Genomic DNA, 144,179 nt, shown 5'->3' on the forward strand with positions numbered 1-144,179 from the left:
TCACTTACATTTGGAGCACATTTGATGATAAGATGAGCACATTTGAGAGGGGATTACGATAAAAAGGCCACAAACTGATAAAACAAACAATAAAAGTGAATTACAGTGATTCAGTCTTTGTGACGCAATCACACGAATCAGCTTTTCAGAGTCTGATTCACGGGAAACCCCTCCATATATATTTCTGAGATGATTTTAGTGAACTGCTTGTGTGACTGACGCAACATAAGAGTGTACCAAAAGCTGTTGCCTCATTGTTCTAGCGGGAACGGGAGCAATCTTTATCACTCTATTGTATTCTTTAATCGAGCAGTTATGATTAAATTCAGCACAAAAATCTCCATAGTTTAAAAAGTTACTAAACTAATCGGCTCGAAGGTGAGATTTATGCTTTATTATTAAGTGTTTTCTAACTGTAGTTTTTGGGTTATCAAGAAAAAAAAACACTTTAAGGATGAGAACTAACTTGTTTTGGCAAAGGTACATGTGGTTAACCATATAACTATATATATATATATATATATAGTGTGCATATATATATGTATATACATGTATCTACGTCAATGCACACTGACACTTCCCCAAGTTATTCTACTGGAAAGTCCCTCACTCACAATGACCCCAATGCGTAGTGTGTTTCCTGTGTGAAAAGTTTGCAAAACAAAGAGGGATTTTGATGCTAAAAAGACTGTAAATGTGGCAGATATCTACTTGATATGACAAACTCAGACTGATGAAGCCTCATATAAGCTTCACATCTACTTCTAAATGACTGTGTAGACACACTGTGGATTTTGGCCTCCATCACTTACATTGAAAGCACATTTGAAGGGGATCTTTTAATAGCCAGTATGAACAGGAGGAATGATTACAGCGAGGAAAACCTCTTTCACTGTTCATATGGACACCTATGAGACTTGAAAAATGGTGAATCTGCCCTTTAACACGGAGCACAGAGAGAGAAACAATAAGTCCAAACTGGTTTTACTGTAATGGGAGTTTTGCTCCAAGCGAAAGTGTCAACAAGGAAGTTTAATAAATAATTTTGCGCTTATTTTATATGTTGTTTGCTAACTTTCTGGTGCTAACGAGTTACTAATTACTGTAATGCTAATGGAGTTTTAAATTATTATTTTGCCTTCTGTCTGTTTAGTGCAAGAAAACAAATTAAACATCCTCCATTTTTCTTCTGGACGCTACAACGCAGCTAGACTTTAGTATTTTAGACTTTAGTTTATTTAGACTTTAGTACCTTTAGTATTTTCCCCCAATTAGTTAGTTATATAATATACGATAATAATTATAACAATTGTCATAACTCACACGGTTCCATTCATATTTTTCTGCGCACACAGACGCTTTTCCACATGTGCTCACTAGTAAACAAACATGGCCACTCACAGACTCATAACAGACTGATAAGAGTGTGTGAGTGTGCTGTGCTGTGATCTTATGATCAGTACTTAGGCCCTGTTTACACCTGTTATTAACATCCGCACAAGTGGACAGCTCTGAACAGAGGTGTAAACGCACCCAAGACACATTGAGATGGATTGAGATCCGATCAATCAGACCGCATTCGGAAGCGGTCTGGGACGCATGTGACCACATTTATTTTAGTAATGTAAACGCAACGCGTCCTGGACCACACTGAAGGACGCCTACTCAACTGACGTCCTCTATCTTAAAGCAAACTTGGCAGGGATTTGTTTTCCTGTCTCCGGATCCAAAGCTGTTTAATAACAGGATAAACAAATTAATTTGTTCTTCATGTGAATTAAAAAACGTAATCCACCTCCTGTTTGTTTTTCCTGTTTTTCCCCGTTCGTCTAACCGCTTTCCCTTTTCAAATCGACAAATAGAATAATAATTGAACCAAAACCAGAAGCTAACTTGTTTTTCGCTTGTCTGTCAGAAGCTAAACGTTGCCGGATAGTTTCTTCTTTCCTATCAAGTTGATAATTTTTAGTTTTGCTGCGCTGCTCGACATGATGAGCTCAAGATTTATCAGGAGGATGACTGCTTCAGTCCAAACAGTATGAACCCGGACTGTGTGTGTGTGTGTGTGTGTGTGTGTGTGTGTGTAACAGCTGATCTATTGGATGTGTAGAAGAAAACAAGAACATTATTAACATTAGATCTCGACCGCTGCTGTCAATGAAGTTATGCTGCTGTGTGTCTCGCGCGTAAATGCGCACAGCTCCTCTCAATGGAGAGACGCATCTCTCTCTCGCTCTCTCTCTCTCTCTCTCTCATATAGACCGGCAAAGTGAGATGTCCTGACCACTTGTGATCGGATCAACCAGAGACGGATGTCAAAACCAAGTGTAAACAGGGCCCACGCCCGACTTTCTGAATCATTTCCTTGTCTTATCAGTACTTTAAACGACATGTGCACACCATCACAGCCCCCTTGTATGACTGTAAATTTCCCGCGGAAGCCACATATTTAGGAATTATTTCTCTTCTTAAGCATTTAATCGCTGTCGTTGCGTCATCTTGCCTTGCGGGAACTCCTCAACCCATTTTGAGAACTGAACTATAAAAACCAGAGGATACTTATATCCCTGGCATATGTACAAAAGGTCCTGACAGCGGTGATAGATGTTTTTGTTTATGCCATCACTCCACGCGGTATGTGGGCCGGATCTGGGAACCGAGTGGGAATGAGGTTTTAGGCTTTAGGGTTGCTTTCTTACAAACAATCCCGCCGTATAAACCTGAAATCTGTGTGTAGCGGCTGACATCTTTATATCCAGTCAATGCTGCATTAATTACCGTCAGATCCTGACTGATCAGCTGTTAATGAATTTACCTCTGTTGTGCCACGTGCGTAAAAGCGCACATCACTTTCTCTCAATTTAAAGACAGTTTCAGCTGCTGTGTGATGCTGCAGGTGTTTAATAAAGTCAAGGAAAAAAGAATCTGACACAAGCAGCTGTGGGCAAAAAGCAGAACATCAGTGCTGATGTTTCTGCAACATCCTGGACGTTAATGTAAAATTCAGACGTTAATTTAACACGTTTCACACCCGTCTGTGTCACATTAATAACTGTAACCTATTCTGACGGACGTTTCAGCTGATTATGTTATAGATGCGAAATACTAGAGAAGTAAAAAAAAAAAAAAAAAAAAAAAAAGCAAAATGCATGCAAGTTGGAGCTCTGCTAATTAAAAGACGCAATTTGAGGCTTTTGTGCTCTCTGCAGTTTTCATTATGGATCAATCTGTGTGTTGAAACGCGGACAAAAGCCTGAAAAACTGTGAAATAAACTTTACTACATGTAATGCATTCATAGTCTGTATGTGTCTTGTTATGAGCAGCACTATATTCTCACTCTTAACTGTTATTTGTAATTATTTGTGCTATTGTTGATGTTGTTTTCTGGGTTGAGGTGTTATAATCAATATATTTTTTGTTATATTTTATATGTATGGTGTTTCAGTGTGGAAATAATAACATCCAGTAACAGCACAGCTCTTTTATTTTGAAGGCGGAAGTTAAGAGTGTGTAACCCTGCAGCTGTAACCGGCTGCTTGACGCAGCTGGATTTCTGATTTTTCGAGAATCACGTGATCTGTGGGAGGGTCAGTTAACTATAAAGCCCAACCTTTTCTTCTTCTTCCCTGTCAGACACACTGAGAGTCACTGCAGACTATTTTACTTTCTGTCCGGAGTTACCAGCCTGCTGCCATAATCGGACCGGGAAACAACAACCACACAGTAAGTCTGAAGGAAATAAACATTTTATTCATGTTTTGTTGTTGTTTAAAAGTGAATATTTAGGCAGCAACTTCAGCATAAATCATCCTACAACTGGGAATAGTCTACATTTCATATCCATTGATGGTAATTATATTCTTACTAACGCTTGTCTTCACAAACATCATATTGTATTTATTAAGGGAAGGCAAATAATAAGTCTGTGCACATTGCGTTTCATGTATTTATTTATTTATTTATAACTTTTCGAAATGTGAGGCAGCAAACAGCCCTATTCCACTGCTGTAGTAATCCATATTATTACATACTTATTAGTATTAAATAACTATATAAGTTGCATTGTTATAATCTAATTCAAATATATTTTCAAATTTGATGCTATTTGATGCTAAGACCTACCATTGAAATTATGGATCAAAACTGGTAAACTGTCAAACTGCCAACTAAGTAACCCGGTAGTAATAGTATTACTCAGCATAACCGCCTTATTTACAGTGATGGTTTTCAGACTTGTCACTGTTTTTTGGGGCTTTAATCGCGCAGATGGCCCAGTGGCAGGAACTGTTGAGGCTTGACTCAGCACTGCAGGGCCAGGTGAGCCGACTGTATGAGAGGAAATTCCCCCGAGAGATCCGTCACTGTCTGAGCGTCTGGATCGAGAGCCAGGACTGGTGAGTCTGGGAATAATACACGGTTGATTTTAAGATTATTGCACTTGATTTATTACCTGGAATAGCATACGATACGCTTATAAATGACGCTGTATTGTTAAAGATTAAACCAGTGCTTCCAGTTTTGGCTTGTGACACTTTATAGTATCTAGTTGTGGCTCCTTGTCATGTTCTTCTTCTTCTGTTTTGAACATATAGTGTATGTCAAATATATAAAACATGATCAGAAAAGATGACAAACAAAACTAAAACCCCCACAAAAGCAGAATGTATTCACACACACACACACACACACACACACACACACACACACACACACACACACACACACACACACACACATATATATATATATATGTATATATATATATATATATATATATATATATATATATATATATATATATATACACACACACATATATATATGTACAGTTGCATTTACGGTAAACGGTAAAAAAAAATGTCGATCAATGTTTCAAAAAGCCTAAAGATATTCAGTTTACTAATATAGAGAACTGAAGAAACCAGGAAATATTCACATTTGAAGCTGGAATCAGAGAATTTAGACATTTTTTTCCTTAAAAGAACGACTCAAACGGGTTAGAGAGGAATAAGATATATCAGGCTTTGGATAAACACACAGTACTTGTAAGTAAGATGAGTTATTTGTTAGTTTGGTTCTGCACATGACGTTAATTGATGATGAGAAAAATAAAGAAAATCATCAGCCAAATCTTCTAATTGGGCAAACAAGAAAAGAAAAAACAACAATTATCTGCACAGAAACACATAAATCTATATATAACTACAGTATATAATGTTTATTATTACTATATAATAAAAGGAAGGAGAGGAATATCCCCAAAAACATGAAGAATAAGGTAAATATGTGTGTTGTGTTCGGTAGGCTAGGCAACCAGATTAAATCCGGTGAGTCAGAGGAGGAACTTCTCCCAGAAATGTGTTAAATTGCTGATTGATCGTCTATCATGTTTTTGTTTTTTTGCTTTTCAAACTCACCCCCTCCTGAGATCAATCACTCTGTTACTCTGATCAGTTATGACAGTCAACAGTCACAATCCTTAAATTAATTATATATATATATATTTATCTGTTGATTTGCTTTTTTTTTTTTTTTTAGGGATTCGGCAGCTGGGAATGAAAATAAAGCGAGAACTTGTTTTGATGCACTACTGAAACATTTGGAAGAACAGTGGAACATTTCTATCCAGAAGCACAAGATTTTGCAGGGACCTGATTTTCCAGGATTAAAGAACTACTTACTGGTAGGCTGTTATAGTATACCAGTATACCAGTATACCAGTCAAAGGTTCGGATACACTTCTGTATGTGAACTGAATATTGTTTTGTTGCTGCTTTTGAGACGATGTTCCTCACTTTTACTTTGGAGAATAAACACGACTTCAGTTTAAGTTCATCTTATCTTTTCTCAAAGTAAAATAATTACGACCTCTCCTCTCTTTATGTGTCTTTATGTCCCGTGTAGGAGAACTTTGGACATGATCCGCTGAACTTTGCCGTTATCGTCTCTGAATGTCTGAAGGAGGAAAAGAGAATCCTTGTTTCCGCCTCCGCGTCACAGGTGAGATCACAACGATATCAGTAAAGATGATCAGCAGTCGATTTTTAAACCGGTTTTGTCGGTAGAAGAGATGAAAAGTCTGTGACGGCGTTATGTCAAGACTGCAGATCAAACGCCTGAATAAAGATTTTTCAAATTTGGCTTTTATTCAGTTTTACTATTTTATTTCTACATCTAAACCTTCAGATGTGTTTCTGGTTGTTGTAGTGTTTCAGATCTGTTTCATTCTGTTAAAAAAAGGAATAAATACACACTATGTGGAGCTTTTTCTTCTTCTGTTGTGTTTAATGCCGTGTTTCTGTGGTGAAACTTGCACTGTTAGCGTGAGAGTCTCTTTTGTTAGAATCTGGTTTGAATGACACAAAATAAAGTAAAAGCATGAAATTAATCTCTTTGTCAGGGTTGCGGTCGTCCGACCATGGAACAAACATGGAGAGAGTTGTACAAAAACGTTGAAGAACTGAGACGGCAGACTTCGGTAAACTCACTCGGACTGTCTCTCTCTCTTTTCTTTTCTTCTTTTTTTTGACATCACACGGTTTATTGGTTTGTATTTCACTGACTTTACCATTTATTTAACTCTGATGCAGGATATAAAGAAGGAAATTAAGTCACTGGAGGCCCTGAATGAAAACCTCGACCATATACAGAAGACCTGGCAAAGCGAAGGTTAGTAGGAGAGAGAGAGAGAGAGAGAGAGACAGAAACAGACGACTGGTTTGGTTTGACTTCCTGCTTCATCTGTGTGTCATTTGTCGTCTCCAGTGGAGCAGCGTGTTGGATTGGCTGTGTCTCGTGCTTTTGTGGAAGATGAATGTTTGAAACGGGCCAAATTTATCGTACGAACAAAGCAGGTACTGTAGACCAGATGGTGTCGACAGCGGCACAAACTCTTAAAGCATCTTCATCTTCAAAGTATGTCTGTATTTTGTGATACATTTTGAACACTTCAGCAGATTTATTACATATTTATATATTAGAGAGAGACGCAACAAAGGTTCCCAGACTTGAACCAGGCATTTTAGAGCTCCAACTATTAGTCGATTAATCAATTAGTTGTCAGCTATTAATTAATCACCAATCGATCAATCGTTTTCTAAGAAAAACTGTTCGTCCTGTCGGTTGGGACAAAACAAGACATTTGAGGATGTTGTCTTGGTCTTTGAGAAACAGTAATGAACATGTTTCACCAAACAACTAATCAATTAATCAAAAAAAATAATGAATATATTAATTGATGATGAAAATCATTTTTAGATTTTTTCTTTTATCATTCATTAACTTCAGCTTCCTTGACCTGCAGTATGTCAAAGACACATAACAACAGTCTGTTCAAAGCTCTAACAGTATTGTTTTTACATATTGATTTTTATTCCAGGCAGTTTTTTCCTCCCGTTAAATTCAATCAATGCAAAAACTCATTGTGTTTTACAAAAAAATGCTCAAATGCTTGATATAATGTAATGATTCGAAGCCACAACAATTTCTACATTGATTAATTAAGTATCTTAATTAGATTTCCTCTGTAGATACCTGAAACAGTTCAACATCAACATTGATGCAACAGAACCAGAGATATCATCTTTTTTTTATTCCATGAGTTCTTCTTCCTTGTTAAAACCCGGTGCCTACATTACCCACAACGCAACTCAAGAGATGAGGAGCAGCTGCAGAGACTTCATACACCTGGAAACACACTTTAATGTGGGAAATTTAAAGCTTGTTGTATTTGTTGTTTTGTCTTGCAGATGGTGCTGCAGCAGATATTGAACATTTTAAACTTGGCAAAGCAGGTTGTGGAGACTCTCACAGCTGTGGAGCTGCCTGAGTGGAAGCACAGACAGCAGATGTCCTGCATAGGAAGTCCAGCTGACACCAGTCTGGACCATCTCCAGAAATGGTAAGAAAGCACTTTAGCTTTTCATCTTCCATGTAGAAGATGTTTTGTGTTTCTGTCCCACCTGTCGCGTTTAATGACAGATGTGGTGTTGTGCGTGCCTGTGTGTGATTATTCTGTATGTGCAGGTTCACAACTGTGGCAGAAGTGCTCCAACAAATACATCAAGAGCTGCAGAAACTGCAAGAACAGAGCAAGAAATACAACATCACTGATGACTCCAACCTCCCTGGACTCCCAGATATTGAGAAATTCACACTGTCCTTGTACAAAGAACTTCTCACCAAGTGAGTCATGGCATCGGGACTCTTCTGTGTTTTATACATACACACATACACACACACACACACACACACACACACACATCTCTTTATTGTTGACGTGTTTTGTTTGTGTTCTTGCATTGCAGGGCTCTAGTGGTTGAGAAACAACCTATCATGTCGAGCTTGCCAAATCGCCCCCTGATACTGAAGACCAGGGTGCGATTTGCAGTGACAGTGAGGTAAGACGCCATAAAATACATTAAATAGAAGTTAAATAATTAAATAAAAACACAGATTCGGTTGGTCTAACCTAGTGTGTTAGTTAGTGAATTATTCAAGCTTTCCAACCAAGTAGGGTCAATTTGATTTGGTAGTTAATAGCAAAACGTTTAAGCTATGCTAACTGTTTCATGTATGTGAATGGAGAATGCTAATACCATTAGCGCCATACACCGGGAGGTATAGTTAAATAAAAACACAGATTCGGGTGGTCTAACCTATCTTGCTAGTCAAGCTTTCTAACCAAGTAGGGTCCGTTTGATAGATTTAGTTTATTCCATGTCAGCAAAACGTTTTAGTGATTGAAAATAAAATGGTATTTGAGCTGAAAGTGAGCTGTCAATCAAACGTGATCCAAACACGCCCTCACAGTCCTCAGAAACTGTTTGAGCAGCAAAATGAGCTTTTTTTTGAGCTACGTTTTCTAATAGTTATGAATGTTTATTTTCATTCAGAATTTTGTGGATGTTTAATGAGACACTCAACTTTGATATCACATATGCATTTTTATGATTTCAAGCCACATTTCCGGAGGCTTTAACACCGTCGCTCAGTTTTTTCTCCAAATCACCTGTAGAGTGATTTCAGGTCATTCACCTCACAAGAAATGAGCTTTTGTTTCATGTACAGTACTTCAAATACAGCACTGTACTGTAAGAAGTTACTGTTGCTGTAACTTTATAACTGCTCTTTGTGTTGAATTATTACTGTAATGTTATCGTTTTCTAACTGTAAGAAATACAAAATGTTCCACATGTTAAAAATAAAGCAGACATGAAGCTGTAATGTTTTGCAATTGTGATGCTGAATGCAATTTCACAAAATCCACTCCCATATTATTTCACTTTTACTGTATTTATGTATTTTAAATCATGTTTTTTGTTGATAGTGTGTCCCTTTCCTCATCGTTGTCCCATTTGTTTTGTATTGTTATGTGGTGAAGCCAAAGATAATTTTCCACAATATGGACATTAAAGTTCCTAACTAACTCATTTCTCACCACCAACAGACTTTAAAAGTGTTAAAAGAGGACAAAAGCTGTATTCAGTTTGGATTCACGGCAGTAATAATGGAACCTGTTGGTATAAACAAACCAACACAGCAAAAAAACTGTCTGCAGAAACCTTTTAAAACCACTTCCTGCAGCTGACATCACTTTTCACCATCTTATCAGCTCATTATGTTTCAATAAACTGCTAAATATGAGCTAATAGGAGTCGACAGCAAGACGCGAGAGTAGCATATTTAAAATGAAATGAATGTTTATTTGTGGATTATTCCATCAGTATCTGTTTTTTTTTTCTCTTCTCAGGTTCTTAGCAAACCTCCCAGAATTCAAGTGCCGACTCCAAGTCAAACCTGTGTTTGACAAGTAAGTCAAATAAACTATAATTATTTTACATAAACAGAAACTTTTGTTTTCCTCTAAAATTTTTCTGTATCCTTTTTCCCCTTCTGATAAATAAGGGATGTTGAAGAAGTCAAGACAGTTAAAGGGTAGGTAAACCGGTCGATTGTTTATATTATATTGCATAAATCGTTATAGACTGCTGATTAACTTTGACACATTTGTCTGATGTTGTCGTAGGTTCCGCTGCTTCGATTTCACCGTGGATAACAGTAAAGTGTTGGATGTGGACGCGCCGGAAGGAGGCTTGGTGGCAGAGTTTGGGCACATGGTATGTAACGCCACAAACTCTTGAAGCTTAAGAAATATTAAACCTTTGAAATCTGATTTTTTTTCGGGGGGTATCTGTGTGTTATTAATTAAACATATTGCTTTGTATTATATGAACAGTACATGTAATATAATTCATGCATCTCTTGAGCTAAACAAACGTAGAACGGTATATAACGGACACATTTTCTCTCTCTTTTTTTTTTAGTCACTCAAGGAAAGCAAAGTGAAAACTAAAGGAGCAGCTGAGGTACGAAGAGACGTTCTCATTCAATTAAACAGGCCTTATTATGCATTTTGTTATTTTCTGTTATTTATATACTGTTATAATGTTGTATATCGATGCTAAACATGGTCCAAGTTCCAAAACAAACAAAAGGGGAGCCACTGGTGGGTTTTTTTGCCTCACTACTTCTAAGTGCTGGTATATAGTCATTATTAGGGCTGCAACAAATGATTACTTACTAGGGGTGTGCCCGAATACAAATACATTATTCGGCAAAGCACAAATAATGTTTTTTTTTTTTACAAATATTTGTTTCATACAAATATTTTAAATAATATTTGTTAGTTGGAAGTCTGTCTGCATGAGGCGATGAGTAAACTTTTCTCCTTCGTAAGGTAGTTTATTTATGAACACTTATTGTAACACTTGAATTTTCTAAAATTAAAAGCGTAATAAAAACAAAAACACTTTTATTCGAATACAAATACAAATAATTTTGCTGCCTCGACAAATACAGATACAAATACAATAACCGGGCTCTCTGCACATCCCTATTACTTACAATATTGATTTATCTGCTGATTATTTTCTCGTTCAACCAATTAATCTTTTGGTCTATAAAATGTCAGAAAAAAATGAAACAATGTCATCACAATTTCCCTAAACTGAAGTTAACATATTCAAGAGTGTTGTTTTATTCAACCAGAAGTCCAAAAATATTGAGCTTTATACATATATATATATATATATATATGTTTAACAAAAGTATCAAATAGTCACATTTGACAATGAAATTTTGGCATTTTTGCTGAAAAAATGACAGAAGATTATCCAGTCATCAAAATTGTTGCAGATTAATTTTCTGATGATTAATTGTTTCAGCTCCAGTCATTATACAATTAATGTCTCTCTCCTCTTCATCAGAGTCGTCTGGGAGTCACTGAAGAACTCCACATAATTAAATTTGTGACGGAGTTTCAGTACGCCGGACTGGAGTTTAACATTGAGGTGAGTTTCAACTGTTTCTGAACTTGTAAATATTGGATTAGGAGAAGAGAGTGTTGGAAGTTTATTAAATGGTCTCCTCCTGTGTGGGTCCAGGCCAGCTCGCTGCCTGTGGTTGTCATCTCCAGTACCAGTCAGATCCCCAGTGCCTGGGCCACAGTGATGTGGTACAGCATGCTGTCCACCAGTGAACCGAAGGTAAATCCACCATCACACTGCAGCGCTCTCTTTAGCTGCATGCTGAGACACATCCAGTGTTGGAGAGTAACTAAGTACATTTACTTGAGTACTGTACTTCAGTATAATTTTAAGGTACTTGAGTATTTCCTTTTGATGCTACTTTATACTTCTACTCCACTACATTTCAGAGGGAAATATTGTTCTTTCTACTCCACTACATTTATTTGACAGCTTTAGTTACTTTTCAGATGAAGATTTGACACAATGGATAATATAACAACAATATAACAAATACAACACATTGTTAAAGATGAAACCAGTGGTTTCCAACCTTTTTGGCTTTTGACGTCTTACAAAAAGCAGTGTGTAGTCGGGGTCACATTTCACATGTCTATGAGTTGTTAACAGCTCCACCAAATAGTGATTTTTCCCTCTAAACTTCTCACATGCTTTCATTTCAATAAATGTTCAAATGATCCAATATTTCACCAAAAATCAAAGATTAGAGAAAAAGTCCAAAAACTGAAAACAGATTTGTGTATCAGAACTTTGTTTTTTCTTCTTTCCTCTCCCATTAATCATCTCACCACCCCTCAGATTTATCTGGTGACCCTTTGGAGGGGCCGGACCCCTAGGTTGGGAACCACTGGACTAAACTAGTTAACTGTATATAAAGTAGTTGAAACTAGCTCCACCTCCAGCAGCTACAACAGTAACATGCTGCTTTAACACTGATGCTTCACTACTAATAATCTAATGATGTCATGGACTTTTACTTGTAATGGAGTATTCTTACATCGCTGTATTGGTACTTTTACTTAAGTAAAGGAGCTGAAAACTATCTGAAAACAGTCAATTGAGTTGAGTTTTTTCTGTTTGTACTGTACATGTTTTACGCTACAATAAAGACCTTCGTTTATCTTTCATTCTCATGTTCAGACGGTACCATTTTCTTTCTTTTTATTGTAGTAGATGAGTGAATATTTGCAAATTTAAACTTGTAGTTAAATCACATTTTCACGACCAGCCAGAGAGGGGCACATCCCTGTGACAGACAGTGAATTAGGATCATTTTTTCACTGCAGCACAAACAAACTGTAGTAAAACTCTTAACTTTGTTCTGCAGAACCTTTCATTGTTTGTCGACCCTCCTCCACTCGCCTGGCAGCAGCTGTCGCAGGCTCTGAGCTGGCAGTTTCTGTCTGTTGGCAAACGAGAGCTCAATGAAGACCAGCTCTCCACGCTGAGACACAAAATTGTGGGTAAGTGTTTGACCGTCTCGTCCAAGGAATTGCAGCATGGCACTCTCTAGTGGTTGCTTGCTAAAACTCTTGTTACAGAGGTCTTGTTACTTCAATGTGACACTAATATATACAGTATTTCTGTAGAGACTCAGTATTGTTATATTGTAATTGCTTGCAAGTATTTGTGAGCAGCTCAGAATAATTTCTTTATTATTCAACAACAAAAGTCACTGTTGAGGACAGTTCAAGTTGTAAAGCTGTCATCTGTGAACTTCTTTGTCAAAAAAACAGTTTGACATTTTGGGAAATACGCTTATTCTTTTTCCTGCCGAGAGTTAGATCAGAAGATTGATACCATGCTAATGTTTGTGTGATAAACATGAAGCTACAGCCAGCAGCCTGTAGAAGAAGCTACAGCCAGCAGCCTGTTGTAGAACAAAGAATGGAAACGAGGGGTAACAGCTAGCCTGTCCGTACAAAAACCAATGAGTAAGAACAACATGTTGTTGTTTTACCAGGAGTTAAGTGAGTATTTCTTGGCTGGGTGCAGTGACTTCCTTGAAATCTCTATGAAGCTACTTTGTTTTTTTTCATTGTTTGAACAAAAGAGATATAATGTGATTGTTAGTGAGCTTTTGAGGTGCTTGTATACAGAGTTTGTTCCTCCTTAGACAGAGCCAGGCTAGCCGTTTCCCCCCCCTGTTTCTAGTATTTATGCTAAGCTAAGCTAACCGGCTGCTAGCTGTAGCTTCATATTTCTCGCACAGACATGAGAGTAATATTAAAGGTGCAATATGTAAGATTTATGTAAGAATTTTAGTTTGAAACATTCAAAAATTAACTATTAATTAAATTATCAACAGAATGTCAAGAAATAACAGTTTTGACAGTATGTCAAAGACATCTATGTCTTAACATGCTAACCAACTAGCCCCAGCCCGTCCTATCTCGTAATACAACTTTGTACCTCAAGAGGCGATAATGAGTCACTGTCCAGTCTGCCCTCAGTCCAACATGAGAGGGTGAAGAAGTAGCACTTTGTCTTCTAGGTTAAATTTATTCAAGCAAATGTTAGCTCAACGTTAGCACTGAATTGATATTGCTATCATACTTAATCAAAGTCCTAGTTACCTAGTTTGCTAGCTTACAGAGCACTGATAATGCACTATTGATTCAGCACTAATGTAGCATAATGTAACGGTGATATGCTGCCCCCTGTTGGTTTGGAGTGTGGAGTATGAAATAACCAATTCTTACATATTGCACCTTTAAGCTTCTCATCTAAATCTCTGCAAAAAAACGTATTTCCCAAAATATCCAGCGACTCTTTTAAAAAAGTTATAGAAATTAAAACAAATACATGAGTGTTCATCAATAGGATTTCAGATTAAGGATTAGACAGTCAGTTGTGTTTTTAATGTACTAAAATAATATATTTTACTTTACATTTATGTTAATTTTTTTCATATTTTTCTGTAACTGTTGCGTCTTCACAGATGATCCTGATGATCTTGTTCCCTGGCAGAAGTTCTCCAAGGTGTGTGTGTTAGTTAGTGTAGTTACTAATAATATAATACCAATAAATAAATAAAATGTGACAAAACAAATCAAATGTGATGTTTTCCAGAAGAGCAGCAGTTTTTTTGTGCTTTTTTGTGTGATATTGACAATATATTGACAAAGATACATCTAACCAATCTGTAATATTGATTCTGTTTCAGATTTACAAAATGAGCATCTTTCATATTTACTGATGAGTTTGTTAGATGGATAAAAGTTATGCAATATTTTTAAATGAACCTCCTTTACTTTACTGGTTAGAGAAGAATCTGAGGAGCTTAATCTCTCTCTCTTTGCTTTCTTGTGTGGACAGAACGAAGGCGTTTGGATCTGGATTGATGGAATCCTGGATTTGATCAAAAGACACTTGGTGGACTTTTGGAAGGATGGGTAAGACTAAATAATCTTGTCTCCTGAGAATGTGGATGACGATTAAGTCACTGTTTTAACTTAAGTCTTGTCATATCCTTCATGTGGGCTTCAGGTCCATCATGGGGTTCGTGAGCAGGGAGAAAACAAAATCCCTGTTGAAGGAAAAACCGGCCGGGACCTTTCTGCTCCGCTTCAGTGAAAGCATCATAGACGGTGCTATCACCTTCAGCTGGGTCGATCACTCCAACGGCGGTACGTTTCTGTCCGAGTCAAGTCAGATTTAGCACATTTCAAATTCAAATTCAAATTAGAGTTTTAAAGCAAGTTTGCCTAATACAATACTGATGTGCCATTATGTATGAGGAAATGAGTCTTAGTGCCTGCAATAATTCCTACTCTCCTTACTGACCCTGAAGATATTCTCTTGGAACGAGACTACACTGTAAGAAAATCCACAGCCCTCGTTCCAAAGTTGCCTCAGTTAGTTAAATTGAGTCGATATATATCACATTTACAGTCACTTATGAACGATATTCCCTCTTTTTCTTCGCCCGGGACCGTTACTCGCCAAGCTGCGGCAGAGGGATACATTCACAGACAAGAAGAAAAATACGTTTTTGAGTTGTCTATACTGTCTTAACCAGATATTTTGTCTTCTTGTGTTTGCTTGTAGAGGCTTATGTGCATTCAGTAGAGCCCTACACCAAGAAGGAAATGTTGGTGGACACTCTGCCGTACATCATTTACAACTACAGCCTGAAAGTCAAAGGGAACAAGACCAGGAACCCTCTGCTTTATCTTTACCCAGACATCGACAAAGACACAGCCTTCGGACGCTACTACAGCAGTTCTAGTATTGTCTCTTGCTTAACCTTCAAATCCTTGTAATGATTCATGGATTTATAATGTGAGATTTACATAGTAGTTGAATATGAGCCCTCTAATGACCTTTATCTCTGCAGGTATGCCGACATTCGAAGAGATAAACGGCTATGTGAGGAAAATACGCGGCCATCAGTCAGAGTAAGTAAGATAATGATAAATAAACAAAAAATACCTCAGAAATAAACACTTTGCATCTACAGCTACAGCCCCATCACTGAGAAATGGTGGATGCTTTCTTTCAAAATGCGCCAAACACTAACATGAGTTCCCCCTTTAAATCATGTAGCTAGTAAGTGCCGTGCTAATTGATATTTTTGATAATAATTATGTATCAAATGACAGTGTGTAATGTGTTTACGGAGCTTTATAGCAAGTTTCAGCTCATTGTTTAGCTGTCCGGCTGCAACCTTAGCATTCATCACCCATTTGCTCAGGTCAAATTAACATTTGATTGTTGCTCAACCCATCCACAACTCACAAACTTATTGACTTTTGGGTGCAAACCACACTTTAAACCCCTTATAATCATCAGCCATAACCTCATATCCATCACTGCCTCATTCAAATAAACTGTAGTAAACTGGAATGTCACCTCAACACAGATTGCAGCATCAAAAAAGACTTTTCTTTCTACGTCAGCGCAAGACATAATTGAAAGTATCCTCACATCATCTCCAGCATCTCCAGCGGATGGTCAACAAGTCATCTAAAAATCACTGGCACTTAAAAACCAAAAACAAACTGTAATAAGAGCACATAAAATCATCTTAGACCCCACTTATCTGGCTCACCTTCTTTTCCAGTCGCCACTCTTTGGGAGGCGCTATAATTAGTCCAGCTTTTTCCTCACATCACTACGAACTCCATGCCACCATAGCCGTCTTTTGCCCCCCCTGTCAATCTGTATTGTTGTGTGCTATAACTGACAGGAAGCAGAGGAAGGATTTGCCTTTATTATTTATAGTGTATTGTTTTTTTTTCTACAGCGATCCTACGCCACCTCCCTCTCCACCTCAAGAGCTGCTCTACACGGACGTGGACATGGAAACGGAAACAGACGCCTGTGTCAAAACCGCCATCGCACATGTGGGTTTGAAACATTTCTCATAGGTGCATTGTGTCGAATTTAGAGTCGTCTAGCTGAACAGACATGGCAGAAATGGAATATAATATTAGTAAGTATTTCGTGATTCAGAATTGTACAAGACAAGAATCACGAATTTTTTTCGCCCTTTCACCCACCCCCTAACCAAAAAATGTAAAAGTTGCAAAACCAAAACAACGAGCTAAAAGAGGTTAAAATTGAAGTAGAGCTGAGGGAGGACGGCCGATTATTATTATTATCCATTTTTAATATAAAAACATTGATTAGCACAGCTTTGACAATCTCTCCAGTTGAGTAATTCCACTTTTTTTCAAATATACAGCTGGTTTGATGTTTCTCGTCTCTTCAGTTCATTTAAACGTGACCTTTTTGTTTCCTTGTAGATGGAGGATCACCAACTGATGCAGGAACTCTTCCCTGATTTACTTGACACATCTCGATCCCCTTTCTACCGCACATCTGAAGAGGAGACGCTCATCAAGTCAGGACAATTTTGTTTCCCCCCGGGAAATGTGCCAGCACCTTTTTGTCAGGATGAAACATTTTATTAATCAAGAACAAGCAATGTGTTTTGATGCATATATCAGTGAAATACAATGATACATCTACTGGGGATTTAATGTTCTGCTAGATGTTTTAAATATGTTGTACAAAGATATCGTGAATGTTAAGATGTTTGGGCGATGCAATAGATGTTTAAACTGACTGCCTCTCTATGTTCTTATGATGATTATTTGTTAATAATTGATTTGTTTTTCTTTTTGGAGATTCACTTGAATGTTTATACAAACTGACTTTGTGTCTCTCTACTGCTGTGTGTGTGTAAAAGACATCGCTGTACTGTATTTCATTTTGTTCATTAAAATAAACATATTTTTAACCCATTCCAGTGCCGAGGGAAATCACATCTTCATTATACAGCACCGAATCTACAATAATAACTTTATTTATGGAGAGAAAACAAAGAAAACATTAAGTGGTCAAATTTCTTGACTGCTTGTCTTCAGTTTTCCAGGAGTATCAGTCCTGACTAGGGCTGTAGTCAACCAAAGAAAATCTTGGTTGACTGAAATCGTACATAATCTTCAACTAATCGATTAGTCGCAGGTGTAACGGGACAGAGTGCACAGTGAACTCACATTTCTCCGTTTTGCCTCTTCAGGTTATGCTAACCTATTGTTGCTGACTCTGGAGCTAACCCCCTTCACTTTTCCAGTACTTGGGGAAACAACAGACCTGACTTTTTTTTTTTTTTTTTTTAGCATTACACTTAAGTCTGTATTGTATATTTAATGCCAGACTGAGAACTTACCGATAACCTTTTCCTCTGCTCCGCTGCATCCACCGTCACTTTCCCGCCGCTCTTTCCCCACTCGCTACGCAAACATACTAAGCATTTCCCTATTCCTAAACGTAGTTACGCTACCGATATTTAGCGTTATTTTTGGCATTAAAAAATATCTTTTGGCCTGGCGGTGATTCGTTGATATTAATACAAGAGAAACGCTGACTCAGTAGACATTCAGTACCTTCAGTAAACATTCAGTAACCGTTGAGTGCAGTTAGACCCAGCAGTGTCCGTTAGGTTGGGCGAGTTCAAAGTTGTGAAAACAACGGGGGTGTTTTGAATACACCCCCGTTGTTTTCACAGGTAATTTGTTAGTTTGTCCCTCCCGCCGCAGGAAATAATGGATTAATCCCGGAAGGCTACTGATATAGCACTTTTCTTCTTATGAAAGTAACACGGAGATTATTCGACCAATGAGAATTTAGTCGGACGAGAGCATATCGACCAACTAATCGACCAGTCGACCAGCAGACTGGTCTGACTCGAATAAACCGTAAATGTATCAAAACAATGGTAAACACAAACAAAACTCAGGATAGTAAGTGGCAGCAATGTGACTGGCTAAAATAAAAATAAATGACGAGTCTGGTAAGAAATACAAGTCATTCTCACTCACTTTTTCACAGCCTCTAAAAACTATTCAAATAAAACAATCCTAGAACTTCTTTCCTCCTCTGATCTTAAGATTTGATATATTTGATACTGAAATAGTCAAAACTTTAACCATGAAGATTAAAGCTAAAGCTAAAGCTTGACCGAACCGGTAAATACTGACCTGTGTGACACTTTCCTCATGGGAGATGACGAGGAAGCAAACCTTTCAACAGAATATGACGTGGAATGAGAACAATGTGTAGGTTATTCATAGTAAACTTTGTCTCGAAAAACATGAGTCTCGTGTGTATTATCTGTACGTTCAGTTGTTGTTTTAAGGCGACTGTCTTCAAATGTGTGTTCCCGCGACGAGGGATGTTTAATACAGCACAACACCGTCCATGTACCGGTTTGTAGTTTGTCTTATTTACTGTTCATGTGGAAAAACTTAAAGTCCCCCTTCATACAAAAATGTCAAGAAGAGCCAGTTAAAAGTCTGATTTCAAGCCTACGAGCAGGATTTTTGACATCACAACCAGTTTGGAGCCAATCGTGGTCTAATATTCAACTCACACACAAGTGTGATGTGGAAACTTGAAGCCTCCAGAAGCACAAACACTGAAAATGGACTTTACAGTGAAGCAGGAGACGTCTGGAATATTTGCATATTCACAGATTCTGGATTTTTAATGAGGGAGAGGGAGTAGATGCCATTTTCAGGGATTTTAAAGTGGTGTTTATACTTTATTTTGTGGAAAAAAACCATATCAGACACACATTATTATTCCGAGCAGAGTATTTCCGTATGTCTCAATACATGTTTGGATCTTTAAAATAAAGAAGAAATGTACTTGCTGGCATTCATGGCGGGAAGAGAAAGAGGATGTGGAGGGAAGAAAGCAGGAAACACATCTGCTTTATGAACATTAGGTGACGAACACACCCACAGAAAAATGTAACTATGCCGACAAAGAAAAAAAATACAACAAATGAAACAATCTGACGTCTTTTAGATGAATTTTTTTACACTTTTAAAAGTCTCTGTGAAATAAATACAAACTGCTTCTATTGCGAGTGTTACCACTGGAAAAATACATTCAGAATACAATCTGTCAGTGACTTCAGATGGAGATCTGAAGCTTCAAATATCCTGCCTCCAGCAGTCAGGAGGACGTTCTGACAATAGACGCGAGTATTTATACATATTTATACATTCAGAGACACATATAAGAATATACGTAATAATCTCTACACACCTTACAAAGCTCACAGAACTACTACGGTGAGATTATAACACAAATACTAGCAGGTAGTGAACAGTACAAACAAAACTAAACTAATACAAGTTGATACAATCTGATTGAACAGTACAGACGGATTACATGAGTCACATACTGTGTTACGGATATTTAGATATTGTATCATTAATTTAACAGTATTGATAAGGCGCTCACACACACACACACACACACACACTCACATACACACACACATTACATTATGATAGAGGCCTGAAAGCATAGCACGCTAATAAGATTACTGCTGCGACAGAGAAACACAAGTTCAGCTCACAATTCAGAAGTTTGGCAGCTAATGTACAAAAAGCGCGACGGTTCACCGCTGCAGAGAAGCTTAAAGCTCCGACGCGTCTACAGCAGGCTGTCCAGGCTCTTCTCCACTCTCTCCTTGTCGTCAGAACCGGCAGGCGGGCTGTATTTGTCCTGGTACTGCTGCAGGATGGTGACGACATCGTGGTGGCCGAAGTGCACCGCCTCCTCCATCGGCGTGTTCCCCCATCTGTACAGAGCGCACATTGTTGTATTATTTGTCACGTGAAGAAAGGAACCATAGAGAAGGATTATTATACATACAAACAGCATTTAGCACAAACTACATACATATCACCGCTGCATTGCAAAGAAAAAAAGGGTAAAAAGAAAGATAGCTGCTTTATGGATCACAGCTGATGATCTTTCTATGAGAGAAACATCCTCTAAAATGATCGGACGCTCAGAGGAGAAACATGAGTGTATTATGTGTCTTCTTGGCAACAGTTAAACCTGCAAATATGGTTTTTGGAGTCATAAAAATAAGAATAAATTATATAAGGTGAGCTGTTTTTATCAAGACACGTAGCCACCTCGGACCAGAGGTTAGATATAGAAGGGTTAAACCAGTAAACATGAAGATATGTACCAGTTAGCGTATTGAATTAACGCAAAAACTGGAGGCGTTAATCTCATGATTATAACTTCCTAATTATGAATTACTATCTCATAGTTATGAGAAAAGCATCTTGCAATTGTGAAATTGTTTTCATGTAATTATGAGATCTTTTCTTATAATTACGAGACAGTGAGTCATAATTATAAGATTTGAGTGCTGGAGTGCTTATAAAACCTCGACAGGTCATGTGATCAAACTTAAACAGACTTAAAAGCTTCTTTCTGCTCAATGTACCAACAACATACATATATACTGTACATTCATATCCCTTATTTACTTTTTGGTATATGTTTATTTCTTTAGTTTATGTCTTCAGTTATTTTTAAAGGGACAATGTACATTAATTATCACTGTAAACCTGCCAGTTTAATCCCAGTTTGTGTCTCTCATGTATCAGTGTACATTCAGGTCAAAAGGTAATTAAGCTAACCGACGATGTTTGAAAAACCCAGAAAGACTCTTCTAACCATCTGCATGGAAAACATTCTGTCTACTGAATGATAAAAAAGATTTTTTTTAGCCCTTTTCACAAGTTGCACCTCAGTTTGATGATGTGTGGTGAATTGGAAACAGAGTCAAACGGGTTCAAATGTTCTTCTTCTCTTCTATCTTCATCCAGATGGTTAGAAGAGTCTTTCAGTATCAATAACATGTTAAACAACGATTGCACCAACAATCAAAGCTGCTGTTTTTTCATATTTCTGTCCATTAACTAAAACATTACAGCTGACTGTTTTCCAAGTTCTGCTTTTCCACAACAGGAACCTGATGACCTGAACCTGAACCTGCGCTGCTTTTTCGTTGTATTTTACAAACCAGGAAGGATCAGATGTGTGAGTCAGACATTTTAAACTGAAATGACAATCAGTTCTTGTGAAAAACAAACAGAAAAGATGATGACAGTAAAAGGAAGACAAAAAAAACCCCACAGGACATGAAGGAAAATATTCATCTTTTAGCAGGAGCACTAATCCATCAACACAGCTGCTGCGTTAAAGGGAAAACATGCAGGCTGCGGTTTAGAGCCTCGAGATGGAGAATCTGACATCATGTAAAAAAATCTGCTACATGGAATAAAAAGAAATTATCGAGGAGATGAGGATGTGACGAAAGACCACAGAGATGAAGGAGGGTCTGGTCTCACCTGTCTCTGGGTACTGGGTTCACCTTGCAAGCCTCCAGCAGGAAGCGGACCACCTCCGTGTGTCCTGAAAACAGAGCAGGAGTTGGAAATACATGGTGGTGGTGGTGGTAATAAAGATTAACTGGTTGACTGTAAGCAACACGTTACCTTCAGCTGCTGCCACATGGAGGGCTGTTCTGGAGTCGTAATCCCTCTGCTCCATGTCCATGGACGACAGCGCAAACCTACACACACACACACACACACACACACACACACACACACACACACACACACACACACACACACACACACACAGTTTGTGTAACTGCCTTTGTAAGATTTCCCCCAAAATAAAATAATGTTTTATAAATTAGATTAAAAGCTGAATTCCTCCAATCAATGTTAGTTTATATGATTTCTTTCTACTTAAACCTGTGATAATTAATTTTGTGACCACTTGGTGGCAGCAGAAACAAGTAGTGAACACACACTGACACACAGTATCATCACTGTTTAAGATGATCTGTTGAACTTGTTAGTAAACAGTTGTTTATTTCTACATCCAGCAGTTACGGAGCAACATTATCATTCATCTGGAGTCATGCATAAACATGTGTATGTAGAGGAAGTGTGAATGTAGGAGAGTGAAGGAGTATATATAAATCGTGTATATTCAAGAGTGTTTTTAAAACGTATTTACTTGTACATTTTATTTATATCCTGTTCTTATCCAGCACCTTTCAGGAAGTTGCACCTTTACTCTTGTTGTACTGCTTTGCAATAGCAATAAAGGCATTTTATTCTATTCTATTCTGCTGCAGCTGAAAATTACACTATTAGAGCGCTGAGAGTGAACCAACACATTGAAGCTGAAACGTTCCTCTTGCTGCCACTTGAGGTCACCAAAGTGCAAAACTGCCCCAGGAAGCAAAGAGCAAAGAGGTCAAATGTCCTTATTTGAGAGGATTTTCATCATCTTTCTGTTTGTGTTGGTATAATAAAAAAACACACACAGTTTACATGTTTAAGATTAAGTTAAAAAAGGTTAAATAAGACAACTGTGGCCAATATTAAAAGTTATTAAATGTTATAAAAAAAAAGGACTAAATGAGTTTGAGCTGTTTACCTCCTCAGGGCGGAGACGTCTCCTGTGAAGGCAGCAAACAGCAGGTTGATGACAGTCTTGACCTGTTGACAACAGAAGACACACAAAGAGAAAAGATGCAGAACAACTGAATCACTCTGATTCACTTCTTCTTCTCTGACAACAACAGCAGCAGCTGTAGAAACATTATAGATACACAACGCAGTGAGAGCTGCAACGATGAGTCAATCAATCCACAACTATTTTAATAATCAAATAATTGTCATTTTTTTCAGCAAAAAAAGCCAAATATCTCTTTGTTCCAGCTTCTCAAATGTGAAGATTTGATGTTTTTCTTTATCATACACGATAGTAAACTTAATATCTTTTGGTTTTGGAGTGTTAGTTGGATAAAACCAGATAGAACTCTGGAGCATTTCTCACTATTTTCTGACATTTTATAGATAAAATGATAATAAGTTAGATATGTTAGTTGCAGCCCTAAATTTAATCACTATTTTCATGAGGGACTAATTGGTATAAAACATGAATTACTTAATATTTAACTAACATTATGTATTTTATTTCTAAGCAGCACTGAGGAGAATTCAGTTTCATTCTTGTATTAATCTTAAAAGGACAGAATACAGAACATCTTCAGCTTTTATGAGAAAGTGTATTTATTTAGATATGAAAGAGAATTCACCTCAGCTAACTGTCATCACCAACACAGCTACGTCTACTTCATTATGAACATAAATGAAGTGATATGATGGACGGAGACGTCGCTGCATCGATCAACACTTACCGTGAAACAGGAACATTTCCTACAAGCAACACTCGAGGAGTCGAATTCTCACAAAGAAACATTGAAAATATAAAATAAAAATGACGAATAAATAAAAGATTTGTTGAAATACAAACTGCAAGCAAAGAAATCTGAATGAATGAATCAGTTAACTTGAGATTTTTTATTATTAACTGTTAGTCTTATTTACTTAAATGACCAGATGAAGCCTGCAAAGGATGAGAGGGAATTACCAAACCTCTGAAAAAGGTTTGTGTGATGAAGGCGACAAAACTCTGGATTTTAACTTGCAAAACACACGAGAGCATCACCTGCAGCAGCAGGGACAGACTGTACATGTATATCTGTACTGTATGCAAATGTGCGCTAACAGGTAGGAGCGTTTTATCACACAGGCTCATGCAGCAATAAAAAAAAAAAATTCACCACCGACAACTTTCACGAGCCAACATGAAACAAAGCGCTAAATTAGTTGAGAAAAATAAATTTTGCAAAAGTTTACGAGCAGAAACTGAGACAGAAGTTAAAAGACCGAAGACAAACAGAACATTCACAAAGCTTCATTTCTCTCAGATTAAAACCTCACGACTGTAAAAAGACGTGACTGCTGCAGTAGGATCAGATTCAGGCTGTGAGACATGTTAAACAAACTAAAAGTCTCCTCAAGTCACTGAGCAGAGTCTGTTTTCACTGTCATCTGCTGACAGTGGGAAGTGAAATGGACTCGACAGTGAAGTAGGAGACATCAACTTCAAATTATTTGCATTTTCATAGATTCTGGTTTTTAAATGAGAGAGAAGGAGTAGATGCCATTTTTAATGAGGTAATTGAACTTTTTTATGTGGAAAAATGCAAATGAGACACAAAATATTCTTCAGAGCAGATTATTTTTATACATCTGAAAACATGTCTGGAGAGGATCTTTAACGTCACACTGTGATGCAGTTTGGGGGAAGCAAGAGGAAGTTTTAGTTCAATTTACTGTCAAAAGATGGTACATCAGTGTTAAACTATAAAGATTACAGTTTAGATTTTTTATCTGATTATGTAAAAAGAATTTAAATGTCACTCAGTGTCGAGTCTTAACATATCAGGCTCATTAAGCTCCTGCTTCTTATACTTCAGATGCTGTTTTATTAAACTCTCAAACTGTACTGACGGTTTACAGCCAAGAATAAATATAAGAGCTATTATTTATATTAAAGTTCTGTGTGTAAATGCTTTGTTAGTGCACAGTATCGTCCTCTGCTGAGACAACAACGATGGGTTTGTTGCCCAGTTTCTGTTCAGGGAATCAATAAATGTAATTCGAAATAAAATATATATATAATGTGCAACTACTATTCACCAAAGTCAGATATTTTCCTTTTCATTATGTTTTTTTTTAGATGAAAATCCATTGAGGGATGAGTATTGTATAAATTCAGTATGTTATAAATTCCAAATTACAATTATGTGTATGATATGAATCTGTCCATATAAACTAAAATCCTGCAGATACAGCAAAATACACAAATAATCAATTTAAACACCTTCCAAATGTTGACTTGCCTGCAAGAAAACATGTTTGTTGAAACTAAAATGCTGTAAAACTGGAATCTAATGTTTGGTCATATGACACAACATGACCTGAAAGCTGCGTTTTTGTCAGCAGGATATTTGGTGCATAAACAACCGAACACATCCTGCAGACTTTCACTTTTTCCTATTGTGTATTCAGAGATTAAACCTAATTTTTCTATTATTTCATATGCATGTTGATTTAAAAAGTTTCTCTAACAGCAGAAACAAAACTCACAAAAATCAAACCAGCGCTAAAGTTAAATAACGTAGCATCATGAGACAAACATGTAACGGTTCTTTAAAGGCTGTGAAATTATATTTTAAAGGTTTTATGAGGATCCTACATGAACACACGATGTTCTGACAACATGAGACAGATTTCTGTTTCATTTCCTCTGAGGTGAGCCGCACTAAATTTGGAAAAAAGATGATGTCATGTACTTCAATCAGGATTTGACAACATTTGAACCAGAATCTGATGACAGTTGGTGGTTTGTTTGGTAGTTGTCAATCAAATCTGATCAAAACACACCCACACAGTCCTGATAAAGCAGATTATCTGAGTTAATAAATTAAAATCTAAAATTAAATAATATCTTAAGATCTTTTTAGAGAAATACTTACAGTAAAGGGGACATATCATGCTTTTTGTGATTATTTTTTGTTATTTTTATACTGTTATGATGTCAGATGTCTATGTTAAATGTGGTCAAAGATCCAAAAGTTGAGGTAAACATACATAAAAATGCCGCCTTTCAGTCAAAATCCAGGGCTTCAACTTGCTCTGTTTGCAAAGTCATTTGCTTTTTGAGTAAAGAACAAGTAAAACAAGTGAAATCCTATTACTGCTGTTTGTTTACGTGGCCTCCAGAGCCGAGGGGCAGCTTCCAGGAGCTGACCAATCAGAACAGGAGGAGGGTCTTAAAGAGACAGGAGCTAAAAAAGCCTGTTAGAGGCTGAACTGAGGGGCTGCATAAAAGGGCCAGTATAAGATAAATAAGGAGTTTTTTAAAACTATAAATCTTGCAAATATATTCCAGTAGAGCCCCAGAATATAAATACAGACCTGGAAATGTTCATGATACGTCCCCTTTAAGATTTAAATCCAAGTTTTCAGGGGCTTTAAATATGCAGAATGAACTTTTAAAATGCTGCTTAATGCTGGAAACTATTTCAATCTAACTGTTAAAGTGATGAAGGGACTTTAATGCAGGTAACCAGTGAGTCTGTGTAAAAAAACAACAGGGTGGGTGTTAAAGAACATCTACGGTCGCAGAGAAACAGATGATGGATAACAGTGCTTTATTAGATTTTTTATACAACGGACACCAAAGCAAAAAAATAAAATAAAATAAAATAAAAATCTTAACACCACTTTTCGCTGTCATGTCTGCATTTCCATCACAGCCAAAAAGAAACTGAAGTATTTTTTTTCTCAGAATTGTGAAGCTGTTTTCTCCTCTAAGCAGACAGGACAGTTCATGGAGTTTATGGAGACATTACATACAGAATTACAACCATGTGGACCGAGAAAAGAAACCAAAACATATAAAAAAAAGTTTGACAGTCATGAGCTTGGAACTGTGTGGTTTCATCTGCTGTATGTTTTATTTTTTATATTAAGCTTTAAGATTTGATTTTCCTAACTTTGCATTTTTTTTCCTTTTGCCAGATCTGCTTGTAAAACTGCATATAAATAAATAAATATATAATATCTTAACCAAAACATCAGAGATCCTTACAATTCCAAGGTCACTACATTGTAATGGTGGTGATAGTTTTTTTTAAAATTTATATGCAATTTCCATGTCACAAGTTGGGATAAAATTTATGTCCAAGACACGAATCAACATAAATAAAGACATGTGAAAGGTAATAAAAATTACCTTAAAAACATACTGATTACATGGGATTGAAACACATTCATTAAAATCATACAAAAATATGCATGCAAGAGGGAGAATGAGAGTTTCACAGAGAAAATAATGAAAACACCAGGAAACATTACATACATGGTATGAGCCATAAAAATCAAATGATTTCTGTGGAAATGCTGGTAACTGCATTCAAAAGCCCCTCTGTCTTCAGTTTGATTGTACAGAATATTAAAAGTAATACAGTTATTTACCCTCATGCAAAGTAACATCAGGCTTGTTCGTCATTCTGATTTACAAAGTGGAAACAGATCAGATAATCAATCCTGATTGGTTGCAATAAGGTTAAATCAGTCTCCTGTCAGTGCTGGTCTGGTCCAGTCTAGGTTTGTTTTTTTTTTTAGATTTTGTGCCCATAAAGGAGGAAACTGTAGCAGCAAAGAAATAAAAAGACTCGCAGCACTGTTATAAAATGAGAGACTGATTCCCTCCTGACGTCCACATGTGACTGTCGACAATCACGGACGGTTCAGGAAAGAGACGAGAAGCCTGAGATGAGACACTGAGATGAGAGCTACTCTAGGAAACGGATCACATCTGAGGGAAAGCTCGTAGTTTTTTTCTATTAAATGAGTCATGGCAGCAAATACCGGCTACACTATATCTGTAAAAAAAAAAAAAAAACAAACCTCAAACTATGATGAAGCAGGCTTTATCATCACAAGGAAGATGATAAAGATTATATATCAACGATTCCGGCGATAAAGTTATAATCCTTAAAATTCCAGCTGTGGTTACTGGTGATATTATTATACCAGTTATATACCAGTTATAATAAATGTTCCAGATGTTTGTTTGCTAATGATGAATGCTTTTAGTGTAACTTTATATTTACAAATCATTGTAGCTACACTTGTAGTGACGCGAATGTTTCCTCTGACGCCAGCTGTTCATTTCTTCTGAATGACGTCATTACAGATGTTCACTTATTACACACAACCGGTGCACGCGGCATCTCTCGTCTTACCACTTTTGTCCAGTACGTGCACATAATTTCAGCACAGGACTTATAATGCAAGTGACTGTACAGTAGAGCTGCAACAATTAATCGATTCATTGCCAACTATTAAATTAATAGATAATACATTAACTGTTTGGAGTCATTTTTTAAGAAAAGACATAGCCAAATTCTCTTAATCAAGCTTCTCGAATGTGAATATTTTCTGTTTTCTTTAGTCCTCTATGATAGTAGTACATAGTGGACGTTACTGTTGGCTTTGATCGACATTTTTCACCGTTTTCTGACATTTTATGGACCAAACAACTCGGGCTGTAGTCAACCAAAGAAAACCTTGGGGGGGGGAGTGCACAGGAAACTCACATTTCTCCGTTTTGCCTCCTCAGGCTAAGCTAACCTATTGTTGCTAACTCTGGAGCTAACCCCCTTCACTTTTCCAGCACTTGGGGAAACAACAGACGTGACTTTTTTTTAGCATTTATTAACTGTTACACTGTAGTCTGTATTGTACATTTAATGCCAGACTGAGAACTTACCGATAACCTTTTCCTCTGCTCCGCTCGCATCCACCGTCACTTTCCCGCCGCTCTTTCCCCACTCGCTACGCAAACATACTAACCACTGCCCTATTCTTAAACGTAGTTACGCTACCGATATTTAGCGTTATTTTTGGTATTAAAAAATATCTTTTGGCCTGGCGGTAATTCGTTGATATTATTACAGGAGAAACGCTGATTCAGTAAACATTCAGTACGTTCAGTAGACGTTGAGTATAGTTACACCCAGCAGTCCCCGTTAAGGTTGGGCCGTTGAGTACAGTTAGACCCACTAGTGTCCGTTAGGTTGGGCGAGTTCAAAGTTGTGAAAACAACGGGGGTGTTTTGAATACACCCCTGTTGTTTTCACAGGTAATTTGTTAGTCTGCCCCCCCCATCCCCGCCGCAGTAAATAATGGATTAATCCTGGAAAACTATTGATGTAGCACTTCTCTTCCTATGAAAGTAACACGGAGATTATTCCTGTAATCAGCAGATTTATCGATAATGAGAATAATGGTTAGTTGCAGCCCTGCTACACAGAGAGTTAACTAATGCTTGTAAATACATGTAATGACTATAGTAGAATAAATGAACAGCCATAAACTGTATTAAAGATTGAGATTGATACGATGAAGATTTTAAGGATTATAACCTTAACAAACAAAAGTAGAGTCCAACTAATACTAATATCAGTACTTAATAAGATAGTCCACTGCTAAACCTTTAGCAGAAAGCAACATGATCCACGGATTAAATCATTTAAAAAGTAGCAAACAGATCCAACTCAAGTTATTGCAAACTGTAGAAAACACTATAGGAAGGAAATGAGTTTCATACAGTCCAACATTTCCAAGGACCATTAATGATAACAGAGGCTTTTGAATACTTTTTACCTCCACAAAATAATGACCAGAAACAGACACAAAAAACTCCATGACTTCAAGAAAAAAAAAAAAAAAAAAAAAAAAACTTCTCACAGCATGACAAAGTAATAACAGGGTATTATCAGCTCCGGCAAGCAGTCGCTTTGAGCTCAAGTCAAACCCTCAGACAGACACCGAAAACACCAGCGTGGTACAAGTTTCAACAATGGATTGAACAACACAGAGATGAAACTTCACTCCAGTCACAGTAGAGCGACATCTAAGGCATCTGCTGACTTGACATTCATGTGCAAGTATTTTCTATTTCCAGGAGGAGGAGGAGGAGAAAAAAAAAAAATCGGAACGTCTGAAGTGTATATCCAACACACACACACACACACACACACACACACACACACACACACACACACACACACACACACACACACACACATTCTGGTCTGCTGTTCAAAGGATCAGCGCTCACGTACAGACACACACACACACACACACACCTAAAAGCTATATACACCTGTCGCTATGTACATTCAGAAGTACAGTAAATCATGTGTATGGAAAGAAGTCTTTGATAATATACAACTTACTAGAGGAGTAACACTGAGAGCAATTAGAGACAATACTGAACACGTGTTGTGTATGTTTGCATACCGACACTGAAATCACACTTTTTTGAGTATACGGATAAATATTTCTGGATCGGTGGACTTGAGGCGTCTAACTCACTTTGATAACATCTATTTGATATAGTTTTTTTTCACTCTATGAATGCGTACTATCCAGAAACACTGCTGCAAGATCAACCGATCAATAATCAATCATTTCTCTGCTGCTAGAGCTGAGTATCGTTTCAATTTTTTGATATATACATGACAACAAAAGAAGTTTTCAAATGTTAAATGTTGTCTAAACACAAGAAGCCGTACGAGAACTTTGCCTCAATAAAATAATCTGAAACCGACATCTTAATCTCATCCTAAGGTTCACTTACTCGCTTGTTCCAGAGCTTTCGACCACATGAAACTGTCAATCTCAAAGCCAACAAAGATGAGAGAAGACCTGGAGGTGCTCAGGAAAAAAAAAGAAAAAGAGTTTGAACATCTACATTTCCTCCACGGCAACAAAGTGAACTCGATCTGCCGATGAAGACCGTGTGATGCGGTCAAAAGCTCCAGAGCAAGCGGACCTTGAGTTCAGTCAACGAGGTCAAGAGTGAAGGGTCAAACTCTTCAAACTGGCAAAAATTTGATTGAAATCACAAATAATCAGATCAAAGAATACAAATGTGAAATTTGATGCTTCATTTCTATACTTTTATATTTTTCGATAATCTGAGCTGCGGATTAATTTCGGAAGTTTGATACTCAGCGTATTTCAGATCAGATGCTTTAACTTTTTTTTTTCCCTTGAAACTTTAAACCCTTCTTCATATCCTTTACTTTACTTTAAATTTACAAAGTTCCTGTAGAAAGCAGCTTTAATCCTGTTGCAACACACTGGTGGTGGTTTTGGATCTCAGCCTAGATAAACCCTGCAGTCACCCTACGAGCTACGAGGGGCTTGAACCGGAGGTCACGGCGGTGAACGCACACGGCCCGTCGCCTCAGCCGACGTCACGCGGCGTACAACTTATTAACCTGGACAAACACGGCACAACCAGCAACACGCGCATTCAGACTCTACAGCAGCTCGATACGCTGCAGCCGCTCCAACCAGCTCCTGACACCAGACCGTCGAGTCCAGAGAGCTCGTCGTCGTTGTTTACGTCTCTCCTGAACCTTCAGGTTGAGCCAAACTTTTATCAGCAGCCACATTATACATATAGATCATATTTAGATACGCTTATAAAATCTCATCATGATATTTTGGCTGATATTCATTTTGGTTTCTATAAACATACTGAGTGGAACATTTTACAGTTTAAAAACAGACTTGTCAGTGCTCTCTGGTGCTGTTCTCTAAACTGCCTCAAACGTTTTTTGGCTTTTTTTTTTTTTTTTACTTATTGGCCATCATGTACGCCATCATGTACGCCATCATGTACGCCATCATGCCTTGGTTTTTTTGGTGATTATTGCAGCTGAGCTTCCTCAAAAATTGCAATTTGTACTGTTTTTTGTGCCCGTTTTGTGATAAAATTGCAAGAATGGGGAAATGAAAATAATGTGATTCTTTAAAAACTAGTCATATGTTATCACTTTCTGTGCGCTGCCATGATGTAAGTCACAACACAAAATGTGACAGTTGGTCCAAATCACAAGCGCTGTGTTGCTTTGGTCATTTCATGCGGAAAAGTTGCAGTACTTTATTACTGCGATCGCACTATTTGCAGTTTCCTGGAGGGACTGTTTAATGCGGATCCCCCTGCAAACACTGATCCTGATTTCTTGGAGGGACTGATTATAATATATCTGCAATGAGTTTAATATCGTCTGATATCAAATTATCAGAAAATTCAGCCTAAACTGTGGTCCAGATGCAAATACCGACAGACTGAAGTCCAGTTTATCTTCTCTACGTCACAACAGTCGTTCTCTCGACCGCAGCACGAGTCAATATGGGTATTTTATATTTTTATATATCTGATAAGGCATTGAGGGAAGTACAAATGATGCTTCAACGTAATGTTTACAATTTAAAGTAATCAGGGTGCATACCAGTGTGCAGTACGAGGGCGTTTTCAAACCTGTGTCGTTTAGTCTGGTTGAATCAAAACTCTGGTTCGATTAACTGATTAATCGATTAGTCAGAAAATTAACTGGCAACTATTTTGATATTCAAATAATCTTTTTTTTTTTTTTTTAGTCAGATGTGACTATTTGATTGTCATTTATGAAAATAAACTCAATATTTTGGGGGTTTTGGTCAAAATAAAACAACACTTTTGAATGTTTTTCACTTTTTTCCTGATATTTTATAGACTAAAAGGTGAATCAATAATGAAAATAAAACAATGAAAATAACTGTTAGTTTTGTTTCTTAAGTTTCTGGTTCGTTGGATCTCCTTGCTGCGTTTCTGTTTGTTTCGTTTCTGCGTGTAAAGAAACCGAACCAAAGTGAAAACACATCAAGTTCACCAGCTCAGCCACTAACTGGGACCAGAACAAACGAACTGCAGGTTTGAAAACAAGCTCATTCTTTATAAAAACAATCATCTGCGACCCTGTTTGTGTATAAAGTGACTCCGACATGGGCTCCCGACTAATCTCAATTCACACACGTCTGCATTTACAGACATCTTTAGGCAAGTGTCTTTCAGAAAGACAGTCCAGTGCTGGTATACTGTGCAGAGAAATATTCAGAACTGGATCAGAACTGTTTGCAACAAGCTCCTGTTCGGTTCTGAATCTGCATCCCAACTTCGTACTACAGTATCGTCATAGTGACTCATATAAGTGTTTGGGTTTTGGGGTAAATTTTTCCTTTCGACATCCAGCGTGTAGATTGTAAAAAGCACAATACCTGAAGAATGATTAAATCCCTTCAGAATCCAGCGCTCATTTTTATAAAATGAGAAACCGAGAGCGAACACAACATTCTCCTTGGACCCAAAATATTCCATCCATAATCCAAAAAAAACACATCCCGTCATACCGCCATCATGACACCCAACATGTGTGTTTATGTGCTAATATAACTAGAGTCTCAGGCCTCAGTGTGAGCTACAGTTAAGCAATCATTCCTATAAAAGTAGTCTGAGTGTTTAAAGTCTGGCTGTACCGAAGCGCCACACATGCAAACACACTCATACACGGGGTTGTTTTTTTTTTTTTGTTTGTTTTGGTTAAAATAAAACTGAATTTCAAATCAACCCTTAGCCTACGTTGTTTTTTTTTTGTTTGTCTTTAAAAGAGGAATATGTGTTAGAGTTAAAATAAAAAACATATTGCATTAAAGAGAGTAAATTGAATACAAGAGCACAACCTGTACACTGTACATCAGATCCTAAACACACACTAAGGCAACAAGCGGGCCGAGGCTACGAGTTCATTTGGAATTCAGAGGGAAAATTAATAATAATAATAATAATAATAAAAAAAAAAGAAGAAGCAGTAACTCATTTCCATCACAAATAAAAACAAAAGCTTCCCAGTCCGTCCACACAGTAACCGCTTCACAAGCAATAAATAATTCCTCTACATAATTTATATAAATATTCGAGGTTGCGGCACAGAGGGAGGGGGGGGGGCGGGGCCTGGCGAGAGGAGGAGACGTGGTGGTGGTGTTGTTGTTGTTGTTGTTGCGAGAGACCAGGTGAGGTGAGGGTGTGTGAGGAGGAGGAGGGGGGGACAGGCGGGTCTTTTTTTTTGTTTTTTTTGTTTTGTTTTTTAAAGTTTCACTCGGCGACATTGTCCATCCTATAGACTACAGTGGTGGAGCAGTCCTGGTGCGACTCAGTGGGAGACACCTTTTTCCAAAGAGGGGCTTTCAGAGCTAGCTCTTGTTGGAGGCTCTCGTAATCCATCGGTCCGAAGGAGTTTTGCTGTTTCAATTGACACGAATAACAAATTAGTCTCGCTCACTTCCTTGTGTTAGTGTGTGTGTGTGTGTGAATGTGTGTGTTATGCTTTTTGTCTAACATTTTAAAAAAATAAAATAAAAACAGAGCCAAAATCTGCTCGTTTTACAGCTGCGATGATTAGCTGATCATCAGGAAATTAATCAGCAGCAACTGTTTAGATGATCGAATGATCGTTTTAGTTGTTTTTTGAAGAAAAATGTTAAAAACTTGCAGCTTCTTGAATGTGTTGTGCACTTTGTTTCATTGTATTTGTATGAAAAGTGCTTTATAAATAAAGTCTGATGGATTGATTGATTGAATGTGGGGAGTTTATAGATTTCTCTTTGGGTTTTGGACTGTTGATCACATAAAATAAGACATTTAACACATTTAATTAGTAATGAAAATAACTGTTAGCTGCAGCTCTTCTTCATTTAATTATTAACTTTATGAGGAAAACTTTCAACACTTTGCTGTGAGAGCAGCAGCTGCTGAAACGTGAATTAAACGAGGAGATTCTGGCTCTAGTTTTTCACCTCTATGGGCCTCGATGTATTTTGGTTTGATAAAAGATTAACAGAAGAAAACACCTGCGACGACCTCCACAAGAAGAGGCAGCGCATCGACAGATGAAGGCGACATGATGATGATGATTATCTGACATGTTGAAGAATAAATCATGTTGTTTTTTTTTTTTCACATTAGATGGACTGTATGTACAGTTATGGAGCTCAACAGCTACAAATCAGCCAATGCTGTTTAATGTAACTGTAACAGTGACTTCAGAGTCGGCTGAAGTCACTAGCAGCAGTTTTCTGAGAGGAGATGTGTTCGTTAGTGTGTTTGAGGTGCAGTTTTTTGTTTTTTTCTCCTCACAACAAGATGTTGTGCGTCCTTACCCGCTGGTCCCCTCCCTCTCTGCGAGGATCGTGCTTCTTGGCGAAGTGCCTCAAGTTGTCGTAGTTGTGGAAGTTGAAAAGTTCCACAAGGTCCTGTGAATGAAAAAAAGAGACACGTAGAGCAGATTCATCAGAATATATAATGTGTTATTTCTGGAGGGAAGGTACAAAGTGTTAAAATTGACCTTTCATTCTGATGATTAAAGGCTGAAAGAAATAATTATTTCAGTGGTAAATAAGAAAATAAATGAGCTAATTCCATTAATTAAAAACACTCGCAGTCTTAATGTGGATTCTTGCAGCTTGTGTTTACTGGTCTGTATCCAGGTCTCGTCTCCAGGCCATCATTAATCAAGCATTAATTAATTATCAAAGACATTCAGTCACTCTAAAAAGTAAATCAAGTCGAGCTGAATTAATAACTTCAGGACACTGTTGCACATTAATTTCATGAGGCGTTATTCCTGTTTGTATAAAAGAACTTATTTCCTTGAGGCCACAGAAATGTAAAAATGAAAAATAAACAATTGTATAGATGAAGAAAATAAAAGTAGATAATCGAGCTGAGACATCAGAAAATTAATCTGCAAGTTTTTTGATAACTAGATGATGGTTTCTGTCATTTTTTCAGCAAAAATGTTCAAATTTCACTGTCAAATGTGACTATTTGATGCGTTTGTTTGTCAGGTGTGTCTTCTACAGCTGGTTGATATCTGAGCTTCTGTATCAAGACATTTGAATGCATTTAACATTATTTGAAATGCAAAATGCCCAAACAGCTTTATTACAGCATGGCAAAAAAACATCATATCACATTATTGGATGTAAATTTGACAAAACACCATCCTGCTGCTGAAATGTTAAAGACTAAATATACTTTGCTGCAGGGCATCTACAGTCTTATACGTGCACATATCTGAGTATTTCTTATGTGCAAGTACACACTGCATGCTCTTCTATTTCTGGACGTTACATACCAAGCAGAACTGTATTCCTCTGACCGAGTTGCCCAGCTTGTCCAGTGGAGGTGACCAGCACATAATACCCATCACGTTGGGAACAACCAGCAGGATCCCTCCTGCCACTCCAGACTTGGCCGGCAGGCCGACCTGCAACAGAGAAAACAGACGAGTGACAGAAGATCAGCTGTGTGTATCTGCAGAGTCGACACGTCTGCAGTAACACAACGCTGAAAAACAGAAAGTCGGCAAAGAACACAACAATAATCATTTATCATTTATCAGCGATCTGGTTATTATCAGTTTCCTCAAACATTATGCTGAAGAGTGTGAAATATTTAGATTATTTTAAAATAATCACTTCTCAAAACTCTTTTAAAAAGGTCTTTATTTATTTAATTGACACCACTCTTTTATTGCCAATATGTCTTATCTGTTTTATTACAACTGTTGATTTATTGTTACTATTATTATTAATAATAAACTTATACCAGGGGTATTTTATTGTTTTATTATTTTTAATTGTCTGATTTTACTGCCTTATTGTATTATTTAAATGTTTCAACCATGTTTTAACCTTGAAAAGTGATGTATAGATGTTTATTATTATTTCCAGAATCAGATTTTTATTCTATTATTTTACATCACAATAATGCACATTATCTTATTATCTTAGTATTAATCGCATTCCTTCGTATGATATCCAGTTCAAAATACGGCAAAATGAGAGTTTTCTGCACTAAAGTATTTCAGACGAGCAGGATGAAAGCAGAGGAATGTTTTAACTGTCAATATTTCCATCACACTGTTGTTTTATGTCAATAAAAAGAGTGGAAATAATTCAAATCATCAACTCAAACAAAAGTAACAGACAAAACAAGAGTAAACTCTCACTGTGCTGCCTCTGAACTGACAGCTCCGAATGTGGTTTATCATTAGAAATTAAACGCTCAAATGTGCATTTTCACACTTTTCTCGCTGCCATCAGGAAGCGTCTCATTAAAACACCTCTGACGATGTGTCATACCAAGGTTTAATCGTTTTAATCAAAGTCACAAGTACATGTACAGAAGTGTCACAGAGCTAAAATGTAAAGATGGAAATGCAAAAAGCCTTTAAAGCCTGATTCATGATTCTCCTGCAGTTATATTCTCCCCGTTGTGAGAGAAGAGAGTTCATTTGACTTACATGGAAGGCGAACTGTCCCGAGAAGTCGTACATGCCGCAGGAGTGCATGAGACTCAAGGTGTTCCTCACCGCCTCGGGGCTCAGCACACGCTCGCCCGTGATTGGGCAGATACCGCCGTTAGCCAGGGTGGCTGCCATGACGCTGGCGCTCTCGCAGGTCACCTCGATGGAGCAGAGCTGCAGGTTCGTTCACACAGAGAGAAAAAAACAGTTTGTATCAATCCTCTGTTACAACTTAGTTACACACAGCGACGCAAGTGTGTCTCATGAGGAGGGCGAAGATGATCACAGTCACAGTGGTGGTAGAAGAGAAGAAGTAGATCCGTACAGATGACAAATTAAAATAAATCCTCCAATAAATGAGGAGAAACATGAGGCTCAGTGGACGTTTACACAGTCACCAGATCTCAACCAGGCAGAAAATCTAGATCTTTTTAATACCACGGCGCCTCTTCATAAGATTTTTTTTTGTCATGGAAACCCTCCTGAACACAAGCCAGAAAGCGTTACTATGACAACTGGCAACCGTGAGTTGTCATTAGCTGCATATTAAACATTTTTAACATGGTGATTTTGATATTTTTTGCTTATTTCTTCTGTGTTTTACTATATTTGGAAAACATACTAAATGTAAATGTCACCTCAGTTTAATGATGATGATATGAAACAACAAAGAACGACATGAAAATAAACTCTGCCGCACCCTTGGCTCGTCATCAAGACATTCCAGATAGACACATAGATAGACTTTATCGTCTCTAAAGGGGAAATTTGTTTCCATGGAGATACGTTTGAACAATAAATAAACTCACACATGTGGGAAAAGAAAAAGAAAGAAACAAACTGTTTTCTTGTGATATCAGATCAGCGACGGCAGAGCAGACACATATTCTACGGTAACGAGCCTTATTTCCATTTTAGTGTCCTGTATCTGCGACTAGATGAGAGCAGAGTGATAAACAGGTTGAGTGAGTATCCAGGGCAGCGACGGGGTTCGACAGCATTTTATCGAATTCAAATGCAGTATCATTTGCAACTAACTAAAGTCTCAAATAACTGCAGCCCAAACATGTCTGATCGCCTTTTATAGACTAAGAAGGCAGAAACAGATTTTAGTTGCAGCCTAATTAATGCTCACAACCTTAAAATTAGATGAGCTACTTATTCCAAAATACTGAAGATTCAACTATTAACTGGATTAAAATGTTGATCTGATACGAATCAAAGAAACAAACAGTCCACTGACGGTCCTACAGTGGTGTTACAGAGTGATACGTCTTCTCAACCACAAATAGTCTTTGTCTGAATACAGACAGCAGCTGCAGAGAGCACGATAACCAGAGAGAGAACAGAGAAACTTTTCAGTTTAGCCGTTAGGGAATTAACATTAATTAGCTACAGACGTCTGACTTTAACCAGCAACAGAGAAGCTGCTGCATACAGATTTGTTAGCATCGGACCGAAACACATCAGCATGTTTCGGGAACGGCGATGGAAGTGATGGCGAGTGTGTGATATGAGACGACAACAGACAGCATGGTGAGAAAGCAGAGGGAGCAGTAGAGTAGTGCTGGTTGAATTCTTCTTTTGTAGAGCAGTAACAGAACGTGGGGGGCAACAGAGAGGGCTTTGAGTTTGTGAATGACGATGAATGAGTCTTTGCTGCCAGTGTTTGTGGATGTCGGGTCAAAACTGAGTTTAGTGTCTGCTGTGTGTCTCTTCACCGCCATCATCAAAATACCAGATGAGGGAAAAGGTTTTGGAAGAATGGTGTTACACACCTGACAAAGACAGACGCTGTTTACAGAAAAACTGGGAAGAAAACAGGATGGAAATCAGAGAGTGTGACAGAATAAAAGGGATATGTTGATAGTTTGGGTAGAGCAGCAGAAACAGGACTGAACCAGCATCTCTGACACTCAGGGGTGTGACCAATAGGAGGAAGAGAACAGCAAAAATAAAAAATAAAAAGCAGCAGGAATATCATATATTGTCATTTAACATGAGTAAGAGTTGAAAACTCAACTACACTCACTTGAAAGTAGAAGTCCAGTACAGACGTCATATCTGTCCCTTCTGGGAAACACTGCGGAGGAAAATGAGAGTTTCAGCCAAACGAGTGAATACAGTAGAGAAACATTTATCAACTATGATGCTGCAGCATTTCCAGATAAAAAGCAGGTGACTGTGTTTTACTGTTAAAGAGGACGAGTCATGCTCATCCTGGAAACAGACTCCCAGCAGCTCCGGAGGCCACATAAACAAACCATTCCCGTTATTTACTCAAAATATAAACTTCTCAAATACATCTGTACATGTTCGACCCCGAAATATACGAGTGGACAAAGCGAACAACCCACGTAACAACATTAGCAAAACATGAGGTGAAGTTATGTAAAAACGCTCCCTGAAAGTAAAAAGTCACCTCTACTTCCTCCTCGTGATGACGTCCGATTGTTTGCACACGCCCACAAACGGTCGTCTGTCGGTAGCTTTTGTTGCTAAGGTTGTTCACGTCGTCCAATCGCATATTTCAGATCGGATTCGGGTTCCAACGTGTACTGATATATTTGAGAAATTTCCATTTTGAGTAAGTGAAATCTACTATTGTTTGTTTACGTCTCACCAATCAGAACAGAATGAGCTCATCAGGAGGCGGGGCCTTAAAGAGACAGGAGCTATAACGGCCTGTTGCAGACAGAGGCTGAACTGAGGGGCTGCATAAAGGGCCAGTAGAAGATAAATAAGGAGTTTTTTAGACTGTAAATCAGGCAAAGATATTCCAGTAGAGCTCCAGAATATAAATATAGACCTGGAAATGTTTATAATACGTCCCCTTTAAGATCCGTCTGCATCGGTGAAATATAAGCAGGTCTAATAAATGTTTATTCAGCTTATTCCATTAAATCAGAGCATTATAATCAGTTCTGTTTCTTCTAAATTATAGATGTGAATATGCCTGATTCATATATGATTAATAAAGCAACTGATCAGCCTCTAGCAAGAACTTATTCTTCTTTGTATGTGCTTTTAAAGTTAGTGGTGAAAAAAGCAGCAAAAAGTTTGTGTTTTCAAAATGTCAAACATGAGGAGTTAAAATGTATTTATTTATTAATTGACAAATATAGATTATGGACTTTACCTCGCAGGCTTAATGACTAAATACAACAAAGCTGCTTTTCCTAGTTATGTTTTTAAGGTTCTTAGTTACTTTTGTGAAGCTTTTTAGGGTTGAATACAGACAGGAAAACAAAGAAAACAAAGTCAGCGGTGCCTCATGACACATTCAAGGTCAAACCTTTTTTTCTTTCAGGTAGTAGCCGATGGCAAAGTTCCTGTCTCCTGACTCACGCTCCGACTGGAATCTGTCACACAAAGAACAGAGCACACCCCATTACACAGAGGAAGGAAATGTTTGCACTGTGTGTGTGTGTGTGTGTGTGTGTGTGTTGTGTGCGTGTGTTGGAATGTCACTACCCCACCCCTCATGTGTACAGTACAACCAGAGCTCTCATACCGTCATGTGATGATACTGCAACACGAGCCGCGGCGCTCGCTCTTTTTCTCCGTAAACATAGTTTACATACGGCGTCATCTTAGATTATATACATGACATACACGTATACAAGTGACCTTTACAACACAGACGCCGGTCCCGGTCCCAGTCCTGAATACAGTCCATCCAAATCAATCAAACTAATAACTAACTGGGGAATAAATACAAACTTTACTCAAAATTTACCAACCAAAATGATCTTTTAAGCAGAAAATGTTGCTGCTCTTTATGACTTATTATTATTATATATTTTCCCTTTTGGTGATCAGCAATGTGTCACCATATATATCTACACACATTATTCTAATGGAAATAATCATCTGAGTGAAAGATTTTCTAACTGCTTCACTGTTAATTTCTCTTTTATTTCATTCATTCACATCGCAAACTGTGTGTAACAGCAGGAAACACTTTGCCTACATACAGACACCTGAACGTAGCTCAGATACAGTTTTAAAGCCTGGATTTATTTAATGCAGCGCTGCAGCTAATTATTATTTTTTTATTAATCGATTAATCTATCCATTATTTTCTCAATTAATCAATTAGTTGTTGGGTCTATGAAATGTGGATCACATTTTCCTAAAGTCCACAACGTGACCTGAGATGTTTTGTCTCGACCAACAGTCCACAACCCAAAAATATTCAGTTTACGATCACAGACGACTAAAGAAAACCAGTAAATGTTCACGTTTAACAGGCTGAAACCAGAGAATTATAAAAATAAATAAATTAATTAATTAATCAATGAACAAAATAGTTGGCATTTAATTCTTGGTGATGAATTTTCTGGCGTTTGACTAATCGACTGACTGTTACAGCTCTAACTGAATGACTAGTAAACATATTTTTTAAAAAGGGAGTACAGATGGTACATTTGATCTTTAGCATCATGTGCGTCATTTATATATTTGTAAATGCAAATGTGCAAACCCAGCAGGAAGAACACCTCCTGTAAACTAGAAACAGGTAAACATCACGTAACGACAACGTCACATGTTTAAGCTGCTGTCTGTTAGGCAACTGTCATCTATGTAAATAATGCCAAATATAGAGCTAACACCAACCCACACAGGTGTTTTCATCTAGCTGATTAAAGCTCTTTTTATGGCGCGGTCAGACTGGATTTCACCTCCTATTTAATGTCTTTGTGGAACAATCGAGACACGTTATCTTCAGTTCTGACAGTTCAATCTGATTTAACTTTAACTTTGAAGAGGGGATTGATCTCTTAATCAGGAAATACTGTTTGTTTTATATTGTTTTATAATTGCACGGCACAGTAATTCAAGCAGCAGAGAGGGAGAGATGTTGTTTGACTGCAAGGATAGACACACCTGAGATCTGCCAGATATTCATAAATAATTGTAATTTAGAGATAATTATTATTTTACAACACTCATGAGGAGCAGCTTCTGCACCGATCTGTATTATTATGAGTCAAAATAGCAGCAACAATGAAGTCAGCAGCGTTTGGATCGTCAGCTCGGTGGATCTGCTGACGGCCAGACACCCTTTTCATTCTAATTGGTGCGTGTAGTTTTGGTGTCATCGTGTAATTTCCACAAGCGCACCATCAACCTGAGCAAAGATCACTGAAGAGTCACCTGCAGGTTACGTTTGGACATCTCACAAGTGTTGGCAGTGAAAATACAACACCATGGACTGGATTCAACCGTGACGAACCGTGTGACAGACATGTTTACCAGTCTGCTGTCGTCTACAGGATAAGTGTTGGTACATCCAGTTTGTTTTTTTCTGTTTGTTTTGATCCACAAACAACAGACTTGTGTTTCAATCTGACACAAATCAGCGCATTAAGAGCTGATTAAAGCCTCCTGCTGTGAGATGACTGATTGGATTTTGGCCAAAGACGCAACATGCTTCAAAGTTTCAACCCACATAGAGCTGTGCAGCATGTTTTTCTGCTCTGTGTAGTCCTCTTAAGCATTTAATTAATTAATCAGCAACTATTTTGATAAGCAATAAATCGTTTAGCCATTTTTTTAAGCAAAAATACCCAAAGTTTGCTGTTTTCAGCTTCTCAAATGTGACGATTGAATGATTTTCTTTGTCAAACATTAAATTAAATTGAACATCTTTTGGGTTTTGGACTTTTGGTCGGACGAAACAAGACATCTGAAGACGTCACCTTTGACTGTGGGATATTGTAACTTTCATTTTTTCACTATTTTCTGACTTTTTACAGACCAAACAATTAATTAAGAAATTCATTTGCAGAGTAATCGATAATGAAAATTTATTCTTAGTGCTGAATAAAAGAAGAGATATAGAAACTTTAACAGCCTGAAAACTGAACTCATTATTTGAGAGGGACTTACGTGGCATTGCTGAAACCAACGTACTCGTTTCCCGCCATCTTTTTCAGGAAGTTCATGACCTGTAGGGAAAGCAGCGGGGAGTTAAATGATGAACAAGGGTTCATACATACAAGATTAAATTCTGTGGTTGGCTGATTGCTGAAAATGAGGAAATAATAACATCTCAGTATTTTACGATAGTCCTGAGTCCAGTTTCTCTGGTTAGTTTGGCTTTAATGTGATTAAGAATATGGACATTTCATCTATTTTATCATTTACACCTGTGCTTTTCCTAATGTATCTACATTCTGTGAGCTTGTACTAAGGAACTAGGACACAACTAATGAACTTAATTATGCTCTCAAAGTGAAAAAAATAGTTCAAAGAAGAATCTAATGTATGAAAACTAACTCTGAATACTTGTCTGACCCAGATCTGACTTCAAATACTCACATAGTCAAATTTTTCTGCGTTGCCTGCACCTTGCTGAGGAAGGAGAAGAAGAACACGCAATTAGTACAGTTCATTAACCAAAGTCTGATGCAGGTAGAGGTAAAGAACAGCATCATATAAAGATAATACTAACATATGATAATGCTATTGCTGTCATATTAAAAACTACACAATTAGCAGATAGATGTGAATACATTTTGTAATAATAAATCACATGAGCTTTGCCAAGAATTATATAAAGAGTAGATACAAAATATTAATAAAGATTGGCTTTGCAAATAGGTTACAAAGAGGGAAATGTTTTGGAGTTAAAGGGGAGATTTAGTAGACATGTACATTACCAGAGTTTAGCCACTTAAATAAAAACATGTCTCACTATTATGTCTCGCTTATTCAAAGGGATTCGTTTTTATTTAAAGTGCAAAAAAAGGTAAAAACACCAGTTTTGAAAATTTGCGGCAGCCCCGACTGTGTGTATGTGTTTGTATGTAAAGTATGACTGCACAGAGATGTGGGGGGGTGTATACAGGGGGAGTTTGTATTATGGGTTACCATAATGCAGGTGTGTGTATATGGTTTTTTTTTTAAGATGTAGGTCAACATGTGTCATCTGTGCAGAGAGCCACCGGGCAGCCAAAACAGAGGGAGGGACGTAAATGAGGGAGTAATGAATCTTCCTCTGAGAGCTTCTAGTTTATTGTACTTTTGTTTATTTATTAAGTCACAAAAAAGCTCATTGATGCTGCCTATTCCCACAAAGAAAACACAGACACACATGCACATTTATAGTGCTATAGCATTTGTTATAATCTCATAAATATTGAACTATATGTATGTTTTGTATGGTGTGATTTTACATGTATAAAAAAAAAAATAAAAAAGAAAGAGGCTTCATATGTGACTGACAGTACATTTTAAATTCTACACTTAACTGTGCAGAAAAAAAAAACTGATGGAGGTGTTAAAGAGTCACTAAATGGGGGTTTTTCTACAGGGCTGATTGGAGGAGAAAAAGAGAAGAGAGGGGGGAGAAGGGGGGAGGAGGAGGAGGGGGGGATCATGGGATTGGGAGAGTGGAGGAGATAGATATGGAAAAGGAAGAAAAAATTACCAACGTCATTTGACCTGCAGCAGCAGTCATTATTTCCCACAGTTCCTAAGTCTGGAAAATATGCAACAACATACAAAAACAGCAACAACATGTAGCCTTCAAGCACCATGTAACAACAGTTTGGGGCATACTGCCACGGCAACCATCCCATAGTTTTTACCCCCCCCCCACGGAGGTTAAAAAGCTGACTGGGCGACCTGACCGACGGCTTGACATTTGTGCTTTTCAATTATGGAAAATAAAAACACACACATTGAGACACTGATGATAATGGTGAGCAGAGGTGGAAACAGACACACGTTACTGTCTCTGCAAACGATGGAGAGTTGATGTCTTTCATATTATTTCTGGAGTTTATTGAGCAGTTTTTACAGGTTTGCTGTTTGATGTAGGAGAAGTAACCAACATATATAACTCTCCATATGCTATAATTTCTGTATTTAAGAAAACAGAACCAGTAGATTTTGCTGGGATACACAGTGTTTGTACTTCTGCTTCGTCTTAGAAGGATCTGCTCACAATGTTAAAGAAATACCTCAACATTTTGGGATTTAATTAGGTTTTTTTTTTCCCCGAAAGTTTGAAGAGAAGATTGATATCAATCACGTCACGTGCGTCAAGTACAGAGCTGGAGTCAGGAAGTCATTAAGCCGCCAGTATAAATCATCGGAAATGAAGCTTTTGGTGAAAGTTCAAAAAGTTTTACGTTTATTCCCTGCGGGTGAAAGTTTGTTTCCTCTTGTTTTGTTTCTCTTTCCTTTCACTTCTGTTTTCCCTTCATTTACCAGACCAATGATCTTTCTGCCCGTCTTCATCCAGCCAATCAATCCCCAGATTGCCTCCTCCCATCACCACCATTACTTCCATTATATCCAAAGAGACTCTTCCAAAAGGTTTCCACCTGCTGGCTCCGCTCCACCACCACCAGCGTCTAGACTCTACATCTCTTTACATCAATGGAGTCTAACCGCCAAGACTTCCTGTCGCTAACATCAATAGATATTGTTCTACACTTCCAGTTGATGTCTCCTTATTGAACTGCTTGTTGGATGGTAGAATAGTTTTCCAATATCAGAATTGAAGGAGCTGTGTTTTAGCTTCTCTCTTGAGGTCTCATGTGTTCAACTGAATACATCATAAAAGCTTTCCAGTCTGAAAATGTGCTGTTATCCCTTTATTTCAATGACCAGCTTTAGCGCCTTTATAAACACTTATAAACAAGCCTTCTGACTACTTTGGACAACACACAGAGATAATTAGTTATTTTCTGGCATAAAACCAGCCCTCAGCCAAGATTAGCATAAAGACAGGAAGTAGATAGTCTGGCTTTGTCTGAACTGAAAAGACACAGCTTCCAACATCTATGAATAGTTCACTAAAGTTCACTCTTGAGACTTCTGTAAAGCCAAAACCAAAGTGCTGAAAGACGCTAAAATGCAGAAGTGACTCCTTTCACATTAAATAGAGTAATTTGGTTTATTATTGATATAATATATAGATTATTGCAGCATTAACGCACTGGTAGAAGACTGATACCGATCTTCTCTTCTTGCTTTCATAGAGTTTTTCCCAAATTGTTGAATTATTCCTTTAAGAAGCAAACTTATTGTCAGTTCTGACTGTAGTAAAGCATTTAACACAATTTACTCTACAGCTTTCTATTTCCTTGATCAAAGGTCACAGATTACTGACTGTGACAGAAACAGAAAGTCTCAATGAACTGTTCTGTTTTAATGAAATAAAAGAATCATCACAAAGAGCAACAGTTGGCTTCTTAACATCGCTGGTGACAAAACAGATCAAAACACTGCTAAGACGAACCAGATCATTTACAAATGTGGACAGATTTTAATACTGGTAACTAAAAAAAGACCAACGTTTGCTTTCAAGCTGACTTAGTAGTAATGTTTTTCTCTATTATAGTGCAGTATTTAGACTACAGGACTTATTGTACAAAAGGCTTTTTGACATTTGGTGGTTAGTTTCCTGTCGAGGCCCTGAGTGCTTAATGACCAATACACTTTAATGAAAATTGTTAGAATAAAAAGAAAAATATGTCAGCACACTGTTTCAATGGTGCTTCAATTGATTATTAATTAATCACTTGCCCAACAAGTGTTGCTGAGCAGCACTGGGGAAAAGGTAACTTGTAGTACTTTGCTTAAAAATTAACTTTTATGGAAACCATGTTCAAAAACATGCTGTTGTTTAATGGTTTACTGTTATGTTATGACCTCTGTTATGACTTCTGCTGGGACGTCTCCAGAATAAATGTTTTCTGTCATGGTAACGACACAATCTTTCATCCAATCTTTTTTAAATGATTTCTCTTTCACTAGAAACTATTTGGTCAAGAAAATAAGTGTATATTGTTTATATATTTGCATGATGATAATGCACAATAAACACAGGTGGAAAAACTGAATTTTTCAAAACAATGAAATGGGATTTTGACAACATGCATACACATGGGTCCCAGACCCTTAAGAGTGGTGACGGAGCTACTCTGTTGGGTGGGTGTTGCCTGCAAGAGGTCCAAAAATAAAAAATCAACATCAAACAGGCCACGTGCTTCAGCATGCCTCTTCAAAAACATACAGTTTCATTACTATGTGAAGACTTTCATTCCCTCTCTGGATATTGCTTCCTCTCAAGTCAAATGAAAACTAATAATCACACCCCTCCGAGCTTTTATAGCACATTAGTTTCTTACAACATCAGGGACAATGCCACAAAGATCAGGCACATAATTAAGTCAAAAGCTTGGCATAACAAAGGTCAAATACCAGTCCTTGAAGTTGAAAAAAAAAGTGGAGCAATTAACAAAAATCCATAATTCAATAAAATAAAAAAAGCTCATTTCAAGACATCAGAAACAAAAAATCTGCGACACAGTCTGAAGGAAGCTGACACACACAGTAAAGGTATCTATGATGCAGCTCATGTGTAGATGTGTGAGTGTTAATAATTCACTTCTCCATCCTGGTAGGGTTAAATAATTACAAATTAAACCTGAGAATGATTATTAAACAGCTGTAAAGCTTACGGCAGAGTTTAAAAATGGAACACTGCCAATGTGAAAGCCTACTGGCAAAGCTGGTATTTAAGCTATGTTAACATTTCCTTTGTTACGGCTGAACCTGTGAGCAGCAGCGGGATGATGTCGGTGATTCATTTCTGTGACTGTGCGGGCGAACTTACTGTGTTAACCCAGAGAGAAATACAAATAGGGCGACACCAAACTCTGGTGACGAGATGGAGGTGTCGTTATCTGACTTCCTATCTGTCCTCGTGTGCAGACTGCTGTATAAGTGCACCTGCGTTCCACTAGCTCTTCTTCCAGGTTATTTTCAGCGGAGGACAATAACAGCGTGTGAGCCGGGCCAGCTAAATGCCCCTCAGGAAGGATTAGCACAAATCTTAATCACCACAACAAGACACATGGCGGTGGACTAAAGTAGTGACCTAGAAATTCTTCAAGAGTCAAGAGTCATAAATATCTGAGCGCACTGGGAAGTCTACAGTCTATTGAATGTGTAACAACACCACAAAAGAAAAGAGTTTTGTGTGGACGAGGGTGTAAATTCAGCTAAATATTGCATTATTGTGAGTCTTGAGTGGGTTTCATTGTGTTCAAACACATAAAGTAGGTTAATTAGTCTTTTGTTAAACAGTCAAATCTTATCTGGTACCAATATTTACCTTCACCTTTGTTTTTTATCTACTTGATAAAGCAGCTCAGTGATACCCACCATACAAGGAATTTTTCTAGTCAATGTTTTGAGTGGAAATGACACACACATGAAGAAAGAAAGAAAAAGTGTTACTGTTTTTTACCTTTATCAGTGAAGTACAAACGATAGCGCCGGCATTCACCATCGGGTTGTGGGGCTTATCTGCAGATGAACAACGAGAGCTCAGTTAACATGCGGTAGAGGATCTGAGAGTTCTGTATATAGACTGATCAAACAATGAATTAATCATATCAAAATATATGTAGAACACACACCGACTCCAGATACTGCAGATAAAAGGATAGTTACGTAAATTTACATAGAAAATAGATGCAGGATGTATATGTTTCACTTCCAAACCTGATGTTTAGGTGCACATGGTTGCAGATTTTGGTAATACAAGTCTGTGTGGAGACTCCTGCCATGTTTTATGAACTAAACTGATTTTTATACCATTCAAACAAGAGTTTCACAGCCACGTGTTAGCATGTGGGGGTGGATGGTGTCCGACAAAATAACCCAAAGCCAGTTATTTTCAGTGAAAGTTTGTCTTCATTTGTCAGCTGTTGACGTCATGTGACTCCTGACATATTGTGCTGTATCTCCTCTACAGCACAGTTCAACCAAAAACTTCTATATCCATAACTTATCCCCTGAGATGAGCTCTCTTCCTCTTCCCTTTTAGTTGTAGCAACGCTGGGCGAGGAGGAGGAGGAGGTGAGAGGAAGCCTTCCTCCCCCAGATCTCTAAAAAGAGTTAGCTCTTACATCACCTACATTACCTCACTAGTGCATGATCTCCTTACACAACAGGAATGCCACAAAGCTACGCTGGCAGGAGGAGATACAAAATTCCGACTAAACATATGACGACAGGATGGCTCCGCTCTTAGTACCAGCCTGGGATTAGTGGCATTTCCTCTGAAAAACTCAAAACAACTTTGACTTTGACAACCATGAGATTTCATTTCATATCAAAAATGTCCCTTAAATAAATATCCGCATACTTCCACAGCATAATCCATGTGTTTAGTAGACGACCGAACAAGTATTTTCACACAAAAAAACAAAAAAAACTTTCCACAAAATCCTCTAATGGGAGCATCTGACTCATTCACTTGGCAGCTCAGTCGCAGCTTTCACTGCTTAATCTGACACTTAAAGCCTCCCTACTGTGTATTTTGGCATTTCCTGACAATGTTGACACCAAATATTGTTTTGACAAATAGCTTAATTTTGCTCTCAAAGTTCAAAAACTTCATTGTGACATATGACTACAGTAGAACGCTGCAGTTATACGTCATTCTCATAAAACTCCTCCATAAGCTACTGAAGCAGTGTCAGGCAGCTAAGTTTCAAACTAAACACTCGGTGCTGCAACAATGGATTAATGCATAAAATATAAATAATTTATTTCAATTAAATTGGTACAGAAAATAACGTTTAATATGGTCAGTAAATCAGTCTGCATTGATCTATAAATGAATGTGGGAGATTCTTACAGTATTTGTTGTTCACAGCTGTTTATACTGTATGAAAAGCTTCTCCTGCAGCACCTGAAGGCAGCAGGACAGATATATTGATAAATCCGCAGCCTCTGAGAAGTGCAGCGTCAGAGCTCAGTGCCGTTACGCACGACCGCTCACTGTGTTTCCTTTCATTAAATCATCTGATGTCACCAGGCTGCTACACCGGATGGTCATAACTCAATATTCTGCTTTTTATGAAGGAGACGTCGTGTCAATGAGGCTCACCAGCCTCCTTTCCAACTTCCTGTTTGGCAAAAGTAACATGTTTTCTCATGTTTTATCCTTGAAACACATTGTGATGCAAACGCTGTTGTGTAACATTAATTACTAAATGTGACCGTGTACGAGGTGAGATACATTATAATTATTGCTGAAATAGCGTTGGTCCAATATAATCATATAAACAGCTTCAAATCAATTTCTTTATTTCTATCGTTGTTATAGTAACTAACTGATGAAAAAGAACTACTCCATCTGTCTTTGGCTGCAGATTTGTGGTGATGTGTGTTCATGTCGTGAAGAAAAGCTTTTTGTTTGTCATCACGTTTAACTGTGATTGACACTTCAGCTACGAGAGCGGTGATGTGACTGGCTGAGAGACTATTTAACAATCACCACACCCGCTGATCTATATTTACCTTCACTCAGCCTCTTTCTGCACGTCGCGCTGCTGCACATACACGAACCTAAAATAGCAGGCGCGCACGGAAACGTCCTAACAATCCTACCACGCTGCACTTGACATTTATTATTCAAATTTCAACTGAGGGTGCAACATATTAAACCGAGGATGCAATGCGTGCTTTTCCATCCTCCTAGAACCGAGGAGGAAAATTTACAGACGTGTACTAAAAGCGAGACGTCATTGCTCAGTATAGACGAGCCGCCAATAAAGAAGCCGTCATCTGACTTCACGTATCCGTTACTGACATGTAACCTGCTCTATATGGCTACAGCTGTAAACGGAAAGGTTAAAGGCTATAATATCGCTACCATCCTGATACATCACCAGTGTGCTGGAGCAGCAATCTGGTTGTCATGGTAACGACTATTAGCCACACGTTCCATTCTCTGTTTGAGAAAGAAGCGTTAACCGTTAAACAGGAAGTTGTAAACACTGGCTGAAGCTAAACAGCGGGTGAGTGTCAATGACTAACTATCAGGGTCGGTGCTGACAGACTGCCCCACTTATCGTTATGAGGGTCATGAGGGAGCAGCGTCAGTCTACAGATTGATGGGAAAAATGCCAAAAAAATGTTGCAGCAGGCAAAGTATTTCTCTTTTATAAACTCTATCCGTGTTGTCATGTGATTTAGACTCAACTTAAACATAAATGCTTCCTTGTTTACAAAGAAAAAAACAGCAGTGAAGCGTTAAATCAGTTGCAGATAATGTAGGTTGTCGCTTATAGTTTGCACACTATGATTCAGTGCCACTTTCTGCTCGATGATATAAATACAAACAATGTCGGAAACCTCCTAAACCCCTCTGTTGGCAACACATTCTCCTTATCACCGTTGCATCAGGTCTCAACTAGGTTGCAACATTTTAAGGAGGAAAAGCAGCGTGTACGGGCTGATAAGCTCTCCACAGACAGAAGAATTATCTAGAAACACAAAAAAGGGAGATAAAAGAAAACTCACCGTCTTCATTCAGGAAGAGCTTATTGAAACGTAGGCCACTGGGCTCCTTCCCGATGAAACTGTGCACATACTCTGTGCCGTGGTCATGAACGGCGACGGCGTATTTCAGCGGTTTGACACAGGACTGCAGACAGAAGGGGACCTTGGTGTCTCCTACGGTGTGTCTACACAAGACAGAAGATAACGGTTATCTGAGAGGTTAAAGCAGCCGCGGTTTCAGTGGTTAGAAACAAAATATTCAGAATGACAGAGAGACATGAAAACAGTGAATGTTATTAAGATTATTCATTGTCAGTTCATAGAATAATGTCAGTATTCCGGGAAAAACCATAAACTTCGGTGACACAGCGGGCAGGAGAGTGTTGCAGCATGATAACAGAAACACATGACCTGTTTAGTACCATGTTATCTTTACGACTTCCACTCTTACACAAACATAAATATACACACCTATGGAACTTTACAACTGCTTATCAGAGGACAAGCTGACCGACACAGCTGCCGACATCATTACACTACACTCGTTGCACTACTTTTGTCTTTTCTGGGAAATATATGAACGTTTACACAGTGAAACCAACAGCAGCTGTACATGATAACATAAAGCCCTGCAATAAATAAACATGATAAATGAACATTGTAAGCTTCACAAAAGGAGTGTTTATTACACTGCATTTCATTTTACAGGTGTTCCTATTATTCTGTCCATCCCCAGGACCTGGAGGAGTAAACTGCAGCACCGTGTCAGAATCATTAATCATCATGTGACTCATCATATTAACAGATATGGCTGATGATTTTCTATAGTTTTATTATTTTATTATTGTCAATAAATCTCATGTTTGGCTCCAAACCAACAATGAATTGACCTACTTACAAGTACTGTGTGTGTATCCAAAACACGTCAATGACTCACACTGTTGCAGTGGGTGACATGTTCCTTTATTATGAAGATGTTAGTTTGTTTAGAAACGGCTCCAAAGACTAATAACAGCGATCATGTTTTCAGTCTCTGGAGAGTAGTTCCTTGTAATGCAGATACCACTGTGAATGTGTGGGAATGTTGTTCTGTTTACAGAGTTTCACTAGCTGGTTGTGCTAAACATCACAACCTTTTGACTTTGGTACAAGAGACTGAAAAGTTGATCTCTGTTATTAGTCTTTGGAGCCGTTTCTAAACAAACTAACATGACCGTAATCTTTTTTAATGAAGGAACATGTCAGCCAGTGCAACAGTGCGGCTCATTGATGCATTTTTAATTTTGTTTTTAACAGTTTTTGGACAAAAACGGAGGTCTACAACACAGACAAATAAGATTTATCAGGCTGTAAATGACCGCTATCTCATTCAGTCATTTGTGGTCAGTCACTTGTATCGTTTTGAACCTGTTTAGCAAAACATGTAAGTTAACATCATATGATGTAGAAATGTCATGTTAGTTACTCATTAATGCTGCATGTGTGTATTTTTACATTCATAGTAACTTTTTGAAACTTACGCAGTGTTATATTTGTCACTCCTGTGTGCTATTTTTAGCTTAGACAAGGTGTATAAATCAAGCTAGCAGCACTAGATGGGACCATATTGATCATTGGCAATAAATGTGTTTTATTACATTATTGTATGGTAATAATAATTGCACTGTTAAAATGTGTGTAATTGTGTACAATCTATTGTACTTGTCTTAAATCAAATTTGAGGGTTAATATTTTACACTTCACTGTAACTTTTATTCTCCTGTTTTATCTGTCTTATTCTTTTTTAGCTTCTTTTTATTTCCAAATTTAACACTTTTTAAATTGTCTTTTTACTTGTGTTGCTTTTATATTCTGTCTTGATGCCTTTTATGCTTTATGTAAAGCACTTTGAATTGCCTTGTTGTTGAAATGTGCTATACAAATAAACTTGCCTTGAGGAGAGGTTTTAAGCAAATTGTGTTTATTTTTAGTTTTCACAGTGCAAATGTGATTCTCATCTTGATGCCAGCAAAATAAAAAGATTAGAGACTCTCTGCTGTGATGGTTAATGCTAAGGGCAGCTACACAGTCTGTGGAAACACACAATACTTGTAAATAGGATGAGTTCATTACCTGCCAACACTCCCAATTATTGCAGGAGTCTCCCTGTTTTTAAACCTTTCTCCAGCTGTGCTCCCAATTGGTAATTTTTCCCGTTAATCTCCTGATTTCATAGTGATACAAATCAAATGGGTGTTTCTCAGTTTCTGTGTGTGATATGCGTCAAGCTACCTGGCAACCGAACTAAGAGGCAGAGGTCAGCGTGAACAAACGACTGCCAACATTTTTCTCTGGTGTCTCCCGTATTTTCACCCCCTCTCCCGCTGTGCTCCTGTTTTGTTGTTTCTTCATAATTTGCATGTTGCCTCTCTCTTTATTATGAATAATCGTCGTACACACGGATCCACAGGTTTTACATGTTTTTCTGACGTTACCCGAGTTGCCAGATGGTCTTTGAAACCCAAACTATATGCAAAATCCATACATGACAAACAATTTCAACCCATCTATCACCACAACAAGACTCAAAGGGGCGTATGCACAGCTGCTCTCTGCACAGGAAGTCTTTCCTCTTGACCTCTGTCCTCCTTCCTCTGCTGCTGATGTGATTCACTGCCTGCAGGTATCGCTTGATAGAGAGACAAGGGGCTGGTTTGTCTCAGCCAGCAGCAAAGTTTACAAGAATTTGCCAAAATTTAAGATTCGTGGCAAACTCACAGCTTTTGTGTTATTAGCTGTGGTTGTGTAAAACATACTGGTGGTGGTTTGGACACTGCGGGCAAAGCAGTTGAAAACATTGCTTTTCTACATGTTCATGCTTTTTATCTTATCTTTCACTTCATCAAGTGTCTCCCCCCCCCCCCCCACACACACACCTGAAAATACCTTCCACACTTTCATCTGATTTCTGACACTGAGGTTAAATAAGTAAAAACTGGCTTGTTAGCATTCCACACTGAAACCACTGGCTGCCGTTTTGTAATGATTTAACTAAGTGAGAAACATCAAAAATAATGTGCTAAAATTTAAAAACATCCCAGTATCCCTTTAATACTTCTCACCTCTGTCCGTCAACCGTGCACAGAGAGACGGCCCACAGGTCAGGGTTGAATTTGGCAAGCTGAGGAATGTAGTCTGCAACCTGAAAGAGAAGTATACAGCTGAAAGAGGATCACAGTACACCGCTGACGTCTGCTGAGGCTCATGTTTCAATGGGAAGATAAAACCACTGACAGAACAACAAGACTGACAGAGGTTAAATCCTCGTCTGACGATCGCAAAGGAAAAATCCACCCTCAGATACTCATATCAAAAGGAGCTATTTTAAGACAAAGTGTTTTGTCTACTTTGTGTCTTTTATCTGTTTCCACTACCACTATTATCCTCTCAGTATGTCTACATCGAGCTCTTCTTCTGTTTGGTTTGGCTTTTAGTCCGCACATAGCTGACGTCTCACATAGCTCTGCAGAATGGATGAATCTAACAACGCGGGCTTCCTGTTTTAAGGGCTGATATACTCAAGGACAGCTTTTAGACTGGGTGTTCCTATATACTGTATATGTTGGTGTGCACGGTCATAAATTCTGGGTTAAACTGTGGACAGTCTGTGCAGATCCTCGCAGACATGGGAAGATGAAGAAGAAAGATACAGAAAGTAAACTGAACTTTTGGAAAACAATGACGTGACCCTGCTGAGACACAGTCAACTTTCTGCCTCTAACCCAAGCGGTAACTGTCACGGCTTGAGGCTGAATCGTAGACTGTATATAAAGATGGACGTAGCGAGGTGTGACAGTTTGCATTGGAGCCGGTTTGAAGCTCGTAGCTGCTGCTTATAGTTGGCGCCATCTTTTCCATTTGTAGCCAGGACCTTCCAAATAAAGAGTGTCGGGTGTTGTCTTTCACGCTCTGGAAACACGCTGCGCTACCTCAGACGGAAGCTAACGTGTGCTAACATTAGCTACGTAGCAATAGTCCGACTCAGTGCGAGTCTCGGAACAAACTGTCAATCACGGCTGTCAATCAACGCCCACATGGCAGACATCACAGCTACTGTAAGTCTTCAAATCTTTTTAACGCAGCAATAATTTCCAAAATAACCACCAGCACACTTATTAGAAGGCCTGACTTTAACAATCGAGACCAAAATGACTCATTGAAATAAATGATTGATTGATTGACGCTTTTTGAATGGGAGTCAATGGGAGCTGTTTGGGTTTTTGCGCTTTTTATTTAAGATTATGCTGCTTTCTCCTTGAAACTGTTTTTTGTACAAATATTTGAAAGTAGTACTTAACTCACTGCCGGGAACACCGCTACGATCCTTTTAACATGTTCAAGGGTGGAGTTTTTCCTTTGAATCGGAGCACTGCTAGCAAACCAGCTGACTGCAGACTGAAGCCAGACTGTTACAACAGACTGATGGTAATGAATCTGTATGAGCTAATAAATAATAAAAAAATGATGGTCTGGAAGAAAAAAAAAAAACAAAACAAAACAACCAAGAGTCATGCATCTAAGGTCACACCTGTCCTCCAGAGAGATTTTTGGCACTCTCATACAGTTCATCAATATGGGAGGAGAAGGACTGGAAGTCTGGGATGACGAACTTCTTGCGGAAGGCCTGAGTGAGCAGGACAATGTTGCTCTGGACACACCTGATGAATAAACAACAAATAGCATGCTCAAATACAGTGACTGCATGCAACTGAAGGAAAAAAAAGTTTGTCAACCAAGTTTTTAAAACCCTGATGTCTGACAAACTTCTGTGAATGTTAATAGAGGTGGTTGATGAAGAAGCTTCATCATAACATATTGGTTCATTGGTTCATCCGTGTAGCATGACCCAACATGAATCCATATAGTGATGAATGATCATTTTCAAACCACACGACTGTAGAAAACCATGGACATAGAGCCTGTGAGGGTTTCAGGGACGTGTCAACACTCGAGCTTTCTTGAGCCTTAAAAGAATTTAAATTTGAGCAAAATGTCTTTCATGGATCCATTTTTTTTTTTCAAAGCGGCACCAAAACACAAGATGAAATACTGAACTGAGCTTAACTTCTGCTAGACAAAAAAAACAAAAAAAAGTGATTTGATGACTCGACACTTGTGTTGTGAAGGAAGGAAGGAAGTTGTGGGTTTCAGATTGAATACAATCCAGAGTTACTATGACATTAACTGCGTATCAGGGCATCCAGTTATGGTGTTTACCCCAGTGTGACATAAATCAGTGTCTTTAATGTTTAAAGGGTTAAATGAATCTGGTGTTTTTTGTTAATGTACAATATAAATCAAGAGTAAATGCTACAAAGTGCCAAAAGCATGTTAGCGAACTACAGCAAATATCATTCTTTGCTCTTATGTCAGAAAGCTCTTAATGTTATGTTTGTGTAAACACATAATTCTTAATGTAGTGTTGGAATAATGAGAATACTGCAATGCCATTACAGTATTAGTAACGTGGCGTTTGACAGATAGTTGAATCTTGATGAAATATTTATAGCAAGCTAATTATGTCCTTACATCACATCCATTGATTACTCATTACTGCATTAGAAGGATCTAGAAGGAGAGGAGTTTCTCACATAAACAGAGCTGCTACCCAAATGCTTGTTTGTTGATATTTTTTATGTGTTTACCAAATAGTTTGAATTTTCTCATTAAAAAATATGGTTTTCAAAATGCAGAAAATGTTTTCTGACACTAAAAAGAGTTCAGGTTCTTTGGAGAATGTGATAAAAAAAAAGAAGTGCCGCTGTGGTGTCGGTGTATATGATGGAGAGAGAGAAAACAATTAAGTCAGACAAGACGAGACAAGACGAGACTCACTTCTTGAATAGGTGCCTGTCCAGCGTAACGCCATCTGATGTGTTCTTTAAAGTTTCTTTGAGGGTTTCCATGCATTCCTTCAGTCGTGGATCTCCACTGCGAAGCCCAGTGGCTTTAAGAGCCTAAAATAATATAAGAGGAAAGTACAGGACAGTAAAAAGGAATAAGGAAAAATGTCATCTCATAATGCTAGTGTGGTTCTGATCAGTGGTATGTGACTGCTGTAATGAGCTTATTAACGCGGTGAAATAAGCACAAACCATCAAGCTGAACTCAATTTAAAAGGACTTACTGTGAGAAATTTATGAGCAGGAATCTTCTCTTGACCTTCAGCGACTGTATAGAAGAGCAAATCCTCCAGACTGGGGAGAATACCTACGTTTCTTCTCCTAGGTTGGAGAGACAGACAAAACAGTTTTAATAATTTGAAGGCATTTCAATGAGGTGAGAAATACATACAATAAATAAGCTATTATTCTTTTGTTATTTATGTATGTAATTGTTTTTTTCACTGGCAGGTAAATATCTGTACCAAAATAGTCTTGTAATAAAATATCTGGCACGATGGCTCAGAGTAAATTACTCATGTTTGTCCCTATACAGTGTAGACACGGGCACCATATCTGTTTTTACGTGTCTAAACAGTGCCGTGAAACTGTGGGAGCGCTCGAGACGGTTTGAGGTGAAGGAGCGCCAGCCAGACATCGTCTCGAGCGCTCCTAGTTTCACGGCACTGTTTACCGTAATGGACATCAGCTACTCAACTTCACAGCTCTCCGCTAAACTGTCACCTGCCGCCGGTCTGCTGCTAGCTACCGTTAATTAAACGGCTATTATGTGGCGACATTTACAAGGAGTAAGTATATGTGACACAAAAAGGCAATTTATTATTTTGGCTGGTAAAAAAAATTGATTTTTTTCATCTACAGCCTCTTTCACACATAGTTCCTGGTTAATTACTGGGTTAAACTTTCAGGCACCGCTAGTGATTGTCACTATTCACACATGAATTCACTATTCACTCAGGGACATTTCCGTCTTGCGCCTTTTCACACATGCCACGGCAATGTCGGGATACGCGAGGTGAGGGACAGTCCAGCAAATGGCGGTGATGCAACACTTACGGATGCCAACTGCTCTGCGCGGACTGAGAGGAGCTTCTTTATTTCTGAATCTGTCCAGTTTCCAGACATTATTGAAATAAAGGAGCTTGTTTGCAAAAGTACTTGTATTGCTTGTTCATTATAAAATCATCCTCAAAAGCATCAGCAAGGCAACAGTCAACAAGTCGCAGATACAAACACGTCATCAGTAGAGTCCTGTGATTGGTTCGCTCGCTCCACGTAAAAGCGTCTTACGTCAGATAAACGTAACCTTTACATGCTTGACCCATGGACATATAAAGAGAACTGGATACAGCGTCGGAGGCGGGGCCCCGTTCATTTTTATGAAAGTTGCTCAGTGGCGCATGAAGCCAAAAAAAATCGACTTCCCGGTATGAAAGTACCCGGATCTTCCGCATTGTGCGGCCCATAGAGCATGCGCAATAGTGACTTTCGCTGGGCCGAGTCGGCTACTTCCGGTTTAGCCCTCCGGCTAACTTGAATGGGGATAAAACAATTCAATCATGCGGCTCTTCTAGGCTTTTGAAATGTGATCGGACCAAACGGATTTAATTCTGATAGTGAGACAAATCATTTCGCGGGGTTTGTGACGCTCAGAAAAATGTATCCGCTGATTTACAGACGTCTCTTTCACAATGTAAGTCTATGGGGAAAAGTCTTTTTGGGCCAGTGTGCGTCACGTGACGTTGTAATTACACGGTTTGGCCGCTATGTCAAATTGGCTTCAAAGCCTGGCGCTCTTCCTGTATCCAGTTCTCTTTATACATCCATGGCTTGACCCTGTAATGTTACTGCTTTCATCCACAACACAGCCGTACCAGCATTTTCTCTGAAATGTTACTGGATCTTGAGGTGGGAAATTAGTGGTTACAGCTTTCCCTGTATATCGATCCCTGCTCCCATTCGCACATGACCCCATGCTGGAAAATGTTTCTGAACATTTCAGGGATAAACTGCATGTGTGGAAGGGGCCTTCCAGTCCCCCTGGGCATGTGAGTCCAAAAGTTCATTTCGGACTGTGTCACTCAAAGTAAATATAGTGCAACAGCGTAGGCATGACTGATATGCAGCCAGATTGCCCTTTAGCCCGAGCTACAATACAGCCCACCTGTCTTCACAGAGTAAACACAGAGCTTATCTGTAGCTGCTGATAGTCTTATCATGTTAACGAGGGATTCCAGTGACACATAATATGCAATACAAGTGGAAGCATTAACCACAGAGATGTGTGTCTGTTTGTACAACCAAGTAATCACAGGGCTCGTCATAAATTAATTATAATATTCAGTGTTTCCTGTTGGCAGTTCTCCCTGATGGGGACCACTAAGTTTAATAGCTGGAAATCAGGAGATAATAATGTCTGAACTGGCACAAAAATGGGATAAATTAGCTTTAATTACTATTTACTATTACTACGACCTTGACCTTGACCTTGATCAGTAAGCTAAGTTACGCAAGGTAAAATGGAGGACACTAGTGAGAAAAGCCTTCCCTGAGTAGACAATCACGACACCAAAGCATCTGAGAAGCATGTGTGTGTGTGTTAGTATTTTGAGTTCTACACCGTAGATCGACTTTGTAAAAAGCAGGTGAAAGCCACTGATACTGATTCGGCCGTTTCCAGACTAAAGCAAACTGCAGCTCATCTTGGAAGGTCTCCATCAGACAGCAGCCTGATGGAAGAAATGCAGGAGCTTCTCAGATTTAAAAAAGACAGACTAATAAATGTCACCAGATGGAAAACCACTCATGACATGATACGTCGTGCATCTGTGCAACAAGCAGCTGCGGCAGTCGTCATTTTTAAGAGGAAGATGTCCTATTTGGAATTTAGCACTTCTCAGTAGTCTATGGTTGAAGAACTAAAGAGACACTGAAACCTTTCAAAGTGGCAACTCAGGCCGATATTTACCCCACAGCATCAGCAGCATGTCATGATATCTCAGCCGAGCGCTCCTGATGCGTCGCATAAATCAGACATAAAAGAAGTGAGAGGTATTTAGGTATAGCTTATATGTTACACCATACGTATTTTCCAAGACGACTAAAATAGCGTGTGATATAGGGCTACAGACTTCCTGGTCTGCTGGTTCTCCTGTTTAGTCCATCTTTCATCTGAACAGAGAACTTTAGTCGGCGATAGCTTATCACAAGAGATGAAGACACAAGCTGCCCTGGGTGCAATGGAAAGCCTGTTTGGGGACTTGTACAAATCAATTGACTTTGGCAAATGTAACGGGGACGCCATGCAGGAAGCTCACATGAAGGAGACTCCTCTCTCCTCTCTGCAGACAGAAACCCACTGATTTGAGAGATATAAGGTTCAACAGATCCCACAACTGTCAAAGCTGGCTCATAAATATGTGTTAATCGTCAAATAATCATAATCAAATAAGTGTTCTCATCAGCAGGTAATATTATAAATAAAAACAGAGCCACACCTGATCCTGCCTGATTAAGTTGATAGACTTGTGTTTCTGCTATGTTTGTTGATACATTTTTAGTTTAAAGCTCCTGTTGTCTGTGATTTGACATTTTATATTCAGGAAAGCTTCTTCATCTGAACTCTTATTATTATTTTCTTTATGTTGTGTCTTCTATGTTATTAATACAGTAGCACTTTGAGTTTCACTCAGAACAAAAAATGCAGTAGAAATTAAATGTATTGTTATTATTATTATTGTTATTATTGTTCTGATGCCTTAATACAGCAGTTTAAAAAAATAACATCCAATTGTTGGAAGAATGTGATGTCAGACTGGTGTAATGTAAATTTAATAAACTAATAGTATTGTTGTTGGGGGGGGCAACTAATTGCGTGTCATTTCAAATTCATTTGAATTTTTTGGAAGTCAAGATCTGAGTGAACTGTTGGCAGTCGAGTTGCATTATGGGTAATGTAGGCACCAGAATGCATGTTTTCTCACTCCTGTTGTTTAATATTAATATTTTTTATTTTATAAGTGATTTTATAAGTAATCTACAGAGCAGATATGTTTCTGTATGAAACAAAAAAAAAAGGCAATTTAATTTCAGATGGACTTTAAATGCAGTTTTCAACCAACAGCTACACTTTAGAGGTGTCGTCCACCTGAGAAATGTCACACAAATGGAGGCTTGATAACCTTTCCTTTCATCCAAATCACCTCCACTCGCTTCGTTCGCTGGACACACACCATCAGTGAGGGTATAATAATTAATAAAATCTATTGGCATCAGTTAATTTGTTCATATCACCACATGGTCCATTCATTCACTACACTGCATATCTCTTATTTTGATTGTGCAAACACAATGGCACCCTACTACGTGTCGACTCACACACAGGTTTGGCGGGAGTGCCAGTGTTAGACAAGGCCTGAATTCCAGGGATTCTCTTGTCCTTAGCCCTGCCCCAGCGCTCTGCGGCTCTCGGATTAATAAAGCCAACATCGTGGCCCGTTCACACGCTGGTCATGACACAGCAACGTGGTCCGCGACACGGCAAACCGGGCTTAGACACAGATGAGGCACCCTCGTGCAAAAAAACACTAAAAGTATGACCGGACGAAGTGTTCGGACTGACATGATCAAGACAGATTTTCACACCGCTGTGGTTGGATGTGATAAAGATCTCGTGATATAAGCGCCTGGACCTTCATGGGTGTAAATAAAAAGTCCAGCCGATAAAGCTGACGTCATTTTTTGAACAATCCAATCAAATCAAAGTGTTTTTCTCTCTAAAACTAGTAGCAGCCATTTCATTTACACCTCCCTTATGTCTAATGCTCACCTGGCTACGGGAGCCTTTACGCTCAAAATTGCAGAGTACACCTAGTAGTCGGGTCGGATCGAGGTCAGATCACATTCCCACCACAAGTTCGAATTAACTGGACTAAAAAGTGCAGGTGTGAAAACACCTTTAGAGGCGGTGGTCTCGATCTCGTCCCAGATTAACTCCGGAGTGGTTTGTTTGTGGTGGGAACGTGATTTGTCATTTGCACAGAAGGTCAAACAAGGCAATGACATCCTGAGGACATGATTTATGCTTCTGATCCAACTCTGCTGCACATTAACCACATAAGCTCATTTGAAATTTCAGTCTGCACGTCCTCCGTGTCTTCATCTCCTCTTTTTTTGGGCACATTTTCTGCTCTCCACAGAGTAAACACTCCACATATAGCCGAGGTAACCGCGCCAGAACATGTGCAAACAAACCAAGATCGACTGAAATGCTGTCCGTCAGGCATGCCTAATTCAAAGGCAGCGTTACTGGCCTGACATCTGTCACTAAAACAGCCCCTTTCATACAGCAGAGTCAACAGATGCACTGCAGAGTCACTAACTGGTTTGCGTACGTGTGTTGTGCAAGGATGATACACTTCCCATAGAGCGGAGGTTGGATTAAGTTCAGGTGAAGTGAGGATAGGAAATTTAAAAAAAAAAAGAAAGCATTTGTAAGAATTAAGGCTAAATCTTCATTAATCTACCTTTACAGACACACTTAAAAGTGTTTGCTTTCACAAGTGGACTGAAAAGTTATTCATGTTTGTGAAAAGCTCATTAACCACCAACAGGTTCTACTTATTAGACAAAGTGTGTTTGTATTTCTGCTCACATGGGCCACACGGCAGCACTTTGAGCAGCGACTGACGAAAACATGAGGGCAAAGTATTCATGCCGTTAAATCTCATGATATTCTTTCTATTTATTCTAGTAATAGAGAGCGCTACTTTACAAAACATGCATCTTCTGTTGATACAAATACCAACATACCAATGAACTGTTAACCCATAAACGGCTCTTTTTTTCTCTTCTGCAAAGCTTTTTCCATGTAACCAGCTCATTTATGTTTCATACAGTATGTGAACAACCAACCAACAAGTCTTTGTGCATCATCCACACTTAAAAAAATAAATAAATATCAATTTTTATCTTTCCAAAGAAAGTGTTGCGCAGTTCCCAGTAAAAAGGACATGGGGGGAAAACCAAAATGGAGCTCAATTTCTACATCATTCAGACAGCACATTGAACAAATCTGCTTCTCTTCTAGACTAACATACCGTCCAGTTCCAACAGTAAGTAGAGAAATGAAAGATGACAGCTTTTACTTCATTTTTTTTACAAACATTTATGTGTAGACAAGCTGCAGAGATGCAAGCCGCATTGTTCAAATACGTCCCAGAGTACCTTGCATCTACCTGGACAGTAAAAAAGTGAATCAACTTGCTTACTGAACTTCTTATTTTGCACGCTGTAAACATAATGGTGACACTGGATAACATACTGCCCTCCCAGCATTCATGTATCTTCAGGATGCATAGTGGTCATTTCTACAGACCAGCATGTATTGTTGAGCACTAGCGATGCTATATGGCTGCATACATATGTGAGGTTAAGTTCCTTTCCTGGGCAAACAAAGATATTTAGCTACTGTTAACTCTGGTAACTCATTACCTGGACAGTGACCTATAGTGCATCGTCAGTGCTATATAGACTACAGAAGGTTTGCTCAGGGTCGGCACATTACGCTGCACTCAATGTCATGAAGATTTTACTCAGAAACACTTGATTATGAGCGTTAGTGACTGCCATTCCACAAAAATGGAAAAGAGAACTTGGCATGCGGTATCGTTAGATGATACGGCAGATGGTCGAGATAATTTATGCCACATATCCACATCATAATCCTGTGGTTTGTCTCAGTTTTCACCAGTCTGTCACATGAAAAGAACTAAATGAGCGAATGCGCCAGAGTCTGTTTGAACCGTGCAAACAGATCAGGTGTGAATCCAGCCTGAGACACCTCAGTCGACTACATTTGCACGTTTGAAAATCCTCGTCTTCATCGCGGGCAGATGGCTCAGTCCATTTGCCTCTGGATGACTGCTCATTGGTGCGAGCACAACACTTACTCACCGAGAGTTTCCTGGATACCAGCTAAAGACGGGGCTGTGATTTTAAAAATTTCCTTCTGGGTGTTCTGTGACGTTTCAGTGCCATATTAATAATCAGTATTTTATTATTCATAAAGATAGGGCTGCAACTATTTTGATTATCAATTAATCTGCTGATTATTTTCTCCATTAATCGCTTGGTCTCTAAATTTCCGTTACAATTTCCCACGTGATATATATTCAGTTATATTCAGTTTATTATCATGTCTAAAAAATAAAAGTACACATTTGACAAGATGAAAACACCAAAGAAGTATGTGTGAATTGCCAGTTTTTGTTGTAACAATCTGGTAATTAAGCTTCTATAATCAGTTTTAGTGCAACTGACATCCACCAGGGCTGCAACTAACTATTATTTTCATTATCGATTATTTTCCCGGTTAATCAATTGGTTGTTTGGTCTATAAGATGTCAGAAAAGGGTGAGAAATGTTAATATGCAACCTAAAATGTCTTGTTTTGTCCCGCTCAATAACTCACAACCCTTAAACACAACCACAACCTTTTCAATTCTGCCAGGTCTGTTCCTCTAGATGACACTAAATCTTCCACGCTGGTCCTTTAAGGTTCAAGAAGCAGATTGGATGCTGCAAAGATCTGGCTGTAATATTTAATTATCTCAAAGAGAGAGAGAGAGAGAGAGAGAGAGAGAGGATATCCTTAGTAGGCCATACCAGTGACTTAGCAGCAGGTTTTATTTCACTATGCACTGTGTGTTAGAGCTTAACACCACCAGTGGCTATCACTTTCTGTTCCTGTCATGTAACACAACAGTAATTTGTCTGTTTTTGATCTCTTAATCTTTCCAACCTCTGATCCAACAAATTGCTCAGGCTAAATGGCTCTTTGCCAGGGAAGCTCTTACTGAAGAACATAACTTAATAACACATTCTGCTACCAGTTGAAACCACATAACAGCTTCGATCGTTTGTACTTTCCACCTTAACTCGTTTAGGGCTGCGACAATTAATTAATTAGTTGCCAAATATTAAATGAATCGATTCGTTTTGAGGCATTTTTCAGAAGAAAACTGCCAAATTCTCTGATTCCAGCTTCTCAGATGAGAATATTTTCTGGATTCTTTAGTCCTCTATGACAGTAAACTGAATATTTTGGGTTGTGGACTGTTGGTCAGGACAAAACAAGACATTTGAGGGCGTCACCTTCGCCTTTGGGAAACAGTGATGGACATTTTTCAACATTTTCTGAGATTTTATGGACCAAACAACTAATCGAATTCAGCACTTTCTCGCTTACAGCTCAGTCTACAGCTTGATAATTAAACCCTGATGTGTCAAAACATGTAAACACTGCTAAATTTCAGAGACCAGTTGTTGTCATGAACCACGCTTCCCTCTGTGATTTATGCTGTCAATATTCATCTCAACATTCCCATCACGTGTGTCAACACCTCTTCTTGTGCTGACTACGTAGAAATCACTGGACTGATCCCAAACTCTTGGGAACAATGCATTTCCGAGGACGGCGACATATATGTGCACAAATATTCAGATGCTCCACATCAGACTCAGGTGACGAGTCAAGTCAATATAAAGTCATCTCAGGGCACTTTTCACACAGAGCAGGTCTAGATCGTACTCCTTAATGTACAGAGACCCAACATTCCCCCATGAGCGAACAGTTGGCGACAGCGGTAAAGGAAAAACTCGGGAAGAAACCTCGAGCAGAAGCGCGCTCTAGGTGGGCGACCATCTGCCAAAAGACGCCTGCTTTGTTTATCCCTTCAGCTAAAAACTAACAGTTGCTGTTTGCAACATACCACAAGCTCAGTGCCAAGATGTTAGTAGCTAGTCGTAGCTAGTTTGTTTTTTAACATCTTGGGACCATGTTGGAAATAAATGTTTTCACTTTAAGATGTTATCCTTTGGATTTTGTTTATGTGTTTGTAATCCATAAATAAATCATATTCTATCATATCATATCATGTCTGCTAGACTGATCACGACTACTGCGGGCAAGCCCATGAAAGTACCTTACATTTGTTGGCATCTCTTCCTGAAAAGTGAGGAAATCTAAAACTACTCTTCATGTCATGTTTCATTAAGTCCGTTAAGCGGAAAAGATTTGATTAGAGAGTGAGCTACTGACCCAGAGAGGACTCGGGTTATGTGAGTGCAGACTCCGGAGAACAGCATAATCCCACCCCCAAAGTCCATATTTTAGTGATGTAGCTTCATTTCTAGGTCAGGAAATATCCCAGTGAATTAAGCTGCACAGAGCTGACTCATAAAAACTGTATCCCTTCAAAAAAGGGAAACACATGGACTGCAGTCACTGTACAGGCAGCCAGCTGGCTAAGACCATACTACTTTAAATGCAAAATGGCAGATTTAAATCCAACAAGGGTGAACGGGTTTGGTTTTTAATTACGGGCGTTACAAGGTAATATTAAACAATTGGACAATTTTGCAAACGCCAACAAAACAGAACTGGAACTGGTGAATCTGAATAAAGAGCTACGACATCCCATAATGACATAGATTTCACTAATTTATCAAAACCACAGGTGGAGTTTTGTGCACTTACAACATGCTTCACAGTAATTGACTAAAATGGAAGACCGCACCTCTCTTTTTAACCATACCTCTCCGAAAATACCCTCACCAACCAGTGGAAAATATATATAAACACATCACAACAATTTGGTTCAAACCACTGCTCAATGAGACTATTGTTTCAAATCAGTTATTTTGGTAAAAGTTTTTATATTTTGGGAAAATATGTTCTGAGACGTGCAGAAACACGTGTATCTGTAAACTTGTAGATGTGTGTTATTCTGTAATTATAAATGGTAAATGATAGAAATTATTGATTAATAGTCAGACACAAGTGCCGAGACTAAAACGAATGGTTTAATCTGGAAACTGTCACTTATATAGCAAGATGTTTCAGGTTTTAGTGGCGCAGCTTCACTATTTTTAAGACATTATTAAAAAAAGACACATTTGGCAGGGAAATTATAAAATGGGCAAATATGCACAAATGGTTTGCATGCAATTTAACAGTAAAACTGCAGGGCTGGAGTGGATTATTTTACATATTATCCTGTTATTACTATATTTATTAGTGTCTTATGAAGCGGTTAAACCACACACAGACAAAAGTGGACTTTTAGAGAGCAGATACTGTCAGTGGTCTGGAAGCAGCCCTCCAGCTGGGACCTGCAGCCACCTCAGTGAAATGAGTGGGAGGTCACAGTAGAAACCACTAGAAGCCATTCAAACCAGTTCACACACACCAGCCAGGCACTGATCATTATTGTAAGCCACAAATCAATTATCCTAAGAGGTTTTATTCCACCTCTATGACAGCAGTTGACATAGTTTGTGGTTGGATTTCTTTATATTTTAAGGTCTTTTCTGTATTTTGTCTGTATACAGTTTTCCAGCCTATTAAATGTGGATAAACTGCTCGCTATTTAAACTTGAATATGGATGTTTTTAGCCTCCACTTCATCACTGATAACAGGCCCCACTTTCACTTTTATTAACAGCCCACTACCACGTTGCGTGTTATCTCCACAGGAACAGATAGCTAACCCAGCGTTACATACAAGCTGGTGAAAGCCAACTAAAATCCTAATTAACTTCGGGTTAAGTTGCCGTGTGGGTATTCCAAGGTGCTGTATTTATTCAGCGACTTGGCACAAAGCCGGTAAATGGAGGTCACACATGGTATGATAGCTGTTGCTATAGGGGCGGTGCGGTTAGCTAGCCATATTCATATACATTACGTATGTGTTTAAAGGGGAGGTTAGTTTGTCTATAGGTAAGATACTGGCTTCTTGTGAGAAGATGGTGTTAAGTTAAGTAGTAATTGTGAGCTATTTAATGCTGTTTTAATACAGGTTTTGTGACGGTTGGCGCATACATCCGCTAGCGGCAAGTGTATGCGTCATGACTCGCCATAAACGCTAGCTGTAACATCACATCATGGAGCCGGGCAGCTTATTGCGCGATGACAGCACTTGGGGAAAAAAACCTACTTGTCACTGGCTGCTTCACCGCTGACTCCATCCTTCTTCAGCTGTTCAGCGTCCAGCTCCACGGCGCCTTCGGTTTTCGCGCAGTATGAGCGGAATGGCGCGGCGCAGAGCGCGGTGCGTTGCGCGGCGGCATGGAGAACCTTCAGTTGAGTGGACGCGGCTCTGAAATCAACGGAGGCGGTGCCGAAGCAGCAGCGGTGGGTCGGTAACCAGGTCTTCTGTATAGAGCCGGGCAAGGGACGCTTGAGGGTGGCTTCAAACAACTCCTTCAGCACTGTCGAGAACCTAAAATGTAACATCTCAATCCTGTCAGGCAGTTAGAGAGAAAGTCTTGGGTCCAGATATTTCCAGTAGCGACTACAGGCTCCCTAAGAAAATTGTCCAACCACTGCGACTGTCTGAGAGGCGATGACTCACAAACCGGCGCGCGGCCAAAAATAAATAGAGGGGCAAGTTCACGCCCCCTCCGTTCCTATTGGTGGAAACGAGGTTATATCCGCATTCAAAGATAATATATGACGCTCTCCTATTGGCTATTGGACACATGCCTGTCAATTCCTGTTTAGAGGACGAACGAACCGCGTCACACATACCTGTCTAGTCTGTTTATAAATGTGGCTTATTAATGACAGTAACATCAACCTTTGACTATAATCAGATCCTGTATTAAGTTAATTATTCTTATTTTTAGTCTATTTCCCACTCAATTTTTATTTATCATAAAAAATGATATATTATTTATATTGTTTTATTGTTTTATTTAGCCTTTATTTAAGCAGGAAAAGTCTGATTGAGGCTAAAAATCTCTTTGACAAGAATGTTCTGGTCATGAGAGGCAGCAGCACAGCATATATATATATATATATATATATATATATATATATATATATATATATATATATATATATATATATATATATATATATAATTTACAGTGAAAAGAATAAATATCAGAATCATAAAATATCAGAATTCGTCACAAGTCATCAACATCAGGTGTCAAACAGGGGTAATCTGCAGCACGATGTGTCTTTCCTCCATGTCATCATCTATTTATTTATAATTTATAATTTATCATTCTTCTTCTTCTTCTTCTTCTTCTTCTTTGTCTTCTTCTTATTATTATGATTATTATTGCTGCCACACCCTTTGCAGACTGATAAACAGGCTTTTTGTTTAAATCTTTTTTTCCCCTCAAATTGCACCTAACATTCATTATTTTATAGTTTGCTGTTTAAATCGGTAGTCTGCACACAATTTAGTGATAATTTAATCTCCTGACACCATAGTGTAATTAAAAGTTCCATCAATTATTATTATTATTATTATTATTATTATATAGCACATGAATAAAAGAGTAAGACATATACAGCTTGACATTTTATTCATTATCATATCTTTATTAAACATATATGTACTTTTATATGTTATTTTATACTGTTGTATTTGTCTTTATAATATTATAAATAACTTTCTGTGGGACTTCTGACGCACAAGTGTTGACAGTTTTCATTTTACAGCATTCACTTGTGTAGTGTACATTAATCTTCATTAGAGCTGCAACGATTGGCCGGTGAATAGACAATTAATCTCCAAGTATTTTGATCGATTAATCATTTTGAGTCTTTTTTTTTTTAAAGAAAAAAATGATAAATACTCTGCTTCCAGCTTCTTAAATTTGAATATTTTCCGGTTTCTTCAGTCCTCTATGACAGTATGACTGAATATCTTTATGTTGTGGACAAAACTATACATCTTAGGTTGCACCTCGGGAACATTGATCAATACGTTTCACCATTTTCGGACATTTTATAGACCAAAAAAATAATCAATTAATCGAGAAAATAATGAACAGATTAATCAATAATGAAAATTATCATTTGTTGCATTCCTAATCTTCATTTTTACTTCAGTCATTAATTATTATAAATATACTTAGTTTAATGCCCTGAGTTTAGTCTGTCAGGCAGAGTTTATACTCTGGGTGAGAGGTACCTCCCTCGGCAAGCTTCTCCAGTCCAATGAGCAACCGTTAAAAGAGGGCCATGTTCATTGAGCGGACCAGATATACTAGAGGAGGTGGGATTTGTAGGCACCAGGAAGCAGAAAACCCTGACAGTCCGCACTCAGGGCCACAAACTCAACTATAGCTACAGTTCTCCACGTCCTCCAGTGCTCCAGTGTGTTGAAACGTCATTTTCAGAAGTTGCCACGCATACACAGCAGCATGATGTCGAAGTTGGTGATCTACACACTGTGGCTCTTTGTATGTTCACAGCTCAGTTTGTGGTCCGTTTGGGCGACAGCAGACGAGCAGGACGGCGAGGTCAAGATCGAGGTTTTATTCAAGCCTGAGCAATGCGACAAGCAGAGCAAAAGAGGAGATCTGATGAATGTTCATTATGATGGGTTCCTCGCCAAAGATGGTTCCCAGTTCTACTGCAGGTTGGTTGTATGAGAAAGGGAAAAAAAACTCTTGCAAGTCTTTGCAAGCCACTTTGATATATTAAAAGTCTACATGCAAATATAAGACGTACTTTTTTTTGTACTTTCTTCTGTAAATGCAGTGATTGATTGATTGATTGATTGCAGCTTATATGCATGGGCATTCTGTGTGAGTCATAAAATTGTGAAGCCCTTTTGTATGTTCAAAATCTATAATCTTAAAAGCCTATTTTAACTATTTTAGCTGAATCCATGGAGCCAAATCATATCTGTCCTGCAAATCTCATTGATGTGAAGGCTGATTGATTGATTGATTGATAGCATGTTGTGTCTTTTTGTGCTTTTTTTCTGTTTCAGTCGATCTGACAAAGCCGGGCACCCTCAGTGGTTTGTTCTGGGTGTCGGACAAGTCATCAAGGGCCTTGACGTTGGGATGATGGATATGTGTCCAGGAGAGAAGAGAAAGATAACTGTTCCACCTGTACTGGCTTTTGGAGAAAAAGGCAAAGGTAATCATATGTAACAGACTGATTTTTGCCCACAGGAATCACAAAAGAGCATTTTTTTTAAAGGATAGGCCTAATGTGGTTTTAAGGTTTTCATTAAGTGCAACTCATCTGTACTTCATTTTAAGAATGATGAAACAACTTCATGGATTTCATTTTTCAATCAGTGCTTGACTCATTCATGCAACTATTCTGAGACTGTAGTCTGTAACTGTAGTTTACATATGGTGGATAAACCACTGAATTACACAAAATTACATTACATCAGAAGGTTCCTCAAACAATTTCGTACTGTACTTCTATAAAGTTGAGGGACAGATTTAAAAAAATAAGTTTAAAATTGATGCAGCAGAGGCCGAAGTACCCTGATGTTCAGTCCCTAGTTTGGGTCAAACTCCAAAAACACTGGATCCTACATTTCCCATAATGCAAATTGATATCATCTATTGCTCTGCTGCATTCATATCATATCTTAATTATGAGATTCTGACATGTAAATAGCGGCTACATCAACATTTAAGTTGTAATTATGACTAGTAAACTCAGATTTTTCTGAAAGCTCTGACATGTCCGACTCGCCACTTCATAAGCAAAGAAGGCTGCTTTAAATCGGCCAAAATGGAGATTAAACCCACATTTACCGAACATGTTATATTTTTAATGCACAGTATTTTAACCCTCACTCTGTAATCATACAACTGTCTTACATTGACCTGTGACGTGAAACACACCTTTCGCATCTCTGTCATCCAACCCAAATGACACGAATGTGACATTAGACCATAGACTGTAAAAAATAATGGAAGTAGCCACCATAATGGCATTTTGAGTTTGGCATTTTGACTGTCGCCATCTTGGATTTTTGGAGCCAGAAGTTACCATATTTGGATGAGAGGTTGGAGCTGACCCTAATGCTAGCAGCTACCTGCTAGCTTGGTTAGCAAGTGCATTTACTGTCTATGGTTAACTGTAAAAATGCTAATGCTAATTTTCGCTAGAGAAAAACAGGCTTAAAACTATAAAAACAAAATCACCAGTACATCACCAGGGTTGTTATTATATCTTAGACCTGACACAGTTTCTCCAGAACCACAGACGACATTAAACTGCAAACTGTTTTCACTGGCTGAGTAGTAAACAGACCTTCATGTGTAAAATGGACAGACTGGCCCTTTTTAAATAAGACAAATAACACAAGTTTCACCTGCATTACACTGCAATCATAACATGTAGTTGTCCAGATGTTCTCTCTGGTGGATATCCTGTTTCAAGCAAGTTGATTTTCATGTTTTAGTAAAGTAAATGTAGTCAGTGACCAGTATAGCTCAGCAGTAGTAGTATGCATGTTGTGATTAATGAATGATAAACAATAAATCCTTTTTTATATATTCTTTCAAACTGACCAACTGTATTGTGTGATATTGTTTCTGTAACGAAAGAGCTGCCTTTACGCTGTCTTGTCTTCTTTTCACAGCTCTTTAGCTGAAAGGGCATCACATCCCTGGCAGTGTTTGCTACCCATCCCCCCCATGGCATGTACTGTAAGCATGTACGGAGGTTTTAAGGTGTCTACTTCCTGTCACTCTTTTCTTGCATGCACAGGAGCACTTTTAAGGTACTAACAGCCGAGCGGTGTTTCACCTTCAACTACTATTGTCTGTAAACCTCTTCACGTTGGTGTGTGATGGTCTGACAGTGTTATAATCTAGAGATTCTTCATTTCAGTGTACTCTGATTTCTCTCTTTGTCTGTGGAGGAAATGGGGTTTGCTGAGTGTGCATGTTGCCCCCCTGCACCAGTTTATATCCAGTCAAAACCCTCCCAGGCTGAAAGCTGCTGAATGTAAACTCACTGTTGACCAGCTGCAATGAAGCCACCCTGTTCTTTCTTACTCAGTCAATAAATATTAACAGCTTTAATTGCATGTTGCTCTAGTTAGAATAGTCCCTCTTCTTGCTGGATTAACGTGTTGTATCTCTTACAGGCTTTTACATTTTGTAGATTTGTCTTCTTGAGGCCTAATTGCTACTCAGAAAAGGCTATGCGTAGTTAATAGTGAAGTCACCACTCCTTTTACTCATATGTTTCTGTAGTTAGTAGCTATTTTCACGGTGGTCCTGATGTGCAAAACAAAACTGAAAATACAACATTTTCGAAAACACAACAAACCAAGACAACAACATTTCAGGAAATACATCAACAAGCATGACAACAAAACAGAAAACACAACATATCAGAATACACATGAAAATTTTACAACTCATAACAACGTTTAAGAAAACACAACATTTTACATATGTGAAAATGTGAAATTTGTTCTGTTTTCATAAACGTTGTTTCTTGAATGTTATGTTCTTCTTTCTGTTGTTGTGTTTTCTGATTTATTTATTTATTTATTTATTTAATTTTCTAAAATGTTATGTGTTGTGTTTTGCATCTCACAGCCTCTGTATATTTCGTTCAGTTCATCACAAAGTCTGAAAATGTCATTGAACAACCAACCAATGAAAGTAAATAACGTTTCTGTTGAAATGCAACTTCACAATTCCAGCCTATAAGGTGGAGCAATTTAAACATGATCAGTAATTATAAATAATGATTATGCTATTATTAAAGTTACTACAAGGAACTTTTAACTGGTTATGAAACAGTCTTATGATATGACCTACATAAGAAAACAAGACCATCAGTGAGAAGATTTGCTATTTCTATATAGTTATTCTAAATGTCTGCTGAAACAATTTACGGCACGCAGACCAGAAGAGCCTTTGTTTACATTACATATAGCATTGTAGCATGAGGGAGTACAAAGACGTTACTAGGACCTCCACACAGCCCTGCAGGAAGGTGCCACATTGCCGGATTAGGTGTGAATGCATCCTTACATGTAACCTCGGTGTATGAACGCTACTAAAACAAAGTTTACTTTAGTTCACCATCGTCATATTAGAATTATTAATCTTATATAGCCACAAATAGATGCATTACCTCATCGCTATGCATCTTACAAACAGCTGTTTTAAAAAAAAAAGTATTTAAAAATAAGTAGCGTCTTTTTTTCACTCACATGCTAGCCAAGATCTTTACGACACGAGGCGGTGGTGCTCATGGGAAATGCAGTCTTCATTCCGGGAAAACACAATCAACACAAAATGAAAGTTCCTTACAGTAACTTTAATGCATGTGGTCTATTTAAATCTTGATATTCTGTTGTTTTCCTGGTACTGAAACAGGTCCAGTGCCACCCAATGCCACGGTGGTGTTTGAGGTGGAGCTCTACTCCGTGTCCAGGGGACCACGCACCATGGAGGCTTTTGGAGAGATAGACATTGATAAGGACAGAAGTCTCACAAAGGCTGAGGTAAGTTTCAAGTATGAAAAAAGGCTGAAAGGGTTTGTTTTATGGTAATAATTATAGTTGGATTAATATGCCAGGGGGTTACTTACAGGGCAAAAATGAGCTGTAAGCCCCCAATTAATCCTTTTACCTTTGGTTGTCTGTGCAATGTGGACAGTTTTTCTATTTGAGGATAATCTCTTGCCGCTGATGTGCTGTGTGGTAATTAAACACATTCATTTACATTAACATTCATTTTCATATAAAGGTCAAGCACAAAACTGTAATAATGAAAGTCTTAAAAGTAGAGTTTGACCTTAAAGAAACAGTTTGACATTATGGGAAACTTTTTTTTGCTTTCTTTCCACTAGATAGATGAGAAGATCAATACCACGCTTTTATGTGAGAGTGGTATCAATCGTCTCATCTAACTCTTACTATTTCTTTATGTCCCTTATCTTGTCAGTAAGTGCTTTAGTTGTGGATATTTTCAACAAATGTTCAGTTAAATTAGCACAAACCAGCTGATACACAGTAAGTCTGGATCCCAGCTGGTAATCTAAAAGCTTTTCCCTAAAAATATGTTTCTCCATCACAGTATGTCTCCATCTGAATTTTATGTCAGAGAAGAAACTAACAACCCTCTCTGATTTTTTTTTTTTTTTTTTTTTTTGTTTTGACATATTTTCTAATTGCAGGCTGACTAAGAACGAAAGAATTCAACTCAAAGTATCTTATCTGGTTGCCTCATAAACAGTGAAGGTCATCCTTGTTTCTAATCTCATTATCTCACATCATAAACACTGAATGAAGGTTACAAGAAAGGCTATAAATCACTTTACCTTTAATTTATTAACGGCATTTAGGTCTTTACAGCAGCGTAAAAACAAAACAAAGAACCGTATCGATACTACAAACCAGTATTTTTACATGACCCCAGAATTCATGATCAGAGTTGTGTTTAATAACGTTGTAATAACCTAAATATAAAGAATGTTGTTATCTGGATTGTTGACAGTGTTGCTTTATTTTCAGGTAAAAGAATACTTGAAGAAGGAGTATGAAAAAGGAGGGAAGCCCCGCGACGAGGCTTTCTATCAGAAGATTATGGATGATATATTCCGCAGGAACGACGACGACAAAGACGGACTGATCAGCGCAAACGAGTATAATATTTATAAACATGATGAGCTCTAGTCTAGTTCACGGTGGTCATTTTGTAGTTTTAAGTACTTTATTCAGTCAGTGAGAAAAAAGGGAACAGGTGAAGAATCGAAAGGAAAAATCCACCCTCAGATGTTTTTTCCACTGTTAGATGTCAACTTTACTCTTTCAGTCTACCTACTTTACATCAACATGCCTCATCACTTCCTCTTTAGTTGGGGTTTCCCTCTTTTCCCAGAATGCCTTTTGACAACCGCTGCACACACTCTGGTCTGTTGAAGCTACTGTGGGAGTAGAAATGGAAACATCTGCCTCTTCTTTAATGTTTTTCCCCCTGTATGATTTTTCAACTTCAGTTCAATGTGGCTTATCTGGAGAGAAACCTTTAGATGATTTATAGTTTAAACAACTTCTTATTTATCTTATACCGGCCCTTTATGCAGCCCCTCAGTTCAGCCTCTGTCTCTAACAGGCTGTTTTAGCTCCTGTCTCTTTAAGGCCCGCCTCCTGATGAGCTCACTCTGTTCTGATTGGTTAGCTTCACAAAGCTTCCATCCGCTCCGGACGCTATGTAAACAAACTATAATAGCAGGATTTCACTTCTTTTTCTTGTTTTTTACTCAACAAATCAACTTCTCAAATACATGCGTACATGTTCAGGCCAAGATATGAGAGTGGAACAACCTTAGCAACAACCTTAGCAACAAGCTTAGACATTTGGGTATGCGTGACCAATCTGACATCATCATGAGGAGGAAGTAGAGGTAACTTTGCTAACTGATCATTCAGAGCAGACTGAAGCCCTGGCTTTTGACTTGCAGGGAGCATTTTTACATATGTTCACCTCAAGATTTGGAACTTTGACCACGTTTAACATCCGACATCATGACAGTATAAAAATAACAAAATCACAAAAAGCACAAGTCCCCTTTTAAAGGGGTCGATGCCTAAACCTTAACATTTGTACTGCTGATGATTGTAACTGAAAAAACACTTAAATGTGACCAAAAATGCAGGGGAAGTAGCTGTTTTTTAAGAAAGTGTTGAAGAGTTTGTGGGTGGATTTTTTTCCTTTAAAGATCTGACAGGAAACAACCACATTGAGGTTCTTTGAGTCCCAAAGACAACTTTCCAAAAAAGCACAATAGACTCTCGTTTTTTAATACAAATACAATTAAACTTTGCAAGGAAGAACATCCGTAACACCCGAGCAAACATTTACTTTTATGCAAATACCACTAAATTTTAGCGTTTTTAAATGTTTTATTCCTATTTGTTATTAGTTTTGTCTTTCGGTGTGTCTCAGATACACAAGTTGCAGCCCGTAGAACAAACAACACGATTGCACAATGTTGTTGAATCAGTGGCTTTGAAAACTGTACCATGACTGTCATGTGAGACCTGAGAGAAAACAGCTGCAACTTTTTCACCGTCCTGTGAAATTTCTGCCCTCTGTTCTGCAAAATCACACCAGTGATTCAGCTCCTTCACACAGAGGTGACTGCAAAACGTTTGTAAGAATATACAGATACGATTTTTCCAATTGAAAAGTGTAAAAGAAATGAAATGTGGCTGAAATGGGTGAAGTTTGAATATAATTGATAAAAAAGAAAATGCACATGTATTTTTGTGGTTGACATGTTTACAAGTTTTGTGTACATCTTAATGTGGTCACGATCATGATTGTCATTGTATTTTTGTATTTAGTAACAGAATAAATAAGCCATAATGTCATTCAGCTTTCTCTCCTCGGTTGCAACTGTTGATTTATGGACTTTTTACCACGATGAGAAAAAAGAGAGAGAAGCTATAAGTAGGCTAAAGATAAGAGTGTGTTTTTGAAGTTAACCTCCAGTTTAGGTGGATGTAACTGACACGAGAGGACAGAGCTGATAAGACAAATGCTTTCAGTGTTTTTCAGAGTACAGTGATTGATTTCTTGACCTGAACTCATGTTCTTATGTCAATGTTTACTCTGTATGTTCCTTAATAAATGCATTTTGTTTTGTCATCATGCAGAAATAGTTGCCCGTTCATACACCAACCATTAGAGGATACTGTTCAGCAGTAACAGAGGAAAGATGCGTCTGCTGTACAGAGATTGGACACAAAGGTTATAGGATGGTTTAAGCGTATAACGTTAATTTTTCAGATAGTAGCGGAGAGGTCTAAGAAAGTCTTTGTCTGTCCCTTAAAGGGGAAACTTAAATAGGTGAAATACTTTTGTCACCATGACAAAAAATAAAGATTTGATCGGTTTCTTGTTAACCAGGAAATATAAATCCATCATTTTTACTGTTTCTAGCCGATGTAGGCTGCAGCATTGTCTGAGTCTTTCTAGTTTTAACGATATATGGAAGTCTCTTATTATAACAACTGATCATGTAAAGAGGAAATTTGGTTTTAATGAGATTCATTTTGTGAAATAATGAGAAATCTTTGGGATTTAACAAAATAAAAGTGATAAAACAAGAAACATTTCTTGATAAAACAATAATTAGTATCTAGTAGTAATGAGAGAGTATCATTATAACGTGAATATGTAACACAACATCATGGTGGCAGCAACACACAGCCGAACTTTCAACACTGGTTTTATTGTTAAGATTTTAGTCCTTTTTCCATCCGAGACTCGTTGACCAACAAGGGGTCACAAACCGTAGTGAACTGTAGTGTTAGTGGTGTCTTGTTGGGTTCTCAGGCTTTTCTTTCATTCACAGAAGGAAGAACTTTAAATGTAATTCTCTTGTAGTAGACGAGACAGTAAAACTTTGGTTTTATTTCCAGACTGGATGTGCGTTATGTTTTCATGTTGTCAAAATGAGCAGTAAATACAAATTTCCCTCTTCAGCCTACCACTTACATTTACAACAGGACGGGTTACTGTGTAAAATCAGAGGTGCGTTCAGGGTGTAAAGGAGCAACAATACAACAGAAAAATCGCCATAGGTTTTAAAACATTTATCACCCTCAGATGTTCAATTCAAATATGTATAAACCCAAATAAATGTCCTATTTAGGAAAAGAAAGGAAATTATCAAATGATGAATACAACAACATGTCTTTTTGTGACATTTTGACATTTCTAAGGAATTTGCACACCTTGTGCAACTTGTGCTAAACTAGAACTGAACCTTCAAGAATAACTATACAAATACAAACAAACATCACAAAACTTAGGCAACCACCTGAAATTCTGAGGCAATACAGGAGCTGTGTTCATGCATGTTGCAGAAATCCTTTGATTACAATCTCAAAATGTGGAGTTATTTTATGTAAAGTCATGTAACATCAGTATGAAATAGTCAGATGTCTTGTAGATAGACAATATGTGAGATGTGCAGGAGAAGAGGGGATCCTTGATTCCTTGGGAGAAGAGGACGAGGCTTTTTCCTTGTGAGAGATCTCTTTGAGACTCTCTTTATTTTTAGTTTTTTGTATTTGACTATTTTTGTAGTTTTAGATCGCTTGCTTTGTAAAACCAAATAAAACTGGTTTGTAGTTTTTATACACTTCAACCAAAGTTCCTGACTCGTGCTCATCTCTGAGGTTCTCTGGTGTTAGAAGAAAAGACGCCTCCCTCGGGATAAGCTGACAGTAGTTTTTGAAATTGATGAGATTAAAAATTTATAGACTCTTATTAAGATAAAAAATTAGTGCCGTTTACTAAATAACAGAGTAGTAATGGTTCAGGTTCAGTGACTAAAGTTAATATATAGTCACATATGTGTCAGAGGTAGAGTTTCAATACAATATTAAGTTGAGGGTTTATAATTAGGAGTCTAATTGGCTAGACTGTTAGGGCTAGGGCCTACAGAGTGGGCCTCGTCCAGTGATGTCCTGTTAGTAGGCCATCCTGGACTACTTTCAAACCTCCAACACCTATTGCACCTACACATTTCGTTGTCGGGACATACTTGACTATATAGGCCCTTTGGTAGTGGTTCAACAACAGCTGGTGATTATAGAAGCTGAATTCTGGTTCCCTAAGCAAGGCCAGGTTGGTCGTGCGTCTGTAGATTTTGGGAATTACGTTCGAGGACAGCCGTCTGTGTCGGGTATCGGTTATCTGTAGGACAGAAACCGCTTCAGTAGGAAAAAGCACAAATAATACAACTAATAAAGGTCAGAATGTCTGCTGTGAAAAAGGGTCAGTTTACAGCCTCAAACACCTTCGTACAATTGTCACTGTGGAAAAGCTTCCTATATGTGGACATTCACCTGCCTCTTACCTGTCACTCTTAATAACTTCCTATCAGTGAAAGCCAATTAGACTGGATCATTTCCAGGCCTCTTAGTTCACTGAGGTCAGCTCTGTGAGACTGTTAGTAGACAAGTCAAACACCAATAGTTTGTGATAAAAAAAAAACATTACAAGCATTACTGACATAAAACATTGTGGCTTAATTGTTCAAAAACCTAAATGTAGCAAAGAAAAATGGATTTTCAGTTGGTATAAAAACACATTTATTAATAAATATCTGTGTAATGGTCTTTTATACATAGTTTATCAAATATATACACAGTATATACTATTATTTGGGAAAAATCCTTAGTGACAAAACATTATTTTTAGTCTGTCAGTTGAGGATCTTCATCTTCACAGACGGTAACTTGATCGCTGCTGCTTTCACCTCCTCTGTCATGTCGACACCCAGCGGCGCCCTGCGACACAACGTTTATACAGTTTGGTATCTCACTCGGCTCGATCATTGAAATTTCAAATGAAATCCTTCCTTCAGGTGTTTGACTTACTTCGGCTCGTAGCTTACGTCCACATCCGGAGGCAGTATCCCCTTCCCTTCTCTCAGACGCTCCACGCCGTTCCTGATTAAACAAAAAACAAAAAACCTTGACTAGACTCAACGGTAGGACAAATCTGATTCAAAGCTTTTTACTGATTATCAACATACACACCACGCAATCATCACGCCGTTGTCTGTGCAGAATTTGGCCGGAGGACAGAGCAGACGCAGGCCTGTCGTCTCTGTGATGATGGTCAAGGCCTTGCGGATGTACTGATTGCTTGCAACTCCTCCAGACAGCACCTGGAAAAAACCTAAATTTATATCCACAGTGTTCTCAAGCTGGTCACAAATATATAGTTGCATATTTAAAAAGAGGCTGTATTTTTTTTTTTTTTGCAAACGTTACTCAAACAGAATGAAATAGTGTATTTTTGGGGACTATTTTCAGTGGCGGATGAATCCACATTTGTTGCTCTCATGAGTATTTCTGGCAGCAGGACGGTTTGTGTGGGATTGACTCAAAATAATCTACAATGTGTGTGTTCATAGTGATGAAAGAACATGTCACCCGGTGCAGCCGCGTGGCTCAATGACGTGTTTTTAATAGTTTTGGGACAAAAATGGAGCTCTACAGCACAGAGGAATAAGATATATCAGGCTGTGGATGCACAGAGAATACTTTCATTGTTGGTTTCAGTCTTTTATAGAATAGAATAAAACCAACTTCATCCTTAAATAGCTCTACATTTAAGTTATTTATGAGACGCTGCCATCTACAGCCTTTAATGCAACAGCACGATAAATTTAAATCACAAGCAGTACAAGAGTCAGTTGTCAGGCTCTTGCAGTATTTTTATATACGCAGGATGATAATGTAAGAACAGTGTGCTGAGAGCAAAAGTAAAATAACAATAGCTATCCCAATATAGCACATTTTAATTGAATGAATAAATAGTTGGTCACATGATATATATCGTCATATCGCACAGCCCTATGCCAAATATATTCTTGATTAATTGATTAGTCTATGAAATGACAAAAAGTTGTAAAAAAATGCTCATCCCAGTTTATCCATTCCCAGTTAAATATCTCGTTTTATCCGACCAACAGTCTAAAATCCAAAGACATTCACTTTACAAAGATATAAAACAGAGAAAATCTGCAAATTCTCACATTTGAAAAGGTGGAACCAACAAAATTTTGGGCATTTTTGCTTGAAAAATGGCTGAAACAATCATTCAGTCATCAAAATAGCTCTAAAGTGGTCAATGAAGAAAACATATTTTGTCATCAATTCAACAGAACAGAAAGAGAAACGCACTCACCAAGGTGGGACTGTGTGACGGCAGCAGGCCATTCGCCTTGCAGAACAAGATGGCTCGATGTGTGCGCTTTGCAAGATGAGAAGCGACCGTGTGCTGTGTGGCAGCCGCGATGTCGTTCACACACGACAACAGCGTCCCCTGTTCTATACCTGCAGAGGGAAGGAAAACATGTTTTGCATGTTTTTACAGGAAATATCACATTTATCTGGACCACTGGTTCCCAATCTGGTAACAATACTGGGGAAACAAAAACATGCAGCAATTAAAGCTCATCTCCACTCAGAAATGTGTTTTTCTTCTTGTTACTTGTCATTTTAAGGATTTTTAAGGATATAATTGATATTTATATGTCTTCAAACATGTCTGGAGGGGATCTTTAATGTTGTTACACCTGTGTAGTTAGTTAGTTTCTCTCCCCTGGTCATGTATCTCATAACAGGAAGTAAACTTGTACATGTAGCTGTTCATTTAAATACAGGTTCAGGGAGAAAATATGACCAAATGAAGATATTCACCACATTGAATTCACAATATTATGTTGTGAATCACTGGTACATGTGTTTTGGTTGTTATCATACCTTCCTCTGCCTCTTTTTTCTTTATTGTCATTGTAATTTGATTCCGTAGTCCAGCAAAAGAAAAGCAGCAGTCATAAGTTTGTCCCATAGGAGTCCTGAAAGGAAACCTCGCCCTGTCACCGTCCTTTGCCAGAAGCTCTATAGCTCGTCCTCCGCTCAGCGTGGAGCACCGCGGGTGTTTTATGAGGGACAAACGTCTCGCCACCTGTGAATCCACACAAAAACAATATTAGTTTAGTTCACGATCACAAACCGAGCATCACGAACAGCAACGACAGCCCAACTCACTTTATCCAGCGTATCCCCTGGAGCTTCGTCCAGATTGTGACCCAGAAGCAGAAAGTCGTCGACTCCTCGAGCCACGGCGAGAAGTGAGTGACCGCCAGAAACCAGCAGCACCAGGAAGGGGAAGGCGACGGGCTGAAGCATCCTGACGGTCAGGGCATGGGCTTCCATGTGGTGGATTGGGATGAAGGGCTTGTTGTGCGTCCTCACAAACCTCTGACTGAACTCGAGACCGATGCCCAGGCTCAGGCCCAAACCCGGCTTCACTGTGGTGGCCACGGCTGACAGCTGGCTCGGGACCACGCCGCTCCTCTCCAAAGCCTCCTGGACTACACGCTCGATGTTTTCCCTGTGGAGCTGCTGTGCCACTGTGGGAATGATGCCACCGGTCCTGTAGGATAAAGGACAAGTTCACAATTTTTTAAATGTGTCTTAAAACAACAATGAGGTCTTCAGTGCTATCACTTAGCTAAGGTTAGACTGTTGAGAATGTATGTTGATCCTGTCTGTTCTGTTTTGGACATGACCCTTTTTACATTTTGGTTGGAAATATTCAATCCAATATCACAAATTATCTCATCACTGCCTTATTTATAGTCATCCTGACACCTAAGATATCAAATCATATGAAAAACTTTACAGCTGTTGTATCTCTTTTGGCCTGATTCTTGTAAAGTGGAAATCCCCTGCTCCACCTACCCATCACTCTAAGATTAGAGATATTTTCTACTTTGTTAACATGGAAAAAATAAGTGTACACTAAGAGGGTCATCTACCAGTTTTAAGAAGACACAGGGACCATTTTTCACATATGCTGACAAACTAACTTTCACTGACATCCCGGACGGACAAACTCCAAGACCAGATTCAATATTCTTACCTAATTTATTGAAATTATTCATTTTGTTTTATTGTTGTGTACTCTACATATGTGTAAGTGTATGTGTACACACATATAGATGTTGGTGTTTACATTTGCCATGTAATTACACAACTGTTTATTTTTTATTTCCTTTTGTAATTGCTTAAAATCTCAATTGAAGCTCGGTATACTACTTGTCTGTTCTCTGTTTGGAAACCCAATAAATAAAGTTTTAAGGAAAATTAACAGTCTGGTGTCCATATGAACAGTGAAAGAGGTTTTCATCGCTGTAATCATGCTGAACGTTGAACCTTCATATTAGCTTCAGATAAACTTTTAAATACATTTTTGCACAGAAGGAGGACTGTGGATTTTGTCCCCTATCACTTACATTGTAAGTGCATTATGAAGGGATCTTCTAATGGTCAGTATGAATAGGAGGAATGATTACAGCAAGAAAAACATGTTTCAATATTCATTTAGGCTCCTGATTGTTGTTTTAAGACCACTTGAAAACTTGGTGAACCTGTCCTTTAATGAATTAATACAAACTACACTCACCTCAGATGTACTTGTGTCTGTGAGTGCAGAGACTCTCCCAGTATTGCACCTGTCTCATCCAACACAGCAGCTCCAGTGTCATCACAGCTTGTCTCGATGCCCAAAACCAGTCTGGAGCAGGAGGCTTTTCCAAATGAAGGATTGCACCAAAGTGTGTGTCTAAACTGTAGCAGCCTCTGTAGATGTTTTACTTTTGAAGGGAACATAGCCATGCACCTTAAGTTAACCAGCTGTGAGGTAAAATGGTCTAATAAATCAGGGTGACCTCAGCTTAGTTTCAACTGAATTTGAAACTCACAAAATATATAAAAAACGGAGACAGATATGTTAGTAGCATCACATTAAATTTCACAGCGACAAACCAATAACGGGAAGCATAGTGAGGCACTTAAGAGCTGCTTGCAGGAAGCACGATTTTACTCTGTTTTGTTTCTTGACTGACATTTCCTCCAGGGAAAGACGTCTGGCTGTGTCACATGTAAATAATTCCGTGCGCCGGCAAATTCGTGACAATAGATTAAGTGACAATAACCAGCTAAAAGACACTCAAATAAAATAAAATAACGACCCAGTAAAGTAAATTATACACTTATTCGTTTAGAAAGCTTTTTTTTTTTTAAAGAATCGTTGAAAATGAAGCTTGGGCCCTCTTTGGGGACACTTTAGTCTGCTGCACAAGGAAGTAAAAACGGAGTCCAGCCGTTTACCGGCCTTTTTAACCATGCGGCATTTCCCATCAAAGTTTTAATGTCTATAGAGGTAAAGTAGAATTTTTGTCACTTCATAGTCAGAGTGTATTAGTTTTTTGGTTTCTGTATATAACGGCGCTGTTTTTAAAAACGTTACAAACGTTGAAATTAGCTGTGCTGTCTTCATGGGTCTCAGAAATGTAGTACTTCTGATGAACACTCACTAACGAAGGGATAAATGAGAAAATAATTGGATATTTGTTGACAGTCAGTGTCGTGCGAATGCTTCGTTTTAACAATATAAAATTTGATGTAATTAAAATAACACAATACTGACATTTATATAGTATAGTAACAAACTGATTGAGTTTGGCACTAAAAAGACTAACATTGAAAGTTATCTACTTGATTTGACTCATTTGGACGGATGAAGCTGGACGGAGGAATGATTACAGCAAGAAAAACGTGTTTCAGTGTTCATTTGGGCAACTGACTTATTTTAAGTCAAACTTGGAAAAACTGTGAACCTTGTCCTTTAATGTCTCTGACGGAAACCATTTTATTTGAATGAAAGTAAAAATCATTTACACGGCTCGAGTTCTCCTACGTACATCAAATGCACCATAACGTTCATGTGTGCAAGATTTTTACCATTTCTGATTTTTCTGGCTCACTAACTGCAGAAAAGCAAACCAGTTCCCATTTAATATGTATCAGTGAACTTGTAATGGATCATACAATCGGTCTGTCGCTTTGTCTGTACTGTATTTCATGTGTTGTAGGCATAAAAGTGTGTGGAAATGGTTCGCGGGAGCTAAAGGTTGCTAATGCTATCAACATACACGGAAATACCTCGGATCACGTGACATGTTAGGAGCTGACTGCTGCTAACAGACACGTGATATTTTAGTGTTTGCTCGTTAATTAGGCAACCTGCGCGTTTACGCTAAAATATTAGACGTTTTGGTAAGATTTCCAGTCAAATATTCTAATTGTAGTTAGCTTTAGCATTTTTTTCACTTTTAACAAGCATTTCATGTTTCTGAAGGAGGCATGGATCACCCAGCTTGTATTTTGGAGGAGTTGAAGCAGTTTGTCGTAGGTGACGCCCCACCGACAGTGTATTACATCCCAGATTTCATATCAGAGGATGAGGAGTCATATCTTCTGCAGCAGGTCTACAGGTCTCCAAAAACTAAATGGACTCAGCTGTCAGGCAGGAGGCTTCAGAACTGGGGAGGGTTACCGCATCCCAAAGGCATGCTGGCAGAGAAGATCCCTGACTGGCTCCAGAAGTACTGTGAGAAAATTTCCTCTTTAGGTGCATTCAGTGGGAAATCAGCCAATCATGTGTTGGTGAATGAGTATAAAGAAGGAGAGGGGATTATGCCACATGAGGATGGCCCTCTGTACCACCCTACGGTCACCACTATCAGCCTGGGCTCTCACACCCTCTTGGACTTCTACACACCTGTCAGCAGCCTGGACGATGATGATGATGATGCTGATGATGCTCCGCTGACAGAGGAGAACCGCTACCTGCTTTCCCTGCTGGTGAGGCCGCGCAGTCTTCTGATACTGCAGGATGAAATGTACCAACGTCTCCTTCATGGCATCAAGGCCTGCACCCAGGACACTCTGACGGACAAGGTGCTGAACCTGGCTGCCGCCGGCGGCGCCCTACCGGGGGAGACACTGACCCGAGGAACCAGAGTGTCACTGACCATTCGGCATGTGCCTAAAGTGATGAAGACAAAGCTTATCCTGGGACGGAGATGAAGAGAGACTGCAGGAAACAACTGTCACCAATATCATGAAGCATAAAATGGGCTGCTTTATGAATTATATTTCATGTCTTTATTAATTGGATCCAGAGCTGCAACAGTTAGTCGATTAATCGATTAGTTGCCAACTATTAAATTAATTGCCAACTATTTTGATAATCGATTAATCATTTTGAGTCTTTTTTTTTTAAGTAAAAAAAGTTCAAATTCTCTGATTCCAGCTTCTTAAATGTGAATATTTTCTGGTTTCTGCAGTAATTGATGACAGTAAACTGAATATCTTCGGGTTATGGACAAAATAAGACATTTGAAGACTCTGGGAAACAGTGATCGACATTTTACACCCTTTTCTGACATTTTATGGACCAAATGACTTAAAAAATAATGGACAGATATTAGTTGCAGGATCAGTTTAAGCCTTGCTGATCTCTCTGCAGCTCTGGATCTGTTGTGACAACACATACTTAAAGGACTGCTACTAACGATTGTGTATATCTCATGAATATTTTAAGGGATTAATAAATAACTCACTATTATTTAATATTAACAGAAGAACGGTTCTTGATCTGCAGCCAAAAAAAGATTCAAGTATAAAATTTCCGATCAGACGATCAAGCAGCCGTTTGCTGTTTTGTGAATCTGTAACCATCAAATGTTTGACTGACTGTAATCATTAATGAATAGTCAGAACTGCAATCAGGGTTTTGTTGATTTCTCTGCTTCTTGTTTCAGCACTACAACATATAAAAAAATATGAAAGTTGTGTCTGGTGTGTGTGTTGTTTACATCATGGATGTTGTCTGGTATCTGTTATATGTTGTCTGATAAGAGCAAGAATCTGCAAAATGTGTTTGAGGTCGTTTAGAAAGTGTCACAATTACATCGATCGTCCACCAGAGAGCGCTGACGGCTTTATTTTTGAACTGTTAAATTACAGTACATATGTTGGTCACAACTCCTTTAGTAACTATATTTAAGGCGTCTTTATCTAAATGATTGTATAAAAAGTTAGTAGCAGCTGATGTATTGTTATCAGTTTTGTCAGTATGCTGTTGATTTCTAACAGAAATCACAGTAAATCTTATTCGAGTCACAAATGTAACAATCTAGTGTCTAGTAGCCTCTCAGAGAAGCTCAGCACTGAACGTTATGGCTTCATAATCTACCATCAGAAACATGAGAGCTGCAAAAATGATTCAATTAATCAGTCAATCCACAAAACATTAATTGCTATTTTGGTAATTGATTCATTGGTTTTAGTCTTTTTTTTTAAAGGAAAAAAACCCTCAAAATTCTCTGGTCTCAGCTTCTCCAATGAATATAACAAAATACAAATTAACATTTTCTTGTTTCTTTAGTTTTCACTGATAACAAACTGAATATCTTTAGATTATTAACTGTTGGTTGGAACAAAACAGGATGTTTGGACTTTAGGAAACAGTGAAAACACTTTTTATCGTTTTCTGACATTTTAAAGACAAAACAACTAATCAACTTCAGATTAATCAATAATGAAGATAACTGTTACTCACAGCCCTACTGAAAACCATCACTATGTCTAACCAGAGTGTAGAAATGATTACAAGATGTCATTGAAGTTACAACTGGCTTGTTTTTGACTGTTAAAGATCACAGTCACACCTGCAGGCTGATCTCTGTTAAGGAAATACAAAAAAATATGCAAATAGCATCACAGTAGGGCTGCAACAAATGATTATTTTCATCATTGATCAAGTGTCGATCACTGTTTCCCAAAGCCTGAGATGCAAACTAAGATGTTTTTGTCCCGACCAACAGTCCACAAGCCAAATATATTATGTTTACTGTCACATACGACTAAAGAAACCAGAAAATATTCAAATATAAGAAGCTGGAAGCAGAGTATTTATATTTTCTCTTTTAAAAATGACAAAAATAGTCCGTGACCGACTAATCAACTAATCGACTAATCGCGGGTCTTTAACTGTTGTATTAGACAGACAACACAACTGCAGGGCTTTGTCATCATGTGCTCTATCCTGCAAACGCACTAACTATGTTTCACTTTGGTGTGAAATGATATATTCACAGGAGGACACCGAAACAATGGAGCCACAGACAAAGCGCTGGAAAGGGCCGGTGTGTGACACCGACTCCTGGGTGGCTTATCCTGTACTGTCAGATGAGCAGTCACAAGACGTCGAGCTGATAGAGGCGTTCGCTGCACCCATTGTCAACAAGAAAGAGACGTCTCGACTTGTCAGGGAGCTGAACAGCCTCTACCCCTTAAACGGCCTCCAGCACGTCAAGAGGGTGCGAGCGTGCAAGGAGAAGGGCGGCCCTCACCCCCTGGAGGTCCTGCTGTGCCTCGTCAGCGAGGCGCCACACGTGAAGGAGGTCAGCGTGGAGTCTCTGCTGCCCTCGGGTGAAGTTAGACATGACGGATTAGGTGAGCCTTTTGTGGTGAAGGTCCCCGCTCGTCCCCCCTTGACGCGACCCCAGTTTGAGCTGGCGAGCAAACACTGGCCCACTTCCTTTCACGAAGACAAACAGGTGACCGTCGCCCTGAGGGGAGAGCTCTTCAGCTCGCCTCAGAAAGCCAGGATGCACATGTACATGACGTCTGCTCTGACTGCTGCCAAACAGGGCAAGGAGTTAGGGATGGAGGCGGTGGGGGCCTCAGTGGTCGACCCGGCGACGGAGAGGATCGTCGCGGTGGGCCACGACTGCCGAGGCGACCACCCTCTTCATCACGCGGTCATGGTCTGCATCGACCTTGTGGCTCGGAGTCAGGGTGGTGGGGGTTACCGCTTTGACAGATACCCTGCTTGCCACTATTCATCGCCCAGATCCATCTCTACCTCAGATACCTCTCAAAACACGCCTGACGCTCAGCCGTACATATGCACCGGATATGACCTTTACGTGACCAGAGAACCTTGCGTCATGTGCGCCATGGCGCTGGTCCACTCCCGGATCGGTCGTGTGTTCTACGGGAGCGCCTTCGCTGACGGGGCTTTAGGGACCAAATATAAAATCCACTCACAGAAAGATTTGAACCATCGTTTCGAGGTTTATAAAGGAGTCTTGGGGAAGCAGTGTGAAGATCTCAACACGCTGGATGAAAGTTTAGTGGGAAACAGGAAATAAATGTGTCTGATCAGCAGGACGAGATCTGATTATCATGATGTTTCACATAAGTGTTTATTTTAAATAAAGTTTTTAATCTTGTGTTTGTTGCTAAAAGAGCATGTGTGTAGATGAAAAGTTCCCATCATGGTTGAGGTGTTTCCATGAGATAAAAAACACTGATTTGCTTTTTTTTTTTTAATATAAAAAGGTTGTGACACAGAAACTTGTACAAAATCTCCTCAATAAAGTTAGCATGAGTTAATGAAAATAATAAAAGCTGCTGTGAGGGCTCTCTAGGCCGTCATGAATCTGATGCAAATCAGCTGATTAAACTGAAAACACTCATTCACATTGAGCTGCAGACTGATTTGTATGTCAGACTAGTTGTACATGTGCTAACCTGTGCTGCAGGTTCCTTTAACTTTAGGAACAAACATGAGTTGTTTCCGTCATGTTCACTGAGGTGTAACATTTGTAGATGCCACTTGCAGCCAGTGGCTGTTACAGCTAGGATCAACATTTACAACTGTTAGCATCTACTGTACAAGCTAAAATAATTAAAATTATTTGGTCACATTAACCTTCAGGTGATATTAAACATCAGCTGTTTGTAGGTTTTGGTAAAGTTTGACGCATCAAGATTGAAGAGGCTGTTACTTTTGTTTAAAGGGAGGCTGGAAATGCAGGTGATGCATCTCTGCAACTGACTTTTGCAATTATATTATCTGACTGCATCCATCAACTCGTACAACATGTTTAAGTTTGTACTCTGTGTTCTACTGGAGACATTTTTCAGAAATCATTTGATCAGAGATCATTCTGATGATCGTTTACGAGCTGCTTCATGTTATTCTCGTGCAGTTTATCGTATACGAGTTTAACGCCAAAGTCAGACTCTTCTGATAAGTCCATGTTATTTGTCAGATCAATCTACAATCCATCAAGTTTACGGAAACATCAAATAAGTTGTCAATGCTTCTATAAATGTAACCATCTGTAAGACTGGAAAGGGAACCATTCAATACACAACCACGAGACATTAAACACTTTGAGGGCACAAACAATTTAATAAGATTAAGAACAAGAAATATCAAGAGTACTATGAGCTATGGCCAAACAAAGCAGGACTAGCTGCCTTGATGATAGCAAAAAGTCATAATCTAAAGACAGCAACTACATGAATCTACGTTCATCACAGAGACGTGGCAGACCTCCCTCAGTAAACACTTAACCTGACGACAAGAGTTTGTCTCGTTTCTACATACATTTACATTTTCTTGAACACAGAAGACATTCACAACAAAAAAAAAAACAAACAAACTGTACAATGAAAAAAAAAAGCCTGCCCTGTTGTTGATTGAGTTGAGAAATGATTCACATACGAAGGAAATAATTCAAATAAAAAGACTATGATTCCTCACTCAAGCATGAATACGTTTTGACACCCGTTACAAAATGAGAGTGTACCAATAAACGACGAGCCACAGGCTCCTACCCTTACGAAGTAAACATCTTTTGAAAAATACATTTGGGACATCTTTGTGGCTAGAAACATATTCACAATTTGTGTCACCGTGTGAAGTGAGGGCAACTGAAGGAAAAAAAAAAACAAACTCAACTCAAAAGCCTCACTGATACCTGGGCCAGCCCGGGTCTATGCAGGCCAAAAAATACATCATTAAATATTCACATAAGTTAGTAATGCGTATGGCATCCTGTCATCTACATACCTACTCCTTTTTTTTTTGTTTGTTTTGTTTTTTTAAACTTTTCATCTTAAACCAGATATATCTAAACGACGACAGTGACATTTACACAAATTGTTCGACTTTAGTTTACACATCGGCGGAACGGACTACACAGGGATTAACTTGTGTCGCTACGAGGCACCGCGTTTACAATAACTTAATACTTGTTGATACCGAAAATCCTCACTCCGTGTAGCTGCGGTAGCTTGGGGATCAGCACGCTCAGGAGCGAGGCGGTGTTTATGAAGAAGTGCGCTGTGTCGTATTTTGTATAGAAACTCGCCAGGAAGTATCTGTGGAGCGAAAACAGACAACACACAGAAAAAAGGTTTGTATAAGTTTCAGTGTTTCATTTTCCATGACTGTTCTGCAACTGTTCAACACCACTGTTATGATCTCTTAGCATTGATGAAGTTCTGTTTTCATGTTACTTTTTGTATCAGTGCTTAAAGGATCAGTCTCCTGTGCAGAGCCAAACCAACAATGAACTGATCTACTTACAAGTATTGTGTGTGTATCCAAAGCCTGATATATCTTGTTCCTTGGAGCTGTAGACTTCTGTCATTGTCTAAAAACTATTAACAACATGTCAGTGAGTCACACAGCTGCACCGGGTGACACGTTCCTTCACCCTGAAGATTATGATCACGCTAGTTTGTTTAGAAACGGCTCTAAAGACGAACAACAGCGATCATGTTTTCAGTCTCCAGAGAGTAGTTCTGTGTAATGTTGCTGCACATGGGTGAGAACATGCTTCTGTTTACAGCTTTCTGTGCTACATATCACAACTTCCTGACTTTCTACTTAAGTTCTAAGACATATCAGGCCTTGGATACACACACAAGACTTCTAAGTAGATCAGTTCATTGTTGGTTGGACTCTGCACATGAGATTTGTTGACAATCACCATCCGTGTATCAGTATAAAAATATAGGACAGAATCGAAGGATATCTAATACGTACAGAATGATCGGTGAGATGGTGAAGAACTTTCTCGATGAAGTGAACTGGACGCCGTAGTCCAGCTGTTCCCAGTGTGTGAGGAGTCTGGCTTTTCCTTGGTCGGGGGTCTCGAAAGGCGTTCCTTTCACCGCGTGCATAAAGACATACATTCCCTGTAGAGACAAAGAGTCAGTCAGTAGTGCAGTGAATGTAGTGTGTGAAAGAGATGGAAGGACTTGTTTCCATCTTGTTCTCTCTGTTATAACTGCATGAGTTTTGGTTATAATCGTGGCTGTTTAAATATACAGCAGGTTTTGAATATTGTTCACCATGTGGGGGAAAAAAGTAGCAAAAGGTTTGTTTGTTTTTTTTAAATATGTAAAGTTTGAGGCTGTGGTGGAAAGTCCATGTTTACGTCTGATAAACTTGTGGGAATAAAAACTTTTATTTCCTGCAGGAGTTTTTGGTGTTCGGCCTGCGGAGCGTTTAAAGCAGAAAGGAAAAAAAAAAAAGAATTAAAACACATCTCCCGCCTGAGGCTTCTTCTGCGTGCCACCACGATAACATTCAAGAACCACAAAGAAAAAAAAGGACGAGATGATGCAGATTTATTGCCATCTCGGGAATGACGCTCGTTTCGAACATGCCTCTGTGTTGAAAACACAGGAATCCAGCTTTAAATGGAAAACGTGCGTTACAGAAGGAAAAGTAATCAAACTAAAACGGTGGCGAACAGCCAAGACATAATCAACACACTGCTGCTGTATTGTGTAGAAAACAATAGGCTATAGTTGACCTTAGCCATTACTGTTAATAGCCCTCCGTATTGGCTGTGAAACACAATCCTCGCAAACTGCTTCGAGCTCGCACTACTTGATGATGTCACACAAATCGACTTTGTTTCTTCATTTGAGGCTGGCCGTGTAACAATGAGAGGTCAGTTTTGGTCTACGGACCTTATGTGGAGTGGGGATATCATCATCATCATCATCATAATAGGTCACGCGCCAGGCTCTGCAACAAGGACGGCCTCCCCCAAAAATAGAGCATATCTTAACAAGCACACACACACAAACATAAGCGCAGGCCTCGGCAGCAGCTTAACAGACACTCGGGCTCTTTTAGGCTACAGCTAACTTAAATGTCTTTATTCAAAATGGCCCAGCGTGGTTTGGTTTTATCTTGGAGGAGAGAGAGCGACGAAGATGATGTGCGAGAGACTTACAAAGTTGTGTATGACATTCGTGAGAGTCCACACCACCGGCACGCTGAAGAAGGGTATGCTCAGGAGCACGATGTGAAGTATCCCGACACCGAGCGCGTAGGTCAGCCAGATCCCTCGACTGTTCATGACCCGAGTATTTGGGTTCACCTCACTGTGTGCCACACCCACATTCATTCTGGTCTGTGGATGAAAATGTTACAGGAATAATGTTATTAAAAAATAATCGACTTTCAGCAGCTTTCCGATGTCTGTTTTACTTCACTGTGGTTATGACCATTTGTGGCTTTTTGAAAGTATTGCAAGGATTTCTAATGTCAGATCAATGGTTGTAAATAAAGCTGCAATGATTGCTTTCATTATCGATCAATCTGCTGATTCTTTTCTCAATTAAATTTGTTGATAAAAATGTGAGAAAATAGTGAAAATGCCCTTTATAATTTCCCATAGCTGCTTGTATTCATTGGGACAAAGTACAGTTTTAAACATAAATGTTAACATTTGCACCAGAGTTAGCTTAAACTAATTTTCATTAAAAAGGTTATATCCTTAAATTTCCTATTTTGTATGAACAACAGTTCAAAACTCACAGATATTCAGTTTATCATCATGTATGACAAAGAAAAGCATTAAATCATCACATTTAAGAAGCTTAAAGCAGACCATTTTTGGCATATTTGCTTAAAAAAAAAAGACTAAAATTAGTATTCAGTTGTCAAAATAGTTGCTGACTAATCAAATAGCTGACTAACTGTTGCAGCTCTGGTTATAAATATGTATTTTAGTAGGTATGTGATGTTAGACTGTGAGGATTATTCATTTGTACCATGTAAGCAAATACAAGGTGTTGAAGTATAAAATATGTAGTTGAAGTATGAAATATCACCTTTAACTCACTTAAAACTAGATTTATTTACTACAATCCTGAAACAGTTAAACACTCTCTGTAAATATCTCCAATCATAGCTAAAAAAAAAAGTGCAATCATACATTTATACAATAACATAAGACACACATGATATTACCAAAAAGTACCATTGTAGCACTTTGACCTGCCTGCAAGACTGAACGTGATAACTATGAAACACCTTATGCAATCTGGTTGAACTTTGCCCTCTGGCACACTTTAAGCTGCCAGGCTGGATTAAAGAAAAGGAACAGAGCTCAGGACGCAAGTCATTAAAAGCAATGATGACTTCAATCCCACATTCCCAAACAACAGGAACCCGATGTGTGCCAACATTCAGCAAATCTGTTCCACTATTTCACCAGCTAAAATGATATTTTGACCACAGAAAAAAAAAGCTGCTTTCAGCTTCTCAAATCTGATGATGTAATGCTTTTCTCTGTCACGCATGATGGAAATTAAAAACAGGCATTCTCACTGTTAAGTTAATCTAGAAAACAGGCCTTAACTGCAGATTAATCAATAATGAAAGTAATAGTTAGTTGCAGCCCTTTTGACAACCATTAATCTGACTGTGGAAATCCTTGCAATACTTTGAGAAGGTCACATATGGTTAAATATACCACTGTGATAGAAGAAACAACACCTTTTAATTGCTAATATTACATCTGTATTAACATTTAGCCAAATAAATATCAACAATTATTCATGCAGTGCAACAAACAGATATATTCTGATCTGATAACAAGACTATTTACTTGTGGATAGTGAGTATATACAACGACAGGAATGACTGAGACAACTAAAAGACTTGTTAAACTAGATTTTACTACAGTTGCATAGAAATTAAATGTGTTTTGCTGCTCAGCCCACTTTCACTGGCTTAGACTATTTGCTGATTAATTTTTTAATGTAGCTACAGCAAACTGCACGATTTAAGATATACAATTATATGGAGTCAAACTGATTATATTTCTGAATGACTTAATAGAAACCGGATTATCTAGCTAATCTTTAATGTCTGGCTCGTCCTACTAACTATGTGTAAACATGAGACGTGTTTTCGTTTCCAGTGCATAGCCCGAACCGAGCCAACCGCTTAAACCAAAGTTGGCCAGCGTCACTGCGTAAATAAGAGACGTTAAGTAACGTTTTGTGGTTAAGAAAAGTGTAAAGATCAAAACACCCACAAACCAAGCGGTGGAAACTTACAGGTGGCGGCGAGCAGTGGAGGTATTTGTGGAACCAAACTGCTACGGAGAGAAATGGTTTATCTCCGCCGTGTTCGTGTGTTCAGTTCACGGGCACAGACCCGAGCGGAAGGAGACTGTTATGAAGGTTTTTATGCCCCATTTTTTGACTTGTCAGGCTGAGTCTCACTGACAACAACTTCTACAAAAGAGCAGAGGTGGAAAGTAAGTAAGTATATTCACTCAAGTACTGTACTTAAGTAGGATTTTGAGGTACTGGTACTTTACTTGAGTATTTCCATGTGATTCTACTTTATACTTCCACTCCATTACATTTCAGAGGGAAATATTGTACTTTCTACTCCACTACATTTATTTGACAGCTTTAGTTACTTTTCAGATGAAGATTTGACACAATGGATAATATAACAAGCTTTTATATATAATAACATTTCGTTAAAAATGAAACCAGTGGTTTCCAACCTTTTTGGCTTTTGATGTCTTATAGAAAGCAGTGTGTAGTTGGGGTCACATTTCAGATGTCTATGAGTTGTTAACAGCTCCACCACACAGTGATTTTTCCCTCTAAACTTCTCACATGGTTTCATTTAAATAAATGTTCAAATTAGCCAGTATTTCACCAAAAATCAGAGATGAGACAAAAACTCCAAAATCTGCAAATGTTGTTTTTTCTCCTTTTCTCTCCCATTCATCAACTCACGACCCCTCAGATTTATCTGGTGACCCTTTGCAGGGGCCCAACCCCTAGTTTGGGAACCACTGGACTAAACTAGCTAACTGTATATAAAGTAGTTGAAACTAGCTCCACCTCCAGCAGCTACAACAGTAACATGCTGCTCTAACACTGATGCTTCAGTATTAATAATCTAATGAGTACTTGTGTGCATTTATATAATTCATTTACTTAAGTTTCTGAAACTTTCTCAATATATATATTTAGGAATCTTATATTTTTTAATAGTTAACTTTGTTTAAATCGTTTATTCTGCAAGTGCACTGTTTTTGGTCTGAGAGAAATGGAATTTAATTTCAATGTATACAAGTACTGAGAAATTACAATAAAGTTATCTTGAATATATTCTGCAATGCCATTAAGGTTAAATTACAGCATGTACAGTATATTCATTATTATAACAGTGTACAGAATGAGCAGGTCCAATAAGAAAGTCTTACTATTTTCTATCGGACTATTAAGTCTTCCAATCTCTTCTTCCACCACTGTGTATTTCTAATTAGCCTGACAACGAGTTGCACCTGCAAGCTCAAACTCAGGGTAAACTTCAGTGTGTCTACCTCTGAACCCGCCCACGTGTCACTTCTGACCAATCAGCGTTTAGTAGAGGGGGCGGGAATCGAGTCATTTCCGCCGTGTGGCTCGTGTCTGTTGTTTATGGAAGATCCAACAGTGTATGGTCCTTGTGCAAGTCAGTATTCAACTATTTATCTTGTTGTTGACGTTAATATTCAGTTTAATATGAGTTTGTAACCATTAACGTAAATGTGCAAGAAATGATGTTTTCAACAGTAAGTTAGCGAGTCTAAACAGCTTTAAACGAGCCGCAGAGCAGCTAGCTAACGTTAGTTTGAGCTCTAACGTTTAATCGCCTTCTAACTGTAATTATTTATTAAGATGTTTAGAGCTGTAACGATTAATCGACTAGTTGCCAACTATGAAATTATTTGCCCATTATTTTGATAATCGATTAATCATTTGGAGTCATTAAAAAAACCCGGATTCCATCTTCTTAAATGTGAATATTTTCTGGTGTTTTTAGTCCTCAATGACAGTAAACTGAATATCTTTTGGTTGTGGACTGTTGTTCAGGACAAAACAAGACATTTTAGTAGAGCTGCAACAATTAATCAACTAGTTGCCAACTATTAAATTAATCGCAGACTATTTTGATAATTGAATAATCATTTCGAGTCATTTTTTAAGAAAAAAAAAGTCCAAATTCTCAGACTCCAGCTTCTTAAATGTCTGACAGATGCTGGGTTTTTGGGGCTGATATCGATATTAGGGAGTGAAAAAATTTTGATATCGATGCATTGACGATAATCTCATATAAACAGAATATATACACACACACATTATGAAACGAGTATTTTGCAGTGATCCCTCAAATGTGGTTATCAAACACTTGTGACAAAGATATGTAACGGAAGCATGATAATTTACAGTTTAACAATAAACTTTATTGTATAAAATGACATCAGTGCACTGAAACAGTAAACTTCACTGGGAATTTAATAATTATAAATAACTATGATGAAGAAAAACACACAGAACAAAAAACATATGTATATATTAAACTTGAATTAAGAAAAAGGACCAAATATATATAAAATACTGCCTATATAACTCTTAAAAATAAAAAATATCGTGCATATCAGACAACATATACACAGATACCGATATATCTGTTATAGGCCAATATCAGCTGATAATATCGGTCAGCCGATATATATTGGTTGTGTTCTAGTTTCTTGTGTCTTCTATGATAGTAAACTGAATTTCTTTGGGTTTTGGAATAAACAAGACATTTGAAGACATCATCTTGGACTTTGGGAAACAGTGATCAATATGTTTCACCATTTTCTGATATTTTATAGATTGAAGAACTAATCAATGAATCATGAAAATAACTGCCTGGAAGCTCTTTTATTTGTAAAGTTCACGTATTTATCAGAGTAATCATTTTCATCCTCGACTTTTGACTTAAGCTGTTTAGAACTGCAACTAGTAATCGATAAGTTCTGAACTATGAAATTGATCGCAGACTATTTTGATAATCGATCAATCAATTTGGAGTAATTTTTTAAGAAAAAAAATTCTCTGGTTCCAGCGTCTTAAATGTGAATATTTTCTGTTTTTTGGGGTTTTTTTAATCTTGTATGACAGGAAACTGAATATCTCTGGGTTGTGAACTGTTCGTCGGGACAAAACATGACATTTTAAGTTGCACCTTTGACTTTTGAAAACAGTGATTGAGATTTTTCACTGTTCATCAAACAACTAATTAATTAATCAAGAAACTGATCCACATTGGTAGTCGATGATGGAAAGAATCCTTAATGGCAGCTCTAATATTTCTATGATTAACAGTAATAAATCCTTACTTGTGGCAAGAAGACTGTGAATCTGTGTCTTCATCATTATATCAATAATTATTATTATTGCAGATGGACAATTAAACTGATTTGTTTGCCTCACATAATGTTTACAGGCTGTGCTGTTCTTGTTCATGTACAGTCTCAGTTATCTCACTAAGTTGTCCCTCCTGGCTCCCTCACAGTCAAGACGGCAGCAAAGCAAACAAAAAACAGGGATTTATTCATCTCATATCATGCCTAACTTTAGTGGATCATAATATATCGAGTATGGAATGAATCTGGTTCAAGATGACATCAAACTTATCTGCGGATGTCAGTTTTTGAGTGACAGACTTGTTTGTAGCCTAACTGTTTGCTGGAAATGTCTTTTGCTGCAGTTGTTGATCACTTGTGGCCCCTACCGGCCGGTTAAGAGGAGTAAGGAGTCAGCAGTCAACGGTGATATGAATCGTGTTTATAAAACTGGCTTTTCAACAACTGTGAATCACTGCAACCATGAGAGATCCTTGAGCACACAGTCATAAATGTGCACAAAGATTATTAGGCTGACGGGTCCAGTCATATGCAAGATCTCCACATGATCTCACAGATTTCACTAACATCTTCATCTTCTTCATCTCCACCCTCACATCACGATGTTGTCCCGACTCAACAACATTCAGAAGTATAAAACTAATATGAGGCCGTTTTCTTCAGCAGGTGTCTTGAATCATGAAGCAGCTGTCTGCTGACACCGTGCGGCTGCTGTCCAGCTCGCAGGTCATCACTTCTGTAGTGAACGTTGTGAAAGAACTGCTGGAAAACTCCCTGGACGCTGGAGCTTCAAGCATTGACGTTAAACTGGTACAGAGTTTAAATTACTGGACAAAAAAAATATTTATTTATAGAACTATAATGATTTATGAGTGATAAGTTTTTGTTGTATTTCATAATACAATCTGTAAATCTTAAGTACGGAGGGTGTGGCAGCTGTTGTTGTTGTATTGTTCTCACAGCTCAGACAATGTACAGGACATGGCTGACTTTTAATATCCCATTGTAGGAGAACTACGGCTTGGACCGGATAGAAGTACGTGACAACGGCCAAGGAATCAAAGCTGCTGATACGGCTGTGATGGCCGTGAGACATTTCACCTCAAAGATCTGCAGCCACGAGGATCTGGAGCAACTGGAGACGTACGGTTTCCGAGGAGAGGCGCTGGGCTCCGTCTGCGCCGTTGCCGAGGTAATTGTTGTGTTATGAAATTCATAATGTTGCTTTTTCAGTATTTAAGTTTGGTATTTATCTGTTTGGAAGTTGAAAACTGAACCTGATTGATGACATGGATCCATATTTAGAGGACTGCATATGTCTCTATCAACAAAAATACTTTATTATTACAACAAAAAACATTAGAGAGTATGCAAAATTAGAAAATGTTGTATTTTTTGTCAACATTTTGCAATCTAATTGGAGGTTATTTCATTTATTAGTCTTCAACAGAGTCAATGTCCACTTATCAATAGAAAAAAAAGCATATGAGCTCTTGCATAGATTCATAATTTAGTATTTTACAGTTAGCAACACCCTTGTCTTTAACAGTATACATGTAATACAGTACATATTCCCTAGTTTCTAACCAGTAAACTGGGAATAATAATAAACTGGGATGTCGTGTTGTGCTGTTTCTCTTCAGGTGGCCGTCACTACAAAGACCGAGGACGATGACATCAGCACCCAGTACACACTGAACTGCACAGGAGGCATCGTCTCCCAGAAGCCGTCTCACTTAGGTCAAGGCAAGGCATCGTTAACCGACTCAGAACGAGATGCTGAAGTTCAACTCATGAATGTTTTGATGGTTTTTCATTCTGCTGAATTGGAAATGTGTTGCTGTGTCGCTAACAGGTTTAATATTTTTGTATTTTGAGGGATGTTTTATTATCTTCTGTGCCATAATTATGAAGTTAATGATTTATTCCATGATTTGATTATTCTATTTATTAATATCTTTACCCCAAAAGTCAGTCATTAAACTGACAAATGTATTTGCTGATGGACAAGTCTTAAAGGGATTACGTATAATTCCCGATGATACACATATCATTGATGTTTATTGTGAAATGTTTCAGAATTACACACATCTAGACAAGTATGTTTGGGCCTCATGGTGTTCATGTACATCTAGTCTTCCTGCATCCTTCAGTCTTGTCACAGGAAGCTGTTGCACAACTCTGTTCTTTGTGTGTTTTCCAGGAACAACAGTGAGCGTACTGAAGCTTTTCAAGAATCTTCCAGTGAGGAGGCAGTACTATTCCTCCACAAAGAAGTGCAAGGAGGAAGTGAAGAAAGTGCAGGACCTGCTGATGGCCTACGCCATTATAAAACCTGACCTGAGGCTCACGCTCGCTCACAACAAGGTCAGTCGCTCCTCCGACGTTTTCACATGTAACCAAGAAAAAACTCTCACTGGTGAACGATCTGAAGTTAGTGTGACTGTCAGGTAGCGTTATTGAAACCAAGGTGTTTCTCCAGTGAATTTAATTAATGTAATTTACACTTAACAACTCATCACTCAGCGCAACAACTAGTGATAAAGTGATGATTTGCAACCCAAAATCTATCTTATAAGCATCAAACTTTTCACCGCTGTGGGTTTTAATGGTGGTTGTAAAAAGTTTAGACTTTGGTGGATCACAAAGAACGGCAGCTTAGTTTCATGCACCTTAATGTGGAGTTTTTAGTTATCAAAGTGTATAAAATATGTCTCAATATACATCTTTGTCACACTATTGTCCTAAATCGTGTCTAGACAACAAGCGTCACACCAAATACTCTCATTTTAATCTATGCAGCTGGTGTGAGAAGTTTCTGTGGACGTTTTAATATTTATAATATATCAGATTAATCTGTTGATTATTTTCTCAATGAATCAGTTCTTTAAAATCAGAAAACGGTGAAAAATGTCGATCACTGTTTCCCCAAAGCCCAAAGAGACGTCTTGTTTTGTCCCAACCAACAGTCAACAATCCAAAAATATTCAGTTTACTATCAGAGGAAACTAAAGAAACAAGAAAATATGAATTCATATTGTGTCATATTCATTTGAGAAGCTGGGAACAGAGAAGTTTGATGTTTTCTTCTTTAAAAATGAATAAAAATAATTATTCGATTCACCAAAATAGTTGGCGATTAACTTTCTATCGATCGACTAATCGATTAATTGACTAATTGTTACAGCTCTGTAATATATAATTTAAGATATTTCAACCATAAGTCAAACTGTTCTTTATATAAGGATGAAATAATCACTTTTCAAGCCATTATCATGTGTTTGATACTCAAAAGGAAGATTTTTAATCACGTCTACGATTAAATTTGTTAGATTATAAAACATGGATCAATGTAACAACACTTCCTCCAGAGTCTATGAAGTTTAATAGTAATAAACTTTATATAACGGACTTTAAACGTGTTCATACAGTATATTCAGTATATATTTCACTACAAACAGCAGCCACTAGGTGTCCTCATTAGTCTTCAGATGAGAGTCTGAACGTCATTAAGCTCTGAGGATCACACATGATATTTATACAGCACTAGTTTAAAAAGTATGTCCTCCAGATAGAATAACAAATAAAAACAACAACAACCATTATGAAGCATAAGCAGCAAATACAAACACTTAACAGTTTATTAGTTGTTAATATTAATGCAGTATGATGTCACAGCTGCAATAAATCTCCACCTTCATAAAGGTTATCATGTTTAATTTATAATCAATCTGTTTCTGAGAGGTTTTGGAACTGTATCGGGTTAGAGATGTTTCTAATATTTATATTGATATTGATTGATATTGTTCATCCCGTTTATATGAATTATAGTAAACAAAATATTAGAACACAGCAGCACCACAAACTACAACCTCCAAAAAGTCTCTTAAACAGATTAATTACAAACTAATCATGATAACTTTGATTGGATTTATTGTAGAGCTGCATTATGTTTAATGTTGATATAAAGTGAGTGTTTGTTTGTTTGTACATGATAATAAAAATGGTCTGAATGTGGGATTTGAAGTGTTTTCATCGACATTCAGGCATGACGAGAAAAAAACATGTCAGAGGAGTAAAATACCAACAAATAAGAGCACAGATCACTTTTCACACTCGTCTATATTTCTCTCACATTTTTATGATATTGTGAAATATTGCAAACGTTTCTGTGGACGTTTTTAATCTTATGAAATGTAACTTCTGCGTCTGGAAATCCAATGTCTTCATCGCTTCTCTTCTTCTTCGTCTCCGTCAGACGTGTGAAGAAGCTTTGTCAGATAAATTATGATTCAAACACCCTTTTCTGAAGACACTAATTGTCTCCAGCCTCCCTGTTGGTTCGTTGTCGGTGTGAATGCGAGTCAGTGAGCTATGAAATTGTTACGTGTAATGGAAAAATAATCATTTTGGCTTTGTGGAAACATTTCTATAAACACATCGACTATAAAGCTTTTATTGAGGCGAGCGGACGGACGGACTAACCTGACGGACGGTGAGACTGTCACTTCTTTAAAGAAACCAGATTTCTTACAAGGATGCATTAAAATGTACAATACATGTAATTATTTAAGTAATTATGAGTTGTAGGACTCTTTTAATTATTGTGCATGTGGCCCTCAGTCACATCAGTGCATTTTGGATGCAAAGAAAATATAAAACACTTCTAAATATTATTAAAATGAGTTACTACTTGAATAACTTTTGTTAAAACTAATTATAAAAGCATTTGATGCAGTTTTAATCTGTTGAATGACATGGATGCTCTCAGAACATTCAAACTTCTCTGGTTTTCTGCTTTGTGTTTCTATTCTTCATCTTCTTCATAATAAAACTCTGAATAGATAATTATCACACATACAGATGTTAACTTTGAGGATAACATCTGGTATTAAAGGGTGTTGATTGATATTTAACAGATGTTTTGACATTTAGGTGAGTTAGAGGCGTCCTGCTCTTTTTTTAAAAAGGTTGGTTGTATTTATTTATTGGGACAGTTTTTAACATAAAAGATGCACCATACTGGAGTTAGCTCAAAGTCAATTTATATCCACAAACCATAAAAAACACAAAATACAAAGCTAAGCAGTGATCAAATAGTGATTTAAATTCTTTGCTTGCATCAAAACATGAATAAATTCTGTGTTTAAGTTATAATATAATAAATTGTTGATGTCCATAAAGGATGCAAAGATCTACAAACCTTTTTCCAAAGACGTGAGCCTTCGACATTCAGTAGCCTGTCAGTTAAAACTTCAACAGAAGACATTAAGTAATGATGCTGCTCCGTCTGCAACATCACTGCAAGACAGAGGTGCTGCACAGCTTCAGATCATCATTTAGCAAATGAATAGCTGAAAATAGTAAAGGTCAGTGCTGTTAATGGAGGAGACTATTTACACTGTGCACAATGCTACTGGAATAATATGCTGTGAGCTACTGGTAAAAAGACACTGTTCTGTATTTGCATCGTGGTTTCAGCTGTCGAAGGAGCAATGAAATCCAAAATCTATCAGGAAATTTTAGAGAAGAAAATCTGCGTATAAACAGAAAGATGATTCAACACCAGAGTAAATTCACTTTATATATTATCTTAAATGAATGAAATGCTTGACTTGTGTCCAAGTCGGCTGCACAGAGTTATTTGTGTCATTTCATTACGTCATTAAGACTTTAAGGTTTAGACTCTTGCATCATTGACACTTTGTATTTATAGTGCCTGAAAAAAAGTTCATAAAATAATAGTTCAGATAAAAAAGAAATCATAAAAATGGCCATTAGAGAATGGAAAACAGTCAGATAACTAGTTGATTGTTGCATGAGGTAGTTGACAACACACATACCGAAGCTATGCTTCATATTCCACAACGTCCAATTTTATTTGTCTACATTTGGAACGATTAATCATCAGCTTAACCACCGGTCGTTAATTATCAGTCGTATCGGGGTTAAATGATCTCGGTATGACTAGTCAGATATTTTGGTTGTAAGTACGTTTTGAAACTGTTTTTATTTGGTTTCTTTTCTCCCTCTGGGTTACACAGGAGTTGCATGCTTTCGGGGGCACATAATAAAAAATCCAGTTATGTCAGTTTGTTCCATTACATAAGATTAGATTAATCAACAGCGGAATTATTTAGCAATTAGACATTTCCATCCCCCTTTTTTTTTTTGCTCTTTCCCAACCTCAGCTAAGCATAACTGTCAGGTGCCCCAAACACAAATATGGCTGACTGTGAACTCGGATTTGGCTGATTATGACGCCTGAGTAAGTTGCTGAACACAGCTGTGGGACTTAGCCCCAGATTCAGTTTCAGGCTGCAGCCAGTTTGTACACAGAGGCGTGTAGGTGGCGTGGGTCAGGGAGGGGGCACACGACCACCATATAGCTTTCATAGAAATCAGTTTCCTCCCCCCACCCCCCCGTTTTGTACAATCAGCACTCAGTTGCCCCTATCCTTTATCTCGAACTCTGCTATTCGGCCTGTGTCGTGTTTCACAGCTTCTTCGAGAACTGTTTACAGGAGTGATCCGTTTACATGTGCCAAATTGCGTATTTAATAGCTGAGACATGCCCCGCAACGGAGCGCATGCTTTGGGAAATCAACACCCAGGGGATCTAATCACAGGGAGACACAAACTACAAGCCCTACCCCTGGGTGTCAACATATTTTGTATCAAAAAATATTTCCTGATCTTTACATGATCTTTTCTGGTAATAAAGCCGTTTTTTTTTCACAGGCGTCGCTGGTAAGTTTGAAGAGGATGTTTTTGACTTTAATTGTAATAATTTCCAAAATGGTATAAAGTCATTATAAGGAAAATAATCATGACTTAAGTAGCTGAATGTCCTGTTGTAGTTTTAGGTTTTCAATTAATCTTTTCTCAATTGATCGATGAGTTTTTTTTTGTCCATAAAATGTCAGAAAATGGTGAAAAATGTCAATCACTGTTTCCCACAGTCCAAGATGACGTCATCAAATGTCTTGTTTTGTCCACAACACAAAGATATTGAGTTTACTGTCATAAAAGACTAAAGAAACAAGAAAATATTCACATTTGAGAAGCTGGAATCAGAATTTGGACTAAAAACAACGACCCAAAACAATTAATTGATTATAAAAAATAGCTGGTGATTAATCTATTAATCCACTAATCATTGCAGCTCTACATGCTGTCTTATAGTCTTGAAACTCTGTCACACATCACTGATTTAAATCATAAGATATATATAAAGAAGTTGTTGTAATTTAAATCCCCATTAGAGATCCTCGATGGCGCCCTCAGAATGAATTTCATAAACCATAAACTTTTAAACCGGACATTGCTGGTATCACTACAGTTTCATCTTCCTCTGGCTGAATATCTTTACAAAGAATATGTACGAGCTCCGGATATGTTGGCGGCTCCGGTGGCCCAGTTTCTATCTTGACAGGTGTTTATGCAGTGTGATTCGCCTGATGTGGACTCATGGAAGTCGACCGGTGTCATATTGTTCCAGGTGGTGGTTTGGCAGAAGGCCAAGGTGGTCGATCACAGAAGCGCCCTCCTCGCTACACTGGGGCCCGGTACTGTTGCCAACCTGCTCCCTTGCCACCATCGCCAGGAGCAACCAGAGGTTAGTTAAGGGGAAAAACGCAGAGACGAGAAAATTCAGCAAATCTGTGGAACGAATATCAGAGTTTTCTTTGTTTTCTTGCATGCAAACATTGCTAGAGATGCATGAGTGTGTATCATTTTTTAAAAAAATCATATCACATTTTAGATAAGTCAGTTTGAAATAGTTCCCCCCGTCTGACTAAAGGCGATGTAAAGCTGTGTTATATCACAGTATAAAGGCTCGGCGTTTACAGGTTTCTGGTTTCATGGTCAACTGTTATTTTTATTGTTTCACATGGACCGTTGCTCAGCTGGACAAAGTCACCTTTGAACGTCGTAACAAATGATGCAGTGAATGTGAAGAGACTGCATGGAGCGCGTTGCTCTCTGATGGATGAGCGTCACAGGCACATAGCAGGGCCGAGCTGGCACGCCGCCACATGCTGCCCGTTCCACCTCGTGCACACACCTTCCACTCTTTGCTCTCATACTGTGGCTCCCATGCCCCTTTGCCCTTCATTATGGGGCCAATATAGCAGTTTATCTTCAAAAGAAACACACTCGCCCCCTTTAAAGAAAGCTCACTGTCAACAAGTCCGACTTCAAATCACACGTCTTTTAGTCTCGTTTTCGGTTAAAATCGAATCTTTTGATTTGTGGTTTAAAAAAACTTTTTTGACTCGTTTCAGGAAAGTTTTAGAGGTCAGCTTCTCTGACGTTTAGTGACACTAAAAAGCACTTAAAAACATATTTGTAATAATGTAATTTGCACTGGAAATAACTGACACGGTCTCGCCGGATAGCTTATTTGTTTTACTTGTCTTCGAAAGGTCTAATTTAACTGTCAGTACCGCATTAAAAGCCTCGTTAAGATGGATACTTTTTGCCGAGCAAATGAAAGCACGCACGTTATACTTGACCGTGAGCTAATAACCTCATCATGAACGCCTGGTCTCAAGCCAGCAAATGTGGTCAGTTGGTGGCTGGCCAACTATTCCCTTGCCCTTTTCTCTTGAGTTCTTTCCTGATGAAGAGTGAGTGATTTTGGTTAGCTAAGCTTTGCTGCGCTGATTGTAATTGAATTACTGTTGAGCGGTAACTTTCTGCTTGGTCACGGTAGGTGTCATGTGGCTCGTACCTGCTGCCAGGCTCCCAACTAATCTAGTCTGACAGATATGGAGCAGCCCTTTTCACCCTGTTTCTCTCTCATTTTCCTCTTTGTTGTTGTTATTTTGCTGCTGCACTTTGGTGCCCGGTTATGAGAACAACCTTTCACCTTTCCCTCTTACTCCCTGTAGCAATGAAAGAGAACTTTTCTCCTCCTTGTCCCCAAAGACCAAAGCTTAGTGATCAAGGGAGCCAGGTTGACAATTTCACCGGGGCCTCGCTCGGGGAGAGTTGCAAGAGCTATTCCTCTGCAGAACAAAATGTGACACTCATTTTTGGCAGCATGACTACACATAGCCGCGGCCCTTCAGGGCCAGAGGTGCCATTCGTGCTCTCATAAAGTGACCCTAATGAGCAGAAATAGAGAGAAGCATATGTGCCCCGACCTGAAACAGCAGTTCATTTATTAACTTCATTGGCGTGCGTTGCTGCTAATAGTGAGCTCGAGGCCATGTGGAGAGAGAAAAAAAAAAAAAAAAAAGCATGGCTACTCACCGCCTGCAATCTGTAGAACATTAATAGCTTTCTATAATTTCTTACAAGCTCACATTCATAATGGAGTTTTGAGTACAATTGTTGGGTTTTATGTCGAGTCATCAATTTCAGCTCATGAGATCTGCCTCAGGCGGTGATTCTGGGTGAAAGGTCATAATATATGACGCAAATTTTAATAGAAAAACACCAGCCTGGGTCGGCCGTGTTCATAGTGAAGCCTGCTAGTAGATTCTCTCGTTTCAAATGACTGTCTGAAAAAAGTTGCAAAGACATCCAGGCCATCGAAAAATATGAAGGGAGTCGATGAAACGAGTGGAAATGTAGCTACTACTCGTCCTCATTACGCCGCGGCAGTGTATGCGCGGTATGCTGCGACCGCTGCCAAGTGCCTGTTTGCTTGTGCACAATCAGAATTAATGGCTTCATTCCCAGCTGTGCAGGCAGTGGACTGGATCAACCGTGTCATCCTAATTGAAAATGTAATGGTGGCAAAGTTTATGTAATGTCCAGGTTTTTAAAACGTGTAGTTACGCCTCCCCCCCACCCCCTCACACCCCCCCCCCCACCCCCTCTACCCCATCCGTGCCAGCCGGCTGCTGAGCATGTCGGTATGAAAATGTTTGCATAGGCATCTCAGAAACTTCCCAGCCAAATTCATTCCCTTATTACAGCTGTTGTTTGTTATGCAGTGTGATATTTTCCTCACTGTATTTTTTGTATGACATCTACTGTCTGCTTGTCTTGTGTTGGATTGTTAATATTGACATTTATTTTATGTTTTTATTCAGATTTTTCTAGACGGTTTTTTTCCGAAGCCTGGAGCAGATTACTCTTCTACAAGCACGTCAACACCTGACAAAACATTCATATTCGTCAACAACAGGCCTGTCCACCAAAAAGATATAATGAAGGTAAAGTAAATCTGGATAAAAATGTTTATATAATGAATATTTTATATTGTATCTTATGCTGTTCTTTTCTTTTATGTTCCCCCGTTATCTTGGTTGGACGGATCATCAGCTGTTGCGTCAACACTACAACGCTCAGTATCCCGATGACCGAAATCGATATCCCACCCTCATGCTTAAAATCGTTGTTTCGCCTTCCTCGGTGGACGTCAACCTGACACCAGACAAGACCCAGGTTCTCCTTCATAACAAGGTAGTTGTGAAACTCAAGCTTGATCAGTTGAACATGTGGTCACAATCTATTGTTCAGACGTGTTATTGAGCTCTTCGACAGCGGTGTTTTCAAGCACCGTCCAACTTTTTCTTTTCATCGGGGAACTAATTAAAAACACTAGACTACAAGATGTTAAAGGATAGATTTACAGTTTTTCAAGTACAGTAGTCAAGTTTTTCTTGCTGTAAGAGCTATTGGCTATTAAGAGATCCCTTCCTAATGTCTATTCAATATGAGTGATTCACAGTCGTCCTTCCGAGCAAAATGTATTTTTTTTGCAGAAGTTCATCAGAATTTTATCAGAAGATTTTATGAGTTTATGAGTCAAAGCAAGACTATCTGACAAAGTGTTTTTAGCACAAAATTCCTTCTTTTTGCTTCTATCCCTCCACTGCAACTCAACAAGGAACCAAAAAAGGGAATTTTTGTAATGACAAGCTTCACTTTATTTGATTAACACAGGCAGCTGAAGTCGTATAAATGATTCAGATAAACTTTTGAGAACATTTTTGCACAAAACGAGGACTGTGGATTTTGTCCCCCAAAGCTCGTTTGGAGGGAATCTCTTAATGGTCGGTATGAAGAGGAGGGATGATTACAGCGAGGATTTCAGTGTTCATATGGACACCTGATTGTTATTTTAAGATGGATTTGGAAAAATGTGAACCTATCCTTTTTTATTAATAAAAATATTTTCCATCTGTCATGTGTGTGTGACATTTAGGAGGCTGTGCTGACTGCAGTAGAGGCTTTACTGGTTTCTCTGTATGGCTTTCGGCCCAGTGGCGACCCCCCACCGGAGAAGCAGCTCAGCCATGAAACATCTTCACCATCTAGTCCTCTGCAGACCGATGCTTCACAACCGGGCGACGAGACGAGCGTGGAGAGGGATGTCACACCCGACGACCGCGGCGGTGATGTCCTCGAAGATGCACCCGAACGCTGCGACGCGGCTCTGTCGACAGCCGGGAGCACCGATGTTCCACTGAACAGTCAGACCTCCAACGGCAGCTCCTCATCCTCTATAGCGGAGGACTGGATTGTCAACCAGATCCCAGATGGGCTCGAGTCTAACTTTTCTCTTTATGATGATGAAACGGCTAATACAGGAAGCAGATCCCCCGAGAGTTGCGAGGACAATGGCGTGTTAGACGCAGACACAAGTAAAGACGGTCTATCAGCTGAGGACTGGAGCAGGGGGACGGCTCTGACGGACCCCGTGTCAGGAGAACCCCTTCAACCCGTCGAAATCCATCAACCCTCAAAGCACAATCATTCAGACACGGATGAGATCAAGAGCAGCTCAAACAAAAAGGTGTTCAACGTGATAACGGAAAAGCGGGCCGCTCTGACGGCCTACGACCTGATCAGCAACCGAGTCATGAGGGCACCGCTGTCTCCCGCCGCCCTCTACGAGAAGGAGGTCAGAGCAGAGGTCCTCAGGGAGAAACCCACAGCCAGCCTGCAGGATATCAGCGTCGCCGTTCACGAGAGATGGAAAAATCTGAGGGAGGAAGACCGTAAGAAGTGAGTTTCCAGACCTTCACCTTTCCAAGCAGTTGTTTTCATTTCTTGTTATTTGCAAGGCAGAGAGAGAAGGAGGAGGTTTGACCTGTCATTTGCATGTGAAAAGCCCCAGCCTGGAAATTTTGTTGATACGAGCTGTGTTTCTAATTTCCAGACAACTGTTCCTAATAGCGGGATAGGTAGACAACATTTTCCACAGTGAAAAAGGTATCACTAATGATGAAGTGTCGTCTATTTCCTGAGGATGCCATCTCATCCAGAGAATTCACATGTCTCACGTTTGTGGTTCACTGTCTGTTAAACTTCCCACAATTTCAATAATCCCTGAACACAGATGTGATATAATGATTTTAATTAGAGATCTCACCATTTACTTTTAATATCAACTGAAAGGTAAATGTCTTGTTTCCAGGTTCTCACAAGTCTCTTTGTTCATTTTAAAAAATCTCACCTACACTTACTTCATAACTGGTTGGAGGAGTGACACATAGTTGGCTAGTCAAGAACAGATTTGAGTTCTGTGCCAAACAGATTTGGCACAGAACAGATGGAGGTAATGAGCATTTGTGTTTGACCCCTTGCTCCCCTCAGAGTCAAAGGATTTACATTAATGAAGGTAAGACAGAGATGGAGTCATTTAAAAAAAAAAAAAAAACAACAAAACAGAAAAACGAGGTGATCAGATGAATGCAGACTGCTGCTAGAATATCTGGTTATTGCTTGTGTCTGTCACTGCTTATCAGTGGTGGAAGAAGTACTCAAATGCTTTACTAAAGTACAAGTACAACAGTATTATAATACTTTATTACAAGTCAGGTACTTGTTCTGCAGAATATCTGCCCCTGCAACTAATATATTCAATATACAGTACAATATATTATGATATTTTACATGATTAATACTGATGCATCAGTGTGTAAGCTGCATTTTACTGTTGTGGCTGCTCAAAGTGGAGCTGGTTTCATCTACTTTATATACAGTTTAATCCAGTGGTTCCCAAACTAGGGCACCGGCCCCTCCAAAGAGTCACAAGTTAAATCTGAGGGGTCGTGAGATACGATAATGTATGACATAAAAACACCACGATCGTTTTCATGTTATTACAAGATTATTTCATGTTATAATGACTTTTCTTGTTATTACTAGATATGTTTCTTGTAAAAACTGAATAATCTGGTATCTAGTAATAACAATAAAATATCTCAGAATAACATGAAATAGCTTATAACACAACATGAAAAGTTTCTTGTTAAAATTAGAAAAGTTTCTCATTATAACAAGAAACTGAGCACATTTTTTTTTGTCATAGTAGCAGCAACACACTGCTGTAGAAAAAGTATGTTCTTGTCTACACACTGAAATTAAGAGCTCACGAGACAAAAAGGTCATTAAAACACTTCTTTCATCTTAAACTATTTTGTTTTAATAATAATATTACCAAATGCTTTTTATGTCAAATGTTAATCTGAGAACTAGTAACTAAAGCTGTCAAATAAATGTAATGGAGTAAAAAAGTACTCCATTACATGCAGTTTTAAATGCAATATTTGCCTCTTGGTTGTAGTCGAGTATCAGTAAAGTACCTCAAAATTGTACTTGAGTAAATGTTCTCCACCACTGCTTTCTGTTTACTACATATTAACTATTTTATCTGAGTGTCATCTACAGTATTTAGTTCCCTCAAAAATTCCCCAATGAAATTAAAAAAGGAGCGTCCACGGCATGTATGCAATGCAGTGGGCTGCGTTTTATAGATTCAAAAATGGCCGTTGCACAACTCCACCGCTGACAGTGATGACACAAAATGATGATGAGTAGCGAGTGTCTAAAATCTCTCATTCGCTATTGATTAAACTGTTTAGTGTCTATTATAAAGGGAGTAGTGATTGTGTCGTGTCTCCAGGCTCAGCGGACAAACTGTGAGCAACTCTTTACCTTTTTATTCAGTCTGTTGGATCAAAACCAACTCTGAAAAAAGGCAAATCTTGTCTCGTAGTCATTAATAACTTATAAAAAGCTCCGGGTGCACGAAAACGCATCAATAACAGAAAGTACAAACTTTTCTGTTTGTACAGAAATCTTCTGTTCTCCAGCCGTGGAATAACACCATTATACTGCACTGAAAGCGCTTCAACCTAATTATGTTAGATTACTGCAAACCAATTTAAAGTAATTGCAAGGTTGGAAAATGTGTATCAGCAGTACTTGGGGCCTTATATAAGGTATGGAAGAGTGTATGGAAAAAGCCATCTGTTTAGAATCCCGCCTTGCCGTACTGCTGTCTTTAACATGAAATAAGACGTGGTAAGTACAGTACTTGGCTTCTTTCACCGCCACCGTTCAGCGGTGTACCACTTCTAGGAATTACACAGTTCACGAAACAGGTTATTTGAATAATGGGGTGCTATGTTAAGCCTTAATGCTTAACATATGAAGATGCATGGAAACATGACTTGGCAAATACCTGTATTGCTCAGGAAAGCACCCTATATATTTATATATATACATATATATATATATATAAAATTCAATATCATGTTCTCAGTATGTACAGTGGGAAGGTGATACTCGGTATCTAAATTCTTAGAACATACTACTCCTGTAGTATGTGTACTGTAGTAGACAACAACAGATGGCAGCTCAGCAGCTGTTACACAGAGCAGAGCAGCTGTATATAAAACAAGTTAAAGCTTGAATCACTTATCAGGCAATTAAAGCATTTGGGCTGGTTATTAATGTTAATAATGATAAACATCCCAGTAAGAATTGATTTGGTGATTTGCAGGTCAAAAGATGTTTGGACGTTCAGGCTAAAACTGGACATATTTGGTTGCATATTAGTGTTTCATTGACTATTTGAATGTGAAGCAGGTTCTAACTGTATGTTCACATGTAGTCATTTAAATGCTGTTTAAACAATGGTTATAAGTAACTTTTATAGACATTTATAAAACTTACAACGACATTTCAAATACCCTGGATGTCTAGACGTGTTTTGCCTGCTTGTTGGGATGTCAGCTCGGAATAAGTTTAATAATAAAGAAAGAAGTTTGTCACTGCTGTTAAAGACTTGGTTGAACTCTCGCAGGTATGAGGAGAAAGCAAAAAAACACCTGGAACACCACAACCACAAGACCAAGTTGGCCTCCGCCGAAGGTCCCAGAGAGACGAGCGCGAGCACCCCGAGAGGCCACGCGCAGGGCCAGAAACGCAAGGCCCCGCTCTCCAACCAGCAGCTGCTGGACGAGCTCTTCTCCGCTCAGCCCCAGAAGAAGATGAGGAACCCTGCGCCTAAACCCTCACAGCCCCTCCCCTGCAGCGTGGCTGCCCTTCGGCTGCAGCTTCAGCGCCTCTCATCCCAGAGCAGCGCAGCACCGCGGGGCCTCCGTCTTGTAAACCGGCTGGCCTCTCAGAGCGCCTGGGTCATTTTATGTGGTCAGAGGCTCATGTTGTTAAACCCATTTCGAGTGGAGGAAGCCTTGTTGTTTAAGAGACTTCTAGAGAATAATATACTTCCAGCAGTGAGTCTGCAGAACCCTATACAGTTAACAGATGGGTAAAGTATCACTCACTTCTCTCCAGCTAAATTCCAATGTTGTCAGTTGTTTTCCTTGTGGGAAACTGCACACTCATCCAATTTCTTTAGATACTTAAGAGTATCTAATAGACACCATTACCAAGAAAAACAAATCCTAACCCTTGGAAACCCTTATAACCCTTCTTTACTTAAGTAAAAGTACCAATACAACAGGGTTAAATACCTCATTACAAGTAAAAGTACTTCATTTAAAATTTTACCAGAGTAAAGAAGTGTTATCAGCTAAATTTACTTAAAGTATTAAAGGTAAAAGTTTTGCTGTGACTGATATAAAACATATAATAAATTACATAATTAATACTGATGCATTAATGCATAAGCAGCATTTTACTGTTGTAGCTGCTCGAGGTGGAGCTACTTTTATATACAGGTTAGTCCAGTGGTTGCCAATCTAGGGTTCGGGCCCCTCCAAAGGGTCACAAGATAAATCTGATGGGACAGAAAAGAAGAAAAAGCAAAGTTATTTTCTCTCATCTTTGTTTTTCTTGGTGAAATAATGGATCATTTGTACAGTTACTGAAATGAAACCATATGAGATGTTTAGAGGGTAAATGTGTCTTTGGTGGAATCGCTAACAACACAACAAGGAGACACAACTACACACTGATTTTATACAAGAACTCACAAGACAATTTGTTGTTTTATTATAATCTCATCAAATGCTTTTTATGTCAAATGTTAATCTGAAAACTGGAGTCAAAAATACAATATTTCCTTCTTAATTGTATTGAACTAGAAGTAGAAGTAGTAGAAAATGGAAATACTCAAGTTAATTACTTGAGTAAATGTACTTTGTTACAACTGCTCATATCTAAAGTCTGTTGTATGTTTTACATCTTGTCTCTGTCTTGTAGGAGTCTCGGGGGAGCTGAGTATTTCGAGGCTTTGTGCTACATGAAGAAACAAAACCCTGATCTGAACGGAACGACGTTCATCTCTGATCCCAGAATCGTGGCTAACGGGTTTAAAATCAGACTCACTCCAGGTATTTATACATAAAGTGTTATTTTTAATTTAATTCTGTACGAGACAGTCCAACATGTGTGCGATTAATCGAACATTCACCCGCTAATTATGCAGCTCGCCCTTTTAAAACCCGACAACAAAACCACTAAACATACGAACCTTTAAACTGGTACTGTGGGTACTGGAGTATAACGGACCAGTAAGAAAACAAACCTTTCTCATGTTTCTGAGTCACGCTGTTTAAAGGTCTCACGGATCGTTCAGTTTTATTTCACAAACGTTGGAGCCGTTTGCCATCATTAATGTCATAGTTCACAAGTCACTGAGAAATGTCAAACATACAGTCCCGGATAAATGGATTATAGTCAATTATTTCTGACAGTTTTCTGTGTGTCGGATTAGTTGTGGATAAGACAAAATATACTCATTCTTTCAAAAAAACAATGAATGATGACACAGAAATTACAGATTTTGTAGAATCTTGTGATATAAAACCAAACAAATGTAATTTAAAAAAAAAAAAATCATAAAAGATTAAGAAAAGTTTATCAATATTTCAATATGATAAGAAAATTTTGGCAAATACATCCAAATTGACACTTTTATTTGGACACATGTTCAAGGATTAAAGTTATCAGTGAACCAAACACACATATAAATAATTAACACATTTATTCATATTAAACAATAAACTGGTTGCTTTAAATAACCAGTTAGACTTAGTAAAGTGAATATAATTGATAAAAAAAAATTAAAAAAACATCAGTTGTTTATACAAAATGTGTTATTTATATCCAATAAGCTTCGTATTTTAGGAAGATCCTATTTGCGGTTTAAATATTTAACAGATAAATGACATTAGTGTAATTTAACCATATATTTACTGTAAGAAACTAAGTCAAAAACAAAGGTAAATGTAATTATAAGCATCATGTAAAAAAATAAAGCAGTTAAACTTGTTTTTGCCAGATTTCTTCCATCATTATTATGACATTATTCCTCCGTTCGCTAGTAAAGGGTATACAGTGTCCTGTGAATGTTGGTTGTTTTTGTTACTGGAATGGTTCACCTCAGTTGACATTGGCTCTCTGCCCGACAGCGTGGTCTCACAGTAGGTTTGTACCCCAGTGTGCAGGTGATGAGAATGGTTGCCCTTTAAGAAATTCAAGGAATTTTCATTTGGCACTGCCAGCCTCGGTGGGTGTGCATGAGACTGGAGGTAGAGGCGTATATAAGATGGTTTCATTGCACAGTCTGCTGAATATCTACAGCTTCGTGACGGTTATTGTGACTATTCATATTTAAAATTGATAGATTTCTCACAAGCGAGGCAGCAAATTTCTGTATGCAGTTAAATATGCTGTAAAATAATGACATTTCTTACTGACAGTTGTTGCTCTCTACATAAATATTTAATAGCACATGCACTAGACTTTGCAGTCTCGCACAGACAACAGAGCCAGCACAGAAATATTATAACTGTCTCTGACTCTCCAGGGCTTTTTGGTTCATTTTTCATCCAAAGTCATGTATCAGAAATATAAATTGTGCATGATTTCCAGTATTTCCTCATGAAATGAGAAGCTATCATTCTTCCACCCTACAAGACAACTTCCTTTCAGTCTGCTGGGGCTTCTATTAGTCATTTAACACTCCATTTGGCCCTTCGCTTGTTTGACTTGGTCATCAGTCCGGCCGTAAACCACAATATTTATTTATTATTCTTTCCTGGAGATAGTAGTAGCGTCTGGAGTATATGAATCCTTGTTTTCTGCTTGTTTTGGCCAGGCCTCACGTCAGCCGAGAGACATCTGGAAGTGACAGCTATGGCAGACTGCGTGCCTTTCCTCGGCGTGGAGGACCTCAGGGAGATCCTGACTGCAGTTCTTCACAGGAAGGCCAGCACCGTGCATGAGTGCCGGCCACTTAAAGTCACAAACTACCTACAAGTGAGACACGCTATGAATTGAGGGATGAGAAGAAAAAAAAAACAAACTGCATCTGATAAAGTATGTTAGGTTATTTTCTTTGTTTAATTTAATGTGTGCTATGTGACTTTTTCTTGACAGGGTGAAGCGGTTCGACTGGCCCGGCAGCTGCCCTCACATTTATCCAGAGAGGATGTGCAGGAGACGCTTCAGCGGATGGAACAGCAGCTTGATGAGAACAACCGGACCTGTTTCCATGGACGACCGTTTCTACAACACCTAACTGACATCCCTCGTACAGACGAGGAAGCCGAGGCTCTGCTCAAGCCTTTAGAGCTGTAAAAACACAGACACCTTTTTTTTATTTTTATGAAAAAATAAAGGATAAGACTGGCATTTTTCTGTATCAGAACCAAAAAAACAATGAATTGATCTACTTATAAGTATTGTGTATGTATCCAAAGCCTGATATATCTTATTCCTCTGTGCTGTAGACCTTCATTGTTGTCCAAAAACTAAAAAAAAAACACGTCAGTTAGTCACACCTTGTCCCCTGAAGGCAATTGCTACTGTAGTTTGTTTAGACATGGCTCCAAAGACTTTTAACAGCATTTTCAGTCTCAGGAGAGAAGTTCCTTGTACGGCAGATGCTTGGCTAGCTTGTTTGTGCTACATATCACAACCTCATGCTACACTGTAAATTCGACCGTAATCTTAGTGATGAAGGAAAATGTCACCCAGTGCAGCGATGTGGCTAATTGATGTGTTTTTAATATTTTTTAGACACAAACGGAGGTCTTACGGCACAGAGGAGTAAGATATATCAGGCTTTGGATACACACACACACACACAACACTTATAAGTAGATTAATTAATTGTTTGTTTTGGCTCCGCTCATGAGATTTGATGACAACAAGAGAAATACAGAAAATCACCACTATCCTTTCAACAGCAGTGCAATATCAGTGAACATCTGTGTCTTTTTTATGCAGCAGATTATTGTAAACTACCTGAATTATTTCGATTCTCCTCTAATTCTGTACAACTGTGTTTCCAACAGAGTATAATAAATTTATATTTGTACATTTGTACTTTGGTTAAGCTTGTAACTCATTTTGTAAACATTGAGTAGTTTTGTTGGTTTTTTTTTTAATACATTTGATGGCACAGTTTATCTGTAATAAGAAAGGCCTCTAACAAATATGGATTTGAGGATGCAGCTCATTTAGGGCTTATTAGGTTATCTTATCACAGAACGCCGGAGTGTTTATTGTTGAATAATTAACGAGAGTGCTGATAAATAAAGGAGAGATTCATACATAAATATAAAATAGGTGAAAGGCTATTTTATTGGTTAAAAACTGTATTAAATGTTCCCACATCACACACTAGTAAATTTAATGTTTATTATGGTTTTGTGTGATTATATTAAATTTTTTATGTTTATAGGCCACATTTTTATATGTATGACTCATTTTTTTTATATTAGCTTAAATTTGTTTATGTGTGTGTGTTTGTGTTGGGTTATTTTTCTGTAAATTTGCTGTTATAATTTGCTTTTTGTGTTCAGTAAAATCTTAGTCACCGCTCAGTTATAACCAAATTTAAGGAATCCTTATCAAACATGCTTGTTTTTAGTTATGTGTTGTTTGAAAAAAAATAATATCAGATATTTTTATCAGGTTTTTTAACTGCTGAATATCGATACCCATCTTAGAAATCCAGTATCAGTCATGCTGTAGCTCTATCCACTGTGAGATATTATGGATTGGAAAGATAATCTTCCTATTATCCGAGTCCAAATAAGGTGATTTGTTTGAGGCAAATTATGTCTGAACTTCTGGTCTATATAGCCCTATTTGAAAAAAATGAAGAAAAGGTTATAGACAAGGAAACCTTTTAGTCGTCAGCTTGCTTGAAAGTGAAGTTTAAAAGCTAAGCTAATGCTAAATGAATTTAAATCTGCCCTTTTTTCACCATATATATATATGTATATATATATATAGCAGATAACAAATATAGTAATAGCCTGGTCATACTGTAGTTTCATAGTGCAACTTAATCCAATTTGTCAGCGGAATTTTTATGGACATAAGTCAAACCGCAGTGAAGTTGAGACATAAAGTCAGATATGTTTTTATCTTACCAGGTATTGCAGGCAAAGAGTAATGATATTTAATTAAAATGAGATATATGAAATAATAGATTCACAACATCAGTGTATTTATATGCATATTTACTCTTTCCTGTTACACCTACATGTTTTTTTCTTCTCTTCCTTTTTTTAATAGATTGATTTCTGACCTAGTTTGCATTTCTCAGATTAACAACAGCAGTCTTTGAACTGCTGAGTGACACCTGAAAACCAGAGTATTTTACTACCCCTGAGCCTCATTGTGGCACCGTTGGAATGAGTATTGGCAAGCAACAAGCCAGAGATGTACACTGTGCCAGCTACTACCCATAATTCTTTTCCCTCAATTAGTGCCAGCTGCTCGGCCTTTAGTATTGACAGATAGTTGTATATAATCCCTGGCTGCATTAAATGCTTCAGAGATTTGCGCTGTAATTTCAACCACAAAGTTTAGCAAATCCTTGACACTGCGCTAACTTGTAGCGGTGCCACTTCCTAAAGACCTTAGACTATTACAGCATCATTCTGGTGTACATGTTGCCTGGGGTTTCCTGTGGGAAGCCAGTTTAATTAGGCTGTGCTGTAACCCTAAAAAAAGGAGGGACTGGTAGTCTAAAAAGTCTATAGGTATATGATTTTTTTTCTCAATCGTGCAATTTCACAATACTTTTCAATAGACGTGGTGTGATGAGAAGTGGAAATAACCTCAACAAAGGCTTCAGTTCTTTCAGTACAGAAATAGTCTTGACTATGGTTTGACCACACTTGGATAACAGGGATACATATAGCCACAAGAGGTTTTCACTCATCGCCTTGTCATATGGACACTGAATCTCACCGCAGGGAAAAGTGCAATCTGAACACTCATCTAATGATAATATTATAGTTAGGGCAGTGAAAGGTCAAACCACAGCACACGTCTTGTTTTACGTGGCCTCTGCTGAGAGAACCCTCCCACAGATGGCTTCGGCATTGCTGCAGGGCCAACGCTATGCAAAGTGCCTCAGGGAAGGGGATAAATGCCGGCGAGGACCCCTATCCCCCACCCCCCTCCAATCCCACCCCCACCCCTACCCCATACCCCCATCTCCCCTCAGCTTTTTGCCCCTCACTCCTTTGTGGACTCTTGTGTGAAACTTCTCACTGTTGGACACGTGCTCCTCAGTTTCTTGAGTCCAGAAATGTGTACAGCAGCAGAATTTACTCTGTACATGCTGCCTTCGGCACCCAGGGGGCATATCAGAGTAATTGGGGACGATTAACTGATGACCATCTTTTGACCATGCGACCACACTGTTTAAAAGGTCAGCAACGGTTCAGTTTGCCAGCTGCCTTTTAAACCACCTGTTGCACTCTTTTTGACATTTTCTGCAACCAAATTGAAGTATTTGGTAGTGAATAACGCGACCCGGAGAATGTAGAAAGAAAGTATCTTGTAATGCATGCAAAATTTTGAATATCCAAACCTCGATACAAGAATACTCGTTTCACATACAGCGTCATCAAGATAGTTTTCTATTCTCCTATTACTGCCTTAATGTGCAGAGCTACTGCTTCTCAGGTCGTATTCAGCAGCCGGGGCAACTGTACACCACTCTCACAACCCAGAAGTAACCGTGCACTTTAACAGAGTCGTCAAATCCAAAATAAAATGACTTGAACTATATTTAACCCCTTTCCCACTCTATTTTTGGAACTGTTATGAGAAGTAGTCACATAGAGTACCTTGCCCGGTGCTGGGTACAAGCACCACCTGTTTCTGTTTAGAAATGTGAAACTAGAAGTGGAGAAAGACAACATTTATACATCCCCTTGGGAATGCATGGATTCAGCATGTCATACTTGCAAAAGTAGTGATTAGATAACAGGTTACATCTTAATGGGAAAGAACAAAATTCATATCAATCACTAATCAAGCCACTTCTTCAAATATTGCCGAAAATGGCAGTGAAGAGACTAACGGCGTTCAATCATAGTTCTAGTTGGATGATCACATACCGGCTGTCCCCACATGTTCCCATGTTTCCTCCGAATTTAGGTGGACTGAGTCCCACAGTTTGTGTTACTTTCCGAAACATCAATCGGGACATTCATGCAGCAATTGAGTAGCATTTTTCATATGTACAAATTTTGTGCTGTTATCCCCATTCGTATGATTGATCATGTCTTGCCCCTCTCAATAATGGCGGATTTGCAGCTATGAACACCTTTGCCTTTGGTAAATGCTAGGTTGGATCAGCTGGAGGGACAAATTCTCACGAGTGCGGTTAGGGTTACACGCACAATGAAGAAACACGTGTATTTTTTGCGAGAGCTGGTTAGCAGCAACCTTTGCCTTTAGCCATGGTCAGACGAGCTAGTTTGTTTCAAGTATACTCTGGTCTTAAACTCACCAATGAATCTCTGCACCATCAAAAAAATATAAAACAAAATCCGCTTGCATTCTGCTGCTAGCTTTGATCGTGTAAGGGGAAATTTTTGGAAGACGTAACATATAGTAGTACAGCCTAAAGCAAGTTCAGTGGTAGTATTTTGAGTTCAAGGTGGGGAGAGCTGCACCTGTAGCGCAGGGTTATATATTATAAGAGTGTTACAACTTCTGTTTTTGAAGTTGTTCCTCGTGTGCTTCACTGTTACAAGCCATCAACTGGACAAGTCAAGTTGAAAGCTAGAGAGGAGGGCAATTTACCTGTTTGTTGTTTTAGGTTTATGCTCCGGTCCGTGTTAAATTAAAATGTAGTAGTAGCAGAGAATTACTCTCCAGTCATTACTTCCAAAAACCAGTTGGAAGATGATTTAACTGCCAGGACTTACAGAAGTACTTGCAGTCAATAGCAAACGAGACAAAAAGAGTGTACAGTCCTTTTAGGGATCTTGGATAAAAGGCTGTTTGCTGACTTTGTAATGTAACTGCTTTACAGTAACGTTAGCTTGTTACTCGAATGAGGCAGCGGAGGCACTGCGAATGAACCGAACAATGTCGACTCCACCATTTCAAATTAGTTCACACAAATTATGTATTTGAATTTGTTCAAACTTGATTTTTTGAATAAAACAACAGCCCCAGTAGAAACAGTATGCTTTAGATAGCTGATGACGGACTGATTACCTCCCATACTGATGACCTAAGTTTGAAATCTGTATCCTGCTGTTCAGGGACCTGATTTGTGGCATTTTGAGAGACAGAGGATCAGTTTTCTAAAACAGGGCACTCCAACATCCACCATATTGTCCCCATGCCTCCTCTCGATGTTGGCACACTATATAATATTGTATACCCAAACACACAAACAGAATAACTAGAAACTACTACAAACATATACTTTAATGGAGATAAAATATATAAAACTGGATATTTCAGTTATGACTCACCTGTTGACTGTCTACTGCTTTGAAGCCCGGTTTCCAAACAACTACTTCCCTTTGCTACCTCTTCGCCCGCTGTATGTCGCCTCTTTGAAGAAGGCATTGTCACTGTAATGTGCAACGCTTAATAGAAATACTATAGAATTTACAATTTTCTTCCAGATAAATAGGTTGTAATATGTTGCACAACGAGCTAGTGAAGCACTGTAAACCATGTTACCGCACATGCTCAGTGGCATCTGCCTTACAAGGAACTACTCTCCGGAGACTGAAAACGTTATCGCTGTTATTACTCGTTGGAGCCGTTTCTCAACAAATTAACCTGCCCAAACTCTTTAGGGTGAAAGAACTTGTCACCCAGCGCAGCAGCGTGGCTCCCCAACATGTTTTTAATAGTTTTTGGACAACAACGGAGGTCTACGGCACAGAGGAATAAGATACATCAGGCTTTGGATACATGCATAATACTTGTAAGTAGATCAATTCATTGTTGGTTTGGCTCTGCACATAAGATTTCTTGACAAGAAGAACAATATAGAAAGTCGTCAGCCTTATTCTTTAAAATACTCATTAATAGAACTATACAATATGCTTTTTTCCTTAAATAAATCAACCATTTAAAAATCTGTTAATCAGATGCAAACGATGGTCTTTAAATCTGTCACCAAGCCCCAACGCTCACCATCAACACCAAACTTCACAGAAGGTCTTAATTAAGCATCTTAAAACCATACCATAGTCCATATAGGACCAACTATAAAATGCATCTAAGTTTTTGTTTTTCAGCTGGTAATTGGTGGTGGTGCCTTGCTGTGACTGTGCACTTTTCTGCCAACCACCGAAGAGGCACTTAGTTCTTTTTATGGGTTTCAGGCACACACTAATGTGATGGGTGTTAAAAAACCACAGGTTCTCAACAGTTGGAGAATTTAAAGCCACACCACATTCAATTTCATGGGTCAAGGGCATCCACAATGGGGCCATCAAGTCTACTCTTTTTAATTTTTAATCACTTGTCAACAATTCCTCCAGCAAGTTTATTGAAGTTATATACTATATGCTACTTGGAGGGATGCATTTAGGTAATTAAAGAAAAGAGGAACTTTGGGTTAACAGGACGAAAACAACACATAGTTAAACTGTGAAAGTCACTCAGGATGCCTAGCTAAAGGAATATCTGCTTTCAAGGAATATCTGCCAGTAGGTCGTGATGTTTTCACTCTTCAAGAGAACCAAATAGAAATAAACACAAATGATTTTTCACATAAATATGCCATGTTGAAGCATTTTTGAAAGTGGGATTTCCTTCCAATTCAATAAATGTCAAACCTGTGCTCAGACAGTCTCCTGGATTTATCCACGAGACCTAATTCCGGAAAGTCCTGCTTACTGCACTCAATGTCACTCAACTGAGCTTCTTGTTAAATTAATTGCATGCAGTAATCTGTAAAAATGTACCATAAATGTTATTTCTGAGATGTCAAAATCTATCCAGCCCTCTGACACATACCTGATACTACTCTACATCCGTCTGTGTTAAGAGCATAGGCATATCATCTGGAGACAGGAGGTTTCCATAATCTGCCCTCCCTTAGCCTCCTTAGAGGAACATCTATTCTTCATCACTGTCAACTCTTCATCCCCAGAGAGACGATGCTCCGCTGCCTTGGACCTTGGATGGCTTACGGCCACATTTTTTGCTCGTCACTTAACCCCTCCTCGCAAACAAACACTGACAGTGAAGAATTTTGTAAACATATCTGGAGTGAACACCAAATTTGTCCCGTCTCCAAACGTCCAGTAGCTTTACAAAGTCATCAATCATATTATAGCTTCCCAGAGGTGACTGTCAGTTTTGGGGTAGGAATAGTGATTCCTCATCCCTAAGTGAAAAAGCAAGCGGAGTGCAGACGGAAAGGATAAATCACTCGAGAAGTGAAGACAGGTAGCATTCAGCAGCTGGCCATTTGGCCCTTATCGTGTCCCAGACTGGCTGATTTTATTGCTTTTCATTGCTTTCTGTAGACCCAAGAGGGATTTTCACAAATAGGCTGTCAATCTGGCCTGTGGTGATCATCCTCTGCTGGTTGTTTAAGTGATTACAATGTGCATCTTGAACATCATGCCCCTATAAGATACAGTGGCTTCACATTATATTGAGTCAATGCTCAGTTGGACAAGGGACGCTGTGTACTCTGCATTGACCCTGATCAATGCCTTGGGCATTTACAGGGAATTAGACATGCAGTTATCTTTACACAATTTCAGTCACAAGTAATTGTGTTGCTTGATCTGACATTAGTGGCAACACATACTAAACATTATAATATTTAGCTATGGTGGCAGCATAGCTCTGGGGATTTGGTCTGTTGGTCAATCCACCACTTTGGTGCGGACAGAAACATCTCAACAGATATGAGGTGGATTGCTATGAAATTTTGTGTAGACATTCATGGTCCCCAAATGATGAATCCCACTGACTTTGATGAATCTCTGATGTTTCCTCTAGTGCCACCATGAGGTTGACATTTGTGCTTCAGAGTTAAAAAGTATGTAATGGATTGTCATGAAATATACAACAGATATTCAAGGTCCCTAGAGGATAAATTCGAACAACTTTGGTGATTCTCTTACTTTTTATCAAACGCCACCAGCAGGTCAAAGCCGTTTTCACTGATGCTGTGCTATATCTCAGCATCTACTTGATGGAGTAGCGCAAAATTCAGACATTCAGACATTCATGATTCCCAGACGATGTACCATAATGACTTTGGTGATTCTCTGGCTTTTCCTCCAATGCCACCGTGAGGTTGAGATTTTAGTTCTTTATTAAAATATCTCGACAACTATAGGATGAATTGGTATGAAATTTGGTTCACACATTCATAGTCCCCTCAGGATGAATTTTAATAACATTGATCTGCTGACTTAACATCTGGCGCCATCATCTGGCCAAAATTTCTTTATTTTTCTGGTCAATTTTGTCCAATACCTGCAAAGCCATGACATTGCCAACAGCTTCTACTCTGTGTTTAATGCTAATACAAAATGTTCATATGCTAACACTTTAAACCAACACGGTGAACATGGTAAATATTACACCTGTTAAACATCAACATAGTTTCTCTTTGCTCCTACATAAAACTATACACAACACATTTACTGTACTTGCCCCATTTACACACAGAGAGAATCTGGTGTTGGTCTAAATGGTTGTTTCTGAAACTATAATTCTGAATTGGTCTCTGAACAGTCTGTACTGTAATGACCTAATGGGCCAGGTTGAGGCAAAAGGTATCAATTTGGACTGAAAGGAGTCTTGTTGAAATCAATACCATAAAGTGTCACACTGTGAAAACACAGCAAATTACCATTTCAGCAGCGTCTGACCTTGTTTCCTGACAACACCACTAAATTGCCATTTTGTTTCACTCTCATTTCTTTAATTTTATTCATTCAGTTTGACATATTTTTATGTTCACATTCCAGCCAATTTGTTGTTGTTACAGCTGTGTCAATCTCATCCACCATTGGCGCCATTTTGTGGTTATTGTTTATGAATGTAGCTATGTAGGAAGATGGCAACCTCATTCTTAATCTCGCCTAGAAATCTCCAATTGGGTCAGTTGTTTTTCCAACCAGGAAAACAGACGTCAGTGGGAACAACACTGGACAGGAAAAACACCAGACGCATTGACTCACTGAACAAATCTGAGATATGGAACAACGCCATTGTAGAAATCATCTGTAATTTTTCAATAGAGGATATAATTTCAAGTTTCAGACTAGATAGTAGTGGTCCACATAACAGCAGGAAAATGGTTTGTCTCCGGAGGGTTCAATAAAAGAATTTCATTACATTATTTCATTGCTATCACAATTTCATTGCACTTTGCTGACACGTTCGCTTCAATCTCACCGTGGTTTGACAGCTTTCATCTGTCATCACTCTTCAACCCTGCTGTTGTCGAGGAAGACCTTTGCCACAGAGGGTTCTGTATCTGTTGACAGCAGCACTTGTCCAGATGTAATGGTTTGCTCATCTGTTAAGGGCTCCAGATGTTTTTGGATGCACCTGGCAAGCCCCTTTGCACTCACCACCCGTTGTCCATGGCTATTGCCCCACTTCCAGGACAGGGCATCCCCCTCCTTTGTCCAGATGTGGGGGAAATCTTGAGGCCTTGCGGTAGAATTAGGAGTAATAGAAATATTGCTCTTTAAAGCCAAATGAAAAACCTACAGTAGCAGCAATAGAATATTAGAAACAGTGAGGAAGTTGTTGTCTTGTCTGGACACTTACAAAACTTGTAAAGTACACATGGAATGTTAATCAAAATATTTTCATACGGTAACACATTAACAGTGTAGTTTTAATTGAAGTAAGTGTTTCGTAATTATGACACTGACTATCAAACCTTCATGAATTTTAGTAAACTGGTAAACCTTTAGGTGGAAATATGAATCATGTAATGTAATCATTGTATGCACACTACATGTGTACTTCAAATCAAAAAGGCCACAATTACATCAACAGAGGAATGTAATGGTCCAATGTGTCACAATGGACCCAACAACTCAGTTGATAACTCTTATAAAACAAATACACTTCACCAACTTTGACCTGTTTTCTGTTTTGGCAGTTGTTCTTTGACCACAGCATTTAGGTTCAAGTTCAACTTGTGTCAATCCATACATCCCAGATTCCTTGAAATGCCTCTGGAGGTGACACCTCTCTTGAATAGCTGCTATCATCTGTCAGGTGTCTTCACCTGACCTTCTCTAGAGACATAGTCGACCTTCCTAAAATAAACCTGGGCCACTTATCTCTTAGATTCTGCTTACTTGCAGAAATGTGTAGATTAATATGCAGAAAGATGTCGAGGTCGGTCAGTCGGCCACTGTGGTCCAGACTGAATTATCTTTATGACTTTTTCCATGAAATTTTCTAGACATTGTTGTTTCCCTGTTGAATACTGAGGACTTGCACTACCAAGAGACTGACATTTTAATTTAACATTTAAGAAATGAAATTTCTAGTCAACAGTTGGATGAATTCAAAGTTTGGCACAGATGTCCATGTTTCCCAGAAGAGGAATTCAACTCTCAAATCTCATAAATTGCATCCATTATCTATTTTATACCCCCTTTATTACTACTAAATTTATTTGTATGCCCTTTTCAAAGCACATTGTAAACTCTGCCTTTAGGTATAGATATAGATATTGGTATTGCATTATTATATTCATTTTAGCCATAGTGGTGGCAAGGCTCTAGCAATGTTAGCCTGTCAGTTGATCAGCCGTTTTGTTGCACTTTTTTGGCCCAGAGTAAAATATCAAAACATCTATTGGTTGGATGACATTTGGTACAGATACCTGCAGTTCCCAGAGGATGAATCCTCATGACTTTGTTGATCCTCTGACTTTTTATCTAATGTTGCCAGCAGGTTGGAGTTTTTATTTATCCAGTTACCAGTCTCACACAATTGGATGGATTGCCATTAAATTTGGTCCAGACACGTTGCCCACATGATGAATTTGAATGTAATATAATTTCAGTTTGTTGAATACTTTGGTTTATGACCAAATACCTGCAAAACTAATGGCATTCCCATCATCCTCAGTTGTACTTTGCATTTAGCTAATTAACAAATATTAGCATGCTAACATGCTACTCTGAGATTGTAAACATTAACGTTATACCTCATCATCAACATGTTAGCACTGATATTGTAAACATTTTAACATGCTGATGCTGCATCCCAGACAACTCGAAACTTGAAAATTTCTGACATAGTACTTGGAAAAAAGTATGATGGAACACAGTTGCAACTCCACCTGGGAAACTCGGGCCAATTTCATGCACCCCAACTTCACCAAGAAGCACATGCTCTGACGTTAGGGGTGGATGATATGGCAAAAATATCATATCATGATTTTCTTCAGGCAGCATCATGATCCCCGATCTTATCACGATTCTTTTTATGTTGGTTTTTAAGACTATTTTGCAAGTTACTGAACAGCAATCAAGATTAAAAAACAGTTCATCACATAGGGGCTCACAAATAACAAAAACATACACCCATGAAAAACATAAAGACATAGTATTACATTAAAACACAAACCGTTCCATAAATAAGTAAGAGCAGGTGTGCAAAGCTGTATTAAAAGGTAGTCACAGTCTATTTGGCCGTGTTTAAAATGGACACTGCAGTAGGAAACCAAACTAACAGTACAACCAAACTAATTTCACAGCTGAAAAGCAAACAGTTGATGTGTAGAAGCGTTAGTGTGTCGTTTGAGATAACTAGCAGGATATGTGCCGTTAAAAAAAGGTACCAAGACAGTACACCAGAGCTGACATCATGCTAGCTTGCGGCATGACAGCAGTTAGTGCTACCGGTTAGCAGGCGAGCTAACCGCTAAAAGGTGGCGTTTACCTGCAGCCCAGCTGTCAGTTTAACATGATGTGCAGCAGGTGAGGTTCCTAGTAGGACATTAAAACTGCATATTGAAGATGTGGTATGAAGCGCTCACCGTGTTGGGGCTGTTAACCATTAGCCTCCTGCTAGCAGACTGCGCTCCATCATGCATATCACATACCCCTATCTGACGTCACCCAATGTGGCAGTATTACAGAAGTAAACACGGAGGTCAACACCATGAATAATAAGTAATTGATTTAAGGCCAGTTTCCCCTGCCTATAAACACTGTAAATTAAGTAAGACCGATGATCTATGCAGAGTGATAACCATACCATAAATGCTGCAAGCTAGTCAATGAGCCATGTTGATTGTTTGCATTTGGCGTTGAGAGTCATGGAGCGCTTCAAGCTCAGAATTCTGAATTATCAACTTGGAAATTTCCAACTTCCGACAAAGTACAGTCTCACAAAGATAAACTTGCATCAAAAGATCACATTTCAAAAACTCAACAACAGTGTGTCTTTGCAATGTTTACAATGTCTTGGTCACTCACTGTTGCAATCTTTACCTTTGGTGGATAATAGATCCCAATGGAAAATGTTTGCAGGAATGTTTGTGTATTACGTTTTTCCAGGAAAGAGATGCTGCTGTTGAGTTCTTTAAATGTAGTCCACTAAAGGTAAGTGGGAAATATGATTTTGGTAAATCAACCTATAAAAGTGCAAAAATGTGATTTCATCTCTTCAATAACCATAATCCATTTTCATATCACTCATTTTCATATAAACATTCTTAAGCAGCCATATCAGGCATTGTTTAACGAGGACTTGAAGAGGAATACAGCTTCTATCCATTCAAATTCTGTTAACCTTAGACAACAAGAATCCTGTCCAATAACGTGGTCTCCAGCTGTCTTGGACTACTTCTTTACCCCCTAACATCCTTCTTCCCGTTCTCTCACTCTCACTTCCTCACCTGTCAGAGGTGGAATGTCGCTGGCGGATACAGTCCTCCAGGGTCTGACTCTTTGACAGATGTAGCGATGCTCAAGTCAAAATGTTTCCCAGCTCTCGTACACAAAGTAGCTCGAAACAAGCAGACAGCAGCAATTACTGCCGGACAGCATTTAGTGAAATGATGCACCCGGGTATGATTAACATACGGTTGTTTCCAGCCGTGCCCTTAGCTGGAGTGAAAAGAACAATGTTGATAGCTTTATCATGTTCACCTTATCTTTTTCTGTGTCTTCTCTTTACCAGCTTACTTTATCTAAAATCAAATCTGTGCTGGAGATTTACTCTGTAACCTAACTGTAAAGTGGCAAAGCTGTAGGGCTACATCTAACAGTTATTTTTATTATCAATTAATCCATCTTGATTAATCGATTAGTCATTAGAATATCAGAAAAAGTTGAAAAATTGCTGATTTCCAAAGCCTGAGATTCAACCTCAAATGTCTTCTTTTGTCCCGACCAGCAGTCCACGACCCAAGGATATCCAGTTTACTGTAATGGAGGACTAAATAAACAAAAAATATTAAAAGTTAAGAAGCTGGAACCAGATAATTTTGTATAAAAAAAGACTCAGAATGAGTCTAAATGATTAATCAGCTATAAAAATAGTTATTTTACTGTCGATCGACTAATCAGTTAATTAACTAATTGTTGCAGCTCTACAAAGTTGGGTACAATTTAAACCTAAGCTCTGGAAAACAAGTTTAAAGATCCCCTGCAGATGTTTTAAGAGATATAAAAATACTCCGTTTTGAGTTATAATTTGTATCTGAGTTGTTTTTTTTTCCACAGAAAAGTTTGATTAACTCGTTAAAAGGTCTTAAAATGACATTAACTTATTCTCTTTCATTGAATTGATATAGAATCAATGAGTGTTTGTGCACCGGAGGCTTCAAGTTTCCACATTACACTCCTCTAACTGGACCATGATTGGCTCCAAACTAGTTGTGATGTCACAAAATCTTACATTCATACATTTTATATTCAAATTTAAGGCGAGCACAGAGAAACTTTCCTTCTTTAGCGAATAAATGTGAAAACAAACTCTACACATACATGATTCTGCACAGAGAAGCTCAGACATCCAGGTGAAGGAACAATAATCAAAACACTTTTTTGACTGGAGGGGGACTTTAACTGACATTTATACATGGGACCTGGGAGCAATTATATTTTTATACTCCTCAGTTGCTAATTTTTAAGACATGCGTCATTAGTAATAATGTGAAAGTAAACTGCTGGAGAGTATTAGACTCGTAAAAAGTTCATGCCCATGTCAAATTGCAGATGGAAACAGCACCATTTTTTAGCAGATATGAGCATAGAGATTACAGATTGTAAATTGGTTCTGTCCTCTGCTGTTAAACCTGCATGTTTTCATTTATAAGAATTACTTTCCCTCTCTAGTTTACAGATCTTTTTATCCACGTTTTGCCCCTTCACTAGAAAACAGAGAAGGGTAGAATGTAAAACTCTTTCTCGGGGGGAAAAAGAAGTTCTGCGGATCCACTCTACCCGGGGTCTGCTCTCTGCTGTGGCCGATCGTCGTGGCAGCTTTCCAGCTCTCAGCAGGAAAGGAAGTGGCTCTCAGGGGCAGTGCTCAATTCGCCCTCTACTGGGCGGAAGTCAGGCCTCAATGAGGCCGTCAGTCGAATAGGTCATGCTGTCAGAGCGCACCAGAGTTCACATCCTCTCATTAGACTGCAATACTTTCAACATCCCTTCACTGGAAAAAAGCAAAGTCAGGGAAATTGGGCTGAATTACGCTTGTGATAAAACAGGCTTATGGTGATGGGATTGTGCAGGTGTAGTCAGGTAGACGGAGCGTATGTGTGAGTGTTGTTACTTTTCTGCTCACACACACACACTCACACACACACACACACACTCACACACACACACACTCACACGTTGCCTGTGTAACTTATCAGTTTACACCATGTGTTGAAGACATAAAGATTCTCAGCTGCTGAATTGTGAAACAGGGCTGCAGTGTTGAGCTTCAGGTTGTGGTGTGACACCGAAACATCGAATGATCTTTTAACCAACAGAATGACACGAAGCTACCTCTAGAAACAAAGACATATCCAACATTATTCTTTTGATAAACTACAGTAAAATTATGTGTTATGTCTCGGAAATATTGTGTATAATTTCCTGGAACGTACATGACTAAATGTACCTTAAATGCTGCAGTTCATCCTTAATGGAAGTGCAGCTAAAAGGACAAACTGCGTGATGAATGCGACCTGAGAAACAAACTACTCAAAGAAACAGAACTCAACAAACAAGCTAGAAACTTTATTTGTTAAAACAAGTATATAGAGTTGCCGTATTACATCTTTTATCTTGCTAGATTGTGGTTTTTTATACATTTACCAAAAGTGGTTTAGAAAAGCAACTCCTAATGGAAACAATGGCATATGTATACAATACAAATTAGCAAACATATCAAAATCAGTTTTTACAACTTTTGTAGCAACCAATTCTCTCTATTGGTGTGCCATAGTGCAAACTGTGTTGTTTATAAGACAGAGTATAAGCATGATCTCAACATTCATACATCTAAACAATCCATGTTCTCTGTCTTAAACACATTTTCATTTGTAGGCTGCATTCATTGTGCCTTCAGTTCAAGTCCTTCCGTCCTGTAATGTGAATTTACAATCAGAATAATTCAAGTGTATCGGGCAGGTCAGGCTGTTCTGTTGGATAGTGGAGATTATGACTGAGCGAGGGCGTCTCTTCGGGTATGTGGATGCATGTTTGTGTGTATATGGCAGAGTGCATGAAGACCTGTCAAGACCGAATAAAGTGGTACTTCACCCTGGTGGAACATTTTGGGTCCATATGATCAACCGCCACGTCACCGCCTGCACTTTTTTTTTTTTTTTTTTTTTAATCCCAAAGTATCGTTAGCCAAAAAAAAATTAGAACTTCAAGTTTGATCCAATATAGTCTTATTCTCTAAATAAATGTCTGGGTTTTTATAAAATGGCAGTTATAACGTAGGGGTGACTCAGGCTTTTAGCGTGCAGCCACTTTTCATCTTTTCAACAACTTCTTACGAATCTACGTGTACTAAAACATGTTCTACCAGTGTGAAATATCACTCTAAAAAAAAAAGTCTCCAGCTGTGTTTTTTTTTTTTCCAAGCCCTTTCAAAAAGTCCATGAGGATTCCTGGTTTCACTCTGAAAACATAACTCGTAAAAATGATTATCACAAACGTATAGCTTAGCAAAAAGTGTAATAGCTTGTATGTCGTCTAGGAGTGGAGTGTGAAAGTGAGGAGTGGACGGCGCATGTTTTTGAGTATAATCTGTCGGCTTGTTTTGAATAAATGGACAGAGCACAGAACGCTGACACAAAGAGGAAAAAGTTTTTTGGTTAACTTGATAATTTCTGTCTACATTCACGTCCAGCATGTGTGTGTATGTGTGTGTGTTTATGTGTGTGTGTGTGTGTGTGTGTTCCTGTATCCTTCAAGCCTCTATGAGTAAGATTTCACTGGAGGAAAGAAAAAGAAGCTATGCCGGTTGTGAAAGCGCAGCCCTGTGGGAGGGTCGGGCTGTTTGTGGCCTCTACTCTGGTTCTATTGCACTGTGTTCTGCAGGAAAGCACTGGAACTGGTGGATTGGTTGTGTCAAAAAGTCTGAAGTTGGAGGCCAGACCCGTCCTCCCCTCCCTCTTGCCAGGGGGTCTCAGTCCCAACTCAAGAGCATCCACAACGGTCCACCACCATGGAAGGGATCTTGCCATAGATTATCTGCTCTTTGCGATTAAAGTAGAGCATGTTGATGGGCGACATCTTGGTGGGGGTACAGCAGGGGCCTGCGGTCCCTCTGGGGTTGGCTTTGTTCACCAGGTGGGTGTGGGGGTACTTCTGCAAGTGCATGTACTCACACTCCCCGGAGCAATAGTTGGCCTTGTAGCGCTTTGGGGCAATAATCCAGTCCCAGCCAAAGTCTTCAAAGTCCACTGTGAGCGGATAGCGGCAGCATCTGGACTCTGGCGAGTTCTCGTCACAGTCCAGGCCCGAGTCTCTCCTGGCACGCTTGGGGGCTTCTGAAATCTTCACCTCCATGAATGGTAGCTGGAATGACAGAGTGTGTGTGAATACTTTGAAAATAGCGGCTTTGCAAAAGGAGGCCGGTGACAGCATTCGGCTTACATCTTTCAATCTGGCGCCCGCGACCTTTGGCAGCTGGTTTTGAAACATGGCACGATAATATTATGAAACTTTGAGTTTTAAAGAAATTAAATCATCTGACGGTTGGTTAACCACAGCCGTCTAGGTATTCTAATTGCCTCAGAGCCCGGTGCCAGTATTTGAGCCGTATGATGTGTGTTTGTCATTGATAGTAGCAGTGTGTGTGTGCAGGCAATTACTCTGATTTGCACAGTCACACAGAATACTTTAAGGAATGTGGGGCAGGTGAACTTTTATGTAATCAAGCAATAAGATTTGAGGTTATTGTGGACCAGGCATTAGTCCAAATGCAGGTGTGCGCCTACATGGAGTCTGTGTTGATTAACAACTTTCAAAGGTCTTTTAAATCTTGATTCCTGCTTCCAGCAGCGAAATGCATGAATGTTTAACCACCTGCTGACTGTGCAAAGCCTCTCTGCACACTAAAACCTCTGCAGGGTACAATACAGCACCCCAAAAGCAATTTTTGAGACTCCAGCTGGAATATAGACTTTTAGAGATTATTTGTCAAAGAGGATGGTCCAATTATACACACTGATAAGCACTGGAGTCCCAAAGTCTGCAGCAAATCAACTGCAGCAGCAATAAACAGCTCTGCATTAATGCCACCTGTACACTTATGGTTTAATTAACCTTTTAGTTTATCACTTATGCTTTAAAAGCTGAGCACAAGGTTTCTATCAAATGTGAAATAAAGATTTAGCTCACCAGTCCCTCCTCTCCTGGCTCCGCAGAGGTCACGGCCAAGTCATTTCCCCTCGAATCGAAGGCGTTAATTTCGATGCCCCAGTTGGTCTCCGGCTGCCGCAGCCACACAGTCAGCACTTGTTTGACGTCTATACTTTGCCAAGAGCTGACCCCGGCACTCACGTCGATTTTCAGGGACCGGATCCGTATGTGCCTGCTCCCCTCTGCGACCGGCATCAGGCGGGAGATTTGCAGGAACACAGTCGTCGCCTCGTCCGATTGGCGCAGATGCACCCATAGCTGAGCTCGTAATACGCGACTGGCTTGAAACTTTTGAGTAAAAGAGAAAAAGCAGCACCTCGGTTCCCCATCCACTTGCACGATGGACTCGGCTGGAGGGAGACAAGGAGAGAAAGTGTGCTTGAAGAGTCACAGACAGAAATAAACAGGCTCAAATAAAAAAAATAAAAAAACACCCTGACACATTTAAACTGAGGAAGAGGACTAATAAAGTTTATTAAAAAACTCTGTGCGTAATGACCACGCGCTCCGTGTCAAAATGCACCTCCTCATACACTGTTTTAAATATTAGTAGATTGTATATCCACATTTTAAAACTTGATGAAATCTATCCTCATGTTTTCAAAATACTATTTCCTATTGATTGCGTCGCTGCGCGCTCTTCCGTGCGTAAAGATCTATTTTGAGGCCAATGAGCTCCCGGTGCGCGTCCTTTTTCATTATGCAACAAAATGAAGAGAAATAAAAACTTACGTTCAGTGGCCATCATCATTATTGTCTCCGTGATGGCATGCTCGTCATCTTCCTCCATAACCACATCCTTATTATCATCTCCCAGCACGTCGTACTGGTCGAGAAGCTGCTGCAGCGGCGGCGCTTTGGGCAGGAGCTGCTTCACTATATCTCGGCTGATATTAGGAGCTTCTTTCATTCGCAGTTTGCTCAGAATTTGGGATTTTATCGCGTTTAATCGCATAGTTTTAATCTGCTGCCGGACGTCGCAGGTTGAGCACTGCTCCGTGTCTTCTGGGCTGGTGGCGGAGGGCTGCTGGTGCGTCTCTTGGTCACTCAAAACTACTGGACCCAAAGCAATCAGCAAGCTAAGATACAGCACAATCTGAGACAGATGCATTGTCTCTAAGGTGTGAAGTCTGGTTTAAAAAAAAGATCCCGTGGTGTGTGTTGGACCTGATTCGCGACTGAACTGGGTTTGGATTAATGTCCCACACTGATAGGCATCATACTTTATTAGCGCACACCTTTTTATACTCCAACTTTAGCCTCTTTTGTGTCGTCAAAAACTATGATTGGCTGGACAGGCAACAATGAATTTTAACCGACTGACATGAAAACTTTTTTTTCACTGTCAAACCATACAGGGATTGAGACTGTGAGCATGTGCTGAACGTGTCCACAGATGGATAAATTCACTTTTCTTGCGGTGATTGCGCAACAAGCGCAAGGGGTACAAACCTGACCATCTGTGAAATATGTAATGTTCTGATTAGCCTCAAGTTATAAAACCCACACAAAAAAACAACAACATATCTAATGCATCTCCGAAGGAAAATAAGATAATATGATAAGTTTCAGTCATATAGATTGAGTTAGGAGTGCGCTTTTTGAAAATAATACATAATAAAATAAGATATTTTGTTAAATATGATTGTTCTATCAAACATGAAACGTCTTGTTTGCTTTCACTTTGTGCTTTTGAGGAATAACATTGTTGTACAGTACATGAATATGGAAATAAAAATGACCCTCGAGGAAAAATAAGAGTTATAATCGTTTCCACTGTCAGTCAAATCCTCTCTGTCCCCGATGAGAAGCTGTTTATTGGCTCGTGTAAAATCAAATTTAGTAACACATTGTTCTCTACGCTGGGATTTAAAACATTCAATGAAGATAAATAAAATTCTTGGTCCAGGACTTGTCCAAATCCTTGGTAGTGAAACCTGCACGCAGTCTGTCATGGTTGGAGTATTTGAGAGGATAGTGCCACCGTGTGGTCAGTAAACAACCAAAAGACATTTAGGAAAAGACATGAGCCTGTGGCTGGATTAACAGGCAAAAACAAGATGCTGTTTCCATATTTGTGGCCATTTAGTTAAATTAAACTACACTCAGAAACGTGTTTTACTTCTTGTTCCTTCAGTTGGATGTTTGAGCTTCGCTGTGCAGAATGATGGATGTGCAGAGTTTGTTTTACATTTATCTGCTGAAAGATGAAAGTTTCTCTGAGCTCATCTTCAATCTGAGTTTAGGATGTGTACCTAAGAGCAGGATGTGTGACATCACAATTAGTTTGGAGCCAATTATGATCCAGTATGCAATTTACATACTGTGTGTGTGTGTGTGTGTGTGTGTGTGTGTGTGTGTGTGTGTGGGAACTTGAAGCCTCCAATGCACAAACACTGAAAATTGACTTTACAGTGAAGCAGAAATAAATTATTATTCAAAGCAGAGTGTTTTTTTTATGTGTTTTAGAACTACTGTGTTAAAACTACAGGAATATGCATCATATAATGACTCCTCTATGACGGGTTAAAGTGCAGGTTATCATTTTCAGTTGATATTGTGCTTTAATGTTACACACAACCAAACAAATGTGCAAATAATCAAATCACCACAAACTATTTGAACAATAAATATGTGGCCTTTAAAAAAAAAAGAATAAATTGATACATTAATATGTGTCCTCATAAAAGTGATCTAATAACGTTTTACATACAAATAAAAGCAGCTTAATGAATCAAAATTATGACTTAAACAAGTTCTGAGATACAAAGTCAAAGACAAAAAATAAATCTGACTCGCTAACATCTGATTCACAAAGTCAATGGCCTCTTTGTTCTGATTGGTTGTTTCTTTGATTGACATTTCATTCCACCAACCAAAACCAAGCTGTGGTAACGTCAGACAGCACGAAGTCTGTTAATTAAGAGAGTTTAAATAAATGATAAAGTAATGTTATAATAAGTAATAAGTCATGTTAATAAGTGATGTAAGTGAAATGTTCACTAACACTTACAGATTAAAAAAAAAAAAAAAAGAGAGACAAAACATACTTAATCAATATATCACCAAATTAGCTGCATTCCAGTTAACAGCATCACAGTTCCATGCACATGATCCAGAGAAGTCCGGGTTTACTTCATATCATTTGGGTCTATATAATTTGATTTATCCAAAATTTCTTAGAAATTAGCAGCACTGACATCTAATATCAACTCTGACAAGTCCTCCATCCTCCATGTTGTAGTCCTGGTCTTGAAGAGGGACTCTGTGTCAAAATCTAGTTTTAAGACATTCATTGTTTTAGTTTATATTGGGTGTAAGAGTTCTGTAAAGCTGCAACCACACATTATTTTCCTCATCAATAGGTCTGAGAGTTATTTTCTTTAATAATCGATTGATTGTTGAGTGTATAAAATGTCAGAAAATAGTGAAAAATGTCGATGAAGCCCAAGATAACATATTCAGATGACTTGTTTAGTCTGACCAGCAGTCAAAAAAACAAAGATGTTGATTGATTATAAAGATATGATATAAAGATATGATTACTATCATAGAAAACTGTATAAACTAGTGAATACTCACATTTGAATAAGTTGATATGAGTGAAATTTGGGCATTTTTACTTAAAAAATTACTTCAGATTATTAATCAATTATCTAAATTGTTGCAAGTTAATTTTCTGTCAATCAGCTAATCAGCTTATCATTTCTGGAGTCCCATCATGCATAGTGGGATCAATGGGGGCTTAACAACCAACCTTTGTCCCGGAGCTCCGTACGAGGTTAATCTGGTCATGAAGCTACAAGAATTTATTCTCATAGAACATAGAAGTTGGTTTTTCTAGCTGGTTAGAAGAGTTTTTATCCTCAGTACAGCACTAAATGTGTTTATATGGACTTCAGGGTTTTTCTTAAATTAATCTTTTACAGAAATTGACGGTGAGCTCTGTGAAAATATTATCGCTGTTATTAAACTTTGCAGCCGTTTCTGAACAAACTAAAGTAACAAGTCTCTTCATAATGAAGGAAGATGTCACCCAGTGCAACGGTGTTACTCACTGACGTGTTTTTAAATGTTTATGGACAACAACTGAGATCTACAACACAGCAGAATAAGATATATCAGACTTTGGATACACACACAATACTTGTTAGTAGATCAATTCATTGTTGGTTTGACTCTGTACATGACAAGAAGAAAAATATATTAAATTTCCAGCTATATCCTTTAAAATGTCCTTTTATCTGCTTACAACTACATTATAATGTGTTATAAAGCAATAATAATCTGTATATGAACAGTTACTAAATGGTTAAAAGTTAATAAAAGCTGAACAGGGGGATATTAAAGTGTGTTACGCCCCACCTTTAATCGGCCTTATGAGGTGAACAACACTCCACTATTGAGACAGTTCTTAAAATACTCAAACCAGAAGATTTATTAACATGAAGACATACAAAACAACCAAGACACTAAATAAAGACATTAAACAACAGTCAAAAGACAACAGCAACAATAAAGAGGCAGCAAGACTAGCAAGTCCACAAACCAGAAGCCTGAACCACTTCCTCTCCTGGACCAGGTGCACCTGACTGAGGACTGATCAGGTGTAGAAGACCTGGACGGGAGAGGACTTCTCATGGACTGTTACAGAGACAAACTGCACTTTAATTTATGTTATAAAACTGTCATGAATTGTATTATTGATGAAAAACTGCCGTCTAAACACACAGAACTGATACAATTATAATTATGCGTTGTATGTTCAAAATGATGGAAATCAAGATGTGCAGTTATAATATATATATATATATAATATCTCAGCATCTCTCCTGGAACATACTGGACTGATGAACTGACAACACTTTATACCAGATTACTGGACTTTATGCACTTTATTGATGTTTTTGCACTTTATTTTTAATGTAAATTACTGTTTTTTGTAAATTTTAATTATGTGAAATTCAATAAAGTTCTTTTAGTGTTACCGGTGAAACACTGAAGATCAGTGTGGACACATCATACTATAGATTATAATATATTTATCTGAAGCAGTTTATTAAACACATGGAAAATATACAGAACAAAACAGGAAACATATATCTACAAAATGAAGGATAGAATTCAATCAACACTTTTAACACAAACTACAAACAAAATAAGTATAATTACACTGAAAATCAAGAGAGAAACAAGCTTTTTAAACAAAACAAACAACAACAAAAAAGAGAGAAACAAACAGGTAAACAAAAGAGCATCATAAGAGGACTTAATATTTGCATCAGTACCTCTCGGTGCCGCCGGCAGATGTCAGTGTTGGAGCAGCCGCTGATCCGCGGTCACTGCGCACAGAGCGCACAGTGCGCAGCGACTGCTGGACGCTGCAGCTCCGTCTGTTTGCCGTCGGAGCGTCGTTTCACTGAAGTCAGTCCAGATAATAATAATACTCCCTCCGCTGAGGAGCTGCACTCAGTGTGGACCGACGTGAAGGCAACAGGGAAACAGTCTGTCGTCTGCTGCACCAGTCTGGGGATTTTTTTTATTTTTTTATTTTTTAACATCCTCAAACATTATATTTTGGAGTCTGGTGCGGAGCGCGTCATCCTTACAGTTATTAACCAAACCTGCAGTAACTTGGGAGATATTTTTGTTTCTTTACACATTGAATACAATCAATCAATAATGTGTGATGTTTGAGGAGGCGACGAGAGGACAGAAGAACCGGCGCGACACCAGATGATGTCCGGATTTACTTGAACGACCTTGGGTTTTATTTCTTCTCACGCCGGATTATTATTATTATTATTTTGGTGGGATGGATAAAAACCTGACGCGTTTTCCACACTCCTTTAAAAGTATGTACAGCTTTTCTGGATCACAACACATAATTCATTTTAATCTTTGCAGATATATTTCCATTGAGTCTCATTGAAACAGGTTTTAGACAAAATCTCTACAGTGTTTAACTCAAATAAATCAGATTTAATCTAAATCCGTGTGTCTGACAGCTAATGGCTGCTCTTACAGTTTGATGCATATTAACATTAAGACACGTTTACAACCATTTAAGCTCATTAACATTAAATGTCAAATGTTTGCAGAGGGGTTTTTGTGACAGAGTTGAGATTCCTGTGTAGATGTCTTAGACCTCCAGACGTTTGTTTTACACACAGGGAGACTCCCCAGCTCTGCATAAATCATTCATGGCCTGCGTGTTTGCTTTCTGAATGAAGCACATGTTTTCCTGTGCACCAATAAGGCCTGCAGACCTAGACGAGGAGCTGTCACTGCAAATCAGGCTGCGAGGCTCGGTTAGTAGAACAGATGGGAGTCACAGGCTTACAGCAAAAACAGCATCAGTGCACTCAAGCTAGAGACAGACGTCCCCGTGTCATGCTACACAATACAGGCAGGGGGATTGAGTCATAAAACACTCTTGAGGCAGAGGGAGGGGGGGGGGGGGGTAGTGAGTAACACACTTGATGTGTAGAGGAGCGTGTTTAAAAATGACTCTACTGAGGTGAGCCACGCTGAGGCCTTGACCCCCCTCCCCAGCCAGCCAGCCAGCCAGCCAGCCAGCCTCTGGAGCCCGGGTCACATAGTGGCTACAGCCGCTGTGAAAATCGTTCTCAATCCTTTCCTCGTTCCCCCTGCCATCTGGTATTTTTAGGCTGCTTCTCTGATGGAAAAATAAGTCACTGAAATCCTCCCTCTCCCACTCTCTTTTCTCTCTGCAGTTGAGGAAGGGATGAGTTCAAGTCAGCGAAGGAGCAGGACTGACGCCGGACCCACACAGGGATGGGCCTCCTAGCCGGTCGCCCCCCCAGCTCCCTCCTAATCGCCGCCCTTTCTGCTGTGTAAACACCCCTCCCCAACCCCCCCTCCCTCCCTCCTGATCATCACACATGTTGGCACTCAGACATGGATGAGCGACTGAGTGGATGACAGGAGCACAAAGGCGACTGCACCGAGTTGTGGGACTCCTTACTTCAGGAAATCGAGATGAAAAACGTGGATGTGTGACTTATAAATCGAACCAAAGACTCTTGCACTTTACCGCCAAACGCACATCTCCCACCGCCCCACCCCCCTAAAGTAAATCAATGCTATATCCTCTAGAGTATGGGGTGCGTCAAATCCAAGAGGAGCAACTCTGCAGCAAAAAATGCAAACGCCACGGAGAAGTTGGACGGCAAAAGCAAGGGGACGACGAAGGGCGAGAAAGCCTACTTGGTGCACTCAGAGATGGACTCGACGGAGAACTCTCCTCAGATCAACCCAGTGCTGCTGGAGTACGCGCAGAAGCTCTCCGAGGAGATCGTGGCCCGGGCCGTGCAGCAGTGGGTGGAGGTAGACCGCCGCTATGGCGACATCCCTTACATTGAGTGTGACGTGCCGTGAGATTGGGGACGGTGCGTCGCAGAGGAAACATCAGGCCAAGCTCGACCTTGACACTGGAGGTTCTTACGTGTGACGAAACAAGGCCATTTAGTCTCAAACACCTTCATTCAGAGTGAATCTACTTGCTGTGAGCGGGAGTGTGAATGAGCTGTCAGTACATCAGTTTTGACCTACTTTTGGATTGGATTATACTTGGATTGATCCTGAAAAAAAACCCTTCCCTCCAAAAGCGCTCTGATCCCGTTCACGTTTCTGTGATTATCTGTATCAAAGCTTGAGCCTCGCTGAAGCAGAGCGCCTTTCAGTTGGGATATCAACTCTCTCAGACCTTATTTGTCACCCTCTCTCCCAGTAGATGTTGGCTCTCCGTGGTTGGACTCATACCGCAAAGCAAGAAATCCTATCAGATATTGCCTGGAATCGTAATGTTCCTCCTCGCCAGTGAAAGTCTATCCCGCCCATTGATGCTGCCCCGTGGCCAAGAGTCTCTCTTCTTACTAAGGAAGTTATTAATAGATCCCCTTCATTTGGAGAAGGCTCTAACTTGAAATCTCTCGCTGGTTATCGCCAGGTCAGAAACACACCCAGCTGTTCAGCCCCTCCTGGTCTGACAAAAGGCGGCGCGGGGCTGCAGGTCTCCCTTAATGGCCTCCCTGGAGATCCTGTGGCAGAGACGCCATTAGGCAGCCTCGACCACAACCCATCCATCTATCCAACGGGCCAGGTCCTCAAAGTGAAAGTCCAGGAAATGATGTTTCCTGCACTCTCCAGGATATTCTGTAAACACAACTTTGACATCAGGCCTGCTGGTCTGTCAGCCACAAAGAAACCAGGGCATGAGAAAGGATTGACATACTTTTTCGGAAAGGATTTGGCTCGTCAACAGAACTGGAGTTTAAACAAAAAAAACAAACAAAACAAAAAAACCCCACGTGGTTTTGGCTAAAATGTTGTAGGCCTAGTTTTTTGTCAACATTGTGTCATTGTATTACGCTTAAAAGAGAAATACTGCCATCTGCCATACAGAGGACAAAAGCACTAATATGCAAACCTCAAAACATCTCAACTCAATCCAGTATAATGTATAGTTATATACATTATTATATACATTATATTAAATATAGCCAGTCTATCCAGTCTATATATATATGTATATATATATATATGACTTGTTAAAATAGTGTGGTGCTGCTCTATAACAGTGGGCCACGATACATCCCAGGAAACAGAGTAGATATATTTGGAATATGGATTCACAACCGGCCAAGTCCTTAATGAATGTTACTATGAGCCCAATA

The 144,179-nt window shown here is 38.7% G+C and overlaps 9 protein-coding genes across 15 annotated transcripts; 5 read left to right on the top strand and 4 right to left on the bottom strand.

Annotated features, from left to right (window-relative positions):
* The first annotated feature begins 3,132 nt into the window (after positions 1-3,132).
* On the top strand, positions 3,133-17,750 carry LOC121907441 (signal transducer and activator of transcription 1-alpha/beta-like). Its single transcript, XM_042427007.1, has 24 exons — positions 3,133-3,724; positions 4,268-4,395; positions 5,540-5,684; positions 5,906-6,001; positions 6,402-6,479; positions 6,592-6,670; positions 6,767-6,855; positions 7,750-7,901; positions 8,027-8,185; positions 8,308-8,400; positions 9,753-9,812; positions 9,908-9,937; positions 10,029-10,119; positions 10,327-10,368; positions 11,269-11,352; positions 11,446-11,547; positions 12,656-12,791; positions 14,270-14,310; positions 14,647-14,723; positions 14,818-14,957; positions 15,379-15,558; positions 15,668-15,728; positions 16,577-16,676; positions 17,079-17,750. Exons 2-24 carry the CDS (start codon positions 4,268-4,270, stop codon positions 17,244-17,246), a joined length of 2,331 nt encoding a protein of 776 aa, XP_042282941.1. The 5' UTR covers positions 3,133-3,724; the 3' UTR covers positions 17,247-17,750.
* A 1,600-nt stretch (positions 17,751-19,350) lies between these two features.
* Positions 19,351-69,019, bottom strand: glsb (glutaminase b). 3 transcript variants are annotated; one of them, XM_042425792.1, is made up of 18 exons: positions 68,568-68,994; positions 57,795-57,891; positions 57,503-57,624; positions 56,196-56,325; positions 54,730-54,809; positions 51,650-51,813; positions 48,582-48,640; positions 43,634-43,666; positions 43,202-43,260; positions 40,602-40,668; positions 39,339-39,389; positions 37,304-37,480; positions 36,134-36,265; positions 35,157-35,249; positions 23,116-23,177; positions 22,155-22,231; positions 22,008-22,071; positions 19,351-20,434 (listed from the first exon to the last, which is right to left on the bottom strand). In XM_042425792.1, exons 1-18 carry the CDS (start codon positions 68,864-68,866, stop codon positions 20,287-20,289), a joined length of 1,914 nt encoding a protein of 637 aa, XP_042281726.1. In that variant the 5' UTR covers positions 68,867-68,994; the 3' UTR covers positions 19,351-20,286. The 3 variants fall into 3 exon arrangements, with proteins under 3 accessions (XP_042281726.1, XP_042281729.1, XP_042281728.1); XM_042425795.1 differs by lacking the exon at positions 68,568-68,994 and adding an exon at positions 58,627-58,765; XM_042425794.1 differs by lacking the exons at positions 19,351-20,434; positions 22,008-22,071; positions 22,155-22,231; positions 23,116-23,177 and adding an exon at positions 33,569-34,239 and having other exon boundaries at positions 68,568-69,019.
* Positions 69,020-70,546: 1,527 nt separating this feature from the next.
* Positions 70,547-76,479, top strand: fkbp7 (FKBP prolyl isomerase 7). Its single transcript, XM_042426439.1, has 4 exons — positions 70,547-71,012; positions 71,370-71,521; positions 74,752-74,879; positions 75,891-76,479. The coding sequence occupies exons 1-4, from the start codon at positions 70,795-70,797 to the stop codon at positions 76,050-76,052; spliced, it is 660 nt and encodes a 219-aa protein (XP_042282373.1). The 5' UTR covers positions 70,547-70,794; the 3' UTR covers positions 76,053-76,479.
* A 3,998-nt stretch (positions 76,480-80,477) lies between these two features.
* On the bottom strand, positions 80,478-84,818 carry osgepl1 (O-sialoglycoprotein endopeptidase-like 1). The gene is made up of 7 exons (XM_042426953.1): positions 84,379-84,818; positions 82,959-83,346; positions 82,671-82,875; positions 82,093-82,241; positions 80,937-81,067; positions 80,775-80,846; positions 80,478-80,684 (listed from the first exon to the last, which is right to left on the bottom strand). The coding sequence occupies exons 1-7, from the start codon at positions 84,588-84,590 to the stop codon at positions 80,600-80,602; spliced, it is 1,242 nt and encodes a 413-aa protein (XP_042282887.1). The 5' UTR covers positions 84,591-84,818; the 3' UTR covers positions 80,478-80,599.
* A 226-nt stretch (positions 84,819-85,044) lies between these two features.
* Positions 85,045-87,011, top strand: alkbh6 (alkB homolog 6). Of its 2 annotated transcripts, none has more exons than XM_042426955.1 (2): positions 85,045-85,137; positions 86,116-86,985. In XM_042426955.1, exon 2 carries the CDS (start codon positions 86,121-86,123, stop codon positions 86,844-86,846), a length of 726 nt encoding a protein of 241 aa, XP_042282889.1. In that variant the 5' UTR covers positions 85,045-85,137; positions 86,116-86,120; the 3' UTR covers positions 86,847-86,985. The 2 variants fall into 2 exon arrangements, with proteins under 2 accessions (XP_042282889.1, XP_042282890.1); XM_042426956.1 differs by lacking the exon at positions 85,045-85,137 and adding an exon at positions 85,516-86,033 and having other exon boundaries at positions 86,116-87,011.
* Positions 85,056-90,061, top strand: adat3 (adenosine deaminase tRNA specific 3). The gene is made up of 2 exons (XM_042426954.1): positions 85,056-85,137; positions 88,922-90,061. Exons 1-2 carry the CDS (start codon positions 85,126-85,128, stop codon positions 89,978-89,980), a joined length of 1,071 nt encoding a protein of 356 aa, XP_042282888.1. The 5' UTR covers positions 85,056-85,125; the 3' UTR covers positions 89,981-90,061.
* A 945-nt stretch (positions 90,062-91,006) lies between these two features.
* Positions 91,007-96,116, bottom strand: ormdl1 (ORMDL sphingolipid biosynthesis regulator 1). Its single transcript, XM_042426420.1, has 4 exons — positions 95,994-96,116; positions 93,878-94,057; positions 92,674-92,825; positions 91,007-92,003 (listed from the first exon to the last, which is right to left on the bottom strand). The coding sequence occupies exons 2-4, from the start codon at positions 94,049-94,051 to the stop codon at positions 91,868-91,870; spliced, it is 462 nt and encodes a 153-aa protein (XP_042282354.1). The 5' UTR covers positions 94,052-94,057; positions 95,994-96,116; the 3' UTR covers positions 91,007-91,867.
* A 1,222-nt stretch (positions 96,117-97,338) lies between these two features.
* On the top strand, positions 97,339-118,693 carry pms1 (PMS1 homolog 1, mismatch repair system component). Of its 4 annotated transcripts, none has more exons than XM_042426602.1 (13): positions 97,339-97,416; positions 99,803-99,949; positions 100,149-100,331; positions 100,783-100,885; positions 101,343-101,506; positions 106,641-106,757; positions 109,189-109,311; positions 109,421-109,561; positions 110,307-111,109; positions 114,198-114,665; positions 115,562-115,692; positions 117,462-117,622; positions 117,743-118,693. In XM_042426602.1, the coding sequence occupies exons 2-13, from the start codon at positions 99,818-99,820 to the stop codon at positions 117,941-117,943; spliced, it is 2,727 nt and encodes a 908-aa protein (XP_042282536.1). In that variant the 5' UTR covers positions 97,339-97,416; positions 99,803-99,817; the 3' UTR covers positions 117,944-118,693. The 4 variants fall into 4 exon arrangements, with proteins under 4 accessions (XP_042282536.1, XP_042282538.1, XP_042282537.1 ...); XM_042426604.1 differs by having other exon boundaries at positions 100,783-100,879; XM_042426603.1 differs by having other exon boundaries at positions 99,806-99,949.
* A 14,132-nt stretch (positions 118,694-132,825) lies between these two features.
* mstnb (myostatin b) lies at positions 132,826-136,820 on the bottom strand. Its single transcript, XM_042427296.1, has 3 exons — positions 136,213-136,820; positions 135,460-135,830; positions 132,826-134,634 (listed from the first exon to the last, which is right to left on the bottom strand). The coding sequence occupies exons 1-3, from the start codon at positions 136,589-136,591 to the stop codon at positions 134,254-134,256; spliced, it is 1,131 nt and encodes a 376-aa protein (XP_042283230.1). The 5' UTR covers positions 136,592-136,820; the 3' UTR covers positions 132,826-134,253.
* Positions 136,821-144,179: the final 7,359 nt, after the last annotated feature.

The sequence above is a fragment of the Thunnus maccoyii genome, chromosome 11, assembly GCF_910596095.1.
Source record: "Thunnus maccoyii chromosome 11, fThuMac1.1, whole genome shotgun sequence".
Classification (NCBI taxonomy): domain Eukaryota; kingdom Metazoa; phylum Chordata; class Actinopteri; order Scombriformes; family Scombridae; genus Thunnus; species Thunnus maccoyii.

Coding starts and splice junctions, on each gene's coding strand:
- LOC121907441 (XM_042427007.1), top strand. CDS start 4,268: ATGGCCCAGTGGCAGGAACTGTTGAGGCTTGACTCAGCACTGCAGGGC. Junction 4,396..5,539: donor TGGATCGAGAGCCAGGACTG/GTGAGTCTGGGA, acceptor TTTTTTTTTTAG/GGATTCGGCAGCTGGGAATG. Junction 9,813..9,907: donor GTCAAACCTGTGTTTGACAA/GTAAGTCAAATA, acceptor CTGATAAATAAG/GGATGTTGAAGAAGTCAAGA.
- glsb (XM_042425792.1), bottom strand. CDS start 68,866: ATGTTACATTTTAGGTTCTCGACAGTGCTGAAGGAGTTGTTTGAAGCC. Junction 57,892..68,567: donor GGTGAAGCAGCCAGTGACAA/GTAGGTTTTTTT, acceptor TCTCCAACCTAG/GAGAAGAAACGTAGGTATTC. Junction 36,266..37,303: donor CGGGACAGTTCGCCTTCCAT/GTAAGTCAAATG, acceptor TCTCTGTTGCAG/GTCGGCCTGCCGGCCAAGTC.
- fkbp7 (XM_042426439.1), top strand. CDS start 70,795: ATGATGTCGAAGTTGGTGATCTACACACTGTGGCTCTTTGTATGTTCA. Junction 71,013..71,369: donor GGTTCCCAGTTCTACTGCAG/GTTGGTTGTATG, acceptor TTTCTGTTTCAG/TCGATCTGACAAAGCCGGGC. Junction 74,880..75,890: donor GAAGTCTCACAAAGGCTGAG/GTAAGTTTCAAG, acceptor CTTTATTTTCAG/GTAAAAGAATACTTGAAGAA.
- osgepl1 (XM_042426953.1), bottom strand. CDS start 84,590: ATGGCTATGTTCCCTTCAAAAGTAAAACATCTACAGAGGCTGCTACAG. Junction 81,068..82,092: donor CGTCACACAGTCCCACCTTG/GTGAGTGCGTTT, acceptor GGTTTTTTCCAG/GTGCTGTCTGGAGGAGTTGC. Junction 80,847..80,936: donor AACGGCGTGATGATTGCGTG/GTGTGTATGTTG, acceptor TTGTTTAATCAG/GAACGGCGTGGAGCGTCTGA.
- alkbh6 (XM_042426955.1), top strand. CDS start 86,121: ATGGATCACCCAGCTTGTATTTTGGAGGAGTTGAAGCAGTTTGTCGTA.
- ormdl1 (XM_042426420.1), bottom strand. CDS start 94,051: ATGAATGTGGGTGTGGCACACAGTGAGGTGAACCCAAATACTCGGGTC. Junction 92,826..93,877: donor CGAATGTCATACACAACTTT/GTAAGTCTCTCG, acceptor TTGTCTCTACAG/GGAATGTATGTCTTTATGCA. Junction 92,004..92,673: donor ACCATCTCACCGATCATTCT/GTACGTATTAGA, acceptor TTCGCTCCACAG/ATACTTCCTGGCGAGTTTCT.
- pms1 (XM_042426602.1), top strand. CDS start 99,818: ATGAAGCAGCTGTCTGCTGACACCGTGCGGCTGCTGTCCAGCTCGCAG. Junction 99,950..100,148: donor CAAGCATTGACGTTAAACTG/GTACAGAGTTTA, acceptor ATCCCATTGTAG/GAGAACTACGGCTTGGACCG. Junction 101,507..106,640: donor TCACGCTCGCTCACAACAAG/GTCAGTCGCTCC, acceptor ATATTGTTCCAG/GTGGTGGTTTGGCAGAAGGC.
- mstnb (XM_042427296.1), bottom strand. CDS start 136,591: ATGCATCTGTCTCAGATTGTGCTGTATCTTAGCTTGCTGATTGCTTTG. Junction 135,831..136,212: donor AATGATGATGGCCACTGAAC/GTAAGTTTTTAT, acceptor GTCTCCCTCCAG/CCGAGTCCATCGTGCAAGTG. Junction 134,635..135,459: donor AGCCAGGAGAGGAGGGACTG/GTGAGCTAAATC, acceptor CTGTCATTCCAG/CTACCATTCATGGAGGTGAA.